The following is a 137,206-nucleotide window of genomic DNA, read 5'->3' as shown; positions in this document are numbered from 1 at the left end:
GGAGGGGAATGGGTGTGGGGGAGAAGAGATGGGTTGGGGGTTTTATAGGGTGTGAGAGGGGGAGAAAGAGGGGGGTGTGGGGGAGAAGGGATGCGATGGAGGCGCGGCAGCGCGCGGGGCGCGAGGCGGCGGGCACGCGGCGCGAGGCGACGAGACGGCGCGCGGCGCCGCAGCGGCGACGGGACGCGTGCGACGACGGGGCGCGGCGATGGGACAGCGGCGCGGCGTGGGGCGATGCGACGGTTGCGGCGACGCGACGGCGGGCGGCACGAGGCGCGAGACGACGGCGACCCGCGGCGATGGCGACGGCGACATTGGTGCGGCGCGGCAGAGGCGAGGGAACGGCGATGGGAATGGCTCGGCAGCGGCGGCGCGCGGCTCGGAGCGACGATGGGACGCGCGCGGCGATGGGACGGTCGCGCGGGGGCACGGGCGACGCGACGGCGATGCGACGGCACGGGGCTCGGGGCGGCCGGGCGCGCGGCGCGCGGGGCAGAGAAGGGGGCTGGGCTAGGTTAGAGGGGAAACGCTAGGGGCCACATCGAACACCTTGCGGGCAATGAACAGTGCATTTTCCTATTATTCCCGATTTCAGGTTATTTTCAAAATAAATTTGATTTCATAATTTCTAAATCTTGTATAAATGAAGTACATCCCACATTTGTGTTATCCTAACTAAAATCCTCCTTAATTTAATATCACTCATATTCTGTTTATATAATTTATTTTAATTAGGGTTATTCCATCGTACTAAAATTTAATTATTGCTATTATGGTTGCGATAATATTTTATTTGTTTCCAATCCCACCTAACCTTTATTTTAATTTATATTTTAATTATTTATTTAGTCAACTAGATTTTCTTTTATGGTTTGTTCCTAGCTAGTTATTCATTATTCGTGATTAATAGACTCCGACATCAAAATCCAATGAAACAGGCGAATAAAGTCGGCATGATGCAATTGGTTTAAAAAGTTTTTGAAAGTCCGTATTTTTAGAGTTTTTGTTTTGTCGGTCGAATTTTCAGGGTGTTACAAACCTACCCCCCTTAAATAAATCTCGTCCTGAGATTTTCTTACCAGTTGTAGAATAGATGCGGGTACTCCGTCCTCAAGAATTCTTCGCTTTCCCAGGTGGCTTCATCCTCAGTGTGATTACTCCATTGTACCTTGTACATACGCCACACTTTGCTCCTAGTCCTCTTTTCTGCTTCATCTAATATCCGAATCGGGTGTTCTGGGTATGTGAGATCATTGCTAATGTGAATCTCTTCCAGCGGAGCTTGTTCTTCCGACACTCGTAAGCATTTCTTTAATTGGGATACATGGAAGACTAGGTGCACATCGGCGATATTCTCTGGTAGTTGTAACTGATATGCAACTTCTCCTCGCCTGGCGATGATCTGGAATGGCCCCACATATCTTGGTGCCAGTTTTCCTTTAACCTTAAACCTCTTTGTTCCCCTCATCGGAGAAACCTTTAGATAAACGTAATCTCCTTCCTTAAATTCCAGGTCTCTTCTTCGAGTGTCGGCGTAACTCTTTTGTCGTGACTGTGCTACTTTTAGACGGTCACGGATCAAACGAACCTTTTCTTCGGCTTCTTGAATGATGTCAGGTCCAAATACCGCCCGTTCCCCAGTCTCGGACCATATTAGCGGGGTACGACATCGTCGACCAAACAATGCCTCATTGGGTGACATCTTTAGGCTTGCTTGAAAGCTGTTGTTGTAGGAGAATTCGGCGTAGGGCAAACATCTCTCCCAGTCCTTGCTAAAATCCAAAGCACAAGCCCTCAGCATGTCCTCCAGGACCTGGTTGGTTCTCTCCGTCTGGCCATCCGTCTGTGGATGATAAGCGGTGCTAAATGCGAGGTAACTTCCTAGGGCTTCATGGACTTTCTCCCAGAAATGTGAGGTAAACTGTGTGCCTCGATCAGATATAATCCTCTTAGGTATACCATGAAGACACACTATCCTGGTCATGTACAACTCGGCGAGTTTTGCACTGCTATAGTTTGTCTTGACGGGGATGAATCTTGCCGTCTTGGTGAGTCGATCCACGATCACCCATATGGAATCATATCCTGTTGCGGTTTTGGGCAATCCAACAATAAAATCCATGCCTATCTCATCCCATTTCCATTCGGGAATCCTGAGAGGTTGCAACAAACCTGCCGGCCTCTGGTGTTCAGCCTTCACCTTCTGGCATACGTCGCAGAGTGCTACGTATTCGGCCACATCTCTCTTCATGTTGGGCCACCAGTATCCTTCCTTCAGATCTTGGTACATCTTCGTACTTCCGGGGTGCAATGAATATGCCGATTCGTGAGCTTCCTTTAAAATTAATCCCCTCAGTCCACCCTGTTCGGGTACGTAAATTCTCTTTTTATACCATAGAACATCTTTTTCGTCGGTTGAAAATTCCTTTGCACGTCCTACAGCTAAGCGCTCCTTCACCTCTCGGACTTCCTCGTTGTCCTTCTGGGCTTCTTCTATTTGGGTTCTCAAAAGAGGTTGAATATCCAGGGTGTTTATCTGTCCACGGGGTACTATATGTAGGTTCAGCTGCGCCATTTCCTCCCTAAGCTCAGGGACCATCCCTTCCGTTCTCAGATGATTGCAATGGCTCTTACGACTCAGAGCGTCGGCTACGACGTTTGCTTTGCCTGGGTGATAATGAACCTCTAAATCATAGTCCTTGATTAATTCTAACCATCGCCTTTGCCTCAAGTTGAGATCTGACTGGGTGAAGATATACTTTAGACTCTTGTGGTCAGTGTAGATATCGCAATGGTTTCCAATCAGATAATGTCTCCAAATCTTTAGCGCATGAACCACAGCTGCGAGTTCTAGGTCATGGGTAGGGTAGTTTTCCTCATGTGGTCGCAATTGTCGCGACGCATAGGCCACCACTTTTCCCTCCTGCATCAGTACTCCTCCTAGTCCTTGCCTCGACGCATCACAATATATAACAAAGTCTTTCCTGATGTCGGGAAGAACTAAAATAGGTGCTGAGGTCAGCTTTTCTTTGAGCTGCTCAAAGCTTTCTTGACACTGTTCCGACCATGCAAACTTCTTTTCCTTCTTGAGTAATTGTGTAATTGGTCGGGCTATCTTAGAGAACCCTTCAATGAACCTTCGGTAGTATCCAGCCAAGCCTAGAAAACTCCGGATCTCAGTCACCGATTTGGGTGCTTTCCATTCCGTGACAGCCTCCACTTTAGCAGGGTCCACTGCTACTCCACCGGCTGAGATTACGTGACCCAGAAAAGCGACTTCCTTCAACCAAAATTCGCACTTGCTGAATTTTGCGTATAACTTGTGCTTTCGGAGTTTCTGGAGAACCAATCTTAAGTGTTCCGCATGTTCTTCCTCATCTTTGGAGTAGATAAGAATGTCATCAATGAACACCACCACAAACTTATCCAAGTATTCCATGAATACTTTGTTCATAAGATTCATGAAGTATGCTGGGGCATTGGTTAGACCAAACGACATTACTGTGAATTCATACAACCCATAGCGTGTTGAAAACGCGGTTTTGGGGATATCCTCGGTCCTAATCTTCAGTTGATGGTATCCTGATCGAAGGTCTATCTTTGAAAACACCTTAGCTCCCTTAAGTTGGTCGAAGAGGTCATCAATCCGTGGTAGTGGATACTTATTTTTGATAGTTACTTCGTTCAGTGATCGGTAGTCTACACACATTCTCATGCTACCGTCTTTCTTTTTAACAAACAACACTGGGGCTCCCCAAGGTGACGAGCTGGGGCGTACAAATCCCTTCTCTTGCAACTCTCTGATTTGCTTTTTAAGTTCTTCTAACTCATTGACCGGCATCCGATATGGTCTCTTGGATATGGGGGCAGTTCCGGGTATCAGGTCAATAATGAACTCTATGTCACGATCTGGTGGCATTCCAGGTAAATCTTCTGGGAACACATCAGGAAATCGCTGCACTACTGGCATTCCCTTTAGGGGTAGCATGGTAAATATACCTCCGGCACGTTCGGTTAGCCTAGGATCTTGATCCATGGTTGCTCTCATATCCGATCCCCAGGGTGTGGTCAGGGTAACTTCTCTACGTCTACAGTCAATTACTCCTCTATGCTTTGCTAACCAATCCATACCCAAAATGACATCAAGAGTTTGGGGTATTAGCACCATAAGATTGGAGGGAAATACCACATCCCTAAGGCGAATGGGTACGTCAATGCAAGCTGTATCCACTGCTATCTCACCCCCAGGTGAATGTACTAACATTGGTTGTCTTAATTTAACTCTGGTTAAATTGTGTTGTTGACTTGCTTTCAAAGATATAAATGAATGCGATGCTCCTGAATCGAAGAGAACTTTAACTGGAGTGGAGTTGAGTGAAAACATACCCATCAGTACGCCTTGGTCTTCCTGGGCCTCTTCAGCTCGAACATGGTTCACTTGCCCGCGTCCAAATCCGGTAGCGGTCCTGTTAGTCTGCGGAGTCCTGAATAGACCTCGTCCAGCAGCAGGGGTAGCAGTACCGTGAATAGCCGTTGCATTAGCTCCGGTACGAATGGGTGTCTTGTTTGGATGAGGACATTTATTAGCGAAATGCCCATACTCTCCACAGTTGAAGCAGCTCCCTGGCCTTACTGATCCAGTGGCGGCCTGATTCGGTGTAGGAGCGCGGTTCTGAATGGTAACCGGCCTGTGGAAATTGCTGGAGGCGGCAGGTCGACTGGTTGTCACCACTGTTGGTCTCCATGCTGAGGGGGTTGTCCCTTTAGGACGCTGGGGGGCGGTCTGAGGCGGGCGGCTCATGGCAAGCCTCCTTTTACGATTGTGCTCCACTACCTTCCGGTCGTTCTCCAGCCTGACGACCTTATTGATTAAGCTCTGGAAACTATCGTGGTCTTGTCCAATCATGGGCCCGCGTAACTCGTCATTCAAGCCTTCAATAAATTTGTCGATCTTTTCCTCTTCGTCGGCAAGATCTCCAGTTGCGTAGCGCGCCAGCTGAGTGAAACGGTTCAGGTACTCTTGTACTGTGGTATTCCCTTGCCGTAGTCTCCTGAACTCGTTCTTCTTCATCCGCATCACCGCGGCAGGCACAAAGTTGTCACAGAAGGCTGTGGTAAATTCCTCCCAGTTTGGTTCCCCGGCATCTTCTTCTCGGGCTTCTTTGTACGTGTCCCACCAATCTCCGGCTGGTCCTTCCAATTGGTTTGCCGCAAAGATCACCTTATCGGCCTCACGTACTCGAACAAGAGTTAGCTTCTTCTCAATGATCCTTAACCAATCTTCAGCATCCATAGGTTCTTCAGCTGTGGCGAATGTGGGTGGCTTGGTCCTCATAAACTCTCCAAAGCTTGACCCTCTGCGGTTGCCTTGGTTGCTCGCGATAGCTTGCAGAAGTTGAGTTTGGGTGGCCATAATTCCGGCCAGAGTGTTTAGGTCGGGCGTCTGAGTTTCGTCATTGCCGGTTGTTGCCCGACGTCGGCTTGCCATCTGTGTAGGTTGATGGAGTAAGCATCCTAATTTTCTAACTAGCTCCTATGGCTTTATCCCATTAAGGGAGTTGTGTCGATATGAACTTTGTTTCGCAAGCATGGTGGAATAAACTCATTTACAACACAACAACAATAGATATCATAAATAACATCACAGAGTTTCACAAATGGTACATAAATCATGATGCAATTGACTGCATACATACGCAGTCCAAATAAGGTTCATCCAAACGATACATCAAACCAATCATCAAACTACTCGTCAATCTAGGTAAGGGAAGGGGTGTCTCGCATACTATCCAAAAACCATCTGATACGAGATCGAAGCTGCAAGGAGTCCGTCAGTCTAATCCTCCAGCCATCCGCAGGATCCCGGGGCAGGTAGAGGGTGGTCGCTGGCTCGCGCAAACCGGAGTCCCCACGGCTCAGAGGTAGTGGCCTCTGGATCTGGCTTGGGCCTCTTGCCCGGGGGTCGTGTGCTCTTGCGAGCAGTGCTGAGGGTGCGAGGGCCTCCGAGGAAGGTGATACGGGGAACAGGAGCCTCATCCTCTGAAGGATCAGTGATGTCTGGCTCGATCTCTGGCTCGGTGTCGGTCCCCTCTGTCTCGGAGTCGACCTGGATCGGAGTCTCCAAACTGGAACCCAGCTGCGGAGAAAGTGTAGGGATCAGTGAAGTGTGCACCAACTCCGGAACAGGTGGCTGTGCTGCTGTAGGGTCCACTAGGTAGGGCGCTGACTCGGTAGCTAGCATACTAGCCTCTCCCAGAAGAGCGTGGAACGCCGGTGGGTACGGCGGGGTGAGGAAGAAGTAGCGGTCACGGCCTACTGCTGTGGAAGTAGAGGCCCCTGTGGTGCTGATCTTGGCTGCTCGAAGCTGCTCCTCCAGCTGGCTGACGTGCTCCTGACTCTCTCTCAGCTGCTCCTCAAGAGTATCCATCATCCCGCGGCGATCGTTGTACTGGTCGGATAACTGCTGGAACTGATCGCCGTGGACCTGGAGCTGTGCCTTCAGTGAGTCTATCTCACTGCCCCAAGCCTGGTGCTCCTCCTCCAACTGAAGCTGCTGTGCTGTGAGGTCGGTCACCTCAGTCTCTAACTCCCCCACACGTCTCTGGTGGTCGTCAATCTCCAACAAAGCCTCCTCGTAGTAGTCATCTACTGCCTCAGCCTATCGTGACAACCGAGTCACTATCGGGTTGTAGCAGCAGGGCGTGTCCTGAACTGTGCAAACTGAGTTGCCCTCCTCCCGGAACGGGTGATGAGCAAACTCGGTACTCACTAACTCAGCTCGGTGGATAGAGCTGAGTCGGAGAAAGGCCTCCCGAGCAGCATCCTGCATCGCGGTCTCTGGCAGGTCTCGGTGGTGACGTGTCTGAAAGCTGTAGTCCAACTTGGAAGGGACTCGGGGGTGAATCTCGACCCGAGCCTCCCAAACTGGGCCACACTGCCTCACTCGGTATGACGGAAAACCAGGGTATCGCAGACGCCTCAACATCCGATGCAGCTCAATGACATAACCCTCCGATTGGGGTAAGCTCAACTCCCAGGTAGCGGGTGAATCCGAATCTGCCATCTAATTTTAAGAAAAACCCAAAGTCAGTTGAGAGTAAAACTTGTTTTGTAAAGAAAATAGTTAAGAGTAAGATAAAAATTGTGCCGAGTTTTGTAAACATAGCGTTTTTATTTTTGAAAGTATTACTAAATGGGAATTTCTCCCTTGGCCAACTTAGAAAAAAGGGTGGGGCGCCTTTTGGTCTTTTCCTACAGTCGTATGGCTCTGATACCAGCTCTGTGGACCCCCGTTTTTATAACAGGAATCAATCGTGTAAACAGTACCATTTCCCTGGATCAAGTAGTTTGGTACTCACGAATTCATAGCTGGAATATCAAGTGCACATACACGAGTATCTAATACGAATTATTACATCATAGGCCCGCAGGCATAGTCTTAAATCATCGGACCGAGAGGTCCGGAATACATCCAAAAGCAGAAATAGATAAGGCAGCGGAATTCAGGCAGCGGCATGCCATTGCCACAGGCAACGACCGTACTAAGACCTACTGGACGCCATCGTCTTCATCTCCCTCCTGATAGTAGGCATAAGGATCCTCCGAGGCTTCATCTCCCGCTTCTGATAAATTTTATATTTGCAAGGGTGAGTACCAACCGTACTCAGCAAGCCACCACAGCAACAATGCATATGAAAGGGGGAGTTCAAAGGATGGCCATAGTTCTTTTGCGCAAAGCAAGTTTTGTAATTCTTTTCACAAGCCTAAGACCTAGCATTGACTGTTCAACTTTTAGTACCAGAGTTTGTATTTAAACAACGACGGTTCTGTCCACCATCCATTGTGATCCCAAGGATAGCTTCCCGCCATTGATTCGTCATGGTTTTCTGAGGATGTCCACCTTCCCACCTCTCAGGAAGTGGCTCCATCAGCATAAAAATCATCATGCAATATCCCATCCCACACAAGTTAAGAATTTAGAGTCTAGCCAAGTGTAATACATGTCCCGGTGCTCAATAACCGCGAGCACGGCTATTTGAATAGATTTGGTTTACTCACACTGCAGTGGATGTACACTTTACCCGCACTCCGCGACTGCCCAACACATGAGCCTCGTCCCAACACATGAGACGCGTCACGGCAAAGCTTTTCGATAACCTCGCATTGGCAGTACCCGCTCCATGAACTTAAATCCTCATGCACTCTAGGCGTCCATGTTTCTAGCAGTGAGAGGAGTTCTGGCGCTCCCGGGAAAGAGAAGTCTCACACGCATATTAAATTATGGTTCAAGTTAAGTTCTCTCTCTCACACACTCATGGCAGTCCTACCAATGGCGAAACCGATGTAGGGCACGCCTCTCGGCCCTACCTCAACGGCTGTCCCATTGTAGCGCACCTGCCTCACTCAGGGGTGAACCATCTATGCAGGGATACTGCCTCCGCTCGGCTATCTAATCCGCTAGGTCTATACCCATTCGAGAAGTACGGTTGTACGGGGGTCGTTTCATGCTTAACTTCATGGCTCGGTCCTTAATTGACCGGGGACGGTACTAGCCTTTTCCAGATACCACCCAAATCCTCCGTCCGCCCCAGTCGAAAACAGTTGTTTAATTTTATTTCTCCTTTCACAAATCATGTCATCAACATCATGGCAATGTGGCGCTCATGTCTCCACATGCCGCATCTCAATTACCTTCCCAAAGGTAATTGCCCAAGCATATAGCATTTGATAAATATGAGTATGCATGATTCTAGAATAGCATTTCTAAGCAATTGTCATAATTGACTAGGGACTCATACGTAATCATGGGTACAAGGACTTTAAGGGTAAACAATAATCAAGGCATGGCATAATCACAAGTAGGATGTTCATCATTGCATGCAATTTTATTTGTAAACAAAACAATTTCGCAATTAGGATCAACATGTTCAAGGAATAGTGATGACTTGCCTTGCTCGAGGTCTTGCGGGTCTTGGCCTTCACCTGGATCCGCGGCTCCCTCGGTCTCTATAGTTACGTGCGAAAATTGATTTGAATTCGGTTAGAATTCAAATAAAAATCCAAGTAAATCCAAATGGAAGTCGAACGCGAAAGTCAATTCCTTTTTATTAATTTTACTATCCGCGAACTATGGCAAACCCCAAATTTTGGTTTAAATTATTTTGCGGTTACAATATTTTGTTGTCGTATGTTTTTAATTTAATCTACCCTAGCATTATATCCATATATTAGGTTAGAAATTTCTTATCGCGAGCCAAATGTCGGACGGAATCCTAAAATTATCTTATAATATTATACGACTTAATTTAGTCTATGATTAAATATAATACACGGCTAACACCCTAGTAATTAAATCCGAATCGTTACCGTTGATCGATTATTTATAGAGATTTCCCAGAAATAATCCACAATAATTTACGAGAATTCATACATTTGTTTAATTATTAATTACATCTAAATTAATACCGCGAATTGATTTCTTATGGAGAGTACTAAAAGTTATCTATAATCTATAGGAATTTATCCAATTATATTTTCATTAATCCTATATTTAAATGCTAGTATTTTAGGTATTTAATTAGTAAGAGTTTATCTAACTATATTTTCATTAATCCTACAATTAAATTCTAATATTTGTAAATATTGTAAATTTCCCCCTAAATTTTTTCCTTTTCTTTTCCCTCTCTCTCTCTTTTCTTTTCTTTCTTTTCTTTTCTTTTCTTTTCTTTCTTTTCTTTTCCTTTCTTTCTCTTCTTTTCTTTTCTTTCTCTTCTCCCTCCCGGCTTCTCTCTTTCTCTCCCGGCTTCTCTCTTTCTCTCTCGGCTCTCCCTCCTACCCGAGCGGCGCGGCGACAAAAGAAAGAGGGGGAAAACAGCGGCTTACCGACGGCGGCGGCGGCGACGACGGCGGCGGCGACGACGGCGCGCGGGGGCACGGGTACTGTTGAGCATCTGATGATGCAAAATTGCTGCCAAACAATTGAGTAGTTTCTTATTGTACTTGAATTACATGTACCCCAGTGGCATAATATATCCATGAATCTTATAATACATGAGTAAGCAAAATTTAGTAGACTCAAGTAAACCCCCGTAGGGCACTGCATTTACGTTAGAAAACATTGGCAGCAGTTTCAGAGATAGAATCAGACAGAGTTGTCCGAAGTCCAGTGCAACAAAAAAAAAACAAGTACCTTATGGCATCTGACTTGAATCCCATCAGGTTTTATAGTGCTAAACTGATCCTCAAATTGTGTCATTGTGCATTTAATGGTAGAATCCTCACCTGTATTGTATGCGCAGCAACTATAAAATAAAGAATAAATTTCAGGACAACAACAAAATTATCATGTCTGGACTAAAGCCTACGATTATAGCAAATACCTTATGTTCATACGTATAGTACCAAAGATTGATTAATGTTCACATATGTAGAACTTGTTGATGGAGTGATGGATGCTTGGCTTGTTGGCTTGCCGCTTGCTTGCTGTCGCCGCTTGGTGCTGCACGCCTGCACTGCTGTTGTGCCATTCATCCCACCCTGCCTCTGCCTCTGCCTCTGCTCTTCCTGCGCTGCGCGCCTGCCCCTTTGGGCCATGGCGGCTGGTCGCGCCGCCGCCTTGCCGGAGCGGATGCCACAGCCGCAGCTCTGGAAGCCTGGTGGCCGCGCCATCCTCACCTCACCCTGCCCTCCCGCACGCGGCACGCACCACAGCAGCCGCCGTCTGCCGATGGGGATTGGCGGAGGTTGGAGGAGATGGTCAGATGACTCAGATGGGGAAAGTTGGGTCACATTTACACTAAACAAGCCTAATGGGCCTACTAGCTATCAGCGTGAGGACCAGCACTGGCATTTGCAGAAGCGTCCACGCCGCGTCTCAGCCGTCGCCCGTCTTCTCACGATGCAGCGTCGGCACTCTGTCTGACCCGGCTGCTTCTATGCGCGGAGGAGCACGAGGAAGAGGGGGGGGGGGGGGTTGGTCAGCGGGCGGCGCGAGGTATGGCGAGCGCCACACCTCGCCCTACCGAGCCCTCCGCCCCTGGCCACACCCACCCACCCCCCATCCTCCCAGTCCCAGATCCGGCGTGGCAGCGAGCTTCGGCGAGCTTCTGCGTGCTGGTGGTGGTGGTAGCCTTGGGAATGGCTGCCTAGGAGAAGGTGGAGCTGCAGAGAAAGAGAGAGAGAGAGAGTTGAGCTGGGCTAGAGAGAGAAGGTGGAGCTGCAGAGAGAGGGATAGAGAGAGAGTTGAGCAATGGTGCGGGAAGAGGATGAGGACAGGCGCTGGTCGGGCCCGGCGCCGCCGTCGCCGCCACCGAGGATGCCGAGGCCGACGCGGTTTGGAATCGGCTAGCGGTTGGGCCCGTCGATGCAGCCGCATGCCGTCCTCGAGCTGCCCGGGGACTGCCGCCGCGCGATCTAGCCGCCCTAGGCCCGGGAGCGCTGTCGGCGGCAGATCCACTGCTCCCGAGCCTGGCGGAGACGGAGGCGGCGCGGTAAGCGGTGAGGGGGGAGTAAGCTGGCACCGCGAGCGGCGATGGAGGAGGAAGACGCCGCCGCATGCTGTCATCGCCGATACCCACCGCCGGAGAGGAGAGGAGAATTGATGGGAGTGCGGCGGCTGAGGGTGGAGAGAGAGGAAGAGAGAGAGAGGAGGGGTGGAGATGAGGGTTTTATTGTAGGATCGAATGAAAGAACTAAGCTAACCAGAGAGGGGGTGAATGGTTGACATACTCAAAAACCGAAAAATTTTAGCGGAAATAAAAGTTACCCTCGAAATTGATGGATCAATCTAACCGGAGTAATCCTGTCGGTCTGACCGAGCTTGTGTCGCCGGTCTGACCGATGAAGGTTGCCCGGTCCGACCGCTCCGAGATCGCCTCTGCTCCCTGATGCCGCCGCCGGTATGACCGCCAACTGCCTGCCGGTCTGACCGCCGCCTTCTGCCGGTCTGACCGCCGATATGTCGCCGGTTAGACCGCCGAAACCCGGTGAAACACAAATCGAAGAACTCTCAAAGTAGATGACAACTTTATTGCTTCTCTCTGTGTTTACAAAGTGCACCAACAGCACTCCTTACAAAAATCTCGACTAAACTCGAAACCCTAACTAAACTAGCAACAAAATTGCTCTCAAAAGCGATACCGGGAAGCCTCACGCTCCCCCTCTATTTATACATGAGGTAGGCAGCCTAAAGCCACGAACCATACTCATACTAAGAGTCCTAAACACCTTAGGAAACCCTCTAGTACAAGAAAGAAATTTTACATAACCAATCGTACCAAATTTGGACTCCTTCCAAATTCGACTCCGCATCCCATACGCACACAATACCTTCATCGTATGCCATATGGAATCTCCATCAACCACGTGCATCAACTCTAGCCTTAGTATCCCGCATGATATCTGACCACCGCGGACATTGTCTTACCACCAAGCCGACTCCCGGTCCATCACCACAAATACTCTCCCGAGGCATCGAGTCACCTACACATGAAACAAACAAAGAAACCATATTCCGAGACCAAGCTATCACCAACTTGACTCATTGTTAGCAAACAACAGTATTACATACGTATAGTATCCATCTAGAAGCCATAACCATGAAACAATCATGGATATCCAAACAAACAACCCGAAACCGAAACCGATACAGTATCGGCTGGTCAGACCGCGGGCTGGCCAGTCTGACCGCTCAACACAAGCCGTTCTGACCGGCAACCACCGCCCGGTCGGACCGGACCACATAAAATAACACCACCTGTGAATCCAATCATCCAAAACCACTTCGACAATAATCTCCAAATGACAAAACCAATAATCACAGATGCCAATTGTTCAACACAGAATAAGAATCAAAACACACGTTGATCTTACAATCTCCCCCTTGATGAACACATTGGCAAACCCATTAAAAATGTTTTGGAGTTTGGAAAAATAAAAACAAAAGCGATAAAAAGCACACTTCATACAAAAGTACACATCGTGCTCAAAAATCCAAAAGAAAACTTCTCCCCCTTTTTAAAAGAAAGAAATTCCCAATTAAACCAAAAACATGTTCTTCTCAAAAACTCTTCTCTTCTCCCAAAACACAACTCTTCTCTCCAAAACTTATCTCTTCTCCCCCTTTTGACAATGATTTAATCAAGCATAAGAATTATGTTTATTAATGTATAAGAGCTTAACATACATATAGCATATCATGTCATGTGTTGCAATAAAAAGAAGATGAACCCATCTATAACATAACAAGCATGCACTAAAGTATAACCATGAACCAAAGATTTTACAATTAAGCTTGAATCAAGAATCAAAATGTAACGGACTCAAAATTTCAGGGAAAAATTTTTGCGAATTATTTTTAAGTCATGCTCTTTTCGATTCTTGCATTGGAGTGATATTGCTTTTAATCTTTTCTTTTATTTTGGACTTAAACTTTAATTGCAAAGTTAATCGCTCTTTTAAATTTTATAAAACCTTTCCATTTATTTTATGTAATCTCTAACTTTGGCTCTAAATTATATTTCCTTTGAATCCATTCCCGAACACCTCCAACTAATACCCTTTCAATTCCCGTTCAACCATCTCTAGAGCACATGAAATATCAATCTCTCTAGAGTTAATACCTTTTTATTTAGAATTTACTACACTACCACCAAATCTAGTTTTATCTTCCACAAATATTTCCCCTTTGAAATATCGTTTATCTAAATTATCCATTCAAGATTTCAAAGTCTATTATTGAGCTTGGGCCAATATTTCCCCAATTGACCCGATTCTCTGTTATATCCCATTAACCATTTTTATCTTTGGGACTAAGCCAGTATAACTCCCTTTTTGTTGGAATTTATTTTGGATCACACCTTTATCTAAACCTATCCCCAAGAACCTTTATTTCCTCTACATCGATCCAAAATATTCTAGGGTCAAGTTCCTATTTTGATCGAGCCGCCTGTTTGATTCCTATGGCTTGATTTCCTCCTCGGCACAAGAACTGTACTATCACAAATAATTGAGTGATTGCTCTTGTGCTAAGAAACTTATTTCCAATCCCTTCTATTCAAAGTCCAACTTCCTTTAGCCACAAATATTTCATCAAGAATCCATACCACATATTTTGGAGGCTAAAATCCTAGTTGTTTACCTCCATCTATTTTTGACGTCATCCCAAAATTTATCCAAAGTTAGAAGATCAATTATTTGTGTTCCTTTTCCTCCCATTTGATTATTACAATCTTACATTTTAAATATTAAAGAAAATCTTTTGTGACAATTCTATAAAATTGGAGCATTTTGATCCTTATTGAATTCTTTTAAAATTGGACATCTTTATTTTTATCCTTTTCAAATTTATATCTCTAATTAATTAGGTTACGTTTCTATTTCAAAAACTTTCAAATCCTTTTGGTAATCTAAAAGCTTTATTTTAAATTCAAAAAGTCCTCAAATTTTATCTCCTCTAATTTCATCTCCTTGAATCCTATTTCAAATCTATTTATAAATTGCCAAAGGCTCCTATTTATTTTGGGCCGAAATCCTTTCATTCGGCCCAATCGGCATAAGTCTATTGTGCCTCCCTCCCCTTTACTGTGGGCTCCGCCGCCGCCTTGCCGAAATCGGCGCGCCGCTGCCCAGCCAATCCGCTGCAGCCACCTCACCCAACCAATCCGCCGCCGCCACCTCACCCAACCAATCCGCCGCCGCCACCTCACCGCGCCAATCCGCCGCCGCCACGCGTCGTCGAAAGCCGTCGCCGACCAACTAAACCGCCATCGTCGGCCAATCCGACGAGGCCACCCGGCGCCGCTTCTCTGCATTTAAATCGAAGCACGCCGTGCCGTCACCGGTTTCTCTTCTATCCACCGCCTCTCGCCGCCTATAAAAGGACGACGAGGTTCCCTCTTCCTCCCCACACAAACCGAGCTCCTCAAGCTCTCTCTTTCTCTCTCCATGTCCGGCCATCATTGCCATCGGCCGATCTCCCTCACCGGAGCTTCGCAAGCCAAAACCCTTGCGCCACCAACTCCGCCTCGTCGAGGTGATTCCATTTTTCCTATTTCCCCTCTCCTTTAGCCACTGCCACAAGCACTACCGGCACCACCATAGCCGGCCGGAGCTGAGCTCTTGCTGCCGCCGTTCTGGCCATTCTATTTACTCCCTATGCCTTCCACCGACGTCCCCGGATTTGTAGCTAGCGGGAACACGCTTGTCCGCCGCCGTAGAGGCCGTTCAACCACCGAAGCCCCGGCGCCCTGTCCCTCTTCCTCTCTGTTGTTGCTCGGGAGAAGAAACAGAAGGAAGGAGAGAAGAACGGGAGGAAGAAGAAGAGACATATGAAAGTGGGCCCCGCTGCACAGTAAACTTCCTCTTTTATTTGATTTCAATCTTTAGACAACCATATCTTTCCAACCACAAATTCAATTCCAGTGAAACTTTGATCTAAATTCATCTAATTTCAAACCCTCCCTTTTGATACCAAATTTCCTATTTAAAATTTTGTTTAAATACCCTTTTAATTTAAACCTATTTGGTTTATCTTAAATCCCTTTAAATTGAAATTTCTTGTTTTATTTAAAAAACTTTTTTAAATTAAATTATATTTTAATTTCTTTAAATATCTTTTTTTATTTATTTAATTACCTTTTCTTTATTTCTTTAAAATACCATTTTAAATTTTATTTCTTTCTTTAATCTATTTTTAAAAACTCTATTTGAATTCAAATTTCTTTAAACCATTCTTTTACAATGCTTAGCCACCAAAAAGCCGCCGTGGAAACTTTACACCTTCTATGGAGACGTTCGCGTGGTCTCAAACCTCGACGTCAAACCGGGCATAACCTAATCCCAAGGTCGAAGTGTTGCTCTTCGCACCCCACGTCACGACATGTGCAGTGCTTGAAGCCTCACTACTCTCTCGACCTCCACAACACGCCGCACACTAGTTCTTGAGCTATGTGCGACCCTAGCCGCTCTACTGTCACTCACGACTATAGAGTAACACTGTTCCACTCCACACAAATCTCCTAACTCACTAGCCGTTGTGCTACTTAACTGTAGCATCGACTAGACGAGCTGATATTTAGCCATTATGCTGCCCATCTTTAGCATCGGCTAACCAATCCAAATATCTAGCCGTCGTGCTACTTTACTCTAGCACCGACTACAAAACCAAATCCACCAAATAAACCCCACATATCCAAAGTTATACTTCCTTTGATTTTATTCGATTTCCAACCTTTAGAAACCAAAACCTCTCTTTTGTTTTCCAAACTAAAATTTATTTTGAACCATTTCTTTTTCCTTCGCCCTCCAATTTTATTATTCCTTGGTTTTATCGTTTCTTTGTAGCATTTATCTTATAGGTTTTATTTGCTATCTTTTTCGTATTCGTACGTTAGACTGTACAGTAAGTTTTATCAGCATCTAAGGAACTGTCGTGGACTCAGATGGCTACGCTGAAGCCGCGGGAAATCTCGAGGCGCAAGGAAAGACATAACTAAAATTTTGATCATATAGAAACCTTGATATAATCTTCATATTTAAATTTGATGCATGATATTTGCTCTTTTAACATCTCGTGGGTAGACGTGAAATGCTTTTAAGCATGATTACATGATATTATTGAAAGATACATTTGAGATCATTTTATGTGGTTTATTATTCAAACATCTTTACAAACTTAGGAATCCGGTTAAAATGGGTATTTTTGAATGTTATATATAATGAAGTTTGTTGGTGTGGGGAGTTTGGAAAGTTTTGGGTGGTTTAACCGGATTATAATTACCCCCTTACACCATGGGAAATGACATAGTTGCGTCCATCCACACGACCAAGTAATTGGACTTAGCCTAGTACATTGTCCCACTATATGAAAGACTGTTGGGTGGCTCTATGAGCGGTTGGGGTGAACATGCGTAAGGAGTTAGGGGGCAGTGTTTCACAACAGTGGGATTCATGAAAGTGTGACGATATAGATACCTTGTCTTAGGCCTAGCAAGAGTTCGACCACTATGATGAACCAAGACCCCACTGTGCAGTAACTAGTAGTAAGTAGGACCTTCGAACGGCTTTGTTGTTCTCAGCCCAGCTAGCTGTGGGCATCATGCGGGTAAAGCTGGACAGTCTCTACAGAGGTGAATTAAATCATTCGAATGTGCCGTACTCCCGGTTCTGGAGTTGTGTCATCAGGGTGATTCCTACTCCTGAAGTATAAGTAGTTTTAAAATTAAAATGTTGAGGATAAAGATGATTTATGGTTTTTATTATTCCTTTACTTTATTATTGTTTATTTATTCATATCTATTCACCTTTAATTATTTATAATATGTCTTGCTGAGTACATAAGTACTCACCCTTGCATAATTTGACATATAGAGGAAACGTGCTAACAAGGAGATCAGAAGGAAGCGAGATCTACGACAACGATGAGTTTTTCTAGGCTTGTCTACACTCGAGCTTTTGCCTGTGGAGTTCTTTCAAGTTCTTTGGAATTTATTAATTGTAGTTCTAGTAGTTGAAGAAGTTTAGGAGTTTAGTACTTTGGATTCTCTTGTATTTCAAATAAGGATATTTTAGTTTGGATCTTTTCACCCTTTAACAATTGTATAATTAGTTTGTATGAACGAACTTGTGTAAATAATCGAAAGCTGTTCTGTATATCAATCTGTGCGTGATCAAAATCCTAGACGATCACGAGTGGATTTTTGGGGCACCAAGCCTAAATTGGGTGTCCCCACACAAAATTCATGATTTCATACAGTTTATAATGCAACATCTTATCAAGCACATAGGTTGAAGAATAAACACGAAACATATATACCTATTGCATATATTACTCTTTCTCAAATAACCTTTAGCACAAAATAACAAAGAGAATTTTTTTAACTTTTTCTTTTCTTGAGCCCTTTTGCTCATATTTTTCTCTTTTTTATATTCCGGGTACGTCCCTGTCGTCAAGACTGTTTCAAGAGATTCGGCACACATTATTTTGCTCACATCGAATACGTCCTTGTCGTCAAGACTGTTTCCAAGGATTCGGTATTTATTTTTTTATATTTTTATTCTCTTTTCACAATGAGCAATTAAAGCTATTTGAGGAATAACAAGTCAACAAAGCATATATATATATATATATATATATATATATATATATATATATATATATATATATATATATATATATATATATATATATATATATATATATATATATATATATATATATATATATATATATATATATAGCATTTATAAATCAAACCATATGCTAGTATCAACATTGCATATTTTCTTAATTTAAGTATAGAATTTAAGTGTCATACATCATCTCCCTTAAAAGCAAAATCTAAATCTCATGAAAAGACTAGAATACATACAAGCTATGCTAGAGACAAATAAACCTTCAAAGTATTGCTAGCATGCACAAGAAAATACCATATGCATAATCAAAGCTCTCTTTTATCAATTTTTCTCATTGGCATATTTTTGCATGATAAAACCATGAGGCACAAACTCCCCCTCAAAACATGCCAAAAGAAAGTCGTAAAAAGCACTAACTCCCCCTCAAAATAACCTCCAATTCTCCCCGAACAAAAAATCAAGAAGAGTATCAAAGATTTTGAAAAAAAAAACATCCAATTGCCAATGAATTGACATGTATACACTTGTATTAACAAAAACTACTACCTCAAACATTAGCATATGAAAAGCTAATAATTAAGAAAGTAGAACCAAATATATGTCAATCCAAAAGTAAATTGATGTTACCTTGAAAGGCAATCGTCGTCTCAAAATTGAACACTCATGGGGAGTATGCCGCCAAAATACCTACGAACGAGAAGATGTCGAGGCCTCCATGTTGGGGTTAGAAATAAGAAATTTTTGAATCCAACACTGAGTCACACAACCAGTAGAACCAATAGGTACATATGCACTAACAAAATCAGAATCAGACTTACCAGAAAACTTACCTTTTTGCTTCACAAAAGTCCGATTTGAATTTCGCGCAAAATTGCCCCGAGGCCGGTCTGACCGCCACTGTGCCTGCGGTCTGACCGAGCCTGGCAACCGGTCTGACCGCCGGCTCAACTGCGGTCTGATCGCTAGCCGGTCTGACCGACTTGTCAATATCGGTCTAACCGTGGTCCTCGAATTAAAACCCGATTTTTGCCAACGTCGTTTTGCAAAAGCAATTTCTCTTTCCTTTTTCTGTTTATGGGCAAGTCTAAAACAAAAACCAACCAAATGTCCATCTTTTCCACAAAAGAACAAGTATACTTTTCACGACAAGTTTGTGAAATAGATGGTTTTGAAATTGATGGTTTTGCAACAATAGAAGGTTTTGCATTCACAACATTTGATTTTGAAGAAGATGCATTCAAAGAAGACATGATGCCAGCAGATTTAAACACAGTGTTCTTAGGCTCAGATTCAATCAAAATTTCACCACTTCTAGCACCAACACCTAACACAACAGGAGGATGTCTAGAACTATGAGCATAAGGATCAAAACCTAAACCACGATTGTGTGTGCTAACCTTAGATTGATCAAGAATCATGTTGAGGTTCTTTTTACCATCAGAAAATCTTTGCAAAGAACTTTTCAAATAAGAAACCTCCTGAGTAAGAATAGCACAGTTTTTGCAAGCATCCAAAAGACCTTTTTGCTTTCTACAAGTTGAGCAAGAAAACACCTCATCTTGTTTAACAATTTCTTCCATGTGATTAACACGCCCTAAAGCATCTTTCAACTTCAACTCATTCAAAACACACTTTGAACAATCTTGAGAAATCAAAACACTATTGTTTTGTTTTGCCTTATTTGCACATTAAGCATTGACCAAAGAACTTGCACAAAAAGCAACTTTGTATTTTTTCAACACATTCTTTGTCAAAATCAACTCATCAACAACACAAACATGTAAAGCAAATCCAAGAGCAAATGAAGATTCCAACTTTTTAGATTTTTCAATCTCAAATTCCAATTTTTTGCAATTAACAGAATTGACATCTCACAAAGCATTAATTTCAGAAAATAAAACTTCACAAGATTGACAATTATCATCATCAGGAATCGAAGACTTTAATCTAGCAATTTCAGCATTTAAAATCTCAATAGTGTGATCCTTCTCATCAAGCTCAATAGAACATGTTTGAAGTTTCTTAGCAAATTTGTAAGCAGCATATTCTAATTGCTCATAACTAAGCATTTCTTCATTATCATCATCAGATTCATCAACATCAGAACTTGCATTACAAGCAATAAAAGCTAGATCAACATCTTGCTTACCTTTGCTTTCATCTTCACCTTCCGATTCATCAAAAACTTTTATGAGTTCTTGGATTAACCACTGCATGCAATGCTTCTTCTTCTCCTTCTCCTTCATGTTCTTCTTCTTGTCATCATCTTTGACTCTACTATCATCTTCCTTCTTTCCTCTTCCAAGCTTAGGACAATGTGAACGAAGATGATCAAGTGCTCCACATTCAAAACAACGATTCGGTTCTCCTCTTTTCCTGTTCCTAACATTTTTCATAGCTCGAGAAAATCTGTTAGATAGCAAAACCAAATCCTCCTCCTCGAACTGTTCGAGTTGATCATCGGATATGGCATTAAATAAAGCAAGAACAGAAGACTTCGATGAAGAAGCACCAACATCCAAAGAAGTTGAAGAAGAAACCAAAGCACTAGACTTAGAATCACCTTTACGAGAAAGAATATTCATCTCATGAGTTTTCAGTTTAGTGTAAAGCGAATCCAAAGTCAAAGTAGACATGTTAACAGACTCCTGAATAGATGTAACTTTCATCTCCCAAATAGACATGTCAAGACCATTCAAAAAGTGACGAGAAATCTCAGATTATGGATAATTCGCATTATAAGAAGAATCAACAGATCTAAGATCACTCAAAATTTTGTTAAACCTAGAAAGATAGTCATCCAAAGCTTCTCCAGGTTTCATCTCAAATTTAATGTACTCCTTTTTGAAAAGATCACGACGAAGTTCTTTAATGTTATTTGTACCTTGATGAAAATTATTTAAAGCAACCCAAATCTCATGAGCAGTTCGAAGATGAGCAACACGATCATAATCCGAACGAGAAGTCCCACTCAAAAGAATATTACGAGCTTTGCAATTTAGTTCAAAAGCAGTTTTTTCAGCAGCAGTATTAATAGCTTCAGGAATCACATAAGGAAGAGAAACTTTTCACCAAAGATCATAATTCTCAGCCATAATGTAAGATTGCATCATACTACACCAATGAGAAAAATCTGTTCCATCGAAAATATGAGGCTTAGTTGTAAACTTATTAGAAGTAGCCATGGCAAAAACTCTAGATCGATAGAAATCCAAAGAAACAAACAAGGCTCTGATACCACTTGTAGGATCGAATCACAAAAATTAAGCCAACCAGAGCGGGGGTGAATGGTTGAGATACCCAAAAACCGAAAACTTTTAGTGGAAATAAAAGTTACTCTTGAAATCGATGGATCAATCTAACCGGAGTAATCCTGTCGGTCTGACCGAGCTTGTGTCACTGGTCTGACCGATGAAGGTTGCCCGGTCCGACCGCTCCGAGATCGCCTCTGCTCCCTGATGCCGCCGCCGGTCTGACCGCCAACTGCCTACCGGTCTGACCGCCGCCTTCCGCCGGTCTGACCACCGATATGTCGCCGGTTAGACCGCCGAAACCCGGTGAAACACAAATCGAAGAACTCTCAAAGTAGATAACAACTTTATTGCTTCTCTCTGTGTTTACAAAGTGCACCAACAGCACTCCTTACAAAAATCTCGACTAAACTCGAAACCCTAACTAAACTAGCAACTCAATTGCTCTCAAAAGCGATACCGGGAAGCCTCACGCTCCCCCTCTATTTATACATGAGGTAGGCAGCCTAAAGCCACGAACCAAACTCATAGTTGGGGCTAGGGTTAGGGACGGCGATCAGAACCATTAGATCGGAGATGGACGGTCAGAAATAGTTGGGCCATTTAGGCCGAAACAGGAATGATCATATGATATTTTTTTTTAATTTCAATTTATGAGAACTTTAAATATAATTTTAGGTCAATTTTTTTTTGCTTCAAATGCAAAAATCATAAACAACATAATTGTAGAACTAATCGAGATATACAACTATTGTATTGGTCCTTTTTACAAATAAGTTCATTTGAGTAAAAATTGACAATTTCAAATAAAATTGGGGTTAATAAATGATTTCAAATGGAAAAGTCACCAAAACTAAAGTTGTAGAACTCATCGAGACAAAAAAAAATTATTTTGGTCATTTCTCCGTCTGACTCTATTTGAACAATTTGAAATTTGAAATTCAAAGTTTGAGAACTTCACATAGAATTTTTTTATTAGTGAACGACTTCAACTGAAAAAGTCATCAACAACAAAGTTGTATAATCCATCTGAATGTACAATTTTTATTTTGGTCATTTCTTCATCCGACAAAGTGATAGTAAAATTGTTCATAAAATTTACATATCTCTTATACGGTTTTATAAACTATAAGAGAGATTTGGAAATTTTGTGAACAATGTTAATATCACTTTGCCAGATGAAGATATGACCAAAATAAAAGTTATAGATATTCATGAGTCATACAACTTTCTTGTTGATGACTTCTTCAGTTGAAATCATTTAGTATTTAAAAATTTTGTTTGAAATAGTCATAATTTGAAATTCAAATTCAAATTATTGAAACAAAGTCATATAGCAAAATGACCAAAACAAAAGTTGTAGATCTTGATAAGTTATACAACTTTGTGTTGACAATTTTTTCATTTGAAATCATTTACTACACAAAAAAATATTTGAATTTCTTATATTTTAAAATTCAAATTTTATATAGGTTAATCAAACTCAGATGGAGAAATAACCAAAATAAAATTGGTAGATTTCAATAAGTTATACAACTTTGTTTTTGACAATTTTTTCACATAAGTTCATTTAGTATGATAAAGTTTTAATATTTTGAAATTAATTGATAGGAGGGAGGCAAAATGGACTTTTCTACTCGCTAGCAGTGCGGTATGGGCTCAAGTGGGAAGGTTGGAGGCCTGAGATTAGTTTCTTTAGAAGATATAAACGTGATATATAAAATAATATGCAATATGTAAGAAAACATCATGTAGCTTAGTGGTTTGCACACCACCTCTAACTTAGGAGCTCGCGGATTTGACTCCCAGCTCCCAAAATTTTATAGCTATTTTGCTGAGTTTGAAAAAAGAAAATCTGATGTGGCAGTAAGGCTTGCCTACATGGACAAAAAAATTTAAAATAATACAATAAATAATTTTTGACACATAAATAGGTCTTATGACATAGTAAATATTGTCACTGGATGACATTAGATTAAGGCATGACATTTATTGTGACACACAACTTTTTATTGTCATTAAGTTGAAATGCTTGAAATAAAATGTCATAAATTAGATGATATAGTGACATTATGAGCTGTGTCATATTAAATACGTCAAAAAGCCACACATATCTTGTAGTGTGTAGTGTTTGGTGTCTAATTAAGGATATTTAAATTGTTGGATTTTGATCCTTTATGTTATATTTTAAGTTAAATTACAGGTTTTGCACCATCTTACAACACTAATTTGCTGCATTATTTGTCCAAATTGAGTTGAACAACGTATGTTTTAATTTATATTCGTTGTTTCAATATAGTTTAGCAATCAAATTTGAAGTTCTTTCTGTAATCAAAGCTGAGCAACAAGCTTGATTAAAATGTGATTATTACTAATGCTAACAATACTATATGAAAACAATTTTGTGTTAAAGGAAACATACCATTAAATATACAATGGGGTTATTTCATTTTGGTAAACTTAATTATTTTTGTTTTTCAAAAATTCAGTAATCCTAAATTCGTAACTGATAGGAACTAATAAACATGAACTTTGTATCCATAGTGGCTATCCATTATGTAATTAATTTAATACTGAAATTATTGATTAATAATTAGCAGGTTACAAAAATAAAATTTGGAATCAAGAAATTATAAAGAAATACTACATATTCAGCATGGGAAAAAATATTTATGAAAGATATTAACAAATTTACGCCGTGCAACGCATGGGTTGGCGGCTAGTCAAATATAATAAGCGATCCGGAGTGCTTCGAACAAATAGCCTTTTAGTTTTCATTATTTCTATAGTGTCTTTGAGACGCATGCATGGTTGTAACACACATTTTGCGAGCATATCGAGCTCATTTTTCTGTTAAATGCCAATTTATTACAGACTACTCTTGTGGGATTGTGGCACATACGATGGGTCACTGTGATATTTCCATGTAACACATTAGGATTCTGTTACTATAGTGATTAGACATCATACAAAACATTGCACCTAGAGGTGAAATTGAGTCCTGGTGGGGTCAGATTTCAGGTACCCTTACTATAGCCAAACCCATATTTTATAATCGGAATCGGCCCGATATTGGCATTGATGAATAGGTATTCAAACACGGGTAATCTTGATCGCAAATACCGAACGAGTATGTACCAAGCTAGGTGTGTAATATATCGGTCATGAATACCGATCCAGGTAACAAGTCACACATGCAATTACCATTCAACCATGCAATATATCCCTAATACAACTAGATTAAGGCATAACAATAGCTAACCTATTAGTCCTTAAGATCTTAATTAGCAGGGTCACTAAAAATCGTTAACTACGTTATACCCTTACGTTTTAGCACTAGCTCGACATGTAGTAAACTAGTACTACACTACTGGAGAAACTATCTTTGCTCGGTCGGTCAAAATTTACAATTACCCGGGTTCAAATAAAAACCAAGACTAAAAAGGATTTATGCAAATATTTTGGTGGTTATTTACTGATGTAAACCATGCGGGCTAACTGGTACTATCCGGACAGTTTACGTACTTGGTAATACTTTTTTTACTCGGATAATCTATATCCACAGGATACTATATTTCTTCCCGAATCGGATCACGTGATCTAGCTCCAATATCCATATAAAAACTCGGTAACGGAATTTATGACCTGAACCTATCCGGAATTGATACAGGTGGACGGTGGGAAATGCCCGTCCTTTTTTACCTCTAGTGCGAATTGCAGCCTACAACAGTATCCTTGCAATTGCAATGTTTCTCAACAGCTCGGAGGGACTTACTATGAAAGGGCAAGTTACATCTGTTCTGATGTGAACCCGCAAGGGTTAGTGTCCCGATCTTTCGATAAGAGACGGGGGATAACTTGATTAGATGAAGACGACGCTCACGGCCCGACTGCAACCATCCAGGGACACTGCGCCTTAGCAACCGATACACCGTCTCCAATGGTCGTCGCAAATTTATGGTGCATGACAACCCGGCCACGAGGGCACTCATAATACAAGCAATCGAAGAACAAGCAAGAACATGTAGAACAAGCACTGAATTGCTATAGATGAAGATGAAAGTTTCACTATATATGAAAAACACAAAATGGCGGGTTTCCGATTACAAGCAGACGTGCGGTTTAGCCAATACGCGCGCTGCGAGCAGGTAGCTAGTAGCTAACTCTAATCATCAAAACCCAAATGTTCTTGGCGGCAGCTGAAGGTATAAGATGAGGGGGAGAATGACCACAGAGGTGTTGGGGTCGTGCTCTAACTCTAGGACGCGCCCCTAATGGGCCCAACATTATACACAGTCCATTGGGCCTAAATGAGGTGACGCACGATACCACATAACTCGTGAATAGTGCCGGTTGGGAAACCCCTTAAGGTGTCGGTTTTACTAACCAGCACTATGGAGGCGGCACTGAAGATTGATCCGGCCCCAATCCCATTTTAAAAACCAGCACCTTTGATGCCACTCGCGAGCCAAAAAAAAAGGCTCAATGCATCAGCTCAAATCGAGCCGATGCATCGAGCTCATCCATCCCGCATCACAGAACTCCAAATCAATCCCCAATCAAACAACATCACAACAAGAAACATTAAAGAACATCACAGAAATCTTTCACAAAAATCATTCACTATCATTGAAGAACATCACATAAATTATCACAGAAAGAGAGGAGGCAGGGCGCCGCCGCATGCCGCCTCCCGCCGCTGCTGCCGCTGGGCCGCCTGTCCCTGGATTTCGTGGAGGAGAGGCTCCGGCCACTGCTGCCCCCTTCACCGGCCAGCCGCCGGCCGCGGGCAGCGAGAGAGAGTCGAGAGGGGAGGGCGCCACCACCTCTCATCTTGCCGCCACATCCCGCCTCCCCTCCGCGGCCGACTCCCACCTCCCGCCGCTGCCGCCGTTGGGCTGCCCATCCCCTGCCGCCGCTAGGCCAACCCTCCCCGGATCTAGCGGAGGGGAGGGCGCGGCCGCCGCTGCCTCCTCCGCTGACCACAGGCAGCGAGAGAGGAGCCGCCGCACGCCGCTCCTCTAGCCGCCGCCTTCGCCGCCGAGAGAGAGAGGGTGCTCGAGAGAGAGGGGAGAGAGAGCAGAGAGAACGAGAGAGTTCGACTGTGATTATGGAGAGAACGACTGATCGACCTTATCTCCTCATCCTTGACGCGTCGTGGTGGGGCCCACCGGTTCGGCTCATCCCGGCTCCGCTCAATTCGTAGGTGCTGGTTTTTTTAAAAAACCAACGTCTATAATTTATTATAGGTACCGGTTTCTAATATTAAAGGTTCTGGTTTTTTTAAAAAACCGACACAAAATAGAATAGGTGTCGGTTTTTAGTTAGAACCGACACTTATAATTACTTAAAGGTGATGGTTTTTTGCGATTTCAACCCGCGGAGGTGGGAAAAGATGATGCCGGTTTTAACACTACCGGCACCTATAGTGGCGACACCTATTTGATGTTTTGTAGTAGTGGCAGCACCGTGGGCAGAAAACTACTCGATAGTAAAACGATGATTGTGGCCGCTCCACAATAGATATGAACATGAAGTACTTACACGCCCAAATCGGAGCTCGCATGAAGTCGTGGAGGCCGTCAGAATTTGGCGTTGTCCTGCAGTCCGAATCCACCCCGCGCGAATACTCTCCCCGTTGGACCCCATCGTTCCCTAGTAAAACAAGAGTGCACGTATCTCCGGGGTATAAACAAGAGGAACATGCACTCAAGAATAAACTCACCTGATAGTTGAGTTGACATGCACGAGTGCGGGTAATAGGACCATGAAGTTATACTTGTGGAGACGTGGATGTATCGATGGTGTTGATGTCTTCATCATGTTCTCATTGCTCAATTCGATGGTGTATGTATGCATGGTGATCTAGATTCTAATTAAGCAAGCGTTTTAAGATGGTGTTTGAATCTTCTGAAGATGAAGATAAGGATTAAGTGTTTCATGCAAAACGATGTGGTAATAACGTGTGATTAATTGAGTTTTAATTATTACAAACTTGAAAAATGGATTAATCTGATATTTTAGAAAACTTTCATATAGAAAGTTTTTGCACGAAACGTACTGTTGAGCAGTTTGAAAAGCGTGCCACAAGTATCCAAAAGTTTATCCAATTTTTGTTGGAGAAAAGAATAGGGCCTAATTCATTCAAGTAAACCATTGATCACAATTGGTGACTAGTACTCAAGCTTGAATTCCTAGTAGCTCCCTTCTCCATTCCTTGCTCTGTTTTGTCTAATAACATGTGCCTGTACTGCCTGTGGAGACTTGGCCCTTAGACTACTTGATCTGCACTTCTGCAGTCTCCACCTGATCTGTTGATTACAGTTGCTAATTTTATAGCATTGCGGTATAAATATATGGAGATCAACCGTTGAAAATTTTCATCGTAGTTGCTAACACTTCCCAAAAAGTATGTCATCGTGATTATTTTTGTTTTGAAACGCGTGGTTAAATTATTTGTGTAGTTCATATATATGGATTGCTGATGCCTCTACAAAATCAAACAAGAATTAGTTGTACTATAAAAAGATCGGATCATCTTACCAAAATCATGGGTTGACGTGATCTCATGATCGATCAACTCATCTAGATATATAGTAAGTACCGTGCAGTTATGATCAACATTAATTCTGGTACGAAAAATTCATAACATTACCTAGCTATTTACTTAGAGACAGGTAGGTCACAGAAGACACACATGAATATAAAATATTGTTACAGAAGAAAACAGGAAAGAAAAAAGCAATAATTAAACATACTTCGAAAAAGATTCCGAAGGAAGGAAAATGGAACACAAAGAACACTAGCTATCACCACTGATATTTTTGTCGATTATCCATACACACACTATATTCTATAAATGCCCATCTCTACTATTTGCACACCACAAATATGCATGCTTATATATGTGTATGCTAATCGATCGGATCAGGTTTGGTGGAGTAGACGTGCACGCCGATGGCGACGACGACGATGGTGAGTATGCAGAAGTAGAGGATGGCGTGGACGAGGATGGAGAGGCCGCTGGTGCCCATGTTGCCCAGCTCCACCACCCTCGCCCTCGCCGGCAACTGGAACAGGAACCCCGGTGACAGAAGGATGAACAGCACCACCGCCGCGATGATCGGTCCCCAGTCGGTCGTCGCCGCCATGGCCACCCTCTGCACCTCTCTCACTCAAATTCCAGAGTACTCTCTCGTTTTGTTGCACAATTGTCGTGCATTCCACTGTTGAATTGGTTCAGTTGGCAACCTATGGGGACAGCGCAGTTAAAGCGTCCATGAAATTCTATCCTTGAGAAGCAAGCGTCCTGAAGACAGCAGCAGCTAGGAGAAAAAGGTGAAGAGTTAGCTTTGCTACTGATGAATGATGATAATGAGTAACCATGCACATGTACGCATCTTTGCACGTACGCTTTTTCATTTCTGGAAACAGATACGAGCACGGAAGAGATCCCCTAAAGCGCCTACATATATTGCAAATATATGCATGCTATGCTTTCAAGGTTAAATATGTAGATGCATGAGGACCATATACCTATACTTTCAGGTAAACAACTATATATGTTTAAGTACATCTTCTCCTATCATGTAGGAGAAACTATTAATCAGCATCTGGGAGCCTCAGAGGTCACAACATCTTTAGAGCTGGGAGCCTGGGACACCAGCGGAGCATCCAGATGACAGCAAAATAATTCAGACTGCATGTATTTACAAAATACGATTACAGCTTGAGGATTTATCCATATATAGTAACATTGCATGAAGTTTATACATATTACGTTTGAAAAGAACATTCGAAGTCTGAATCGAGAATGAATAAACATTTGAAGCTAAAAACCTGGAAAATGATTAGGGTCAGGCGCCCGATCTAACCGAAAAAAATCGGACGCCCTTCCACCCCGATGCTGCAGTGCATGCAATATTAACTCCTAATGATTTTTTTATTATTATTTTAGTCTCTTCAACTCAGTATATGCATCGTGTGATGTCAAAATCATCTTTCTAATTATTCTCTCCCACATGCTCCTAGCGCATGTTTATACTCTTTTATTTCACAACTTCAAATAATCTTATTTCATAAATTATTTATCTAATCTGAGATCCGATTATACCGTTATATTCGTTACAATTAAATCTTCACAATAATATGTTACTCGACTATATTCTGATGATTTTTTTTCAATGAATGTTTTAATGTTTCATTAGGTCATTTAGAATGTTGCACATTGTGTACTCGTGATGTTTCACTATATATAGATCAAATGTTGCAGTGGATTTTGATATTATGGAACACGCCGTTGCAACAATCACCCACATATTTTGGAAATCCTCTATTAGGGGAATTCGTTTCATTTTTTTTTCCACCAAAAATATTTCACCTAGTATACTCATAATGTTTCACTATGTATAGATCGAATGTTGCAATGAACTGAAACATTCTTTTGCAACAAATCACCCACATATTTTGGAAACCCTCTATTAGGGGAATTCGTTTCATTTTTTGTTGCACCAAAAATATTTCACCTAGTGTACTCACGATGTTTCATTTTTTTTCCACCATAAATGTTTCACCTAGCATACTCACAATGTTTCACTATGTATAGATCAAATGTTGCAGTGAACTTAAACATTCTTTCGCTGTTTGCTGAAACATTGTTTTTATATAAGGTGAAACAACGCCCAATTTAAACGATTAAAATATTTTCGATCTACTTAGTGAAACAATTCCGATATACTTGATGGAACATCGTGCAATATTTAAAAATAATTCAATAATAAGCTAAAAAAATTCGTCGGAATATATCCATATGTGGTCTTGTTTTAAAGATTTAATTGCAACGAATTTAATAGTGCAATCGCACCATAATTTGGATAAATAATTTAAGAGAAAAAATAGTTTAAAGTTTTCTTAAAAACTTTAACTACCCTAACAAACTAGTATACATGCACCCTGAGGATCTTGTTCCATCCTGTGCGCAGGTGCATGCGTTGACCGCTGGTGGAGGCTGGGTGGGCGCCCGATTTCTCTGTAAAAAATCGGGCGCCCGATCCGTATGTGCTTCCTAAAAACCCTTCCCCTGCTATTTGGAGTTGGAGGCACACATAAAAATAGGCGAACGTATTAACTTTGCCATTCATAAAACTTATATCATATCTCTAGAAACTACGGAGTGCTAAAAAATTCATATAAAATTTATGTAGGGTGCATATCCATTATATACACCATGTGGTATCCTACAAACGCTCCTAAGTCACCATGTGGTATCCTACAAATGCTCCTAAACTGCCACGTGGCACTCTAATAAATAATTGTTGATTTTCATTGAATTTGTGGACCAATTATTTACAACCATTAGATTTATTTTTAAAAAACTTCACCTCCTAACCTCAGCCCCACCAAGCATCTTGCTAGGTACATACGTACGTTATATATGTAAAGTTACGTACACGTACTATAGTTCCCCTTTTCCTTTGATTCCCTCCCTTCTCTTTTCCATCAGTGCCTTCTCCTTTTTTAATGCTTTATTATTTAGAAAGAAAGAATATATTAAAAAATTAAGTAACTACGATATATAAGTCATACAGTTACTTTTTATCCGTTGATTACTTTTTAGATTGGTGGTGACTAAATTCTCTGCTAATAAATACCAAATTTCACTTTAAATGAACTTTGAAAACAAATATATTACTTTTGAGCTACATTTTCTAACTTTTGTATGCATTTCAAACACTTCGAGAGATATGAAAAACAATAATAATGTAGATTTTATCATCCTACATAACTTCATAATAATTAAATTATATTAGACCTACAGTCTTAAAAGTAAAATGAACCGTTCCCAAAATATATTGGTTAGAAACTTAAAAATCAATGAACCTACTAATTAAGCAAACTCACAACTACATTAAAATTAGAAACTACATTATATGAAGATATAGTGGTAATTTTATGATTCATTAAACTTCCTTGAAACTCTCTCGAACTGCCACATGGTGCTCTAATTAATAATTAAATTAGAGACAATTTAAAAAATTCTGAGGAAAAAGCAAAATATATATCCGTTAATTTTTACTTAAATCCGTGGGTCAATGTTCTGAACCATTAGGTTACATTGAAATTAAATCAAACCGAAAACTATGGTCCCACCTCTTCTCCTCCCCTATAGTCCCACGTAGGTAAGCAGCCATGCCCAATATTAGTTGAAGATCGGTTCCTATAAAATTCTAAATATCAGATTATGTCTTTATGTTCCGATTCCCAGATAATCTTTAGGTACATATAAGATATTCCAAAAATCAAGTTAGTTACGTGTATACATACACCCCGGCACGTGATACAGGACAAATTAAACGATCGATTTGGCATCTCAGTTAGCGATTGCGGCGTCAGCACATCTTCAGCACTCAACACACCGGTCGGGTATTGGTGCGCACCTGAACAACACAATCATGTTTCTGATTTGGTCCCGGATTCAGAGTCCCGGTTTGCAACCTAGGATGATTCTAAACTGGGACTGTCGGTGATATGGGCCTGAGGGTACGCACAGTAAAGTAGAGTATCCTTCCCGTCTAGCCACGTGGCTACGCGGCCCCGCCTTCCCCCGCTCCTCGGATAGCGCTGAGATGGCCAGGGGGCCTCGGAGTGCCATGTCACACCCCTTGGGCTGTCGGGGCGCGTTGCCCCGAGGCCCTCGCCCGGCCACCACGTGGCGGGGAGAGTAGGCGGAGCAGGAGGCACTGCTCCACGCCTTCAATGCGCAGCGCCCAACCGTCCTGCGCCGCATTTAATGTGGTGTGGACGGGCGTGCGGTGCCGCCCGATTGACCCATGTCAATCGAGCCTGACCGATTTGTGACCGGTCGCAGACGATGAGACGGGCGGCAGTGCCCCCACGTCCGCTCTGTGTCAGGCGGAGTGGGGGCAGGTATGTCCCGTCCCATCAAAACGTTCCCAGGAGTGCCCTCCGCGCGTGATGAGCCACCAAAGTCTCCATGCATTTAAGAGGGAATGACAAGGATGTCCCATGTGTCAGGCGGAGGACGGCGCTGGGCCCCACCTAGGGGCAGACAACCACCTTGCTTCCGGTTAAAGGCATGGATAGTCACCTGACCTGAGTCAGGTGGGCCTCCCTATGGTGGAGGTGTAGGTAGGAATGGTGCATGTGGTATTCCCTTGAACTATAAAAGGAGGACCTTACCTATAGAGAGAAGTGACGACTTTTGGATTGCCTGAGCTCTAGAGGAAGAAGTGGAAGATTTCCCTCAGGAGCTCAAGGATGCTTGTAAGATTCCCATCATAATCCCACGTACAGGAGTAGGGTATTACGCTTCCCAGCAGCCCGAACCTGTATAATCTCTTGCCTCTTATACGCCTTAAACAAGCGATCTAGTGAACAAACCCTAGGTGGAAGAACGCTCTTGATCATCGCGCCTTATCCCCTGGCCGAACTCATAAAGGGGGGGGGGGGGGGTCTCACGACCACCCGCTAGACAGGGACAATTGAGAGTTTCTCCACCAGTGGCTGCACGGCTGCTCGGGGGAGATGGCCCCTGGAGAGGAAGTGGGGGTTCACTCCTAGGAAGGCACATTCATGATATCAGTGAATGTTTAGTATTCTTAATTGATCAGCTCTACAAATGCTATTGCAGTGAATGCACTGCAGATAATTTGTTGTTGGATGTGTTGTTGATGTTTTGATCAAAACTAAAACAGCAGTAGATGTTGGTGGGTCAAAAAACGGAGCACACAATTAGTTAAGTATTAATTACTATGAACTTAAAAATAGGTTTTTTTAATAACCCGTCCAAGATAGTGCTGCTTTTCGATTGATATAGTAGAAAAAAAATACAAGTCTATAGTTTTGGGAGACTATAGTCAGGAAAGGAAAAAGATAACTTCACCAAGCGTCTACGTCTGATCCTGCTGCTAAAAAACAAAACAAGCGCACGACACCCATAAGAAATAGCTCTTCTGAATGATGCCTCCAAGGAGCGCGATCGCCACCCGTCCTAGAGAACCAGGATGTGATTTTCACCTAAAGAAATCATTGGGAGAGGAGAAAAAACACAAGAATGCCCCAAGGGGAATACGGCGCCAGCAGGCGTCGTTGTTGCTGGCCCGAAGGCTTGGCCAGATTAAATGAATTTAATCTGATAAATTGCCCGTTGTATTACTTACATCTGATAAATGAATTTATCAGACAAATTAACTTACATCTGATGAATTGCCCGTTGTATTACTTAGAATGCAATTCCATGACGGTGCAAGGGCCAGCAAACTAGTAGTGTATGTAAACCCAACAAGGGTTTGCAGGACGGAACACACTGTTAAACTTCGTGCGGATGCTCCGGAGCTAATAGATTAAAATCCGGAGGAAAGAAAAAGATTCAACAAGAATTTGCACAAGCAAAAGAGGATCAGGTAGCAATGTACTTGGGGAAAGCAATGCTCACGCAGCAAGACAAGAATGTCATAAAGGTCCCTTAGGCTCTGAAGTACGCATCTCTTCCATTCTACTGTTTTTTATTTACTCTAATATCACCTATAGGCTATAATTAACATATCTTCTTTGCAGCGGCCACTATATATTATTTCTAGTATATCCGAGAGACCACTTGGTCGTAGTGCTTGATCCGGCACACTACAAGGAGAAGACATACATGGAGTTCACTGCTTTCTTGAATTTGTAAGTACTATCATATACACCCGCACGAATAACTATTGGGTTAATTGGATCCATAGAGCACACAGGTATTACGTAGACCATAACGGTCCAGTCAAGAATGCCGATAAGAAAAAGCTTCTCGTGAAGACACGCTGGTCAGTAATAACATGTCCGCTATAGTAACATTTGTTGTACTTGTTACTTTCAAATATTGACTTATCAGTTTTTTTTGTATACAGTGTTTCAAGCAACCACTGGGCACTAACTTGTGTGGGTACTACTGATGTGACCATCAAGTATACGCATACATCCAAGCACGAGAAATATAAAACATGGCCAAAGAATACATCGAGTGAATGGAGGATCTACAAGATATTAAAGTCCAATGAGTCTTGGAATCTAGTTCGGCCTCCGGAGATAGCACTAACTTCAAACGGACCTAGCACCTTCATGCCAACTCCGATTTGGGTGATCTTGGACTTCTTGGAAATCTTATCTCGCTACCGTTCAAACGCATCCAGTCTCATATCCAAATTCATCTCGAGTCAACGGGAATCGCCAAAACAAGACAATGCTGTTGCTGAAACCGAACTTGGACCTTGGGCCTTGTAATAGACTAGGCTCATCTCGGAAGTGTCTCCCTCCACCTCCACGAATTAGCACTTAACCCTAGCTTTATTTTCCTCTATAAATAGCTTCGTACATCCTCAAAAACAATTGGGTTTTGTTTAGTTGAATTTTGCCATGTCCATTCACCTTGTCTCTAGTCCTCGCTCGAATAGTCGGCGACTATAGATTCAGAGCTCCCAATAGTTGGTGTGTTAATTTGCCGGGTCGATTAGATCCACCACTTCAATCGCAACTATTCATTTATGCTTAATCACCTATTCACAATATTTAGATTGCATCTTATCTTGTTCTTGCAGTGTTCTCTCGTTTGCATTGCAGGGATCATCAACCGCGCGTCATGGTTGGTACGACATCATTTGTGGTGTAGCGATTGCACGGCGTCCTGGACTTGTTCTGGTTGGTAGCCACATCGAAAACGTCGCACTCGATCAAAGCGAGAGTTATCCCCCTCACCAGAATATCGGGCCACGAGAGAGAGCGTCATCAGTTGGTATCAGAGTATCAGTTGCCTGGTAAGGATTTTAGTTTGCAATTATATTTCATCTACCCATCGCTACTATATAGCCACGCCATTTTTTTTCCCATCGCCAAACATTAGTTTTGAGCCACACAATTTTATTCAGTTTTTGCTTTATTGAGTTTTTTTTTGCTTTATTGAGTTTTGGTCCACTGTCGTGTCAAATGCTGGTTCTAGCTATAGATTAACCCTGGTTTGATTAATCATTGTCACGTCGGTCTAGAGTGTTGAGGCCATCGTCTTGTTCGGCCAGTGTTATGTGTTGTAGCAGATCCGGTTGAGAAGGAAAGTTTATGAATTTCGGTTTTACCCCGAGATATCTTTCCTTTGCATGTGTACCAGATTAATAGAAAAATCTTCATGAGCTGCTCACACAAGGAAATCCAGTAGCCAATATTTACTCGATCCAATCCAAAACCGGGATATTATATTTTTCCGTGCACGCACGCATGTGGTTTCATTCAGGTGTGATTTCCTTTGACCATACATGCAGCACTTGACCACGCATGCATAGCAGATAGCTATTCCCATTAATTTTTTTTTCGTCAGGAGTTTAACCGGCTGTTAGCTTTCCTGTGCAGAGCCACCACTTGATAAAAAAAAAGAAAAGAAATAGAAAAAGGCAGAAGGTGCGAAAAAAAAGCCGCACCAAAAAAAATCAATAAAAGAGAAAAAAAAAGAGAAATAAAAAGAAATAAAAAATAAGAAAAAAAAGTGTGGCATTTTTTTTGTTGGATTTCTTGGGAGAGCTGTGTAATAAATTGAGTTGTTTCTAGTACGAGTGTTGATCATTTGCTTGCTTGAGCTAGGATTGAGTTTAGGCTACGCCAGCAATTTTGACTAGTACTTTGGACTATTATTTAATTTTATATATTTGTTTGATTTTTGCTATTCCTTGTGATATAGTTAAGCCTACCAAGATCCACATACTACTAACCTTTACAGGTCTGACTTTGCAATCGCTCCACTCATCAAGCGTGTCATTGTGCCACAAACCAGCCATGGTGATTGACCTATTTTGCATTAGTTGAGAACATTATAAAAACTTGGTATATGCTGTAGTGCTGAGCGACATGCAACCCCACAAGCAAACGGTTGTCTTTAATAAGAAGTTATATGCATATGCTTGTTTTTCTTGTTTGTTACTGAAAATGACAGAGTGTACAAAGAGAACGGGATGGAACATATAAAACAATGGCTTTCACATCAAGAAGAGGTACATAATGAAGTTTATGAAAATAAGATATCGTTGCCTTCATTTGTTGGTAAGTTTAATCCTCGGGACTATGTTGATTGGGAGTTAGTAGTGGAAGATGAACTTGAATATTATGAATGGTCCGAGGAACAAAAGATTAAGGCAGCAATAAGTTCTTTTAGTTCTTTTGTATCTCTTTGGTGGAGGGATATTTGTCTTGTCGGTAATAAACCTGGTTCTTGGAATGACTTAAATACATTGATGAGAGCTAGATTTATACCCGGTTATTATATTCGTGATTTACAAAAGAAAATGCAAAATTTGAAACAAGGGAATAGAATCGTGAGAGAGTACCACCGGGAGTTTAAAATTTGTATATTGTATGGTGGTATAGAGGAGTCTAGAGGAGATACAATTAAAAGATTTTTACATGGGCTTGATTTAAAAATTCAGCATAGGCTTGAAAATAAAACATATAGCCATCTTTTTTAGTTACTTATGCTTGCTTGCGATATTAAAAGTCAGATTGAAAATGAAACAAAAATGCCTATGATACATGAGAATATTCATATACCTTCTATTGTATCTAACATCGTGCAGGAAGGTAAAAACAATTTTGAAGAAAAAAAGAATGAAGCACCTAAATTAGGTCAAGAGAGCATTTCAGGTAATTTAACTGATGGTCAACTGGACCAAGGTAAGAAAGATTGTGATATGCTACAATTGTCCACTAATTATGCTATGTTAGAGCAATCTCTAGTGAAACAGATTTCTAATTTGCCTTTATCACAAGCTAAAAATTCAGATTGTGTTGATATTGATAATGCTTGTAATGAGGAAGAGTTGTGCAATGCTTCACTTATATACATGCCACCACTAGTGAAAGAACACGTTACTTCTATTTCTGAATATTTGGTTTCCACTCAAAATAAACGTGTCTATGTTATTGCTGATGACCAAGAAGAGCTGAAATTATTGTTTTCTTTATGTACTTTGGGTTATATTGAATTTGATGTTCTTTGTGATCTAAATACCTTAGAGAAGAAAATTTATGATTTTCCATGTTATTCTTGGAACAATTATCATGTCATTGGTAGATATAATAATAGAGGATGTTATATGGTGCACCGTGTTTATATATGTTTAGATATGAATCATCCTTTAAATATAGAAAAATATGAGAAACCAAATGGATGGTACAACGTTGATGCTATTGGGATAAATTCACCTAACGTTGTTTTAAAGATCAATGACAATATTCAAGAAGGGAAGTGTTGTGCACTGTTAAATTCAGAGGTGAGTTGGTTTCCTCATGATGTAAATTAGATTTATAAGGAACAAATGATTCTGCACAATGATTGCTTGTTTGCTATTTTTCAGTTGATCTCTCTTATGACGACAATTGCAACAAGAAACCGATGACGGTTTCCAAGCAAGAAGGGGAGGATGATGTGACCATCAAGTATATGCATACATCCAAGCACGAGAAATATAAGACATGGCCAAAGAATACATCGAGTGAATGGAGGATTTACAAGATATTAAAATCCAATGAGTTTTGGAATCCAGTTCGGCCTCCGGAGATAGCACTGACTTCAAACGGACCTAGCACCTTCATGCCAACTCCAATTTGGGTGATCTTGGACTTCTTGGAATTCTTATCTCGCTACCGTTCAAACGCATCCAGTCTCATGTCCAAATTCATCTTGAGTCAACGGGAATCGCTAAAACAACACAGTGCTGTTGCTGAAACCGAACTTGGGCCTTGGGCCTTGTAATAGACTAGGCCCATCTCGGAAGTGTCTCCCTCCACCTCCACGAATTAGCACTTAACCCTAGCTTTATTTTCCTCTATAAATAGCTTCGTACATCCTCAAAAACAATTGGGTTTTGTTTAGTTGAATTTTGCCATGTGCCATTCACCTTGTCTCTAGTCCTCGCTCGATTAGTCGGCGACTATAGATTCAGAGCCCCCAATAGTTGGTGTGTTGATTTGCAGGGTCGATTAGATCTACCACTTCAATCACAACTATTCATTTGTGCTTAATCACCTATTCGCAATATTTAGATTGCATCTTATCTTGTTGCAGTGTTCTCTCGTTTGCATTGCAGGGATCATCAACTGCGCGTCACGGTTGGTACGACATCGTTTGTGGTGTTAGAATAATTGGGCTAGGCCTGATTTATTCTATTAATTCTCAAAGGCCCATAATAAGTGTTAAGGATAATAATACCACCTCAGGAATTAAGCGAGGAGTATCTCAACTTAAATAGGGAGTTATTGGAGGCTCCCTGTTGACCGGTTGAGGTGGGAATCGTAAAGCCACACGCGCGCGCGCGCCGAGCTGGCCGGGCCGGGGCAAGGGCCAGGCGTGGCGTGGCGTGCGTTGCGTCGCATCTGCCTCTATCCTTTTTGCAACCACGATCCCACGATTGCCTCCGTAACGGCGCGTGCACGATCCCACGACGCGCATGCGGCATCTGGCGGATATCACTCCTGTTATATAAGGAGGCCGCTAGTCCGATCAAAACCTCTCGCTTGCTTTCTCTCGCTAGTGTTCTTCCTCCTCCGCGTGCCTGTGCTGCCTCTTTTCTGCTTCCTTGCTTCTGATTGCTAGCGCGCACGAGAGATCGGAAGGAGCAGGGCCTTCGGAACCACACCTTCGCCTGAGATCTGCACCGGGTAGGCGGGTGATCAGGTTTTTGGGGAGTGCTTCAGCACGACTGCTCTCGACTTCTGCTCTGTTCGTCGTCGTCTCGTCGTCCACCATGTCTGCACCTGGAGCCGCTGGCGCCGTCTCTAGAGTTGGTGCACCTGGAGCCGGAGCCGCCGCCGGCACCGCTGCCGCCGTCTCTGGAGATGGCGCGCCGGGATCCAGAGCCGCTGCGAACTTCAACATCAACGGAGGCAGTTCTGCCTCACAATCCAGCGGAGGGCCATTCTCGGGGTATGTCTTTCTCCTACTGTTAACTCATTCTTTGATACCTCTGTTTGTCCTATTAGTCGCAATTCTATTGCGTTCTTGGTATGTTCATGATGCTTATTATACTTTAAGCATGCTCCTGGTTATGCTACATTTTATCACTAGATCACCCCACATTGTTCATGCCATGATTATTGTCTTAACATTTTGGATTAAAATATGCCGATATATGACTATATTTCCAACAATCCAAAAACCTGATAGGTCATTTTCGGTAGTTGGCTTTGCTGCTGCACTGAAACCGCATGCATTTGATGGTTATAACTATAAGAGGTGGAAAGCACGTGCACTATTGTGGTTGACAGCGATGCAATGCTTCTATGTTTCACGGGGCAAACAAAGTGAACCACCTCTCTCTCTCCCGAGGAAGAGGCTAAGTTCGAGACTTCGGATTGCCTGTTCCATGGAGCATTGATCAGTGTACTCGCTGACAACATAGTGGACGAGTACATGCACATGCCTTCCAGGAAGGACATGTGGGATGCACTTGAGGCCAAGTTCGGAGTTTCCGACGCCGGCAGTGAGCTGTATGTCATGGAGCAGTTCTATGACTACAAGATGGTCGATGACCGTTCTGTAGTAGAACAAGCTCATGAGATTCAGATGCTGGCTAAGGAACTTGAGAACAACAACTGTGAGTTGCCGGACAAGTTTGTGGCGGGTGGCATTATTGCCAAATTGCCACCTTCTTGGTCGGACTTTGCCACTTCTCTAAAGCACAAGAGACAAGAGTTCAGTGTTTCTGATCTCATTGGCTCTTTGGGTGTTGAGGAGAAGGCGAGGGCAAAGGACAATCGGGGCAAAAAGTTTGAGGGAGGTTCTAGTGCCAATATGGTACAGAAGAAGAACCCTCATGCATCCCACAACAACAAGAAAGTCAAGCCTGATGTCAAATCCAAGGCTACAACCAATTTTAAGAAGAAAGGCAAGGGAAAGGCAAAGAGAGACTACTTTGTGTGTGGCAAGTCTGGGCATAGGGCCAAGGAATGTCCTGAGCGCAAAGACAGGAAGTCTGCCAACATGGTTATTAGCGAGGGCGAAGGAACATCGGGGTACTGATTGGTGGGTTGATACTGGTGCTAATATTTATGTATGTGCTGACATTTCTCTGTTTTCTTCTTATCAGGTCGGGAGAGGTTCCTCCTTGTTGATGGGAAACGGGTCGCTTGCGGCTGTTCATGGTGTTGGTACGGTCGATCTGAAGTTTACTTCGGGAAAGACCGTGCATCTGAAGAACGTGCAGCATGTCCTTTCAATAAAGAAGAATCTTGTTAGCGGCACTCTATTGTGTAGAGAAGGTTTTTAGACTTGTGTTTGAATCCAATAAATGTGTCGTATCTAAATATGGAACTTTTGTTGGAAAAGGTTATGACAGCGGAGGCTTGTTCCGCTTTTCTTTGGATGACATGTGTAATAATCATAATGTTGTGAACCATATAAGCGAGAATGATGAGTCTAATGTGTGGCATTCGTGACTCTGTCATGTGAATTTCGGTTGTATGACGCGTTTAGCTAACATGAGTTTAATTCCAAAATTCACTTTGGTCAAAGGTTCTAAGTGCCATACTTGTGTTCAATCGAAACAACCTCGCAAGCCTCACAAGGCATCTGAGGCGAGGAATTTGGCACCTCTAGAACTTGTTCATTCCGATTTGTGCGAAATGAACGGCGTGTTGACTAAAGGGGGAAAGAAATATTTCATGACACTGATAGATGATTGCACTAGATTTCTTTATGTGTATCTATTGAAAACAAAGGATGAAGCTTTGCATTACTTTAAGACCTATAAAGCTGAGGTAGAAAACCAACTTGAAAGGAAAATCAAACGGTTGAGGTCTGATAGAGGTGGGGAGTATTTTTCCAATGAATTTGCATCCTTTTGCAAAGAGTTTGGAATTATTCATGAGAGGACGCCTCCCTATTCACCCCAATCAAATGGGGTGGCCGAAAGAAAGAACCGCACTCTAACTGAGATGGTGAATGCCATGTTAGACACTGCAGGGCTTTCTAAGGAATGGTGGGGTGAGGCAGTTTTGACTGCGTGTCATATCCTGAATAAAATTCCAACGAAGCATAAGGAAGTGACACCATTCGAGGAATCGGAAAGGAAGAAATTAAATCTCTCGTACCTACGAACATGGGGCTGTTTGGCCAAGGTAAGTGTACCTATAGCCAAAAAATGAAAACTTGGACCAAATACTGTTGATTGTGTGTTCCTTGGTTATGCTATTCACAGTGTGGGTTATAGATTCTTAATAGTAAACTCTGGAGTACCCGACATGCGTGTTGGTACAATTATTGAGTCTAGAGATGCTACATTCTTTGAGAATGAATTTCCCATGAAACATACACCTAGCACTTCTAGTCAAGAAACTGTCATGCCCCATGAGCACTTTGCACCGATAGAACACAATGATCAAATGCCTGAGGGAAATCCTGAGGAGCACAACATTGTAGATACTCATAAGAGTAAGCAACAAAGGGTTGCAAAATCCTTTGGAGATGACTACATTGTATACCTTGTGGATGACACCCCAAGAACCATAGAAGAGGCATATTCATCTCCTGACGCTGACTACTGGAAGGAAGCAGTACGCAGTGAGATGGACTCGATTATGTCTAATGGTACTTGGGAAGTCATTGAGTGTCCATATGGGTGCAAGCTTGTAGGATGCAAATGGGTTTTCAAGAAAAAGCTTAGGCCTGATGGTACAATTGAAAAGTACAAGGCAAGGCTTGTGGTCAAGGGTTATACCCAAAAGGAAGACGAGGATTTTTTCGACACATACTCACCAGTTGCTCGCTTAACCACGATTCGAGTACTACTTGCTCTGGCAGCCTCTCATGGTTTTCTCGTCCATCAGATGGACGTTAAGACAGCTTTCCTAAACGGAGAGCTGTAGGAGGAGATCTATATGGATCAACAAGACGGGTATGTACTAGAAGGTCAGGAGGGAATAGTGTGTAAACTGTTGAAATCCTTGTATGGCCTTATGCAAGCACCTAAGCAATGGCATGAGAAGTTTGACACCACACTTACATCTGCTGGCTTTGTTGTGAACGAAGCTGACAAATGTGTGTACTATCGCTATGGTTGGGGAGAAGGAGTAATCTTGTGCTTATATGTCGATGACATATTGATCTTTGGGACCAGCCTCAATGTGATTGAGGAGGTCAAGGACTTTCTGTCCAAGAGTTTTGAAATGAAGGATTTGGGAGAGGCTGATGTTATTCTTAACATTAAGCTACTAAGAGGAGATGAGGTTGGGATTACACTTGTGCAATCCCACTATGTGGACAAAGTTTTGAGTCGCTTTGGATATAGTGACTGCAAGCCAGCTCCTACTCCTTATGATCCCAGCGTGCTATTAAGGAAAAACCCAAGAATAGCAAGGGATCAACTAAGATACTCTCAAATCATTGGTTCATTGATGTACTTGGCTAGTGCAACGAGGCCTGACATCTCATTTGCTGTAAGCAAGCTGAGCGGATTTGTCTCAAATTCGGGAGATGATCATTGGCAGGCTCTGGAAAGAGTAATGCGCTATCTAAAGGGCACTATGAGCTATGGAATTCACTATACCGGGTATCCAAAAGTACTCGAAGGATATAGTGACTCAAACTGGATATCTGATGCTAATGAGATAAAAGCCACAAGTAGATATGTGTTCACACTTGGAGGTGGCGCTGTTTCTTGGAAGTCTTGCAAGCAGACCATCTTAACGAGGTCAACAATGGAAGCAGAACTTACAGCACTAGATACTGCGACAGTTGAGGCCGAGTAGCTTTGTGAACTCCTGATGGATTTGCTGGTGGTTGAAAAACCAGTGCCAGCTATCCTAATGAACTGTAAACAGTGATTATTAAAGTGAACAGTTCAAAGGACAACATGAAGTCATCTAGGCATATCAAGAGAAGACTGAAATCTGTAAGAAAGCAGAAAACTCCGGAGTGATAGCATTGGACTATGTCCAAACGACTAGAAATCTGGCAGATCAGTTTACTAATGGGCTACCACGTAATGTGATAGACAGTGCATCGAGGGAAATGGGCTTGATACCCACCTAAGGTTGCACAATAGTGGAAACCTGTCCATTGTGATCGGGGATCCCGTGAATTTGGATGGCGAAATAAACTATTGTGTGACTGAGAGAAGAGACCCTTGAAAAGGGCTCATTTTCATGATGTACTTCTCTTCTTTTCTGCATGGTAGGATGGCTCATGCCTTAATGTGATCCGAGTGGCTTTTCTAAGTAGAGATGTTGACCTGCAAAACATCTCAGAAGGAACACACCTATATGAGTTTGACTGCTAGTCATAGTCTATGAGATTTGGGCGATCTCTAAATACTCATGAAAAGGCCTGGAGTTTGACTTATATGCTCCAAACAGAGGAGATGCGAACGGCAGCCCAGTACCAGTAAAGGGTTTGAGTGAAACCTGATCACACAAGACTGACAATTCAAGACATAGTCCATTGTTCAGTTGTGCTCTGATGTAGCTCATTTCCTAGGTGAAAGTTCAACTTAACAGTCTCCACCAAAACACTGGTATATCAAACAGGCACAACCTTGAGAACATTTCTTATGAGCCTTGAAATTTTGTGGGGATTGTTAGAATAATTGGGCTAGGCCCGATTTATTCTATTAAATCTCAAAGGCCCATAATAAGTGTTAAGGATAATAATACCACCTCAGAAATTAAGCGAGGAGTATCTCAACTTAAATAGGGAGTTATTGAAGGCTACCTGTTGACAGGTTGGGGTGGGAATCGGAAAGCCACGCGCGCCGAGCCGGGACGAGGGTGAGGGCGTGGGTGTGGGCGAGGCGTGGCGTGTGTCGCGTCTGCCTCTATCCTTTTTGCAACCACGATCCCACAATCTGACGATTGCCTCCGTAACGGCGCGTGCACGATCCCACGACGCGCATGCGGCAACTGGCAGATATCACTCCTGCTATATAAGGAGGCCGCTAGTCCGATCAGAACCTCTCGCTTGCTTTCTCTCGCTGGTGTTCTTCCTCCTCCGCGCGCCTGTGCTGCCTCTTTTCTGCTTCCTTGATTCTGATCGCTAGCGCGCACGAGAGATCGGAAGGAGCAGGGCCTTCGGAACCACACCTTCGCCTGAGATCTGCACCGGGTAGGCGGGTGATCAGGTTTTTGGGGAGTGCTTCCGCACGACTGCTCTCGACTTTTGCTCTGTTCGTCGTCGTCTCGTCGTTCACCATGTCTGCACCTGGAGCCGCTAGCGCCGTCTCTAGAGATGGCGCGCCTGGAGCCAGAGCCGCTGCCGCTGCCGCTGCCGCCGTCTCTGGAGATGGCATGCCGGGAGCCAGAGCCGCTGCGAACGTTAACATCAACAGAGGCAGTTCTGCCTCACAATCCAGCGGAGGGCCATTCTTGGGGTATGTCTTTTTTCTACTGTTAACTCATTCTTTGATACCTCTGTTTGTCCTGTTAGTCGTAATTCTATTGCGTTCTTGGTATGTTCATGATGCTTATTATACTTTAAGCATGCTCCTGGTTATGCTACATTTTATCACTAGATCATCCCACATTGTTCATGCCATGATTATTGTCTTAACATTTTGGATTAAAATATGCCGATATATGACTATATTTCCAACAGTGGTGTAGCGATTGCACGGCGTCCTGGACTTGTTCGGCGTCCTGGACTTGTTCTGGTTGGTAGCCACATCGCAAACGTCGCACTCGATCAAAGCGAGAGTTATCCCCCTTACCAGAAGATCGGGCCACGAGAGAGAGCGTCATCAACTACGTGTGCGAGATGCTTGGAATCAATGGGAGATACACAACAACTTTTGAAGAAGTAAGTTCAGAGAGTATCTTCTACACGTGAAGATTATTCCAAACATTCAGTATGTCTTTTTTTTAAACAGATCCCGTCCATTCCAATTGTAGCGAACCGGTTCGACAAACAAACCATTCTAAACTTGTGTGCAGATATTTACCGCTTCATCCGCCATGATTGCTGCAACTACTTAGGGTTATACGATCCAGAGAGCCAACTTGCAATGGACATAATGTGATTTTTATGAAAACTTGCAATACTACTATATCTTTTATCAGAATATATGCATTCTACTATCTTATTTATGTCATGATGTGATTTTTTAATACGTGTGACTAACGACGACTCCGATATGTAGTACACGTACCATTCGAAAATTCGATTATTAATACTAGTCAATAGAGGACGACATCTTCCCAAGCGGCTATTGGATGCATGGGAAGATCCATCTTCGCGTGCGGTCGCATTAAGTCGACCGCTCAGAAGATTGATCTTCCCGTGTGGTTACAGGCCAGCTTTCGTACAGGAAGATGCCTTTCGGCCCGCCTAGAAAAACCTATTCTATAGTAGTGACACCTCCTATCTCTAATCGAATATAGAGGCCATGTGAGTAACCGATACCCATATTCTCAACACATATGTTTATCTTGTAACACAAACACCTGCCCAATTTAGACAAGCAAAACGCACATAGTCTTGATGCATCTGCAGTGAAGTCGGAATTGATATACTAATTATAGCAGCATGTAGCTACCGTCCAGTATTCTTTGCTTCTTCCACTCTCAAGTTGTTAAACAGCATAGGTACAGGTACTCGCAGAAAATCCTAGGATGGGAATGAGTGGGTGAAATTACCCCCACAAAAACCAACTCTGCAACTCTTTACCTTTTTTAGTTTGCCTTTGTTCTTTGCGGTGTTTCGTTTTCACATCCCTGGAAATTTTCAGAGCAAAGACAACGTTTGTTGCAAGAGGAAAGAGGTACGCTTGGTGCAATATTCAGTTCATACTAATTTTCTATACATCCATACTTTTTGTGATGTTCTGGTACGCTTTTTTTATTCTACTCATAATTTTCAGGGTGGATTGGTCAGGTTTGGTTGCAGCTTGGATTTTTTCTTAAGAAACAAAAGGCAGCATTGCAGCTTAATTGATCTGGAGGGAGAGGAAAGACAAAGATTTTTGTAATTGGAAATATATCGTCGTGTCAGCGGAATGCTTCTTGTGGATGTGGTAATCCTTGCTCTTAAACAAATGGCTGACATAATTCATAAACCAATCAAGCCTGTAAAATACTGTATAATACCTCTTATTTTTATGTAATTATTTGGCATTGCCTCATTCGATTTTTTTTTTAGAAAGTTGTTCTCGTGACATAATTGAGATGCAGAGATTTTTCCTTTGGGACAAACAAATTCAATTTCCTGACAGGTGTCAATTTCATGTATATTAGAGCAGTTTTATTCCAGAAAGTGGAAATTCACCATGCTTTTTGAAGCTACATAAGTACATAGTTTCAAAAGGTGTGGCGAATTTCTACACAACAGAATAAAACTACAGTACCAATTGAAAATCATGGAGGTCGGAGATGCTCTCCATAATAATCCAATACTTGAAGATCGACTGTAATAATAAGCCATGTGGAACATATAGATAACTCAAATTTTGTTGTGTTCGGCTATGTATTCTATGTTATCCTAATAAATATTTCTGAACTCCCTTTGATAAAGGTGAAGACCGGCTGAGTTCAAGCAATTCATGCTATGTTTATTCTAGTGCAGAGTACGGGATAATTTATGTTCCAAAAGGTAATCTTTTAGAAACTCTCCACAAGTTACGAATTCATTTTTGAAAGGATACTTAACCTTTTTGATGAATCACCAGGAATTAAATGGTCCATAAGCAGGAAGGCAATAACAGTGAACAGATGAGCACCACTCCTGCCCCTCCGGGCGAAACCAGTAGACAGATTCCATCTAGAGATGATGCCAAACATGAGAAGGAAGCGGCCAACTCCTCATCTTCCTCATCATCAGAGGAAATAGACGAGGATGATTTCTTTCAGATAGAAGGCCCAATACTCAGTACCCAGTACTCCCTGTCTCCTCCACCTGCAGAAGGTGGCAACCGAGACGCAAAGCAGGCAGATGAACCCCATGACCCAAAGAGGATCCCGTCCGCTGTCTTTGCGAGATCCAAGTCATCAACACCAACTGACTGGAGCATCACCTCCAATGAATCTCTCTTTAGCATCAATGTCGGGAATGCGAGCTTCTCCAAGGATCACATGTTTTTGTATGGCAAGTCAGGAGAGCTGGGTGCTAATGATCCATTGCCACCATTGCCAAAGCAGAGCCCAAGCTCCAGCCCTCTAAAAGGTGAGGTGGCCACACCAGAGAAGCCTAGTACTTCCAAGGAGAAGGGGGATGGGCGTGGACTCACAGACCGGAATGGGGACGACAATACAGACTATACCCATAGCTCGTCACACCGATCTGATGGAAGCACAACAAGTTTTGCATTTCCAATGTAAGAATCCTCTGTCAACTCTGTTAGCTACAGTTGCTGCAAAACACGTCCAATTATTTACTTTGGCCTTGATCATTGTATCACCATACAATATTGTGAAATAACCACTTTAGAAATATTGATATGCATCCATATGAAATATAAACTGGTATAAAAATTAATGAAGCATATAACTTGCATCAAACTGTCCTACTGCATTTTGTATTGTTCATCCTAAGCACACAAGGATTGATAGTTCGTACTAATGGTGGTGTGAATTTGTGATAACTTCCGAATATTAGTAAAAACCAGGAATGTACTTTTAGACAAAAAAATCTTTGTCTTCTTATGTCGCGAAAGGTTCAGCGGATGCTTTCTGAACCAAGGTTTTCTGCATATCTGATATGCCGATTTCTATGCAGATTGACAGGGTCAGCGAAAACAAGTGGGTCCTTGAAAGATAGCCATCCGGAGTTAGCTCGGCAAACCACGGCGCAGCTGACGCATCCCAGCGAGATGCGTGATGAGAATGAGAATAAGGAAACACCATTTCCAGCAGTTGTAATGGAGGCACCAAAAGTCGAAGCAACCCCAGCAGCAGCAGCAACAGCACCTGCACCACCAGCACCACCGGCCACAACAAAATGGTTTCCTTGCTGTTCATGCTGCCCTTTCTGTTGCTAACAGCAAAGGGATATGCAACTTCATCATCCATGTCCATTTGCCTATTGAATCCTTAACTAGTGGAAAGCTTTGAGCATTCGACACATTCATTTATACATGCTGACATTAGTACAAGGATAAAATTCCTGGTTCAAAAGGAACATCGGAAACCAATTAATTATTTGCTCTGAACAATGTAGATTATGTTAGATATGTACAGTACTGTCTCTTTCTCATTTTCATTAACAGATGTAAACAGCGTAGCTTCTTGATATTCGTTAGTTCCCTAGACGAAATTAAGCTTATTTATTTGTCCGTATTTTCAGATGATGTTGTCCACGAAATAAAACTAAATACTCCCTCCATTCCAAATTGATCTATATATTTCATAGGTACATCAAGACCAAGAAAAGCTAATAACTCTCTCATACTATATTTACTCTAGCAACAAACTCAATGCATGCACCATCCCCACTATTTCCTAGCCAATAGAAAATCAATATATTGCATGTGGGTTATAAATGCTTGTGTGCATGCATGCATCAATGTCTATTTACTTCGATGCACAAATAATGAATAGACCTAATGAATGAACACAAATATGTAGATCATTTAGTAATAACTAAAAAAACTATATGTAGATCAATTTAGAATGGATGGAGTATCAAACATCTTATCATGGTAGCTCTTGCTTTACATCAAAACTTAATGTGATATGGCAGTGGCAGCTCATTACCAAAAAACTAAAAGAAATACTAGTTCGTGCACACAGTTTTGGACTTTTGGTAGCATTTAGGTATCCAAAGCAACTGAGACTAATTCTTGGTTCAAAAATTGAAACGGAAATGCGATGGAAATGAATAAAAAACGAATGACTACGTAGTGTGATAAGAGAATCACCTGAGGCCTTGTTGGGTTAATCCGAGAGAGACAGGGATTAAAGATAATTGAGGCCTTGTTTGGTTAATCCCCAAGAGAGAGAGAATGGTGTGCAGCAAATCCTCCTCAATCCTCTTGTGAGACGGATTAACCGAACAAGACCTGAGGGAGAATAATTCCACACCTCAAATACAGGCATGAAAAAGATCAAAGTGACTTATAATATGAAACGACTGAAATAATGCTTAATATCAGCAACTGAGTGTGAGTAAGCTAAGTCAGTCTCTAGTTCTCCAAACAATATAGATTCTCACCCATATTATAAGAAGTTGTAACTATCCAATCTAAGAAATGAACTAATCTAATTAGGGATAGTTAGATAGGAAGAACCAATCTAACTATTCCTACTTGGTAGCCAAGCAATATCCTCATGGACCATAACTAATCTAGTAAGGTTTATAGCGTAAAAATGGTGGTTTCAGTAACAAAACCGACGTGCCATCTATTCATTTTATAGAGAATGAAAATCAAAGCTACTCAAGCTTTTCAGCTAAAAACATGATTCAAAATTCAGCTAGACTATGTGTTCAGCCAATGTTTCCAGGTCGCCACAACGCTGAGATCATCGGCACTCGCCAACGCTAGTTCTAGCTCAATTGTGAGGACGATGTCTAGGCAACCGTCCATGAGAGCTTGTTGTGCAGTGGAATGTCAGGCGGTTGGCAGCGATGCTGGCTTCCCCACTCTCACAAGAACCAAACACCGAGTGATCGTTGCTGATAAAGGTGATGCTGCCAACCCATGGTCTTTAGGACGCAGTGGAGTACAGTAATTTCGACCAACCTGAGGCCAGGAGGGTAATGGAAAGCATCCTAAGATGGGAGATGGTCCTTACTGAGATGATCCACTGCTCACCATCAAGTACTTCATGCAAGATGCCTAGGGTGCCATTAAGTTGATGAGTGTCGGCATGGATTATGGTCTATGTGGGCATCCCGAGTATTATACCATCCAATCCTCAATGCGAGCACCATACGTATTCGTATGAGTTAGATCCATACACGTATAAATAGCCACTCACCCTCTCCATTTTCGTGTTGACAAGTGCTAATGGTTATGCATGGTATAAATCATGGGATACTCACAGACTATGTGAGTAATTGCGTTGAGAGTATGAATCCATCCTATTCCACCATGGGAATCAATCAACAATTTCGACATGCGACTCACAAGCAAGCCTGGTCTCCCAGCTTGGGATACTGGGAGAACAGAGTGAGGAGTAGAATAAAAAAAGTACTGCGCGTCATCGGAGCAATTATTCTAATTAAATAATATGGTGTTGATCGAGACTCTGTTGGATCTCTTGATTCGATGTAACTAGGTGCCTCAAGACGGTGGAGGAACGGTGGTCAGATCCAACGTTGTAAATTGCTGCAACTCGAATCCAGAAAGGGGGAGGGAACCTCCAAGCAATCAGAAAGCAAAGGTCGTTAGCAACCTCGCTCCCATCGCAAGAATCATTTCACTAGCAGCAAAGGAGGTGAGAAGGGAGACAGTAACGGGGACATGACATCAAATAGTGAAACTATGGTCGCTGTGGCTAGTGGGACGACTGTGGTCTCAGGAGCGGGGCTAGATAGTTGAGGGGTTCCCAGGAACCCAGTCCAAAAATGTTTAGCTATAGTTACTTTATTTTCATCATATATTCATCTTTTTAATCCAAGCTTAGGCAACCGTATCTATCTATCTATCTATTATCTATCTATTATCTATCTATTATCTATTATATACTGAAAGTCCATTAAACTTTCTACGAATGCTCTCAAGCTGCCACGTGGCATCCTATAAATACTTCTAAGCCGCCACATCGCACTCTTATAAATTAGAAAATTTCTTAAAAATCTACGAACAAAGAAAAACATCTAACCATTTTTTAAGCGTTTAGATTTATCCGAATCGATCTACAGGCAGGAATGTACGCATCCCTCTATCTTACGCACCCCTCTTTCTATCTTACAGTTGTTAAGATTTAATCCATGATCGTTACAGATTAATATATCTAATGGTCAACTTAATTCCTTGACTTCTCTCACGGACCGGAGGCAAAACTGGTTGTGAAAGAAATTCTGATGCATGTCCCATCTACGTTGATGCATACTTCATTGGTGGTCTTAGATTCGTTCTTTAATAAACTGTCTTTACAACCATGAAATTTTAAAATTAACATCCACAATTTATGATAAGATTAAACCATTGTATTTCTTTTAATTAAATTAACAATTTGAACTCCATAATTAGACATTTAATGACTCTTTTTCTAAACCGCCACGTAACGCTCTAATAAATCCTAAAAATTCTATGAAAGAAGAAAAAACATGTAACCGTTGGTTTTTATTTAATCGGGTGGACCATAGTTATCACCATTAGATCTATACCTTAAAAATCACCAATTAAATCTATCCCCAAAACCCACGTTTATGGCACTGATCGGTAAGTATGAAGGATATAAAAAATATGGTACGTTTACGCCTAGCTCCACGTCATTTTTTTTTCTTTTTTTCTTCTTTCTCACTTAGATTAGATGAAAAAACAAACCAAAAATTTAAGCCCATATGTAAAAATATATGTTATTTGGAGTTGTATAATAACAAGATGTATGTTGTCTGATCATCAATCCATAGGCAAGTAGATGATGCCACCAAGTGACAGACAAACAATAGTCGACTACTATTAAACTGCAACTATGAGTAATAATATTCCTACTCTCCTACAATACTTCTAGGATGCTACGTGATGCTCAAATAAATTAAGTATATGTAAGAAAAATAATAAGAAAAAATAAAGCATCTAGCCACTTATGTACACTTATACCGATGGATTCATTATTTTCAACCATTAGATTATATCTATTCAAGTAATCAAACCAGTTAATCCCTCCCTATGTACACATGTACACAGGAAATGTCGAAAAGAAAAAAAAAAGAGTACGTACGTATACGATCCTCCTGTTCGGTAGTTCTCTTTCTTTCTTTCCTTCTTTGTAGCTCTACGATTTTCCTATCTATTTACTTGAAAGTATTTTTTTTACCAACGATGAACTAAAAGGCAATTGCAAATGCTCATATAAACACGTGCATACCCATCCAATAAATACACATGCACGTACCCTATCCCTATGAGAGAAAAATATTTGTACGTTGAAAACCTAAGAAAAATGTACGTAAGTAAGTAAGAGACTACTAATCGCCCAAAAAACATACATGCGTATGTATAATCGTAAATATCAATGAAACCGCATTATAAACCCTTTTAATTATGTCAGTCTCTTCTAAATAGTGTTAACAGTTAGCAAAAATAATTTTGACAATATAGATGCATAAGTGAATTGATGTATAATAAAAGAAAAAACAAAAACCCATATTAATTCGAATGTTCGGGAAGGATGGTAATAGGCGAGTTTACATATAACCGGAATAAAGTGTTTTTTAATATGATAGATATTATCATTTAGTATATCAAAGTCTTTGGTCTATTTCATGGTACACTACTATAGAAGTGATCTTTGCTGGTCGGCCGATTTCCATAATAGCCCCGGTTCTAATAAGAACCGGGACTAAAGATTATTCTTAGTCTGGTTAAAATTTTTTTGATCTTTAGGACTAAAGATCATTTTTAGTCCCGGTTCAACAAGTTGTCGGGTCGAGGGCAAACCCCAATTATTTTTAGTCCCGGTTGGCATAAACAACCGGGACTAAAAATAGATCTTTAGTCCCGGTTGTTTATACCAACCGCGACTAAATACTGGAGCTGTGCGCGCACGCCTCGATCAGATCGCTCGTCCTTATCTATTAGCGGGCCTCGATCTCTCTCACAGCTCTAAGTCTTTAACTCCTCCACTCCCCTCTCGATCCCTCCTCCCTTCCCCTCTCTCCTCCCTCGATCTGCTCCCAGCGGCCTCTCGATCTGACGGCGGCAATGGCAGGCAGCGGTGGCGGTGGCGGGCAGGAGGCGGAGGCGGCGAGCAGTGGGCGGCGGCAGCGCACGAAGGGGGAGGCGGTGGGCGGCAGCGGGCGGTGGCGGCCGCAGGGGGAGGCAGCGGGCGGTGGGTGTCGGGACGAGGCGGGAGGCAGCGGCGGTGCCCTCCCCTCCGCTGGATCCGGAGGGAGGGGCGACTACAGGCGGCGGTGGGTGGCGGCACGGGAGACGGCTGGCGGCGGCAATGCCCTCCCCAGCAGTGTGAATTTTTTTTGAGAATTTGTTTGATTTTTTTTTGTGAAATTGTTGTGTCAATAATATGTGGATTTGTGATGTATGTGTGGATATCTGGTGGATTTGTGATGTATGTGTGAATTGGTGATGTCAATGTTCGATTTTGTGATGTTGATCCATGTGATTTTGGTGTGAAATCAATATGCAAAGAATAGTGAAAAAGAAAAGGAGAAGAATAGGGATTAGAGAGCCTGGCGCTACCCTCTTTTGTTCTGGTTGGTAACTCCAACCGGGAATAAAGATTTCCATCTTTATTTCCGGTTGGTAACACCAATCGGAAATAGAGATCAATCTTTACTCCTGGTTATTGTAATCAGGACTTAAGATGATCATTATCTCCAGATTCGTGGTCCTGGTTGCAAAACCGGGACTATAGGAGGTTACCAACCGGGAGTGATGCCCCTTTCTTGATGTGACCATGGCTACCACGGATGCAACCATTGCTCACATCATGGATGAACAAGAAGATATAGAGATCACATCGTCCAAGAGCTGGAATCCGATTCGGCCACCTGCTACACTGCTGACTTCAAACGGCCGCCGAATCTGCATACGACCTCCGTTTTCGGCCCGTGAGTACTTGATGGAAATCTCTCGGAGCCCTCTTTCCAACGGATCCAGCCTCATCTCCGAATTTCATCTCGTGTGGCCGGAATCACAGGCACAAGGTGCTGCGTCACCTATAATGGGCCTATGGGCTTGTAACTTCATTTGGGACCCCGGCCCAGGTGGGGCCCATGTGGGGTGCGCCCCAACCAGGTGGAGCACGACCCTAGGCACCCCTAGGTCGTCCTCCCACCCCTATGTATAGCTAGGTACCCCTTCAGGGTTTCTTGGGTTTTGTTTAGATGAAAGTTTAGCCATTGCTACTTCCTTGCAGCGCGCGTGTCGGCTAGACCGTCCGTCTGCTTGTATTCGAAACCCCAACTTATCATTTGTGCTCAATTCCTATTTGCAATTCAGATTGATTTTATCTTGTTCTTGCTTGTTCTCGATTGCTTGCAGGAATATGGTTGATCTGCACCGGCAAGATCAACAACTCACGGAGAGGTGTATCGATCGCTAAGGCGTAATGCAACGTCTTGTACGGTTGTAGTCGGGTCGTCAACGTCTTTTCCACAAATCGTAGTTATCATCAACTCACCGAAAGATCGGGCCAAACAACTGCCTTGAGTGTCGAGTGGAACTCAGGGTTCATCAGGTGGTATCAGAGCTTTCGTTGCTCGGTGAGTTTTTTTTTCTTCCTATAACCAGAAAATAGCCATACAAAAAAAATTGCATCCTTTACCTAGCCATACTTGTGCCATCGCATTGTTCTTTTCAGTTTTTGCTTTGTTGAGTTTTTTGTTGTGTTGTCGAGTCGTGCTGCTGGTCTTAGCGTTTAGTTCGTTTAGAGTTTCGAGTTCTGGTCACGTTTAGTACCACTGTCGCCGTCGCCACCGTGTCTTTGTTGTCATCGGGACCTACGAAAACGGAATCGTCTTTCTGCCAGGGTTCCATTTTTCTAGTTTTCAGAACTTTCTGTCGGTCGGTTTTGGTGTTGTGGAGTTGCATCTAGTGTTTTGGTCTGTGGTTGCGCACTGTCCCGTGCTCCTGTTGTTCTGCTGATGCGCGTGAGGAAGAAGGAAGGCGTGAGGAAGATGGAAGGTAGAGATTAGATTGGTTTGGTTTCTATTTCGGGGCCACGTAGAAAAGGTAATAAGGAATCAGTTTCCTTCTTTCAGACTTTTTCACGAGTCCCACCACCTGTGCATGTGGCATTCCTTCCTTGAGTTCGACTCCCTCTCCAAATCACGTTATCTCAGTTCCGAGTTGTGTCAAACACCTTGGTGAAATTTTGTTTGGTGTTGGTTTCGAGATCTGTTTGGAAAAACGGAACCGGCATAAATTCAGCATTCCATTTTTTATAATTTTTAATTTTGGTGTGGACTTTACAGTTGAGTCCCTGTAATTTTTATATTTACATTTGAGTCCCTGTGATCTTACATTGAGGTCCTTGAGTCTGTTTTTGGTAAAAAAAATCAAAAAAAAAGAAAGAAAAAAAGGCAGAAAGGTGCATAAAAAAAAGAGAAGAAAAGCCGCACCAAGAAAAAAAAAGAGACAAGAAAAAGAAAAGAAAATAGAAAAGAAAGAAAAGGAAAGAAAGAAGCAAAAGGAAAAATTAGTTGTATCTTTGAGTTTGCTTTCATACATCAGAGTGTGCTTGAGTTGTTTCTGGTGCTATTTTGTGGTACCGTTTGTGTCTAGGCTCGTGTCTCTAGTACGTTCTAGCCTAGGACCAGCACGGTACTTGACTTTGAATAATTATTCAACTTTGCGTTCTCTGATTTGAGCATTTGCTATTCCTTTGCTACATATTTAAGCCTACCCAGAGCTCCACAGATTTAATTGTAGCCGTACAGCAAGTGTTTGCCAAGGCATCGATACATCCAACCTCCATTGGGGTGCTTAGTTAAGTCGGTGTACATCACCATTCCGCTTGCTTTGGTAAGAACTTGTAAGAGCTTGGTTAAAAGCTTGAGTGTGTGTGATATTTGAGTTGCCACTACCTAGTAATTGATAGGAGCGTGCATATTTTTGTGTGTTTCTTGTTTGCTACTAACCATGGCAGGATTGCGTAAGGGAATAAGAGAACATCGACTTCTACACCTTCGACGAGATATGACGACTTCTCCACGTGATGCATATGAGGTACATGACTATAATTTTGAACAAGTTGCATCTAAGTTACCATTCTGTCGGTGACATGGGACCGGGAGTATTATGACTAGAGGCTTGGGCAGGAGCAATCACCCACGAGGCCTGACCCCCTCGGGGGGGGGGGGGGGTCGGGCCCGAGGGTGATGTGGCCGCCCCCCTCTTTGTCTCCCCGAGGGGTCGGACCGCTTCCGTTTCGGCCCCGAGGGCTGAGGCGCCCCGACCCCTTGTGGGTTTGGCGCCGCGTGTATGGGTTAGGTGAGCGCAGCAGGGCTCACCTAACCGCATTTATTGCGATTGGGACGAGCGCGTCACGCCGCATGTAACGCAGTGCAGCGCGCTCGTTTATCCGGTCTGTGATCGGTCACAGACCAGATCGTGGGTTAGGTGGCGACAGGCGGTCTGACACACGCCTCGCCCCATCCCGTCAGGATGAGCGCCTCCAAGCACTCGTCCCTAGCCGAAGCCAGCGTGTTACCTCCTGGAGATGACACGTTGATCCCGGTCAGATATATGCCAGGCTTCATCCTAACCATTACAAGCAAGATATTGTATGAAGAAGGGCGAACATGCAGATTGATAAACTGACACGTGGTGAACAAGAATGACCGATTTGTGACCGGTCTGACACTGGTCATGTCGTCAGCAGACAGCCATGTTCCCACGTCGCGCCTGCTCCGGGCAGAAGTGGAGGTAGGTATTGGCCATCCCATCGGAAGGTCATTCGGACGGCAACCATACAAATCTCCGTCCATTTATGAAGAGAAGGCAAGTCAAGTTAGGAAAAAGAGAGGATAAGTCCCCACACACAAGAGAGAGATGGTGCATGTGGTATCCCCTTGAGATATAAAAGGAGGACCTTGCCCACTTAGAGAAAGGGACGATCCCTGAACGATCGGGGGCTGGCTCGCACTTTGTAGCTTCTTCATACACAGATCCACCAAAAACACAGGAGTAGGGTATTACGCTTCTCAGCGGCCCGAACCTGTATACATCGCCCGTGTCTTGTGTTTTTTCCACTCTCGCGAATCTTCCACAGATAAGGAGCTTAGAATCTCACCCAGGGTCCCCGGCCGAACCGGCAAAGGGGGGCCTACGCGGTCTCCCGGTGAGGAGCCCCACGCTCCGTCATCTGGCGCGCCAGGTAGGGGGCGCTGCGTGTGATCTTCTAAGCTCTCGCACTCTTTCGTGTGCGCCAAGCTTTTCCTGTTCAGCCCAATGGCCGAGCAAGCAAAGGCGCACGACCTCTCTCCGAGTGTTAGCGGTGACGACGGGGAACCAAACCCACGCCGTCGAGCTCGTACTCCACCGCCCCCTCCACGTCAAAGTCCTAGGCGGGAGGAGGCGCTCGAGAGGGTCGAAGGATCCGCGACTTCGACATCCACGGGTGATGGAAAGGAGCGCCGAGATGGGGAGCGTCGCCTCCTCGTCTACGGCGATGGTAGCACGCCCCAGGGCGCGCTCCAAGCTGCGGGCGCGCTCCTACGTCACCCGCCCGTTGTCCCTGACCCGGAGTCTCCAGCCCAACGTTGGCTGGACGACGTGGCCAAATTGGTTATGACGGCGCGGCAGCGCCTAGATGCTGGTGGGCGGTCCTCCGCCACCAAGACCTCTGGTGCTGCTACCACCGGTTCCACGTCGTCAAGACGGAGGGCACGGCGAGCGGCGGCCGCTGTTCGCCATTCGGCCGCCACTCCTTCGTCAGCGCCTCCGACCCGGGAAGATCTGCGTGGGGGGCCGGACGCCCGCACCAGTATCGAGCGCCGGCGTAATGGCCGACGTGCTGCCCCCGCAACGGAGGGCGCCTCCTCGTCCGGAGTGTCACCTCAACACGGACGCGGGGATCAGCCCTCCGTGCCCCCGGTTGGTGGTGTCGGCTGTAGAGCCTTTGAGGCGAGTCTTCGGAACGTCCGTTGGCCCCCAAGGTTCCGGCCCACCATCGCCGAAAAGTATGACGGGAGCGTCAACCCCGCCGAGTTTCTCCAGGTCTACACGACCGGGATTGAGGCCGCCGGGGGAAACGACAGGGTCATGGCGAATTTCTTTCCCATGGCCCTGAAGGGACAGGCGCGGGGTTGGCTAATGAACTTGCCACCTGCGTCTGTCCACTCTTGGGAGGATTTGTGCCAACAGTTCACTATGAACTTTCAAGGCACATATCCGCGCCCAGGTGAGGAAGCGGACTTGCACGCAGTACAGCGAAGGGATGATGAGTCACTTCGCTCGTACATTCAGCGGTTCTGTCAAGTCCGCAACACTATACCATGCATCCCTGCACACGCGGTGATTTACGCGTTCAGGGGGGGTGTGCGGCACAACCGCATGCTCGAAAAGATCGCCTCCAAAGAGCCCCAGACTACCGCGGAGCTTTTTCAGCTCGTGGACCGAGTGGCTCGTAAGGAGGAGGCATGGACCTGGAACCCCTCCGGTTCCGGTGTGGCAGCTTCGACCGCCCCCGGATCCGCTGCTCAGACAGGGCGGCGTGACAGGAGGAGGAAGAAGAGGTCAGCCCATTCCGATGACGAGGGTCATGTCCTCGCCGTCGAGGGCGCTTCGCGGGCCACCCGAAAGGGGAGGCCTGCGAGCGACAGAAAGAAGGAGGCCAGCGCTCCTAGCAGGGAGCGCCCAACCGGCAAGTGGTGCACCGTCCACAACACCTCCCTTCACGACCTCGCGGACTGCCACGCAGTCAAAAGTTTGGCTGAGCGGACGAGGAAGTGGGAGGAGGAGAGGAGGCAGGAGCGGAATTTTTTTGAGAATTAATATTATTTTTATGGAAAATCGCAAAAGTAGTGGTCAACCGGGGAAAATCGCGAAAATAGGTCCCTGTCGAACGGGTGCAGTTCGATAGGGCGCCTATCGAACGGCCAGAGCGCGACTGGCGACGAGATCGGAAGGCTGCCGTTCGACAGGACCTGTCGAACAGCCCCCGTTCGACAGGCAGGGCTGTCGAACAGCCCCCGTTCGACAGGATGTCTGTCGAACTGCCGCAGTTCGACAGGGTCGCGTTCTCCATTTATTTGTAATAAGTTATTTTTTTTAATAATATGTAATTTATTTTAGTGTGTAAGAAAGGAAAATATTTTTGTAATGTTATATGTATGTGATTTAGGGTTTTGATAATGTTTGGTCAGAAATTGTAGTATTTATTTGTTGGTTAAAATATTTGAATTATTTAGTTTCATTATTTGTATATTTGAATGATAATTTGTCATGATTCATTCGAAGGGTATGCTACTGAGTAATTATCCGAAGAAGTTTATGAAATAGTACTGATAGTACTAAGTTAATCGTAAAGTGTTTCTCAAATAGTACGGACAGAACATAAATGACTAAAAGTTTAATACAAATAGATAAGTCAAGGACGATCAGTGCCCTTCGCACGCTTGCTAGGTCCTCCCTTCTTCATACGCCTAATCTGCTCAGTGGGATATGTCAAATTATCAGGGGGGTGCCTATCTCTAGCTGCCTGCTGTGGTGTCACGTCTGGCCCCTGACCGGCCTCCGTCTCCTGCGTCGGCTGTGTGACCTGAGGTGCTGCGTGCCAGTAATCCATCCCTACTTCCCCCTGGGGAGGATCAGTGGAAAAGAAGTCCTCAATGAATGCTGTGCAAGGGGAGTAAGCAGGCACTCCGTGATGCGTCGACGCCGAACCGTACTCATCGTCTGTTTGTACAAGAGGGAGAAACCAAAAAATATGGCGTAGTTAGTAACGATACATATAATTAGAAACTAAAGCGTGTTATTGTTTAAAATGACTTACATGTGTGCTGTGTGTGGCCCTGCTCTGGCGCACGCGGAGTGATATGAAGTCCCCATGCTGGTGTGTTCAACACGTTGTCCCCCGTTGGCATGTAAGGGAAGTGTGCCGACCCAGATGCTCCCTGCGAGGGGTGAACATAAGGCGGAGTTTGGAATACCTGCGGACGTGGTGGTGCCGTGCTCGACGTGGGTACCCCTGATCCGGCTGACCCCCTGGTGTACTCCGGTGCTGGGGTGTGCTGAAAGGAAGGACGACCGTGAGATGTGTGGGCCGCTTCGTACCCGCGACGTGAAGAGGATGGACCACTCCGATCCACGCTGGAACGTCGGGGTAGTGGTGGTGATGGCCGTCGGCCTGACGTCTGCACCACATCTGCCGCGCTCCGACAGGAGACACGACGTAGTAGTGCGGCAGCACGTGCACGGAAGTTGCGAAGGACACTCGCTACGTCGTCAGACCTGACGACTGGAGGTCTCGCCTCTAGTCTTTGCAGCAGGGTGTCGGACTCCACGTGAACGTGCTCAACAAATTCCGCCTGTTCCACAAATAATCAAGGCAATTAAAATTATTTAACCAGTTGCACATTTATTAAGAGTATTTAACAAGATGCACATATGTTAGAAATAATGAACCAGTTGCACATCATTTATAAATACTGAACTAGTTCCACATTTATGTAAGAAAAGGAACTATGGGTTTTTTCCTAACCTCTTCCATGTGTGTAGTGGTCAAACGATCCAGTTGCTCCCATATGGCATCAAACTTTCTTTGTTGATTCTGCTTGCATAACTTCTTGAACAGGTCCATCAATCTCTTACTCCTGAATTGTCTATAAAAATTAGCCCCAAAATGTCGCATGCACCATCTGCTATGTAAATCTGGCCATGGCACGGACTGTGTGACATCTTCTTGAAGCTTCTGTATCGCTGATAGCAAACCGGCGTGTCGGTCATGCAGAACACACACATTTGGTCTGTTTTCAACAACACACATTTTAATGTGCCGCAAAAACCATAGCCAGCTTGATGTGTTCTCGCTTTCAAAAAATGCAAAAGCAACAGGAACGACATGGCTATCCGCGTCGACTCCGATCGCGGTTAGAATTGTTCCTCTGTACTTGCCTGTCATGAAAGTGCCATCAACACAGAGCAAAGGAATGCAATTTTTAAAGGCCTCTATCATGCACCCAAATGACCAGAAAGCCCGACGAAGAACATTCTCCCCATATTCATTCACCTCATCGAGAATAGCCATGTGTGTGCCCGGGTTTCTTGCCTGCATCACCTCCAATAGTGGGGGAAGATTGTGATAAGAATCCTCATAAGTTCCAAACCTCATCTCCAATGCTTTCTGTTTTGCCCTCCAAGCCTTGTCGTACGATATCTCATATCCGTACTCTTTCTCAACGTCATGCATTATGGTGAAAGGGGACAAAGATGTTTTTCTAACCACCTTTGAATATACCATTTGTGCCACAAATGCCGCTGTCAGGTTTCTGTGCACCAGACGGGTATTCTCCAACAAACACGTATGTTGCTCAACCCTCGAAGCTACCCATAAAGTGTCATGTTGTGGCTTGTAACCATGCACTCTCCAAGGACATCCACCCTGTATGCACTTCACGTCATACGTCGTCCGATTTGAAACCTTCACCCTGAACTCACGCTTCTGGACAAATGCCCACCTCTTCACCGCATCTTGTAAGTGACCTTTGTCATGAAACATCTGTCCAACTTTCACCTGCTTACTATCGTAACACCAGTGGGCATCTAAACCATCGTTTACCTTCATACGACTCATTGATATGGTCGTCCAATTATCGGGTATGTAAGTTTCGTTGTCCCATAGTGTTGTATCTTCTCCTTCCACTACAAGCGCAATGTATTCCTCGTTTTCCACTTCCATCTGATCCACTACCGCCTCATTCTCCTCCGCTGCATCAACACGCATAGGCGAATCCGGTTCTTCATCGTCCGAGTCGTTGGCCTCACGATTAGTACCACGAACAATGACCTCTCCTTGTGTATTACCCTCTACTACTTCTTCCCCTCGACCTTGCTCAGTCCGCCAAACATTTTCAGCTTGTCCACCTTCCAACGGAGTTTCTTCCACCACGGCATGACTTGACTCCCCCGATCGATCAACACATTTTGTCTTCTGCACCACTATTGCCAGGCTATAGCCTTTCTCCCTTACTTTACTAACAAACTTCCTCCAACTCCCAGTTGACGCAACCTCCACTACTCTCCACTGCCATCCATGTTGACCCCTCACTGGCCACACGGCATTTATGACAAATTTATCGTGCACTGGATCTACCCCAAACATATTATACAACCACCCTAACACGTCGTTCAAACCCATATGCTCCGGTGCATTCAGACTAGTATCATGGAAGGCATATACAGTCAAATCCACCCCGCTATCACATATTTGTATAGGAGCATCGCCATAATACAGACGAATGGGCATATCATCTGACATCCTGATAAAACATGACAAATAGTCTCACGTTTAATCATTTAATCATTCGATAATTACCCTATTACAACTTATACTACATTGCCGTGTACTAATTTACAACTATTAGTAACAAACAACTAGTTTAATAATCCAAATAAAATATAACACCTTTGTACATATTTTAACACACAACATATCAATAATATGTACTAACTAAGAACTAATTTAACCGTACAATTACTTAAATACCTCTACCAACATTTAGCAATAACAAATATGTGCTAACCATACATACTAACATCGAACAATGCGAAACAATTAACAACTCTTAAACCAATTTTTTATTAAACTTTCATATGCATTGTACTTAGGGATTACTAATGTATACCTTAACTTCACTGCTGGAGGGCGTCGCCAACCCTTTCCTCCCGGCCGGCGCCTCCTCTCCGGCCTGCTATCCCCTCCCCTCGCTCCCTCCGGCGCTCACGGCGACGATGTGGCGACTCTCGACGGCGGCTGGCGATGTGGTCCTCAAATAAATCGAACAAGCATCGCGGGCTGGGGAGACGGGGCTTTAAACCGGCCTGTCGAACGCCCATTGTTCGACAGGGTCGGTGGAGGGACCTGTCGAACGCCCCCGGTTCGACAGGCCTGGCGGCGCGGGGTGGTGGGCCCTGTCGAACTCCCTCCGTTCGACAGGCGAGCGTGTCGAACGCCAGCCGTTCGACAGGTCTCTGTCGACTGCCCGTCGTTCGATAGGTGCCCTATCGAATTGCACCCGTTCGACAGGGACCTACTTTCGCGATTTTCCCCGGTTGGCCACTACTTTTGCGATTTTCCATAAAAATAATATTAATCCTCAAAAAAATTCGCAGGAGCGCCGAGAGGGCAAGTCCCCGGCGGTTCCTTCCGGCAATCGGCGAAGTGAGGCCAAGCAGAAGGCCCCCGCCGAGGACATCGATGACGGCGATGATGACCTAGGTTTCCAAGAGCCTGGGGCCGCCATTGCCACTGTTGATGGGGGAGCGTGTGCTCACGTTTCTCGCCGGAGCCTCAAGGCCATGAAGCGAGAGCTTCTGGCCGCGGCCCCTACTCATGAGGCGACGCGCCGGGCGCGGTGGTCGGAGGTTACCCTCACCTTCGACCAGACCGACCACCCACCGTGTGTTGCCCGGGGAGGACAGATCGCAATGGTGGTTTCCCCCACTGTTTGCAACGTGAAGCTGGGGCGTGTCCTCATTGATGGGGGAGCAGCCCTCAACATCCTTTCCCCCACGGCCTTTGACGCCATCAAGGCCCCGGGGATGGTGCTCCGGCCGTCCCAGCCGATTATCGGTGTGACACCGGGGCACACTTGGTGTCGCGACCGGGAAAATTACCTTTTCCCGAACGCTAGTGTATTAATCCCCGTCCCAGGAAAAGCCGGGGTACACCGAACAAACATGATACAAAAGGCACATCTTTATTATATCGATAATATTTACATTATTACAAAGGCGCTTCAGGCCTGACAATCAAAAATAAACAGCAGCGGACTAGCGAGCCTACGGCTCCATCTCCACAGGCGCTCAACTGGGGTATAAGCCAGGACTCCACCTAAGACATCTTCTCCAAAGCTTCTCTTACTGAAGAGGGGAAAGATTGAGCAAGAATGAGTACAACCACAGTACTCAGAGAGCCACACCGGCAGATGCATGATTAATGCAAGGGGGTACAAGGGGTAATAATATAGGGGTTAAGTTTCGCAGAAAAGCAGCATTTAAAAGTCACTTAGTTGCCCAAAGCCATTTTATAAGGACGATCCTAGAGCTACCCAATATTATTAAACAAGGCCGTGAACCCTCACGAACCTGCCTTAACCCAAGGCCTACGATGATTCAGACCGAACTGGCAACCCGACCCTGGGTCCCAGCTCGTCCCAAGCCAACCCAGGCCAACCATTCCATATTTTAGTTGTTGAGCAAATTTTAAGAATTAAAACACTGACTTGGGTACATTGCTCGGCTTGCCCATAACCGAGGGCGCGGCTATTCGAATAGATTATACTCTGATCAGAGGTGTACATCTTTACCCACAAGACACATCTTCCTCACGTGCAACCACGTGCCACATACCACCACGGTATACAGACGGAAGACGTGACATAGTTTCCAACCCATCCTAGCCATAGACAAGAGTACCGACCCAATCCCACCTACGGCCGGAACCTCCGGGACAGGCAGGCAGGACTGAGCCCCTAGCAGCAGGGCACCAACCCTGTGCCATGACATCTCGACTACCGGGCCGCAGCTCGTGTAGCCTTCATTTGTCCTAGAGAATGTCCATCGACCCCCGACTTCATCCATCTCCATCCGTGTACTTTTGTTTATGACCAGACTGAGCCACAAACTAAGCCTTACCCACTAGACATGTGGAAGTACGGTAGTGCTTTGCAACAGAGGCCCGAGCTTAATCCTTATAGTGGCCGGGGTGCTACTTCCCACAACTGGCATGCACCCAAACCCCACCGAAAACAGGTTTTAGGGGTTTTGAAAGAGGAAGAGAGGTGTATGTCCAATTCCACCATAAACCAACAATTCCATAGTGTCCAAATGATATGAATATTCCCAAAGTCTAGAGTTATAAAACCATCTAATGTTGCCTAATTAATCAGCGAATCATCTACCTAAATTCATACTAGTGGAACCATGAATAGAATACCCACTAGTTGGGGTTTTATTTTCCTAGGGTGAACAAGGTAATAATAACAATAGCAATAATAATGTCTTAACAATGATAAATAGGCATGGCTAAATAAAACAGTGATAACGCGGGAATTTAAATAAAGCGGTAATGCATTAATTTAAATCAAAATAATTTTATAAACTGGGATTCAATGTGCTCAAGGATGATGTGACTTGCCTTGCTCAGAGAGAACGGCCTTCCGAACCTTCGGCGACGACCGCAAACCACGCTTCGGGAACCTCCGGAACGACGAAAGCTACGCGAAGCACACAAGCAAAGCTACAAGCCTATAAAGAAGCAATAACAATACATAAAAAGAAAGCACAGGGTTCTTTAGGTTATAACAAACATTAGGAGACTTGAACGGGTCGATTCAGAGTTCGTATGACCAAGATATGATCATCCGAAGTTTAATGCTGTTATATGGAGATTTGCGGATTATTATAATTAAGCTTTGCAACTATAAAACAGGTGTAAGCGCTAGCCTGGAAAAGACAGGAAGGCTGCGCCGTTGACATGCGGACCCCACATGTCAACCTAAAGGACCGCGGTAGACCGGGTACACAGAGACGGTCCACGGGTCGACGGAAGCGGACCCCGTGTGTCAACCGAGGCGAGTGGCCGACAAACGGACTCCACTAGACACCACACGGGTTGCACACGTAGAAACCACGCGGCTACCGAGCGGGCACACTAACACGGACACTACACGGTCACCACCCGCACGCGTGAACGACTACCGACACCGGTACACGGGTACCGGGGCCGACAACCGCACAACGAGCACGGGCGACACCGAAAGGACGAGGACGGGGCAGCGAGGGAGAGGGATCCTTACCACCACGCGACGAGGCGAGGGAACTACAACGACGAACGGGCGCGGCGGAGACGGACGGCGAGGGAACGACTTCGGCGGCGATCCTTGGATGAAGGCGAGACACGGCCGGCACGAGGCTTGACGACGCGGAGCCGAGGACGAAGACGATGACGGGGGCTGCGGCGACCTTGACGAAACACCGAGGACGGACGGGAACGGCTCGACGGAGGGACGAACGCCACGACGAGCGAAACCGGGAACGACGAGAGGACGACGACGACGACGACCGGAACCGGCGAGGAGGCGACGAGGGCAGCCGGCAGCGGCTGCACGGAGACGAGGACGGCGTGGAACACGCCGCAGCGATGATGATGACGGAGGCGGCGCCGCGAGACGACGAGCCGGGCGACCGACGGGACGTCGATCGGCGAGGACGAACGGTGACGAGGAAACGATGATGGCAGGCAGCAGCGGCTGAGCGGAGGAGGGGACGGCGTGGAACGCGCTGCTGCGATGTTGGAGAAGGTGGTGGTGCAGCGGGGCGACGAGCCGACGAGGAGGAATGGGTGGCCGAAAGGACGCCGGCGACGAAGAGGATGGAGAGGCCGGCGCGGCGACGGCGTTCCGGCGAAACCGAGGAGCAGCCGGGGTGGAGGGCGGCGTCGCGGAGCCGAGGGAGGTGGTGGCGACGTCGGCCGGCGCACGGGAAACGCGACAGTGGCGGCCGGAGGTGGAACAGTGGCGGCAACGCCACTGTTTTGCCGGCGAGGACGCGTCTCCGGTGCTTTCCCCGCGAAACGGAGGGCTGACCGAGGGAGAGGAGGTGGCTGCGAGGCCGAGGGAGAAGATGGCGCGGTCGGACGGCGCACGGTCGAGGCGGCACAGGCGGCTGGAGGCGACCGGCGGCGTGGGAGAGAGAGGAGGGCGGCGGGGAGATGGCTAGGGACCACGGGGAGGCTCGGGAGGGGGCTAAAACGAGAGAACGGGGGATGAGGATCCCATTTTATATGAGAGAAGAGGGAGCCGGCCACGGGGGAGGTCGGAACGGCGGCGGGAATGGCGGCCGACGGCCATGGAAAGCGGCCGGACTTGGCGCGTCCGTTCCCGGGGATTGAAGGCACGAATCAAGGGGAAATTTGGGGGCAATTGAAGAGGATTCAATGGGGATTAAAACCCCCCAATTAATTTTGGAATTGGCCAATTGAATCAAGCGGATTTGGAGGAGGGAGCGAGCTAGGTTTCCGGGAGAGAGAGAGAGAGGTGGCCGGGCGGCTGGAGGAGGGAGACGACGCGCCTGACGCGTGGGCCCCACGCGGTCGGGCGCGCGGTCAGCGCGCGGCAACGGCGCGCACGCGCGCGCACGTGCGCGGCACGGGCGGGAGGGCGCCGCTCGGGTTGGGCCGGGCGGCCGGCCCAGGTGGGAGGGGCAGGGCGGCCTAGGCCGGGCAGGCCGGGAGGGGAGGGAGGAACGGCCCGAGAGAGAGAGGGGAGGGGGAGGGAGAGGGAGAGAAAAAGAGGGAGGAGAGGAGGACTTCGGCCGCGGGCCGAGAGGGAGAGGGGAGGACTTTGGGCCAGATTTGGCCCAAAAGAAAAAGGAGGATTATTTTTTTAGATTTTTTTTTTCTTTTTAATAAATTTGATAATTGTTTTTGTTGTTTAATAATTATTTCCGGTGCTCTGAAAATTCAAGTAAAATTTGAGGGCTCCTTTTAGACCAAGGAGGATTTAACAAAAATTCTCCGGGCCACATTCGAATTTTTCTTATACGTATTTTAGTGTTTGCCAATTTCTTTTCGAATTTTTAATTAATTCTATTATTCCTTTTAGAAAATGAATTTTATTTCGGAATGAATTTATCAGGACGTGACACTTGGCCGCTAGGTCATATCGACCTTCCGGTCACCTTCGGTGGATCCGCCAACTTCCGCACAGAGCGGGTGAACTTTGATGTGGCGGATCTCAGTCTGCCCTACAACGCGGTCCTAGGGAGGCCCGCGTTGGTGAAGTTCATGGCGGCGGTCCACTATGCCTACCTCCAGATGAAGATGCCGGGCCCCGGTGGCCCCATCTCTGTCCATGGCGACCTCAAAGTCGCGCTTGCTTGTATGGAGCAGCGCGCGGACCACCTCGCCGCCGCGTCCAAGCCCGAGGGTGGCGACGAGAGGCTTGGCACCTCCGTCCCCGCCGCCCCGAGGCAGCGGATGATCACGTGCGACGAGGTCCCGGTCAAGGAGGTTGCCCTGGGCGACGGCCCGTCCAAGACCACGCGGATCGGTGGTCTTCTGGACGGCAAATAGGAAGACGCGCTCGTCTCCTTCCTGCGGGCAAACGCTGACGTCTTCGCATGGAGACCGGCGGATATGCCCGGGGTCCCCAGGGAGGTGATTGAGCACCGTCTCGCCGTGCGGCCGGGCGCAAGGCCGGTCCGGCAGAAAGTGCGGTGGCAGGCCCCGGAACGTCAAGCCTTCATCCGCGAGGAGGTGGCGCGACTTCTGGAGGCCGGATTCATCCGCGAGGTCATCCATCCGGAGTGGCTGGCGAACCCGGTGGTCGTTCCCAAGGCGAACGGCAAGCTTCGGATGTGCATCGACTACACCGACCTTAACAAGGCATGTCCTAAGGACCCTTACCCCCTGCCTCGCATAGATCAGATTGTCGACTCCACAGCGGGGTGCGACCTTTTGTGTTTTCTAGATGCATACTCTAGTTACCATCAGATTCGCATGGCTAGGGAGGATGAGGAAAAAACTGCGTTCATTACCCCCATAGGAACCTATTGTTATACGACAATGCCCTTCGGGTTAAAGAATGCAGGTCCTACTTTTCAACGTACTACTCGAATTTCTTTGGGTAGCCAAATAGGACGTAATGTTGAGGCTTATGTCGATGACTTGGTTGTAAAGACGCGCAACCAAGAGACGTTACTCTCGGATCTAGCGGAAACTTTTGAGAGTCTCCGCTCCGCCCGCATAAAACTGAACCCCGATAAGTGCGTGTTCGGTGTACCTGCGGGCAAGCTTCTCGGGTTCTTGGTCTCTGCCCGAGGCATTGAGGCCAACCCCGAGAAGATACGAGCTATAGAGCGGATGCGCCCCCCCAGCAAACTTAGGGATGTGCAATGCGTCACTGGTTGCATTGCCGCCCTAAGTCGGTTCATATCGAGGCTGGGAGAGAAGGCGCTACCCTTATTCAAGCTCCTCAAACGCTCCGGGCCGTTTACTTGGACGGAGGAAGCTGAACGTGCCTTCACTCAGTTGAAGGCGTATCTCAGCTCTCCCCCAGTTCTGGTCGCCCCGGGGCCAAATGAGCCTTTGCTACTCTACTTAGCGGCGACCCCGCAAGTAGTTAGTGCAGCATTGGTTGTGGAGCGCGATGAGGACAATCCTCATTCCACGCATCCCCACCCTGTGCTGGCTTGGCTCGGGAGAGAGCAGGGAGGAGAGGCCCCCGAGCCGAACGGTGGCCCAAGGCCCCCGACGACCGGAGCTGGCCCTCTGCCCGCTTGTCAGACGGTGCCAGGTGCCCCCGACCCCCAGGATGGCCCGGTGGCCACTGCGGGAAGGCCGCACCTATCGCCCTCTGACCCCGAGGCTAATCCTGTGCCGACTCGACCCGGGAGAGAGCAGGGAGAAGAGGCCCCTGAGCCGAACGGTGGCCTAAGGCCCCTGACGACCGGAGTTGGCCCTTTGCCCGCTTGTCCGACGACGCTAGGAGCCCCCGACCCCCAGGACGGCCCCGAGGCCACTGTGGGAAGGCCGCCCCTATCGTCCTCCGACCCCGAGGTCATCGGCACAGAAGACGAGTGCGCCCCACGTGGCCGCTTGGACGAAGAGCGCCCCAAGAACGCAGCCCCTAGCGGAGAGGGTCGGCCCCACCGAAAGGTGCAGCGGCCGGTCTACTTTGTTAGTGAGGCCCTCCGGGACGCCAAGACCCGATACCCTCAGGCCCAGAAGATGCTTTACGCTATTCTGATGGCTTCGAGGAAACTGCGCCATTATTTCTAGGCGCATTGGGTCACAGTGGTTACGTCTTATCCCCTCGGCCAAATCTTGCATAATCGAGAGGGTACTGGACGGGTGGTGAAGTGGGCAATCGAACTTTCTGAGTTCGATTTGCACTTTGAACCACGCCACGCTATCAAGAGCCAGGCCCTCGCTGATTTTGTGGCAAAGTGGACCCCGGCTCCCGAGCCCGTCTCAGTCCCCGAGGCCAGCTCGGGCCCCTCGCAGCTGCCTCACACCGCCCACTGGGTGATGCAGTTCGACGGCTCCCTGTCTCTTCAGGGCGCCGGTGCGGGGGTCACGTTGACCTCGCCGAACGGAGACGTCCTCAGATACCTGGTTCGCCTTGACTTTCGGGCGACCAATAATATGGCAGAGTACGAGGGACTCCTTGCGGGACTTAGGGTGGCAGCTGGACTGGGGATCCGCCGCCTCCTGGTGTTAGGCGACTCCCAGCTGGTCGTTAACCAAGTCTGTAAGGAGTACCGGTGCTCTGACCCGCAGATGGATGCTTACGTGCGCCAAGTACGGCGTATGGAGCGCCATTTCGACGGGATAGAGCTTCGGCACGTGCCCAGACGGGATAACACGATTGCCGACGAACTCTCACGGCTCGCTTCTTCGCGAGCCCAGACCCCACCGGGCGCCTTTGAAGAAAGGCTTGCCCAGCCGTCGGCGCGACCCGACCCCTTAGGGGAGACGGACGCGCCTGATCGGCCCCCGAGGCCCGTCGGAGTCCAGGCCTCGGGACCCGAGGGGAGCGCTCCTAGCTCCCTTAGATTGATTGCTTGGATCGCTGAGATCCAAGCATACCTCACAGATAAGACTCTACCCGAGGACCGCGAAGGGAGAGAACGCGTCCAGCGCATCTCCAAACGCTATGTGCTGATAGAAGGGACCCTCTATCGACGCGCGACTAACGGAATCCTCCTGCAGTGCATTCCTCGGGAACAAGGCGTCGAGCTTCTCGCCGATATCCATGAAGGCGAATGTGGAGCCCACTCCGCCTCGCGCACCTTGGTTGGCAAAGCCTTTCGCCAGGGTTTCTATTGGCCGACAGCTCTTAATGATGCGGTCGACCTGGTCCGGCGATGCAGAGCGTGTCAATTCCACGCCAAGCAAATCCATCAGCCGGCCCAGGCCCTGCAGATCATACCACTTTCATGGCCATTTGCTGTCTGGGGGCTCGATATCCTGGGACCGTTTAGGCGGGCCCCGGGCGGGTTTGAGTATCTGTATGTCGCGATCGACAAGTTCACTAAGTGGCCCGAGGCTTATCTGGTCGTCAAGATCGATAAGCACTCCGCGCTTAAATTCATTAAGGGCATCACAGCCCGGTTTGGAGTGCCTAACCGTATTATCACGGATAACGGCACCCAGTTCACTAGTGAACTTTTCGGCGACTACTGCGAAGACATGGGCATCAAGCTCTGCTTCGCCTCACCTGCCCACCCCAGAAGCAATGGCCAAGTGGAGCGCGCCAATGCAGAAATCCTCAGAGGCCTTAAAACCAAGACCTTCAACATCCTCAAGAAGCACGGCGATTCGTGGATCGAGGAGTTGCCAGCGGTGCTCTGGGCAAACCGAACCACACCAAGCCGAGCGACCGGGGAAACGCCTTTCTTCCTCGTCTACGGCGCGGAAGCGGTTCTCCCATCCGAGCTCGCCCTGAGGTCCCCTCGGGCCAACATGTACTGCGAGGCTGATCAAGGTCAGCTTCGCAGAGATGACCTCGACTACCTAGAGGAGCGAAGGCGGCGCGCGGCCCTCCGAGCCGCGCGCTACCAGCAGAGCCTGCGGCGCTACCATCAGCGCCACGTCCGGGCCCGATCACTCTGCGTCGACGACCTCGTCCTACGCCGCGTCCAAACGCGTGCTGGATTGAGCAAGCTCTCACCAATGTGGGAGGGTCCGTATCGAGTGATCGGCGTCCCCCGGCCGGGCTCCGTTCGGCTGGCCACGGGCGACGGCACAGAGCTGCCTAACCCGTGGAACATCGAACACCTTCGTCGCTTCTACCCCTAAGGGGGATCGAGTGTCAGGTTTTGGGCTCGGGCCAACCCCGCACCCCCCCTCGGGCGTGCAGGGTTGGCCGGGGGCCACCACACATGTATATTTTTATTTCTCTTATATCTGTATTTCAATAAAAGCAGTTTCAATTTCCTAAAGGCTGTATCTGTGCTGTTGTTTCCTTTTGAAGTATCTTGACTTGAAATAGGTCACTCGTGTTCAATCCTGCCCTCGGAGGCTCGGGTCGGCTGAAATCGCCAAACGGGGCCCAGAACCGAGCCGTGCCCCGGGGCGTGGTGAACTCCGGGGGGGAATCGGCAAAAACCCACAATCGGGTCACCCATAACCCTCGGTCACCACGCTCCCAGCCTGGCCAGTCTCGACACGTGGATCTCCCCAGGCACTAGCCCCGACCCGCGCCTTTTGAGGACTGGGACCTAGGCACGAGCCCTTAATCAAGCTAAGACACAAAAGGACCACGGCACAGATCATCCTCATCTCATACACATAGCAAAATGAAATTGACACAAAAAATTTCTTCGTTTTGATTGCAGATTAAGTTAATCTATACAAAAAGGAGGCCCGAAGGCCTTAGAAGAAAGAAAAGAAGGAAAAACTGAAGATTGGCGGTGGCCTGGGGGCTCAATCCGATGCGCCCGGTTCGCCAGCCTCGTCGCCACTGTCGCCCGCTCCGCCGTCATCGTCCTCCTCGTCGGAGTTGAGGGCGAACGCGAGCCGAGGGGCCGAACCCTCGAAGCTGTGGACGATGTGGTCGGCGGCATCCCGGACCCGCGCGCGCGCGTCGTCCTCGGTCCCGGGAGGGAACTCATCCAGCGCCATCCATGGGGAGAAGTCGGGGTCCCTAGCTTGGTAACTCGCCAGTACGAGCTCCACCGCTCCTCGGGCGAGGTCCCTCAAGGATGACTTAATCGTCCTCTCGAGCTCATCGGGGAGCCGTTGGAGAGTCCCGGCCATCTCCGAGAGACGCTGGGCGAGGCCCCCCTGGTTGGCGGCGTACTTCATAGTCCGCCCGCCCCAGAGGCCCGCCTGCCGCCCGGCGCGGTCTAGATGGGAGACGGCGTCCCGAAGCATGCCGAGCCCTACCTCGCCTGCCAAGCGGAGGGCCTCGACCTCCCCGGCGGACGAGTCTAGCGCGCCCTGCAGGTCGGCGATGGTGTGTTCGGCAGCTGCGAGGCGGGCGGCTAAGTCGCTTTCGCCCGCGGCCGCCCCGCCGCTGCGCGCCCTCGCGTCCAGTTCCTCCGCCCGCGCCTCGAGCTCAGCGGCCCGCTGGTTCAGTGCGGCCCTCTCGGCGCGGACACCTTCCAGATTACGGCGCGCCTGCTCCTCCCGCGCTGCCTCGCGGAGGGACAGGCTGTCCGCCAGCCGTTGCGTTGCGGCCTCGGCCTCCTCGAGAGCTCGCTCCCGCTCGGTGAGCGCGTCCTCACGGAGGCGGAGTCCAGACTCCTCTTCGGCGCAGGCGGCCTCGTGAACCGCTAGCGTTGCCTCTCGGATGGAGACGGCAGCCTCGCGGTCCGCCAGGTCCCTCTCCACGACGCAGGCACGCTCTTCCAGCGCCATGGCACGGGCCTCAAGGGTTTCTTCGCGCCGACAGGATGCCACCTCGGTCTCCGCCGCCCGCCGTTCTCGGGCAGCGGCAGCATCAAGGACCCCCTGGGCGGCGTCGAGCTTCTTCCCTAGCTCCGCCTCCCAGCTCCCGTATTGAAGGCGGAGGGTGTCCTGCGCCTCGTTCATCACGGTGGTGGCGATGAGGGCAGCCCCCCGCTCCTCCTCCACCTCCTTGGCGATCTCCGCCAGCACCTTCTGACGGGCTTCAATCTCTGAGACGTGCCGGCGGTGTGCCTTGCGGCCCACCTCCACCATGGCCTCCACCGAGCGTCGCCCCTCTTCAACACGCGCCCATGCGGCGTCGAGCTCCGCCCGCTCTGCTTGCAGGGCCTCCACCTGGGCACTTAACCCGTCCAACACCGCGGTGTTTGCGGCAGCCAAGGCCTGCAGAAGGGGCTTTGCGCTCAGTGGGGCGACAGAAGGCGTGGGGAAAAGCCGCCTTGGAGAGGATGCCGCGCGGCTCGGCCCGCCGATGGACATGCCGGACTCGGGGATGTCCCCCGGACCTGGTTGGTCCTGAGCGTCGCCCGAGGGAGTGGGCCCAAGCGATGCGCCCGCGGCCTCGTCGCCAGCTGCCCCGGAAGTCGTCGCCTGAGCATCGCCCGAGGGAGTGGGCCCAAGCGACGCGCCCGCGGCCTCGTCGCGAGCTGCCTCGGAAGTCGCCATCACCTCGTCCTGGCGAAATCCGGCCTCCTCCCGAGCGGCTTCCTCGGCCTGGCGAGCCCGGGCGGCCTCCTCCCGAGCGGCTTCCTCGGCCTGGCGAGCCCGGGCGGCCTCCTCCCGAGCGTTTTCCTCAGCCTGGCGAGCCCGGGCGGCCTCCTGGGCGGCCTCCTCGGCTTCCCGTAAGCGATCCGCGGCTTCTCGCCGGTCAGATTCCCGCCTCCGGGCCTCTGCGGCCGCCGGATCCTCGGCCTCAGACTGGCCGGACTTGGAATGACGGGAGGGACGCGACGGGATCTCGCTGAAACAGAAGAAAGACCAGAAGACGAACAAGATGGGTGAGAGAAAACTCGCGTTAAGAGAATGAATACAGCCACGATGGGCGTGGGACGAACCTGCGAGGGGGTCGGTTAAACGACCACCTTGGAGGGGAAATAAGGTTTCCCCGGGATGGTTCTGTCCCCCCTATCTTGCGGAGCCGCTTCTTCTTTCGCTCCCCCTCGGGCTGCGACGTCGGCGTGGCCCCCTCCGGGCGCCTGCTGCTGGCACGCGCCGCCCCGCCCCCTCGGGGAGGAGATGGGGGAGGGGTTCCTCCCTGCTTCCTCTTCCCCCGGGCGTCGGCAGGGCGGCTGCTCCCCGGGCCCCCGTCGCGGGGCCCAGAAGCACGACCCCCTCCTGGGGTAGATTGTTCCCCCCTGCGGCTCCCGCCCGCGCCGTCATGGCCCTTAGGAGCCCGCTCCTCTGAGGCCCCGACCGCCATCATGATGGTCCGGATGGAGGCGCGGTCTGGATCGCTGCAGAGGGGGAGGACTCCTTGAGGAATGAGGGATGCATCCACGGAGCTGAGATTCAGCACCCGTTGGACCACTATCTTGAAGTCCTCAGGAGCCCAGTCCCATCTGACTCCCTGATGGGTCCTCATGTAGTCTTCGGACCCGGTGTACTCCCAGGCGCCCCGGGCGCGCCGTTGGAGCGGCGCAATCCGGCGGCGAAGGTAGTCGCCGTACACCATGGCCCCTGTGAGCCCCTGGGATCGCAGGCCTGCCAGGCGGTCGAGGACGGCGTCATAACCATCTCCCAGATCTACCGGCGCCCGCCAGCTAGAGGCCTGTGCCGGGGGCTGGCTCGGAAGTCGGAGGCGCGCTTCGTCGGCGAGGGGAGTGTAGAACCAGTCGCTCTTCCAATCATCCCACTTCTTGCGGAGGACGCAGGGGATGTAGCGGTTCAGCACCGGCCCCCGCGGCTGGAAGTAGCAGCCACCAACCACCGACGGCGGCGACACCGACTGTACGGTGAAGAACCACCGGAACAGCCGAAGGGATGGGCGCACTCCGATGAACATCTCGCACAAGTGCGCGAAGATGGCCAATGTCATTACCGCATTGGGGGTGAGGTGCGCCATCTGGAGATCGTAAAACTCCAGAACATCCATGAAAAAAGAAGAAAATGGCGGAACCAGCCCTGCCATTGCAAAAGGAAGGAAGAAGACGGACCGCCCCGGGTAGTCTGGCGCCGGACGTCCCTCGCCCAGCATGACTATCTCCCGGCCGGTGGCAGATTCCGGCATGAAGCGGCGCGGCAGCCCGGCCTGCCTCTCGCTCACGATGCGGGAAGGCGACAGCACGCTACCATCGAGCAGAGCGGAGCCCCGTGCCATGACGCCGGAGGAAGAAATGATTGAGAGCGAGCGCGTGTGGCGAAGGTAGGGCACAGGAAAGAAAGAGTTAGGGCGCAAGCGGCGGAGACAAGGGGAATAATGGCGAAAGGAAGGAAGCAAATCTCTTCCTCGGTGTCTTTATACCCTTGCCAACGCTGTGCCCGGCTCCTCGCTTCTCGCGCCCACTATCTCGCTCCCTCGTTTCTCGCGCCCACGCTTCCACTAATCCCATTCGCCCGCTTGCGGCGCGTGAAGTGGATATGCGGTTTTGGCAGTCGAGATAGATCATATCGTGCGCGCGTTAATTACGCTCGCCGACCGAAGCGCCATCACCATATCTCCAGGCAAAACGAACCGGCTCATCCCGATTCATGTGCTACTCGAGTAATGTGGCAGCCTTGAAGAGGCTGCTCATTATTGACGGTCGAGTTACCGTTGCCGGAGTGCGTGATTTGCGACCGTTGGGTTTCTGCCCAACTATAGAGACCGGTCCCACCTGTCACCAGGCTTTGGGAAGTGGCGTTATGCCCGACCGCTTCCCTCGAGGAGGGCGATCGCCCTGGCATAACGCCGGGGGCTACTGTCGGTGACATGGGACCGGGAGTATTATGACTAGAGGCTTGGGCAGGAGCAATCACCCACGAGGCCTGACCCCCTCGGGGGGGGTCGGGCCCGAGGGTGATGTGGCTGCCCCCCTCTTTGTCTCCCCGAGGGGTCGGACCGCTTCCGTTTCGGCCCCGAGGGCTGAGGCGCCCCGACCCCTTGTGGGTTTGGCGCCGCGTGTATGGGTTAGGTGAGCGCAGCAGGGCTCACCTAACCGCATTTATTGCGATTGGGACGAGCGCGTCACGCCGCATGTAACGCAGTGCAGCGCGCTCGTTTATCCGGTCTGTGATCGGTCACAGACCAGATCGTGGGTTAGGTGGCGACAAGCGGTCTGACACACGCCTCGCCCCATCCCGTCAGGATGAGCGCCTCCAAGCACTCGTCCCTAGCCGGAGCCAGCGTGTTACCTCCTGGAGATGGCACGTTGATCCCGGTCAGATATATGCCAGGCTTCATCCTAACCATTACAAGCAAGATATTGTATGAAGAAGGGCGAACATGCAGATTGATAAACTGACACGTGGTGGACAAGAATGACCGATTTGTGACCGGTCTGACACTGGTCATGTCGTCAGCAGACAGCCATGTTCCCACGTCGCGCCTGCTCCGGGCAGAAGTGGAGGTAGGTATTGGCCGTCCCATCGGAAGGTCATTCGGACGGCAACCATACAAATCTCCGTCCATTTATGAAGAGAAGGCAAGTCAAGTTAGGAAAAAGAGAGGATAAGTCCCCACACACAAGAGAGAGATGGTGCATGTGGTATCCCCTTGAGATATAAAAGGAGGACCTTGCCCACTTAGAGAAAGGGACGATCCCTGAACGATCGGGGGCTGGCTCGCACTTTGTAGCTTCTTCATACACAGATCCACCAAAAACACAGGAGTAGGGTATTACGCTTCTCAGCGGCCCGAACCTGTATACATCGCCCGTGTCTTGTGTTTTTTCCACTCTCGCGAATCTTCCACATATTAGGAGCTTAGAATCTCACCCAGGGTCCCCGGCCGAACCGGCAAAGGGGGGCCTGTGCGGTCTCTCGGTGAGGAGCCCCACGCTCCGTCACATTCTATGATGGGAAGTATGATTCTGTCGCATACATTGATTGGGAGCTAGCAGTAGACAATGAATTTGATATATATGATTTTTCTGATGCTCAAATGATTAAGGCTGCTAGTAATAAGTTTACCTCTTCTGCATTATTTTGGTGGACTTATGTTAGTAATAAACCTGAAACTTGGGATGAATTGAAAACCATGATGAGAAAACGCTTTGTGACATCTTATTACAAATGTACTCTTCGGGAGAAATTAGAACATCTGAAACAAGGTGACAGAACTGTTAGGAAGTACATTCATGAATTTAAGGTCTGTATCATCTACAGTGGTCTCAAAGAGTGCAATGAAAATACAATGCGTAGATTTTTCAATGGGCTTAATTCTGAAATTCAGGTTTTGCTTGATAATGTGACATATAATCATATTGGGCACCTATTCATGCTTGCTCGTAGCATTGAGAGTCAGATCATATCAAAGGCGAGGATGCATGACCAATGTGATTTATCTCCTATTTCTGAATCCCCAATATACTTATGTAATGATGATGTGCAAACATTGGAGGAGCAATCTTTTATCTCCCCTATTACTAACGTTTTGCAGGAAGATCAGCACATCCAAGAAAAGGAGAATGGTATACTTGAGAAGAAAGAGGATGAAGCACCTGCGATGTCTGAAGAAAGTTCGCAAGGTAAATTAAATGGTGCTGAGAGAAATGAAGGTGAGTATTCTCAAGGTGAGCTACACTTGTCCACTTTTCATGCTATAGTAGAGCAACCATTAGTGGAATCAATTGCTGAGTTGCCTTTGTCACAAGTTGATTTACTTGTTGTTCCTTGTGATAAAGAAGAGTTGTGCGATAATGCTTCACTTATATCCATGCCACAACTAGTGAATGAACATGCTATTCCTGTTGTTAATACTAACTGCGCTGATTTTAAGCATGTTGTTCACATTGCTAATAGAGTAGAGGAACGTGAATTGACATCTTCTTTAAATACTTTGAGCTATATTCAGTTTGCTGATTTTCATGAGCTCGATAATTTGAAGGAGAAATTATTTGCTAAGTCTGATTTGCCATGTCCAAGTAACGCTATTTTTCATCTCTTTGGTGAATATAATGATAGAGGAATATATTTGGTGCATAGAGTTTACATCTGCTCGGATTTAGAACTTCCTGTACATGTGGATAAAACATACAAGCTAGAGAGAAATGTTATTGCTAACCAAATTGTCTCGAGTTTGCCTTGTTTTGATTGGAAGAAACAGGTTGTTGTAAATGGACTACGCAAAGAGCACCATATGGAAAAACCGAGGACGGTTTTCCGTGAAGAAGGGGAGGATGATGTGACCATAGCTACCACGGATGCAACCATTGCTCACATCATGGATGAACAAGAAGATATCGAGATCACATCGTCCAAGAGCTGGAATCCGATTCGGCCACCTACTACACTGCTGACTTCAAACGGCCGCCGAATCTGCATACGACCTCCATTTTCGGCCCGTGAGTACTTGATGGAAATCTCTCGGAGCCCTCTTTCCAACGGATCCAGCCTCATCTCCGAATTCCATCTCGTGTGGCCGGAATCACAGGCACAAGGTGCTGCGTCACCTATAATGGGCCTATGGGCTTGTAACTTCATTTGGGACCCCGGCCTAGGTGGGGCCCATGTGGGGTGCGCCCCAACCAGGTGGAGCACGACCCTAGGCACCCCTAGGTCGTCCTCTCACCCCTATATATAGCTAGGTACCCCTTCAGGGTTTCTTGGGTTTTGTTTAGATGAAAGTTTAGCCATTGCTACTTCCTTGCAGCGCGCGTGTCGGCTAGACTGTCCGTCTGCTTGTATTCGAAACCCCAACTTATCATTTGTGCTCAATTCCTATTTGCAATTCAGATTGCTTTTATCTTGTTCTTGCTTGTTCTCGATTGCTTGCAGGAATAGGGTGATCTGCACCGGCAAGATCAACAACCCACGGAGAGGTGTATCGATCGCTAAGGCGCAACGCAACGTCTTGTACGGTTGTAGTCGGGTCGTCAACGTCTTTTCCACAAATCGTAGTTATCATCAACTCACCGAAAGATCGGTCCAAACAACTGCCTTGAGTGTCGAGTGGAACTCAGGGTTCATCATTTCTCCAACAGTGGTATACATATTTAGTTTTTATGGTTACAAGGTAATCTATGATTTTTTATATTGAATATAGTGTGATATAACTTCTTTTTAGTAATCTTATTGCAAACAACAAAATAAAAAACGAAAAGTAGTACTATGAATAATAAAGTAAGTCCCAAATAAAATAAATAATAATTTCAAAAAAATTTGAATAAGACGAGTGGTCAAACGTTGCAAACAAAAACTTAAAATCCCTTATATCCTGTGACGGAGGGAGTATAAATTTAGTATAGGAGAGTACAATAAAATAAATGAGTGACGCCCCTTTTTATTTGAGAGAATTCACTCAGTGCCACTGAGTTTGTCACACTTCTACAATTTACCACTGACTTTACGAAGTTCAATAATATACCATCATTTTTTCTTCAACCTCCCTCCACTGTGTTACCATTGTGTTTTCTTCAACCTCTACTACGTGCCATCACCGTCAACGAGCTATTAGTTGGCACCCGTTTATTGTATTGAATTTTCTCGTAATGACTAAAATACCCTTTGACTAAACTTGTTTACTAAAATCCATCAAGTGACATCGATCAGCTGGCGAGAAAATTCAGCCGTCTGATCGATGCCATGGATCAAGATGCCTCTCCAAGCTTGTCTTCGTCCATGTCTTGCTGACCCGAGGAGTCACCAGTCACCAAGATGGTGCTTCACGCCGCGGCCGCCGTCGACATGCCACCCGTGACAGCAGCGACCACACGCCGTCAAGTTGAAGAGCATTGGCCGGGAGATCATCGGAGCAGCCACATGTTCACGCTTTTTCATGGCCAACACAAGATCAACTAACGATTTACGGTGTAATCAACAGAGTCGTCAAAATCGATTGATCAAAACCGGCTAGCAGCCAATTTCAAGATTAATTCTCCTTCGCAGAATCACATGACTAATTTACAAGCAAATTAGCAAAGAAGATAAATATCATACTTACGTGACGACGAACAACTAGTTTCCGAGCAAACTAGCAAAAGATAATCTTCTCTCTTTCGTGGAGAAGCACGACTGTTTTTTCAGCGCAAACCGGTAAAGATTAACCAAATCCTAAGTTACTAGAACTCGACCATGAAAAGAAAATAGAAAATAACGGAAAAGTAACAAACAGAAAAATAGTAGATTGATAATTGATTGGGGCCCTCTTGCCGACGTCGGGGCCGTAAATTTATACTGGCACCACACCCGGCACCATAGGTCTCCTTCATGTTCGATGGATCCATCCTTCCTTCCAATCCGAGTCGATACTGTAGGCATGCAATCAGGCTGATGATGATCATCTATAATCTTCACCACGTACCAGTCCACCCGATTCACCGCTGTGGCTATCCAAAACTCCTAATCATCCGGCTGAACCTGCATGATCTGTATACATATATACATGTCTCCAAAATAGGTAAAATTCTACAGCCACCCAACAAACTGCACACACATTTAACCGGCTCTCAAGCAAGCCATTCAATGAATCGTGAAGCTAAACTAAACAATCGATCTGGCATGCCTAAATGAATTAACTACTAGCCAAATTATGGCATAAACACATGCCCCCTGTTTTTGGTATAACTAATATGTATAACTTTTATTTTATGATTCGACAGAAAATAAGGGGTTGTATCATGCAGATTTTTGAGCCACGGGATCAACACCAAATGGCTCCGATTTTTCAGAAAAAAACAATTACAAAAATTATATAAAAAGAAAAAAAGGGATAGCAAGCTTGCCCTTTACCGAGCCCAACCACCTGAGGCCCATTAACAGATCCAAAAATTGTCTAAAGCCAGATTAAACAACCAAACTTTTACCAAGACCCATTAACAGGCCCAAAAATCATCTTAGCCACATTGAACAAAACATTTTGCTATATATTTGTTGATAAATTTTCCCCCAAAAATTTAAAAGATGTAATTACAGTATAATAATAGTGTAATTACACTGTAACTTGCATGTAATTACACTGCAACTACAATGTAACTTTCGAAAATCTCTCCGTAACATGTTATTTCGGTAAAATGGAGGTCGTGGAAACAAATCCTTTCACATATGTGTGTGCTGCGATTTTTTTCTTCCTCACCACAACAAATCTTATAATAGATCTAACGATTCAAAATTACGCGAAACTTACATACAAATTACACTGTAGTTACATGTAAGTTACAGTGTAATTACATACAAGTTACAGTGCAATTATACTACGATTGTACTAGAATTACATCTGTCAATTTTTTTGGAGAAAATTTGTCGATAAATGTATAGGTGGTCCCGCGAGCAGCACGAAATTAATCAAAATTGAACAGTCTTGCGGAGCCCAGTTGACTCTGCCCTACAGAGCCCACGTCACCTTGCCACATGTGGGCCGATCCAAGCACACATCTCAAAGAATATCTAACGACCAAAAAATTGCATGATGCAGACCACGAAAATCTGTCGACAGCTAGTTAGCAAATCCGATAAAACTAACCAACCCAAACCACAATCATCCTCTCAGAATCATACTCCACACACGGTATCGGTCCTGAGCCTATCCACAGTCGTCCTCTCATAACAATACTCCACCACGGTATCTGTTCTGAGACCATCCACAGTCCTCCTCTCAAAACGATACTCAACCACGGTATCTGTTCTGAGACCATCCACAGTCGTCATCTCAAAACGATACTCAAATATGTATTCGTTATAAGACAATCAAGCTTGCTACCGTGCAGAAGGATAATACCTTTTCAAATATTCCCACTAAGAGCTTTAGCCAACCTTTTCTTCGCCTGCATAGACTGAACAAAATATAAATTTTAGGGATAGTTTTTACAATTTTATACGGACCTTCCCAACTTGATGACCACATGCCAAACTTACTACTTCTAACACCAACGGACAAAATAGTTAGCCATGCTAACTTTACCTATTTGAAACGATTTTCCCCTTATTTTCTCGTTATAAGCATTAGCTACTCTAAACTAATCAAAACCTACACACTAATTTTAAAACAAGCCATCTACAACTCCGCGATATAATTTGTCATCCAATAAAACATACCTGTCGCCGAACTTTTCTATCTCTAATTTCATTCGGGTTTCTACATAATCAACAAATGGATCCCTCCAAACACTCGGCTCAAACTTTCCTATTGATTCGGTTGTCCCTGATGACCTCCGTACCGAATCTTTCTAAACATGCTGAAATCCCCTGGACCGAACTAGCAATACCCTGCTCGGTCTTTTCTGTAATCAACCCACCAGCCAACAGTGTGTATATGAACACCACTACCATCAACTGCAGCATGCGTGACCCCAGCCAAACAAAAATGCAGACCATCAGGAACACCGTCGTGAAACATAAAATTGACACATTGCTACAACCACACACGTGATGCACCACACTACCTCCACCTAACAAACCGGCCCGCATAGATTTATTATACGAACCAACACAGCTAATTATAGCCGGTTTATCCACTATAAAACACACCTCGACTTAGCTATATGATGGACAATTAAGGCTATAGCAATTTAATTAAATCTAAGCATCGGTCGAAATAATTATTTAGCAGTCCGTCAAAACACTGAAACTTCCTATTACTCTGTCGGACTATTAAAAGTAAATCATCGAAAACTACATCCCACACACACCCACATAGACCAAACTCTGCAAACCGAATATAAAGTCTCGTACTCGGTCTAAAGTGCAAGGATATTCTAAAGAGACCAATAGGGACCGATGTGTCATAAGCAAAATTACTTGGTGAAATCAAAACAGTACAACACCTTCCCCACTTGCACAAAATATGACCAAAATAAACTCTATTGAATAATATATAAATACAAGAATCATAAATATCTCTAGCACCTAATTATTTCAGTCTCTAAAAATGATAACAACACCTACAACTAATAGTCAAGATGCAAAACTATATGGTAACATCCCTCCATAATATAAAGACTCGTATGATATCCAAGAATTATAATAAGGCCAAGACATAGGCCTCGGTTGCATAGGTGAAGAATATATATATAATATGGTGGCGAAGGAACCTGATGATTAAATTCAAACCATTGATTTGGCGCATACCTCCTAACTCCCTTCTCATTATTTGCCTCCACTTCAACTTTAACATATGTTTCATTCTGCACCTGAACACTTCCTTTATGATCCCATGCCATACCTCTCTAACTCAGCTTTTCTGCACTAAGCTTGTGAAGCCGCTGCTTCTGCCAATTTGATAAGATGTGTGAGTATCTCGGCTGGCTGCCATAGCCCCTCGAGCTCTTCGGTGGATTCTGACTTGATACTAACTCTGCCGAAGATGCCTCTCGTTCATACTCACGTGATGTAAAGTTTCTAGTTGTTGTACACATGCATACCCCCAAGTTCAACAATCTTTTTCTAAACTGAAGCCTTTTGTACACACGTGCACCAGTGGCTAAGCCCTTTTCTTGACCTCTAGACTTCGGCACCCAGATTTGCTTTCTTGTTGAACTACCTCCCACCTGTGCCGAAGATTTCTTCCTGCTAGACCACCTAGACCGATTTCTTTTATCAAAACGGTCATCCTTGGCATATGACTTTCTTGGAGTTGCAAAATGCAATCGGCCTTCATTAATAGCCTATTGTATTTTCTGACGAAAAATATTACAAACTCTGGTACAATGATCGAACGAATTGTGCCCCTTACAATAAATTCGTTCTTTTAAATCCTGAAGTAATGGCATGACATGGTGATCAAGTAATTTAATATAACTATTTTCAACAATGCATCAAAAATATGATCACACATGGTCAAGTCAAAAGTATACTTATTCTCCTCTAGCCGACACTTTTGTGGAGATGGTTTTAAAGCTAACAAACGAATGGTTTGGATTTACTATCTATCCATTCGGCTACACAATTGTTTATATTTCCCTTGTCTAGCGATTTAGAGTTATCCACTATATTAGCACCAGCGTCATTAATATCTTCCAATTTTAGTTTTGTGCCTCTAGCTCTAGATTGATCGCAAGCAAACCATGTAGACATAAACTTTGGCAATGATGATATAGAAAATTTAAACACTTTATTATTGCCAACAAGAATATTAATCTCCCCAATCGATCCCTTCGAATTATTCATGGTGACATTACTAATGTATAAGTTATTTTTAGATGGTTGATCAAATTGGGAAATAAGCAAATTACCTGTGGATGTTACCTTATCTAATTTGTTGGAGAAGCATCATGGTGATTTATTTACTTGAACAATGTCATGCTTAGCCATATGATGGCCCTCCAACGTCTTCTCCGTGTTCTCAAGGACTCGTGCTCCATCGATTTGATGCTCATCAACTTCCTTGGCGCGAAATTCATCTGGTAGAACAAAAGGTTCTTCAATTTCAGAAAACTCAAACACATGTACCATTTTTTTCTTAGTCGATAATTCTACATTATTCGGCTTTTGTTCTAGTACAAAAGTTGGTTCAGACCTTTTATTTAAAACACAAACATTCAACCTCTTCATCATGTCTCTATATATTTCTTCTTCAAGGTTCTTTCTCTTGAAACTAAATTCCTCACGAAATTGGTCCATAGCCGAACTTGCTAATTTAATGTCATCATTTTGAAGCCTATGTTTGGCTTTATGCATTGTTGGTTGTACATATGACCCATTCTGTTGAAAACTATTTACATTTGATTTCGGCAATGAAGAATGAGTAATGCTCGGTGAAATTTTGGGGAGTTACATGCATGCTCGGTGAATTGTCATTAATTCGGCTATAACTGTTGGTAGAATAACAAGCTGAATTATGAACACTGCCATTATAGTCTATTATATTGTGACCCACTTCACCAGCTTCCAAAAAAACGACAATAAAATTAATGCTCTAACTGAGACCATGTATGAATAGAATTTGGCATAAGCGTGACAAACCAAATAAGAGCAGCACCAGACAATGATAGGGGAAATAATCTTAACTTCAAAATATCATTAGAGTTGGCTTCACCACAATGCACGAGAAACTGTCCCATGTGTTCTATTGCAGTCCTACAATCTTTTCCAGTAAATTTAACAAAACAAGGCACATAGGGACCTAAATCAAACTCATCAGGATATGGCTTTTGGTATGTACCTGCTCTTCCCATAAGCTCTATCCAGAAGTGCTCCATTGTTATACTAGCCAATCGATCATATGTTTGAACATGCAAAGTATTTGGGGAAACATATAGTGGCTCAGAGTAACTGACTAAATGACTAACATATCCATACCCATTATTCATCGGCATACTTTGTTTTGTTGTCATAGATTGTGAAATAATTGTCGATGAATTAAAAGGTGCGTGTACATATTGTATATTGCTGGTATTATCAAAATTTAAAGCATGTGAATTACTTTGCATAGCCTGTGACATATTATTTTCATAATTTAAAGATTTCAAATAATTATTTGAACAATCATTAGCCGATGTAGTATATTCATTGAAATTAGATCTAGCCACATCTAAATGAGAATTTGTGGCATTTACAAAATTATTTTGAGGAGCAGATATTGTATTTATAAATTGTACCTCGCAATTAATATAGGAAGGTGACAGCGCACTGGTACGTCCCCATATATTCTTCAGCAAGCTTTGACCTTTCCTGGTGAATTGATCTGCCTGAAATACTTCTGTCCTCCGTCAGCGTGTGCATGCAGGAGCTACTTCCTGTCCCTGCAAAAGACAAACTAAGGCCGAGTTTAGTTATAAACTTTATCTTTAAATTTTTAATTTTTTTCATCACATCAAAACTTTTCTACACACACAAACTTCCGACTTTTCCGTCACATCGTTCCAATTTCAACTAAACTTCTAATTTTGATGTGACCTAAACACACCCTAATCCTCGCTACCCGTGCCCTCACAACGTGCACATATCCTGTTCTTCCCAACCCCCAGCCGATCAGATTATTCGGCCAAAAAACAAATGCAACAGCTGCAGCCGGCGATAGCGAAATTAAACCGGGGAGAATAAAATAGATAAGTATATCGATTTCGGTCTAATCAAGCAACCGAAATTCTTATCCTAGCGGAGTCACCAAAATTTGTTGACCGACCGGATTGCCACGTCAATACCACGTCAGATAAAGATCAAGTTAAATTAGCCACGTAGACGTCACGTCTGCCAAAACCGCTATCTAAACCACCGAGGAACTTCATCTGCACAGGTTTTAATAGTTGAGAGACCCGTTGTATCTGGGTTTTTAGTTGAAGGACGAAAGTCGAATTCGTTGACAAGTTAAGAGACCCCGTATGAACTTATTACCCGCAGCGGCCGGCGCAGCGTGAATCCCCAACGGCCCAAATCTAACCTGGTCCGTGGGCTCATGTGTAAGATGGTCGACTGGCCGGCACCGGGGCGGCAGGGCGCAGGGGGGAGAGAGAGAAGCGACGAGTTTCGAGTGGACGCGGCGGGGCGCCGCCACTGCACGAATCCCCATGATCTCATCAATGCCCTCGTTGAACTCCACCTCCGACCAAAATACCCACTAGAATAATCCGACCCAATCTCCCCCGTCGGCCCGTAGGATCCCTTGGCCCTCTTGCGCGCGCCTCCCTCGGATGAGTCCCCATCCGCCGCGAGACCAGGATCGTGACGCGCGTGCGGGGCACATGGTGGTGCCTGGTGGCAGCGGCGGTGTTGCCATGACCCATTCACCCCCTTCCCTTTGAACCCATCTGCTTCGCTTTTATTGGTAGATGTGTTTTATGGTCAGACCGTCCATGGAGATTCTTGGATTCACTGTTATGGTTGTTGCCTTTGCTCTTCCCTTCTGTTCTTCCTATCTAGGAGAGGAAAACGTCTGTTCTCTAATGGCGGTTTGGTGTTTAGGGTGGCGGCTCGCCGGCGTGGATCGAGGTGCCGGAGAAGAGCAAGAGCGCGTTCTGGGAGCTGATGAGGAGGAAGGTGCACCGGTACGTGATATTCAAGATCGACGACAGGAGGGAGGAGATCGTCGTCGAGAAGACCGGCGCGCCGTGGGAGAGCTACGACGACTTCACGGCCTCGCTTCCGGCCGACGCCGTCTACGATCTGGATTTCGTCAGCGATGACAACTGCAGGAAGAGCAAGATATTCTTCATCTCCTGGTTAGTCTTTCTTTGCCCCTGTTTCTCCTCGCTTTCAGCTTCACTTTTGGGGGCTTTGGGGTGGCGACTTGCTTGCTGTCTCGTTTCAGTTTCAGTTTTTTGTGGTAACTCAGAGCTGGTTAAACAGTTAAATTCAGTACATTGTGAGTTTGTGACCTATCAAATGAGATATTGTTACACATTTCTTATTCATAGGATAAATTGGAGTACTCCAAATACGAACAACAGACCCTTTCCCGTAAAAAATAAAAATAAAAAAAGACCCTTTATTGCAAGGATATATATATACAAAGCCACATATTTACTCAGCAGTTTGACTAATGACATGTTATCCAGTGAGATGTACTGGAGAACTGCAGGGTCTGTTGTTTTCAGTAGTTACTCCAGTTTGACTAATGACATACTCATGTGTAGTGATAAACAACAGACCCAGTTTGACTAATGACATATGTGTAGTGATAAACAACAGACCCTTTTATTGCAGTATGTTTCAATCTCATCCATCTATCCACTTAGTTCCTCATAAACTGGAGTGAACTGTGAAGTTATTTCATAGCAACAGTTACTACTTGTGAGGATCTGGCCTCATGTTCAAGTGTTCATAGATTCTTCATGGTACAGAACAACTGAATTTTTGTTTCAAAGTTCTTCAATTGTATGTGACGAAAAAAAAAATTGCAACCAAGTTCTTAGAACGTCCCCATATTACGGGTGCTCCTTTTCTTTTCAGGTCCCCTTCCCTTTCCTGCATCCGAGCCAAGACCATATACGCTGTGTGGAGGAACCAATTCCGGCATGAGCTTGACGGTGTTCACTTTGAGATTCAGGCCACGGACCCTGATGACATGGATTTGGAAGTTCTAAGGGGCCGAGCTAATAGAACCTGATAGAGGTTGACTTCGATAGTTTGTTAGCCTTCTTTTGCATAACTTGAATATGTAGCTCGCTGCTGAAAATGCAGCTCGGGTGCACTGATGTGAGGCATGAATGCATGATGTATAAGCAGGCTGCTGATCACACCCCAGCATTTGCAGTTTTTACCTTTTTTTTTTTTTACTGAGATAGCATCTTTCTGATATCTCTATCTAATTATATATTTTACACTCTAATATGATGTGGAAACTGTGCCTTGTTATATCTAAATCTGTAATATACTGTCTGTCTTTCTGCTGTTTTTTTTTGAGGAAAAACCTCAGAAGAGGTCAGGGAGAGCCTGTTTTCATTAAAGAAGAAGAGACTTGACCCAGGTTTTGAGGGGAAACCGGGCCCAAAAACCTTACATAAGCACGGTTTAAAGGGGAAACCGGGCAAAACCCACAAGGAGAACAAAGAAAAAACTTGCGACGGCACAACTGGAGGAGAACATAGCTCATCAAAGCCAAAAACTCCGACTTCCTATGAACAGACCACAGACAACGTAGAGCAGGGTCTTCAAGACGAAGCCTCCAAGGAGGAAACAGAGCGTCGAAACGCAAGCAACGTCCGTCCGAAAATCGGAACAGGGTTTTCACCCGAAGAAAACGGGTAGAGCAAAGAACGATGCCTTCAACAAGGAAAACGGCGCCCACAGGCGTCGCCATCGTTGCCTCTATCCTAAGAACGAGCAGGACAAAACGCCCCGGCTCGCTCTCCCTGCCAACTACGACACCCCTGGCTTCCACAACGCTACCAAGGAAAGCGGGAGAGGGTTATCGTTGCCGAGCTTGTCACCTACAAGCAGCTCCGACTCCCCCCAACACACCTACCCAAAGACACGCCAGGAAGCCAACAGCACAGCCACCCCAACGAAGCTACCAAAAAGAAGGGGCAAGGGGGTTATCGTTGCCCAGCTTGCCACACCCGGCCAAGCAGCTCCGACTCCACCCCAAACACCATCGACAGGTTGCGTCGTAGGGATTTCATGCACCAACTCCACCAAACCAAACACCTCGCAGACGCAAGAGAAGCTAGGCACATGCAGTGCTGAGGCTCTCGAACTCCAAGCAAATCTGCCAACCCAGCTAGCAACCCGCCCCTCGCCAAGGAACTCCCCACAACCGGAATCTGAGAGCAGACCGGTCAACAGGAGGGGAGGAGCTCCAGGAACGGGAGGAGCCCCAACTGATCATGGGACATGCCGGCGAACAAGCCACCGACAACACTATTGTTCACCGTGCCCTACGGCTTTCCAAACGAACGAGCCATAGTAGCGACCGCCCGACCAACCCAAGCACAACCTCCCTGCAGGCCAGCAACTTCTCCGGCCACCTCGACACCCTCTTCGCCGGCAACAACCACCTCCGCCGGTCACCAACTTGCTTACCTCCGCCGGCCACATGCATCTTGCCCAAACTGGGCTCCACCTACGCCGGCTAGCACCGGCGCACCGCCTCCACCGGCCATCACCATCGCAGACCGCTGGCCGCCCCTTCCCCTCCGGCCTTCTTCCGAGCACTGGCGCCGGTCTCACCTTCACCACCCCGCCGCCATCACCCCCACCCCGACGACCTCCAGATCCAGAAAGGAGACGGCCGGATCTGGCCGTCCCCTCCGTCTCCGGCCTTCAACTTCCTCCCGCCGTCTCCAAGGAGCTGCTGCTCTTCGTCGTCCCACCCCGCCGCCGTCGCTAGAGTGACTCGCCGTCGGGTCGCCGCAGCCACCACCGAACGCCGACCGACCTCCCCGCGCAGGACCGGGCCCGCCGTTCCACGGCAAACTGCCCCGCCGCCGCCGTCCTTGCACACTGAGCCGAGGCCCGGCCGCTCCGGCAGCGGCGGGGTGGGGGAGGGAGAGGGAAAGCGGCGGCGGCGCTAGGGTTGACGCCCGCCCGGTCGCTCACGCGGGGAGCGACGCGGACGGTCCTCTCAATTAGCGACGTCTTTCTGCTGTTTGATCTTGATCAGCTTCTGGTTTGGTTTGAGTGTTTTCACTTCTGAATCATCACTCGTGGGTTGTGAATCGTGATTTCTGATTGTTATTTTTTTTTTCCTTCTTCGGTATTTTTTGTCACGCCCGGAATTTCTATCCAAAATTCCAAACGCTTACATGTGTAGAAACCCTCGTCCAGGAGTCAACCGAGGTACACAATAACAAATTGATAATAGAGTACAATTATTACTCTAAATAATAAGCGAATAAAATGTCATTACAGAGGTAGATAGTTCCTCTCAATCAATAAAGTTCTAAGCAGCGGAAAATAAAAGAAACAGCGCAGGCGACTCCTCTCCACAGGCAGCTTGACCAGGGCTACGCCTAATCATCCACACCATCAGTATCGCTGTAGAACTCCTCCTCTGATGAATGATTGCAAGGTGAGTATATGACATACTCAGCAAGCCACGCAGCAAATATGCAAGTGCACAGGATAACAAAGGATGGCATAGTATAGTCTCATTTGCATAAACATCATTTAATAAATATTTCAGAATTTAATAAAACAGTTAAATAATAATTAAACAATATTAATCCATCGCTATACAACATACCCTGTTGCATAGGCCCAACCATTCTGAACAACCAATCCCGGCTGCACAGATCTATCTCCAAACCAGGAATTAACCATTTCAAACCAGGAGTTAAACAAGTTATTAACATCATCCATTAATAGGGTGTAAAGAGTGAGACTAATCACGAAAGACATTGTTAGACCCGCCCATAACCGCGGGCACGGCTATTCGAATAGTTTAAACTCTGATCAGAGGTGTACCACTGTACCCACAAGACACAATCTCAACATCATGTCAACCATGCGTCGCGATACTTGACAAGTACCCGAATAGAGATTGTGACAATACCCTCTATATAATACAATTCAAAGCAGTGCACCGTTCCCGGATCATAATCACCCCCTTATAAACAAGGTATGGACTCCCCAGCGACCCCCGTGGGCTTATCTCCGCCACTTCATAGTCTGGTGCTCTACTATGAACCATACTATACAGAAAGTAAAGCCGTTGCCCACGCTGGCTTGTGGTTGGCACGGTAAATGTTTCACAACCGAAAATCGTGAACCGGTCCTTAATTGTTATGAGCACAACCATCAAAACCATATGCTCACAACCCACCGTTATCACATTTTAGTTGTCAAATTAATTAATTAACCAATCATGATTAACCATCATGAGCTAACATTAAACCATCATTAAATAATAGTGAATCATAACTTATCCCATTAGTGTGCTAATGTTTCTAAGCATGGCTAAGCAATTTTGTCTAATATATGGCTGAACCATTATGTAAAGCTCAACTAGTCAACTTATAATAGCCCAAGGTATCAAGGAATAAAGTAATCAAGAACAAAAGGGCCATAACAAACAATAGGTTAATTCCACCCCATTACATTCGAAAATAAATGCAATAGTTGAATAGAAAAAATAGCTTTAAATAGGATCAACATGCTCAAAGGGTTGTTTGGGATCTGTGTGACTTGCCTTGCTGGCCTTGGAATTCCTCAAAGTCTTCTCCTGCAAAATCGGACTCTCCGGGAACGTCGGAATCTAAAGAGAAAAGAACAAAATCACCAAAACAGCACATAAACAAGCATGAACAGTACATGTGGATATTTTTAACATGTAGATCTCAATTTTAGAAAAATTTAGAGACTTGAACCAACTAAATCCGAGCTAAGATGAATTAGTTATGAATTTTCAAAGATTAAATCGATTTAAATCATTTATATGGATTTTAATTGAATTATGACGCAATAATGAATTATTTTTGAAAAGGAAAAAAGGGGTTTATTGCGTCAGCGGGGCGATTTACGGTGGACCGGGTGCACGGCGGCGGTTCACGAAAACGGACGGCCGAGATCTATCCTATCCACAACGGACGGCCGAGATCGATCGATCCACGACCGGACCACGGGAGACGATGACGATGACGTCAGCGGTGACGTCACCACCGGCGGCCAGGGATCCCGGCGCCGCTGGCCGAGGGACGCATACAGGGCCTCGATGCTTGCCTCGTGGTGGTCTACTTCTCCACCCTTCGCGGATAGAACAGACAACGGCAGTGGCTTGATGAGCCAGTGCTTAGTGGCGGCGACCGACAGGGAGGCGTAGATAGAGGTGGCGAGGAACAGCGGCGGCGCGGCGGTCACAGGCGTGCGAAGCGAGGCAGCAGCAGCAGCGCCACGGTGACTCCTAGGCGGCGTGGCGGTCACAGGCATGCGAAGCGAGGCAGCAGCACCACCACTGTGATTCCTAGCCTAGCGCTAACACTCGCTATGCCAAAACTCGGCGCAAAGAAGCAAAAGTTCCCACCTTCCTACTCTATCAATATGAACTTCGCACTGTGTGCGGTTCAAAAAAAAGTTCCACCTTAGGGCATGTACAACTGAAGCCACCCCTAGAGTGCCCCACTAACTAAGGACACTCTCTGGGACACTCATCTCCCAATGTAGAATACCCTAGATGGGTTCCCTAAAATCTGAAGCAACTTGGTGGAGATACTACAGCACACAACGGGTGTCCTAGCCTACGAAGCCCCATGCATATTTTTACTTCCCTACCCCTCCACCGCACAAATTCTCTCTCTCTATTGTTTTTCGCCGCCGCCCCTCTTATCTTTTTTCTTCACCTCTCGCTCTCCCTCTCGCCGCCACCGCTCTCTCTCTCTCTCCCTCTCGTGGCGGCCACAGGGGCGATGAGGGCTGCCTCCCTATCTCACCCTCGCATCGCGTCATCGCAGTCCTCCCCGGCCTCCTCCGCCTCGCGCCGTCACCGGTCGAGGGCGGCAAATCCGGCGTCGTCGCTCCCTCCTCGCCCTCCGCCGCCGCAGCCGCTCGCCTCTCTCCCTCTCTCCGTCTCTCTCCCGCCGTCCGCCTCTCGTCGCCGGCAGCCAGATCCACCCCGCTCGTCTCTCTCTCATCGCTCGTCGCCGGCAGCCGGATCCGCCCCGCCCCACCCCGCCGCCTAGCGAGATGGTCCATCTCAGCGTCATCCCGGCCACGGTGCGCCGAGGGGCGCGGTGGCCGTGCGAGGATGCAGAGGACGCCATCCCGGCGGTGGTGGTGGGCAAGATGATGGAGGCCGGCTGCAACGGCGCCAAGGCCACGGGTGCTCGCCGCTAGCGAGGCAGATGGCACTCGAGCTGCTCAAGTCGTTGTCGCCATCGTCTCCGGCTCTTGTCCACCACCATAGGCTTCCGCAACCAACGATGAAGCAAATACTAGTGCGGGAGTGTGAGGACTAGGCACGACGTCGCCCTTTGCGGAGCTCTGGCTCCGTGGCTTGGTGAAAAGGAGAAGAGGAGCACAGGGATGCACGTCCCTTAAGAGATGACGCACCTCTCTGCTGGGGGACGACCCCAGCTCAAAAAGGGACGGAAGGCCAATGGTGTGCGTCGAGGCTACGACCCAAATACACGCATTGAACATGACCTTACGTATCCCAGCCCCTCCCAGTTGCTTTGCTTCTGCTTTTCTAATTCCGCTGGTGACACCCCTGTAATGAAAAGAATAACGTGCAATCTGACATTTCCTGATCAACATCAATCCATGAGCAAACTCACTTGCACCTTAAGAGCATCTCAGCAGCCCATCCAAAATTGATCCTTCATATACCCATATGGATGGCCGTAAAAAGGAAAAAGTATACTTTGACTCCCTCAACTATAGCCCGAGTATGATTCACGTCCTCCAACCACAAAACCGGGTATATCATCTCCTCCAACTATCTATAGCCCGAGTATGATTCACGTCCTCCAACCACAAAACCGGGTATATCATCTCCTCCAACTATCAAAACCGGTGCAAACAATGTCCCTCAGTGGTTTTGGCTAACGTGGCGCCTACATGGTGGTCTTGACCGAGTCTTTGTCCTACGTGGCACTTACGTGGCATTAGAATAAAAACAAAAATAAAAAAATATGTGGGACCCATATGTCGTTTACACACAAAAATAAGTATTGTGGGACCCACATGTCATCCTCCCTCATTCCCTTCTTCCTCCCCCTCTCTCTCCCTTATCTCTCTCTCCCTTATAGCTCTCAGCAGCGGCGGTGGGCCTGTAATGCCCTAGAAAAAAATAGAATACCGTAGAAGATATATTGGAAGTATGTAAGGTTTTGGTGTTTGAATTAGAAGAAAAACAATAGGTATATGCTTGCTGAGATTTATTCTCACCCCCTTATAGTCTTTTCAGGTACTTGCTGTGACATGTTTGCATGAAGGGATGGGATTAGCTACACTGTCGCACGACATGATCTCACTTAGTCATGATTGTTGCCAAGATTACTTGTGTTTAGACATAATGGGTTAATTAAATACTAGAGTTGCTGGCCATTGATTATCTACTTTTCAAAGGCTATCCCTATATGTCAGTCAGTTGTTGTATCATAAACTTAATCTATATGTTGATGCTTCCGCAATGTTTTCTTGTCTAAGGTAGTTGTTGCCGAAATTTGCTTGTTTTGGCACTTTTGTATGGTTGTTTAATGGCATCCCAGGCTTATGTGGTTTTCTGGGGTGTTACAGGGCCAGTGGCTGTGGCGGTGGGGATGAGGTGGAGGAGAGTGGTGGCGGCAGTGGCGGTGGGGAGCGGCAGTGATGGCGGTGGGGTCGAGGCAAAGGTCGGGGAGCGGTGGCGGCTGTGGCGGTGGGGAGCGGCAGCAATGGGAAGCGGCGGCGGTGGGGATGAGGTGGAGGGGAGCGGCGGCGGCTATGGGTGTGGGGAGCGGCGGTGGGGAGCGGAGGTGGGGAGCGGCGATGGCTATGATGGTTGGGAGCGGCGGCGGTGGGGATGTGGCGAAGGGGAGCGGCAGCAGCTGTGGGTGTGGAGAGCGGCGGCGGTCGGGGAGCAGTGGCGACTGTGGCTGTGGGGAGCGACGGCGGTGGGGACAAGGCGAAGGGGAGTGGCGGCGGCTATGGCTGTGGGGAGCGGTGGAGGGTAGTGGTGGCGGTGGGGACGAGGCGGTGTGGAGCGGCGGCGTTGGCGCAAGCACGAGCACGAGCACGGCGGTGGTGGCGCAAGCACGAGCTCCTCCCCGAAGGACGCTGTCCTCCTCCTCTGCTCTCCTCCGCCGCATCCTCCCCACAAACCACCTCTTCAGCCTTCTCCTCCTCCTTCGACCGCCGCCACCGCCACTCCTCACCGCCACCGCCGCCACCGCTCCCCTCGGCCTCGTCTCCACCACCACCGCCCGCGCTCTTGAGAGCTATAAGGGAGAGAGAGGTGGAGGAGGAAGGGAAGGAGAGGGAGGATGACATGTGGGTCCCACAATATATTTTTTTTAATGACATCGGGGTCCCACATATTTTTTTTATTTTTGTTTTTACTCTAATGCCACGTAAGCGGCACGTAGGACAAATACTTGGTCAAAACCGCCACGTAGGCGCCACGTCAGCTAAAACCACCTCCAAAACCACCTAGGGATATTGTTTGCACCTATTTTGATAGATGGAGGAGTCGATATACCCGGTTTTGTGGTTGGCGGATATGAATCATACTGATAATAGTTGAGGGAGTCAAAGTATACTTTTTTCCCTGTAAAAAAGGCCTAGCATCTTTCCTTCCACTCCTCGTTATTTCAGGCCCATTGGTCCAATAGCAAACCAAAGCCCAAATTTTCATTAACCCTAAGTCCCTTGCTCCTTCCCCTCCCCATTCCCAACTGCCCCGTCCACCTCCTCCCCCGCTCTCTCTCTCTCTCGACAGGACTCGAGTCGGCAGCGCCCAGCGGGAGGACGCGCTGCCGCCGCCCGTCAGTCCGAGGCCGATGCGCCGTGCGCCGTGCGCCGGTGCCGTGACGTCGCCCTGCGGCCCCGCGCTTCCCGCCCGCCCCCTCGCCCTGCGGTCCGCGTCGCGCCGCCGCTGCGCCCCGTGACGCCGGCACAACGCCCGCCCGCCCGCCCGGGCCCAGCGTCGGCGCGCCGCGCCACCGACCAGACCACCGTCCCGGCGTCCTTAGCCAGGTAAGGTTACTAACATGATTTGGTTCTCTCCAGTATCTATCTCATGTTCACTTGCCAGACAACGGATAGTGCAATGCAGTGACTTTTAACTTGTGACTTTGTCTGAAGAACCTAGCTTGGAAGCTGAATGTAGTGCTGTGAATCCCGTGATTTTGGATTAGGATTTATGAACATTTTTTTCTATTTGAATCCAGGGATGGTTGATTGATTGCATATATTTGAACAAATGATCTTTGAAACTTGTTATTAACTTATTTGTGAAGAGTAGCAGATTTAGTACTTAAATTGCAGTGTACATATTTAGCAGAGTTAGCATGGTCAGTACTTAAACCGAAAGACCATATTGTTCATTTTCAAAATATCAAGAAACGGGAAGTTCTTCTCTAAATTGTAAGATTTCTTATCGTTTTGCCATTTTCAATCCTCTATAAATTTGACATGTTTTATCAATTAGTAGTATGGGCATATTACTAGTGGACTTAAGTGGTAGGGTCTATATAGAAAAAGTGCTAGGATCGACGGATAGAAACTTCACGTATACCGTTATCCGTGATACTTCTCATACAAAAATCACACACTAGAGTCTCTCGTGCAAAACTGGCCGTGACGCATTTCAACCTCTTGATCTGAACTGCCTAATGACGATCCAACGGTATATCTATCAGAGTATGGAACCACTTCATTTCCCACTCCTAAGTCCTAACCCTGATACTCGCAGAAGGGTGAGAAAGGCGGTTAGCTCTAAAGAACGCTGCCGCAGCGAGAGCGGAGACATGGCGGCGGCGCTCTTGCCGGAGACGGCGCCGAGGCTGCTGACGCCGGAGACCATCCGTGCGGCGGCCAAGCAGTCCCAGGGCATCCAGCTCGTGCCCCTCTCCCTCCGCCGCGCCATTAAGCGGTACCTCCGCGGTAACGCCCTGCACTACTCCCTCTGCCACGTGCACCACCTGCTCGACGAATTTCTTCGACATCACTGACGACACTTGCACGCTTGACGCACAGACCAGGACAAGGCGCACATGAACCGGAAGGTGCTTCAGCTCTCGGCCTCCTTCGAGCGTGCAAAGGGAACCGGCACCGAGCTCGCTGCGGCTGCCATGCGCGGCGCTCTCATCGACGATCCGCGCGCGCCCTCAGGCGCCGAGCAGCGGGCCGCGCGGTGGAAGGTGCGGTCTGCCTATGGAGATATCGGCCTTCGGTACCGCGAGGACGAGACGGTCGCATACGTTGCCTCCCGGATGCCAGCCATCTACGCCGCGTGCCACCGTGTGCTCCGTGAGGTCCAAGAACGGCAGCTCTTTTTATTGTTGTTGTCCTCAGCGAGATGAATTTGTTTCCTGGAGTGCTTATCTGGACTGAAGCGTCGATTTTGCAGGTCCGTCGGAGGTTACCAGACTTTGCACCTGCCAAAGTGTTGGATTTTGGAGCAGGGCCGAGTTCAGCACTTTGGTGAGCACAGCTCAGTTGGCCCGTTGATATATATTACTGAGAATGTAATTTGTATAAGCTTAACATGGATGAAAAAATGCAGGGCAATGAGGGCAGTGTGGCCAAAGTCTATAGAGAAGGTTAATTTGGTTGAGCCATCCAAAGAGATGCAAAGAGCAGGGAAGAACCTTCTCGATAGTAAGTGTTACTCTTTCTCTTCTAGTCATGATACAATGAATATTTAATAAGATTGATTACTAGGTGGATTTAGAGTAGCATCTGAGTCGCAACCTGCAAATATGCAGGAATATCATATTTAATTTCTCAGTTTGATATCATAAATTCACTAGCCAAGAGCCTGTGCGTTGCAACGGAAAAAATAAGTTTCTAGCTTGTTAAGTTGATTAAACACATATTTAGTCTAAGTAGTACTTTTATGATTTTCATTGAACAAGTAGGTTATTTCAAAATTTGGGAGAGCCAGCAGTGAAACAGGGAGACTCGTTGAAGGGTGGTGGAATAGTATAGACCGTGGGTGTCCCCAAATGTCAGTAGTAGGGGTGGTGTGGCAGAGCAGACACCACCACTACTAACATTTTAAGTAGTATAGATAACCTTATGGCAATAGAGATACTGACTATGTTAATTTAAACCTCGTGTTTTCATAGCATTGGTACTTTGTGTTAGAAGCCTTTTGCTTACCATGTCCATGAATATGTTGACACTCCTGATGTCAAACACTAAGAACTGGTGATGCTCTCAGTGTACAGGCTGTTCTTTTTTTCTGTCGTCATGATTTTTTTTTGCTTTTATTACGAATTAGTTATAAGTATTTCTGATTAATGCTTACTTTAAAAAAGTTTGTAGATTTAAAGGGATACCACATATCTACAATCAACAGAATTTACCAAAAAATATTCATTATATTGTTTTATTTGCAAATGTTTGTAGATTTGAAGGGGTTACCACTTATTCATAGCTATGATAGCATCCAAGAGTTGAACCGCAACATTGAAAAACATGAGCGGCGGCACGATCTTGTAATTTCAGTAAGTTCTTAAGACATGTGGTGTTTCACTGTTTCACAGTGGTGTTTGACTAGTGTAATTTTGAGAAACTACTGCAGATCATAGTGAATTGTTTATCTTCCAACCTTCATTTAATATCTTCTCTCAATTACAGTCTTATGCACTCGGGGAGATTCCTTCTTTGAATGACCGAATAACAATAGTGAGGCAGCTCTGGGACCTAACAGGAGATGTTTTGGTATATACTACCCTTCTCTTGTGTGTTTGTGTGTGTGTGTATGCTTGTACTTATTGGGGATATTTTTATGACTGTTATCTGAAGAAAAGCTATTACCTTTTAGGTTTTGTTAGAGCCTGGAACTCCTCAAGGAGCAAAGATTATAAGCCAAATGCGCTCGTATATCCTTTGGATGGAAAAGAGAGTATGTCTGACTTTTACCACTCATTATATGATTCTTCTAAGATTTTTCGGTGATTTCCTATTTGTATAGCATTATTTACGTACTATCCGTGCTTTCCAGAAGTGCCGCAAAATTGAAAAATCCACACGTGCTGCTCCAAGTGAAATGAAGAGCATTGTATGTCAAGAAGCCTCATTGAAAAATGGTGCTTTTGTGGTTGCCCCGGTAAGCTGAAAATGACAAAAGCTCAAAAGCTTACCTATGCTTCTGTATAAAACTAATTTCACATCATGCATCAGTGTCCTCATGATGGTCGGTGTCCATTGGAGAATACAGATAAATACTGCCACTTTGTTCAGAGATTGGAGAGGACGTCATCACAACGTGCCTACAAGGTTTCCTTTTCATCTATTTCGTGCCATGTGCTATGCTTTTTTTTTTTTTTTTTTTTTTTGTAGTAGGCACTTGTGTTCAACAGTTGAGAAAATGTACATATATCTAAATTACAAGGATTCCTTGAATAATATCATTATCAATTAATTTCTGATGAAGGTGTTGCACTGAGATAGATTTGCATTTTCCCATGTAATTGCTCTTCATATTGGATAGGCTTCTATATGCTCCCACAAATGTGCTGATCTTAGAGTGGTATTTTCACTAGTGAATGGTTGCAAGTCAAACCATTTAATGTGCTTCTAACTTGTGCTTTAACTATTAAAGCTTTTTTTTTTTTGTTAAGATTCAGCCTTATTGAACTCTGTAGATGTTACCCTTTTTTATTTCCCGTTTCTGATGTTTGCTGCAGAGGTCCAATGGTGTGCCTTTGCGTGGTTTTGAGGATGAGAAATTTTGCTACGTTGCTTTAAGAAGGGGCAAGCGGCCAGAGTAAAAGCTCGTGACTTTTTTATATCCAGATTTATCTGATTACTACTTTTCATTCTATGCATTCATTTGCACATGTGCAGCATATGCTCCTGCAACTATATACTTGACTTAATGGCTATTCTTCTGTCTCTAATTTAGGGAAGCTTGGCCACTCGATGGTATGAAATTTGAGACTCTTAAAGAACGCCACGCCAAGAGAAACCCAGAAGATCTCATCATTGACTATGGTGATCATCTACTCGTGATTATTCCTCCAGTTCTTTCTTGGATCATGATTTTGAAAACCATCGTTTTGTTGCTCAGACGAACAATTTCCAAGCGAGGAAGATGAAGAGGCTCCTGTTAACGCTGAGGATTGTTTGGTCCCATACGACTCTGATGCACAAGAACTAGGTTTATTCCATGAGACCGAAGAGGAGTTCGAAGAGCAATCTGTCCGTGCTGATCTAGGAGGAGGCTGGGGCCGGATCATATACAGTCCCATTCGACGAGGAAGGCAGGTACAGCTGGATGTATGCCGTGCCACCAAACGGGATGCATCGGAAGGCGCATTCGAGCGTGTCGTGATCACCCAAAGCAAGAACCCCACCATGCATCATCAAGCCCGGAGGTCACTTTGGGGGGATCTTTGGCCAGTTTAGTCTATGGTGATAACCACATTTCTGTGGAAGATCTGGAGCTCTTCAGCAACGGATTCGCTGGGTGACGCTGCTCATAAATTGTTTGTGGCTGTGCTGTGGGTTTTAATTTTTGCTTCAGCAATACATATCTGTAACAGGTGTACACCTAGTTTCTCAATGAGGAAGATGCGCGTGAATTCTTCTAGGTCAGAACATTTTTTTGGAATAACTCTGAGGGCTGAAAACCAGCAGTACACAGTCGGAAGCCCAGCACCTCAGAAGTGCACCTCAGAAGTATCATTTTAACATGTTCATAACAGTCAATTTCTTAATTAAACAAAGGCAGAATTAGATGGCAAAAGTAAAGTTTCTCAACATGTTATACTACCAGTCTTACAAAAAAAAAAAGAAGTTATACTACCAACACCAGGTTAGCACATGAAGGATTGGTTTACCACAGTCTAAACTTCATTAATTTTTTTCAACTAGCCTAATTTTCCCTTCCCAATTATCGTGCCTAATATTCCCTTCCAATTATGGTCTATCATGTATTCTCTCCGTATCATATTATCAGTTGTTTTTTTTCTAGTCAAATTTTGTTAAGGCCTTGTTTAGATTTAAACTTTTTTCTTCAAACTTCCAACTTTTCCGTCACATCAAATGTTTCGACACATGCATAGAGCATTAAATATGTAAGAATAAAAAAACCAATTGCACAGTTCGCATGTAAATCGCGAGACGAATCGTTTGAGCCTAATTGCACCATGATTTGATAATGTGGTACAACAGTAAATATTTACTAATGACGGATTAATTAGACTTAATAGATTCGTCTCGTAGTTTACAGGGGGAATATGTAATTTGTTTTGTTATTAGTCTACGTTTAATACTTCAAATGTGTATCCGTATACGTCAGAAAAATTTTGGCACACGAACTAAACACAGGCACACAGCCTAATTTTGATTAAATTTATAGAAAAATTTAGCAACATCTAAAATATTAAATTGGTTTCATTAAATTTAATATTAAATATATTTTAATAATATGTTTGTTTTATGTTAAAAAATACTACTATACTTTTTTCTACAAACTTAGTCAAAATTAAAGAAGTTTGATTAGAAAAAAAATCACACGACTTATAATATGAAACGAAAGGATTATTTCAAAAGAAAACTTTATTATTATTACTTTTAACCATGCAATGGAGGCATCTGATGACACTGATAATTAAGCGGAGCCCACTAGTCAGCAAAACCCAAGCCAGATTTTTCCTCCGGTTCTTTCCTTCCGTCCTGGGCGTTCCGTTTTCATCTTCAAAGGCAGACAGATACAACCGTCCATATCGACGCCTCGCCGCCGCCATTGCCTTCGCCGTTTTGCACAGCGAAGCATCACGCTCTCCTGTACTCTAGAACCACCTCACAGCACTACGCGAGCTCTCCTTCTCTTCCTCTCGTAGAGAAACGTAGATAAAAATGTAAATATTAGTGAGGAACCTAATATCAAATAAATAGAATGGAAGAGGCTTCGAACCCAAACTGAGCTAGCCCACCTCCTTTTGGAGCTAGCCGGGAGAATCCTAGACGTTTCTCAAGAAGCATAGATCCATCTGTAGTTCCACACCACTATTTGATTATCATGGTAAGTCTTCCCCTGTGCAATATTATCTTCTTCCAGTCCGGCCAAATCCCTCTGCGCTCGTCTCCTTTGTTTGATTAATTCACAGTACAGCTCAATGCTATATATCACTTCTAGTACTTACTACAGTAATCCATTATCCATTACCAGATTAATCTGAAATGGCTGCATCAACGCGCGCTGCTGTTTTGGGTAGCACGGAGACGTTCAGGTTCTGCATTGACAGGGGCGGCACATTCACCAACATCCACACCGAGCTGCCCGGAAGGAGGGAAGGCTACGAGAATGAAGCTTCTCTCCGTCGACCCGTCCAACTACGAGTCTACGACGACGCCCCCATCGAAGGGATCAGGAGGATCCTGGAGGAGTTCTCCGGCGAGAAGATTTGAATAGCCGTGTTTACGGTTACAAGAAAATCGATTGATGTGTTAGTCAATCTATGTTAGCATGGATATTATGGCTTTGTTTAGTCATGGATATTTGGTAAATATTTATATAGGCAATGATGGCCCATGGATGTTGTTTAGAACACTCGTGTTCATTTACATTTAAAATTCAGATTTATATGCTTACTGTCCTTAATTTCAGATTATAGTGTACGTTCTACAAATCCTTATGATTTAACTTACTATTTACTCAACAAAATTAACTTTATGCAAAACTGAACTACTTAGCTATTTTCATTGATATATGTAGAAATTTGCATTCTCCTATGTACAATCATATATTGTGTTAGTCTTGCGGAGTAACCTTTCGTACTCATATTGCTATTTTTAGGTGAGGACGATGGTGTTGATGATGTGCTCTACTACTATCCCACATGTCATACTTCTCCCTCAACCCAATCCCTCCTCAATTGCTCTCTCTCTCTCTCTCTCTCGGGCGGCTGGCTGTGCCGATGGAGGTGGACCGGGCGGCCGGCGATGGAGGTGGAGCTCGCCCGGGCGGCCGATGGCGGTAGTGGAGGCAGAGGCGGACCGGGCGGCCGGTGGCGGAGGAGGAGCTTGCCCGTGCAGTGGGCGAAAGAAGCGGAGCTCGCTTGGGCGGCCGGTGGCGGAGATGGAGTTGGACCGGCGACCGGCGGCGGAGATGGAGTTCGACCGGTGACTGGCGGCGGAGGCGGAGCTCACCCGGGCAGCAGGCGACTAAGGCGGAGGCGGACAGGGCAGCCGGTGACGGAGGCAGAGCTCGCCTGGGCGGCGGGCGTGTGAGGCGAAGCTCGCTCTGGTGGCCGGCGGCTGAGGCGGAGCTCGCCTGGCTGCCTCCCCGCCACGCCCCCGAGCCCCAGCAGCAGAGAGCTCGCCCTCGCGCGAATGTGGCGGCTACGGTGGCGGCCCTCCCCGCTGCTGCACTGCAGGAAAGGGGGAATCGACAAAGAAGGAGAGGGGAAAGGGGAGGAACGGCGGTGGTGGCCCTCCACGCTGCCATCCGCCTTCGGCGCAGCTCTATCTCTCCCGGCAACACCGCCGCAATGCCTTCCGGCCGCCGCCCGCCCTCCCCACCGCGCTCCTAGCGTTAGAGATTGGAGATATAATTGGAGTATATGACAATTGGGCCTATAGCTTTTTATTATTTTTTTCTAATTGAATTGCCATGTTGATGCCACGTGTATGTCACGTAGGTCCAAAACCGCTCCGGATTGAGCTAAGGGGGTAATTTGTCCGGTTTCAATAGTTTGAGGTGTCAAATGTCCGGTTCTGTGGTTCAGGGGGGTAATTCGTACCGTCGCTAATGTTTAGGGGTGTAATTCATACTTTTTCATATAAAATATGTATCTTGTTGTCCTTTTATCCAAATCTATTTTATCTTGTCATTGATTTTTAACGGCAGATGGTGGCCACGCATGCATGATTCATGGAGATCACTAACCGAGTTAAACAAGAACGAGGCGAAAGCTGAGTATACAATAGCATCGTGTGTGCGCTCAATTGATGTTCATTCATAGCAAAACTTAACGTGTGATAATATCTTGTTTCACCTAAATTTTGTAGGCTGTGGTCAAACATCCGTTCGTCGTCTGACCGGCCGCCTCGCTGTAAATACAAAGCGCCAGAGCGAGACTGCTTGCATGCACGTACGAGATGCCGAACAACTAATTAGCTGCGGCAGACGCGCTGGGCTAGATCGCCCCCCAACCGAATGGATCAGCTCGATTAGAAACAGTCTGTCCAAGAACATCTCCTTTCATTTAGTACTCTTTTCTTTCTGGAAACAAACATCTTTATTATTAATGAAAATAAATTACTAGCTAATACATATAATAATACCATTCCAGTGAATTTATAAAAGCCTAATAAATGAATTAACTGCTAAAAGAAATTGATTCGCCGAACATGGACACCATGCGTTATCAAGATGTACGTACGTACTAAGGCATGACTTGGAACAAATTAAACTGTGCTAATTAGGCTAGAAAGTATGAGAAAAGCCTTTTGAACCCCCCCTTGATACCGAGACATGGCTGAGACTCCATAGCTATATCAGACGCTGCCTGCAGCGACCTCTTGTGGAGGCGCTTGCAGGTGTCGTCATCGCAGGGGCAAAACACCCCTAGGTCGTTCAGGCCAATGCGATGGATGGCCGGTTTGTTCACCACCTTGATGTCGCAACAGAGGATGATGGAGTCGTCATCCTCCCCGACATACTTGTTCTGCAGCGTCTCCATCTCGTCCCTGCTGATGAACCAGTTGAACCCGCACTTGCTGTTGCGGCGCGCGCTCCCGAACGTGTGCATGATCTCCGGTTTGCTGTACGGGAGCGTACCGCTGTCCGCGCCATGCCGCGGCAGCAGGCTGAATTGGATCTCGGCATCCACGCCCTTGGACCTGTCGATGAGCTTGAGGTAGAAGGAGAAGGCGCCATGGTCCATGCTGTACTTGCCGTTGGGGTAGAAGACAATGCGCCAGGTGTGACCGGCCGCCTTGAACTTGGCCGACTCGACGCGTTCGCCATTATCGACCAGCCTTGTCTGCGAGTAGCCGCTGATCTTGAGAAGGTGGCACCCCACCGTCGCCGTCAGGACGATGGCCGACACGGTGGGTGCAGTCGCCGTAACACCTGCTTCGATCGACATGTTAATGATACAAATTGCAACTATATATCTAATATTTCGAGAGAGTGGTGGTAGAGGCCGATATCGATCGAGCGAGGACGCAAATGCTATAGCTCTAGTGAGTGAAAGCTTGGCAATATTTATAAGGGGCATTTGCAAATTTGCCACCGGTTTTTTTGAATATTGCAAGGATACCACTCGAATGACAGTTCTAGTGGCATTTTTGTAATTTTCTAGTGGCAGTTTTGTAATAACGATTCAAAGTAGTGGTAAATTTGCAATTGCCCCTATTTAGGGAATGAAAATGGTGACTTTCATAACTGCCATGCATGCATGGTAACCATATCTGATCCGCTCCTAATGCTCCACCGTACCATAATTCAGATATCTTCACACGCAGTTGTTAGCTGGATACTCATCTTTTCGCGCATGCAATCAGTTAAGACTTACTTGATCTCCGTGATCAGTATATGCTGCTTGACTTGTTGCCATGCGTACTTTGACGGCGAAATATTCAAAGCTTGCCCACGCTCACCGGCAGACAGATACTGATCACCGGCGCAATATTGAAAAATTTCGGTAGAATCAATTAAATATTTTATTGTCAAAACTCTTTAGGCATTACCAATGTTTAGTAATAAAACTAAATGTATCCATATGTTTATCAATTTTACTCAAAAATAGTATGGTTGAAAATGATATCAATCTAAATGGGCTCCTAATTTTTTTCATATATGGTTATACAGATATTCTGGTCATGAACCCGATCTTTATTAATTTGGTGTGTTTTTCTATTTTTCTTCTTAAGATAACTACCATATTTATCTATACGGTGCCATTGGACTACAGCACGGCGCAGGTTGATCAAAGTAGCATCTAGGTGGTGGGGCTAGGCTCGGCTGGATGGCCGTGAAGGAAGAGCGATTGAGCCATGTTGCGTGTTAACATGTGGGAGCGAACATGTGGGAGCGAGGACTATAGGGGTATGTGATGTTCAATGGCAGACCATACAGCTCTAGCCAAAGCCGTGCGCTGTGCCTACAAGTTAAAAATCATACCGATCTATTTTTGTTTCCGGTTCCTGATACATTGGTAGTAGAGTATAGTACTCCCTCTGTTTCACAATGTAAGTCATTCTAGCATTTCTCATATTCATACTGATGTTAATATGAATGTGGGAAATGCTAGAATGACTTACATTGTGAAACGGAGGAACTAGTATGCATTCGTAATAAGTATAATATTTTACTAAAAATTATGATATATAAAGTCATATATATTATAGATAGCAAAATCCATTATAGTTTGGATAAATATAAAATCCTAATTATTTTTAATTTAAAGTTTTTAAATTTTTAAATTTTCTTTTAAGAACCAAGGAGTATTTGTAGCACTTTAACAGGCCTAGCAGCACACCTCAGTGCTTAGTCCTACGCGAGAGAAGAGTAGGCGAGCTAGCAGCAACTTGACGCTATACAGCTCTCTCTCTATCCATCGATGAGTAATTGGGAACAAACAGACAACTATTGTTTTTTCTCATATATTCTTGATATGTGTATAAGAGCATAATGTTGAGAGCACATGTGGCCCGAGAAGTAGCGAGAACATTCGTTCTGCTTTAGAGCAGCTGATTTTTTTTTTGTTTTTTTTTCACCCGTAGTAAAATCCTACATTTATATTGAAGTTCTCCAATCAACTCACTGGCAAGCCGCCAGCTTGAGATTAAGTGATTTTCATGGAAAAATATTGAATATCGGTTCTGAACTAGCACTACTAGACATGCACATATAAGTATGTACTTTAGGTATCGGAACAGCTAAACGACACCTATAACGCTATTCCCACCCACTTGAGCGCCCGCGGGGATGGCGAAAGAAAAAACCGGCACCTTTCAATGCAAATAGGTGTTGGTTTTTAAATGGAATCGTCACCTATATTTCCTGCCAGACAAATGTGTCAGTTCCATATAAAATGCGACACCTTTTACATAGGTGACATCAGAGTTGCTGATCGTGGAGTCCAATTAAGAACCGGCTCCCACCCCGGCTACTAGCCGTTAGAGGGTCCAGTTAAAAACCGATACATATTTTTATTTTATCAGAGATAGGTGTCAGTCTTAGTATATAGCATTTCTCCCTCTTCTCGGGCTGATCGAGCAAAGATCAAGAGACATCGCTCTTGTTCTTGCTCGACCAGCTAGAGCAGAGAGGTTTTGCTCTAATTTTTTTGGTTCTGTTGTAGATTGAAGTGTACAAGATTAGCTTTCATTATTTCTCCCTTCGTTTCACCTTGGCTATTGAATTGAATCGTTTGCTATGTACACATGTAATTAATGCACAACTAAAACAAATTATTTGTATTTGTTTTGTAGGGGTAATATTTTTTATCTTTTTTGTGTTTATTTAATTAGATCATTCTCATATTACTACATGCTAATTTTGAAGTGAACTATTGACATGACAGTAGTGACTTTGCACGTATAATTTATTGGTAGGTGCTTCAAATAGTAATTACATTATGGAAGATCTATCAGTTATTTTATTCACACGAGTAAATTTACTTTGTATCATTGAGAGTAATTGACACTAAATAATATTAGTAGGTACCCATTGATTGTAATGGATCTACGATGGGTGTATGACGCGGATCATGACTATGCAATATATTAAGGGAGTAACGTCTCTCATTGCCATGGCGATGAACACAAACTCAGTTAATGCGTCACATTAATTATCTGTGGTGTCTATGTTTTGATTGCAAGAAAGACAGGCAATTTCCAGCGCAACGGGTTCATGCGCAGCGGGTTCATGCTTTGATGGTGGGGCTGAAATATAGTAAATATGTGGGAAATTCCCGGTTTGCAAACCAATTTGTGCCAGTTCATAATTTCATATGGGAAAATAATGCAGATTATTTGTGTCGACGTTTGATGTCGCGATTCCGGTATTTGTATAGTATGGGGATCGTTGGTACTAGGATATATGCGAGATTGTAGTAAAAGAGATAGGGACGAGGATTTTTATATAGATTCGGGCCCCTGAATTGTCAGGTAATAACCCTACTCCTGTTGGCCGAAGGCGGTCGTTGCTCTTTGGATACACCATCAACTTGATCAGCAGCTGCACAGATTGTAAACTCAAGAAAGCCATAACCCTAAAGTATCCGCTTTGTTTGTCCGAAGAAGCTGCAAATTAATGCAAAATGTTACAATGTGGTCATGCAGAAACACAAGCTTCGCATTATAGCTGTTGTCATTCATTCATTATCATCAGATTCAGAGCAACGGCATTATGTATATTGAGACAAAAACTGAGCTGCACAAATCGCATTGAGCAGCTATGTAACTATTACATGGTCTGCAAACTTAGCACCCATGTGGAAAAATAAATAAGTAGAGACAATCAAAAGAAACCTTCCATAGTCAATACACAAAATAAAGTAACATGTTCATAATTTCATATTCCATGGGCACAGCTCTAGAAGAGCACTTCTGAAATCGGATTAAACAAATATCTGTTGCTGCTGCTAACAGGTACGGTCAACAACTATTTAGTCAAAAGCAAAAGGGTTGATATTCAGTTAAGTGGAACCTGTATCCCTCGCAAAAAAAAAAAAGTGGAACCTGTATCATAAAGAATCATTATTTTTTGCATGTGCATTACCCATATTTATTAAGTAAAATATAAAATGCAGCTATTGAATTGCAGTGCGATAAGATTTTGACGATAATGTATTGCTCCGATAGAAATGTATTTCCAATCAGAATTTCTCCTGTTGGAATTTAATTGAGATACATGCTTAAAAAGTTATATAGTCACATCCAAAGTTTAGTGATAACGATAATATAATCATGCGTTCAAACACTTTAGAAATCTCAAAACATAGATGATGTATATGCATAAATTGAGCTGTAAGAAGCATGGATGAACAGTGATCTATAAAGAAAATTTTGAAACTGGTTATATATGATACTTGTGAGATGCTTAGCAAATAATGCCTGCCAAGAAAAATATATCCTAAAAATGAGTAAATAAATGAACATAGCGAGACGAGAGGGACCATTTGACGTAAACATTTGGGGTTAAGCAAAGTCAAGGAACCTATGATGATTAAGCCAAAGTTGAAATGGTTAATGTAACAATCGAAGCATTGTATAGTAAGCAAGCCCTAAGCCCAAACCCTAGGTAAACAAATCGATTTTAGTGGCATTTGTAATAAGCCAAAGGGACTAGGTTACAAACCATCCTAGGAGACGACAAATCTGATAGCAATGACAGGATAGGACGAGTCGACATCCACATTCACGAACTCTTCTTCCTCCTCCTCCGCGGGCTTCCCCTGGGACGGGGAGGAGGCGACATGCTCCTCCTTGGGGATCGGCATGTCATCGTTGCGGTCGAACATGTGCACCATGGTCGTCTCCATGAAGCTGACACGATGGAAGAGCCTATGTGCGCGGTCGTCTCGTCCTCCGTCGACGTCCATGGAGGTGGAGCCTAGGGTTTTGCCGCCGATGTTTTCCTTGGGGAAAGGTGGATGGGGGAGTGGGGCGTGAGATGCGTTGGATGCTCCTTCCCGGCGTCACCTTAGCACGCCGGCGCTAGGGGAGGCGCAGGCTGGATGAAGGGCGGGCGCCGGCGGCGGGGATGTGCGGGCGGGGTGGAGGGCGAACACCGGCGATGTGGAGGCACGTGCGACGGTTTTAATTCATTTTCTGGATTCTACAACTTCAGATTCTCAGAATCAGGATGACAATCTGGACTGTTTGGGAAGCTGGAAATTCTGAGAGAAGCTGCAGCAGAAGTTCCCCCAAACAGGCCTTTTGTCGAAGAGAGGATTGGCGAGGAGCAAGGACGGGAAAGAGTTGTTAATCCGACTCCAATCTGAATCGTTAGATTATTGGGTTGATCTGACGGTAAGAAACTTCTGGTACACTTTTCTGGGTGGATGGATCTAGAAAAGAAACTAGTACTACAGATACAGATGACTTTTTTATTTGAGATAATGCATTCCCCAATAATAAGTATTATAATTACTAGAATCTATTACGGCAGTCAAAAATTATATATATATATATATATATATATATATATATATATATATATATATATATATATATATATATATATATATATATATATATATATATATATATATATATATATATATATATATTATTCATATAACTTTCGATGGAGTTGAGCTTCACATTAGAAGTTGTCACTACTAGAAAAACTATTTTCACAAAGGCTCCTCTTTATTGCACGAGTAATCCACCATAAGAAAATCTTCCTATGCAATACATAAGGGGACAGGGGCTTTTATCTTGGATCGCTATAGAAATATATTCTAGAGGCAGACATCTTAACTAGACAGCTTCTATAGATCGATTTATTTCTAGTTTCAATCGGCTTAAGCAACCACTTCACTTAAGCCTACCTCCTCTATAAATAGACTAGTTTTAGACTTCCTCTAGTAATCCATTATTACATGAGAAAATTCTTTGTATGTCCCTCAATATTGAGCTAACCTCTTATATGCCTATAAGTTTTGCCCAATCCCTACTCCTATGTTTTGATACTGATCCCTACATACCTATTCCGTTACTTTACCATTAATTTTTTTTTAATCAGGCATCCCTCGCCTCTAGGAGGCTGGATCCGGCCGTCTTCCTCCCCAGCAATATTTCCACCTCTGTTTGCTAGCTACACTACGGAGGAGTTTGGATAGAGGGTCGGATCTGAAGGGACACAAATTCCCTCTCTGAGCTATGGCACCACCTCCCTCTCCGAGCTGCGTCGCCATGCTACTTCCCCCACCTACACCGCCACCTAACTCCATGTGATGGCAATGGGCACTGTGATGGCAATGATGATGAGTTCTCCCTTCTTAATTTTTCTCTATATATATATTGTTCTCCTCATCTCCAACATTTCTTTGTTTTCTATATTTGGGAGCATCTGGAGTCAGGCACGACGAGGTCTAGGCAGCCGAGGACTTAAGGCTTTGAGATGGTGTTGGTGTTTAGCTCGATGGCGGCATCCATGAACCTTCAGAAGAAGACAGAGGATCCTTTCCGCATGGTGCTCCTTTGGCCGTAGCCGACAACTTGCATGTGTTGCAGTCGAGCCACCGATTGAACCTACCCCTAAGCGCACTAAGAAGCATGTCACAAGATCGCTCAACATCGCTCGAAAGAAGGAGGGAATTGATCGAGGGAATTGATCAACAAGTTCTAGATGATTATGGCAAGACATTTGCCTAATCGCTTTCTGCATCACAGATATGGATCTTAATGGCTCTCTTTGGTTAGATTCCCCTGCAGGAAACTGTGGTGGCCTAACTTTGTGTTCACCTTTAAATATTTCATTTCGGATGATAAAATGAGTCCATCTAAAATTCGTTCATGGAACATGCGAGTCCTCAGTTCTATGGAACACTGTGAACCTGACATATGGTTTTATTCCACTGTGTTTGATCTCTCTTTTATGTGGTCGGTTGGCCGTTGTGATGCAAATGTTGTATATTGCTAAGTTATGTACCCTTTGGCAAAAGTAGTTGCAAATGATGACTTCTTGCAAAAGTTGATTTGATAAATAAGCCTATGTGACCATAACAATAGAAGCTTAAAAGGAAATGCTAACATTTTCAATGCTATTGAATTAACACAAGTTGACAGATAGCACACCAATTCTTAAATGAGAAGCAAATTTTGAAACTTCAGCAAAGACACCAATTCTTAATAAAGAACATCCTCGAGCAACTATTGCGCAACATTCCAGAACTTCAGCAGAAACTCCAATTCTTAGGAAATCACATCCTCCAATAACAATTACACAAAACCATATGGAAGATTTCCTCTAGTTGGTCCCCTTCCCCTTGGGTACTGAGTAGGACCTGCATATTTTTAGTCCGACTTAAATAAAAGTACTACTATAGAAATATTTACATGCTACAAATATTTTCATAAACTTATTGATTATGTGCACTACAAATACATGCGACATATTATTTCCCAACTCTGCTCAAACATCTATAGTCAAAGAGAATGCATGAACAAGTTCAAGTCATAATTTTGAGCAGAATGTGTTTAGCGACATTGTAATCACTGCAGCAGTAGAATCCAAGTTAAATAACTCATGTCCATGGTTAATACATAGAATCTATTTAACCTATCTATGTTAATACCTCTCAGACATCCATGCATGCTCAAATATTTTACCATCATGGTCAGACAGAATATCAAACAGAAAACACTATGTGCAAGCATGTATGCACCAGTACATTATATATCACATAAAAACTGCCATTTTTCTTGAATTACCTGGAGTTGTCTCCATTGTCCTTCCTTTCACAGACCTATCCGTTCCTGTATATGTCAATAAACTTGTGTGTCAATAAGTTGAGTACCACTAAGTACTCTACTTATTTAACATTAAAGTTATTCTTTAAAGCTTTAGTTTAGTACACATTAGTGCAAATAGGTTTTTTTCTGTTGAGAAAATAGAGTTCTTTTTACCATGACAATTATGTTTCCCGAGAAGCAATATTTGAGTTAAATTTTAGCACATGACTTAAAAGCTTGGTAACAAAAATAAGATATGTACACATAAAAGAGAAAAGGTTGACTTCATACATACCTTGACCTTGCAGATTATGATCAGAGGATTTCTGCATATGGATACACATATAAATATGTCAATATGTTTTCCAAAAAATAAATCATATATACTCTCTATATGATACTATATATTGAATAAAATGTTCTAGTTGTATATAAGGTATGGTGTCACAAATGATGCATACGAAAAATAGGCATTAATTCAAAATCGTTCACCCTCTTGACCAATGTTATAATTTATCAGTTCTTAATTCTCTTACCATTTACTAAATTTCTATAGTAATGACCCTGGACTGAACCACAAGAAAGTAATATAAACTGAAATTATTCTATTTTGTCCCCAAACAAATTTAAACCATATACCTCTGATCTTATAAAATATACACCAACCTTTATTTTACTCCCACCGTTATCTTGTCGAGTTCTCTTCCCAACATTCTTGCTTGTATTCTTGACTGAATTCATGGATTTTGTTTCAATAGTTTCCAGTTCCTCGGGTACATCCTTGGTAGCCTTGGCTAGAATTTCCACTTTGTCAGGTTCATCTTGCTTTCCTAGATTAAGCATGCTTGATGATTCTAGCACAGAATGATCAACATGATCATTCTTTGTTGTCACCACAAAACTATCTTGTTTTCCCTAGGCAAACACAATTGAGGAATCAAATTTAAATTCATTGATCTGAGAATATTTTTGGATCTCCAAGTTAAACGCTCAATACCACTCACAGATACATATGGTGTAACTACCATTTCAACATGAGAGAGACTTACCTTCAAATGCTCCATTGATTCTTTTGTATCCTCCGATGAGTTGCTAGGGCCCATGGTATTTTTGCCCATAGCTTCCCTCTAGATCTGTTTTGTTAGAGTTGAGGAAGAAGAAATAAGAGATGAAGGAGAAAGTTGAGTTTTTTTTTCTTTCTTATACGATATATATGGACATATGCGGGGCAGGGGATGTATGTATAAAGGCGTGAGCATGTGTACTATCAAAACTATGGGCGACTCCTGGTTTACCTCAAAACAGTGTGCTAATTAAAACAAGCGATCTATGTCCGGTTTTGTGAGCCGACGGTAGAATTCTATCAGAAAATGGTCCGTCGTGGGCTTGGTAGTAATTGGGCCCAAATCTAACATACCTCTTGCTCCGTAGCCTTTGCTAGTATCCTTGTGAAAAACGAGGCATTTGTTGAAATGTATCATTTTCTAAATGAAGGTCCATTCTTGATTTCTACAAAAACAACTTCTGCAAATCATGATAACACCCTCCGTGTTATCCGTTGTTCTTGGTAGTGTTATAGATTAGATAATTAACGATAGCTTTGAGAATAACTGGGGTCACTTGTGTAAGCATCTATCGTTGATAAAAATCTTAACAATAAGAAACTTATATACCTAGGTCTTGTGTCCTGTTTGCATCTCATCTCTCCTAGGGATGCTAGTTAGACTCATGATAATTATCATACAGGTTCAGGCTCTCTTCGGAGTAATAACACTAACATCTTGTTGACTGGGTGGATGGTTTTTTATTGATATATATAGAGAATATTAATACAAATGGGGTATGTATGCATATCCTCTAATCTCATAAGGAACACAGATGAGATGGTTGGTAGATAACCGGATGGCTCTTGACAGAACTAAGGCTTGACCTCGGCAGGGCTCCATCGGGTCGTGGCTTTCCTCTCGTTGTTTGTTCCTCTATTGGCTTACCTGGCTCTCTAATGGAGTTGTATTTGTACTCCAGGTCCCCTTGTATCCTAGGAGGACTCAGAGGTATTTTTTGTGGCCTTTGGTCTAGTCCTAGCAGAGACCAACAAGGTTTCTAGCAGTCTTTCCAAAGTGTGTCTTGATTTTATTATGTGATCGAAATGTGATTCCTAATTAGGGGTAACCTTCTCGTAGATGAAATTCTATGTGATTATTTGGCATTTCCAATATTGACACAGGAGCCCAAAATATTGTCCAAACGAGTAGCAATTACATAGTTTCTGTCGATGTTTGATATCGCGATTACGGAATTTGCATAGTATGGAGATCATTGGTATCAGGGTATATGCGAAATTGAGGTAAAAGAGATGGATATAGGGATTTTTATACAGATTCAGACCCCTTATCTGACAGGTAATAGCCCTACTCCTGTTGGCCGAAGCCGGTGTTGCTCTTATTCATCATAATCACACCAGCACAATAATTGAGATAACTTATCTAGCTGTCATCGACTTGGTGGCATGGATAACCAACACATAGTCAATGACAGGGTAATCTTCTGTAACACCCTGAAAATTTCAGTCTTGAATTGCGAAATTAAAATTTCGTAATAATTAAAAATCTTTTCCAAAATCCATCATGCTGGCTTTTATTGGATTTTATCTTCCATTTTTCGGTTGCGCTTGGACCACGAGGATGGAAATCTAGGAACCAAATCTATTTTAGATTCAAATACTATTTGTTAAAAGAACCATGATTATGAAATATATTTTAATTAAGAAAATATTTGCAAATACCATTTATCTTTCGGAAAACCCTTTCCTATGAAATAGAACCTATTCGATGTATTTGTTTTATAAATAAAAACAAATACTAAATATTTAGAAAACATACTTTGAGAGATATTTCTCAGAGAAAACTATTTTTACAAATGAGGGCTAATATTAGTTAACCTCTGAAAACCCTATTTTGAAAGTATAAGTGTTTGGGAATTATTTTACAAATAAAGACTAGAAGGAATTTACTAGCAAAACTCTATTTACGAACTAAAATCTTAAAAGAGCATATTTCAAAAGAATTCATGAAAAAGTCTAGTTTTCCTCCGTGAAAGGCCTAGCCGACCTGCATAATGGGATTTGTGTTATTTGTGTGCATTTAATTGTTTATGCCAAAGATCTCGGTTAATTCATCCTTGTGAATCTCAATCCTTGTTGTAATTCCTCCAGGTTCGAATTCCGCAGTTCAATCCTCCCCCTAAGTTAAAACCCTCCCCGAGCAAATCATTCGGACAAATCGATCCACCTAAAGGATGCACTCCAATCGGCATCCTTCTTGGACCTCTCTTCTCTTCGTCTGATTCGTCAAGCATTTCGATGCGAAGCTAATCAAAGCCTGAAAACCTTTCCTTTGTCATAACATCGTTTCCTTCCTCGGACCAATTGAACTTTAGAGATGAACCTAAGCCCACTTCATCTTTTCAACTCGGTCTCCCTCGGGTTCCATTCTACCCTATTCCTTCAACTTAAAATCCCCGAGTTCGGCCATTCGCTTGAAACTCTAAAATCGCTCGATGGATTTAATTGTCGTGCGTCGACCCATATATTCTCGACTCTACTTCTACCTTTGAACCCCACCGCGACAAATGGATTTGTATGCCATACGCCGCACCTAAACCTATTGTCTATATCGCCCTACCTTTGGAACCCTACCGCGTCCGATGGATTTGTATGCCAAGCGTCGCTTCTAAAGCCCCTCGGCATTGTTGTCTTTCGTTCGCTCGAGCGATCGCAAAGAAATCCTAAGAAGTACGTGGACGACTGAGCGGCCAAACCGAATCCCATTCAAATACCCCAATTAAACAGTTCTTGTACAGTTCCAAACCCCAATTCCAGATTTCAATCCAGAGCCAAAGCAAATGTCCAATTATGCACTCCCATTACATATTTGTAGTCCATTTACAAGTGTCAGATACAATTTCCAATTACATCTGGAATCTACAAATTCCATTTACAGTTCTACAAAACATTGCTATTACAGTTGGGCCACCATCCTCTCTGCCAGCCCAAGTCTATTCTTCCTCCCCCGCAGGCCCATCCCTTCTGCAGCCTAAAAGTCTAATTCACTTCCTTTTGCCCAGCCGGCTGCACATGCACACCACCTGCTCGACAAAATGTCAAGCCAGGCTAGTGGCATGCCGAGCCAGGCAGGTTGATGCGCCGCCCCAACCTGTCCTGCAACGCAGGCACGCCGCGCACCGCGTCAACCTCGTCGCCACCCCATCCTCTCACCAAGCAGCAAGGTCGCTCGTTTCCCTCCTGCACCATGCTCCCAGTCCACCGGAGCCCTCCCCCATGAAAACTGGCGATAGTGAGAAGGGTTCACGCCAAAAGAAAGAGCTGAGTCCACACCGAACTGGAGAGGAAGTTTTCAGTGAGGCTTACCTTGCAAGCCTCCTTCTGTAGAGGATGTCGACATCCTGGCCCACCTCATCGCCGTCCATCCCATCCGCCGCCGACACGTGCTCGGGGGAAACCTTGTGACCGATGGTCACAACGCTGCCTCCCCAAACCATCGCCCGAGTGTGCGCCGCTACGCCCCATCCACACCGCTCGACCTCATCCTCCACTGCTCACAGTCTTGCGTCCACGCCGCCCGCGTGAGCCGTGTATACACCACCGATTTGACATCCCGGCCCACGACTTAATAGGATTAATAGAATATTATATCAACAAGTTACAACTTCTTTTCCGGAAACTGATCTCGAAAGAACTCTAAGGTTAAGCATGCTTGGCCTAGAGCAATTTAGCCCCCGACTTCAATGCAAATGAACTCGTGTTCTCGACCGAAGACCTTTGAAAAACTGTCGTCATGCTCACTTGACCGTTCTCAGTGAGATTAGAGATAGCGCTATATTCCCTTTATCGGCCTCCGCAGGCACTATATTGGGTTTGTCAAGGTTAATCTCCGATGTCGACCGAGAAGGTACGGAGCATGCGACTAAGTCTCCCGTCGCTATATTCCCTTTACCGGCCTCCGCAGGCACTATATTGGGTTTGTCTAGGTTAATCTCCGATGTCGACCGAGAAGGTACGGAGCATGCGACTAAGTCTCCCGTCTTGCTGTAATCAAGAATTTGGATTGAAGCCAAGAAATTCCATCTCGGCAGGTACACCATCGCTTCATTCCATATTCCTTGTCGAAATCCAACGACCGTTCTCGGGTAATCGAGAGGGTGTAGAGTTTGCGACAAAGCCTTCAACTGAAATAAACTCATGGTGTCATCTGCGACTTCTCTTGTCAACATTTGTCGTACTCGCTTAGTCGAATCCCGGTGTAAGACCGTAGAGACATGGAGTGTTCGACAGTGTTGAATGGAACTTTCCTAAAATCAATACTCAGAACAGAATATTAAATAGAAATAGCCCCCGAGCGAACGCTCAAAGGGTAACATGTTATAATATGTATGGAAAAATTGAAAATAAATTGAATCTGCGTGTGACAACAAAAGAGTACTCTCGCAAGAGTTGCCCTCAGCAAACGGAGTTTGGAACTCTTCCTAGCCCCCAGCTGTTTTTATTGAAAAGCCATTTTCCACAAAGGCAGCTTAAATCTTATAACAAACCATGCTGAAGCTGACAAATCCTAGCCCCCAGCCGTGAAGTTGGAAAAGTCAATTTCCGATTACATGGCTTGGTTAATACACGTCCATTGAGCACTCTTACATGACCAGATTTGACATGGTCGTTCGGCTCTTAGCATCCAACAAAGCCTTATCCGCTCTGGGCGTCCCCAGCCGAAATTCCCTTAGGTCTCTCGGAGGCTTGTCAGAACAGGGGATCAACGGATAAATATTGCACATATAAACACTTACAGGAATTGATGTAGATGATGAGATGACCACCACGCTGGGCAAAGACCAGGTGTATAGTTGTACTCAACAAATCGCAGAGGTAGTGGGAGAATCACTACAACGTTGGTCGAAGACTAGTCGTAGTCTTAACTCGACCATTGGAAGTCATGGTACGAGGATCGCTATGTTGCTGGTGAAAGACCAGTCATAGTCGTAACTCGACCATTGGAAGTCGTGGTACGAGAATCGCTACGTTGCTGGTGGATGACCAGTCGTAGTCGTAACTCGACCATTGGAAGTCATGGTACGAGGATCGCTACGTTGCTGACCAGTCGTAGTCGTACCTCGACCATTAAAAGTCGTGGTACGAGGATCGCTACGTTGCTGGTGGAAAACCAGTCGTAGTCGTACCTCTACCATTAGAAGTTGTGGTACGAGGATTGCTACGTTGCTGGTTGGAGACCAGTCATAGTCGTACCTCGGCCACCTGAACGGAATCCAGAGTAATAGATGGATGGCGTCCTCGCAACTTGCGAGAACTGCCTCCTGACCACGACGAAGATGATGAGGAATTATTGTAGTCGGAGGTTCAGCTCCTGGACCTACGGCCCCGTCCTCGGTCCCTCTAGAGGTCTGGGGATCTCAAGTTTCGTCATCACCGTGTGATGTCGTTAACCTTGTCCGTTGTCGCCCCGATCTAGTCAATCCTAGACGTTATCATCCTGGTGACAACAGCAATCTAGTCGGTCTTGGTTGTCGCTATCACAACATCACACGACGACGATAGAATTTGCATAGTATGGGGATCGTTGGTACCAAGGTACATGCGAGAATGAGGTAAAAGAGATGGAAACAAGTATGGATACGATCTGAATAGTCCTTATAGTTTCCATATAGAACTCTATTTGTCCTTCCTTATCCAGAACTCTTTCTATATATGAGGTATGATTTCGTATAAGACTTGGTATGTGGTGGGCCATTGTCACGCCCGGAATTTCTATCCAAAATTCCAAACGCTTACATGTGTGTTAAACCCTCGTCCAGGAATCAACCGAGGCACACAATGACAAATTAATAATAGAGTACAAATAAATAACTATTTAATATTCGCAAATAATAAAAGATTACAGAGGTAGATAGTTCCTCTCAAAGAATAACATTCTACGCAGCGGAAAAATAAAACGATAACAAACTACGGAACAGCTATGGCGACTCCACTCCACAGGTATCTTAACCAAGAACAAGCCTAATCCTCCAGATCATCACCTTCACTGAGATACTCCTCTTCTGATGAATGAATATTGCAAGAATGAGCATATGACATACTCAACAAGTCACACAGCAAATATGCAAGTGCACAGGATAACAAAGGATGGCATAATATAGCTCATTTGCAAAAATAGCATTTAATAAATATTTAAGAGAATAGTAAAACAGTTGAATAATTAATCAATATTAAATAACACCATACAACACACCCATGTTGCATAGGCCCAACCACATTTGAACAACCAACCCCAGTTGAACAAATTAAACCTCCAAACCAGGAATTATCCATTCCAAACCAGGAGTCAAATTAATTATCACATTATTAACATTGATGAGTAGTGTGAGACTAATCACGAAAAACATTGCTCAACTCACCCATAACCGCGGGTACGGCTATTCGAATAGTTTAAACTCTGATCAGAGGTGTACCACTGTACCCACAAGACACAACCCCACATCATGTCACCATGTGCCTCAATACCACCACGGTACCTCAGAAAGGAGTTGTGACAATACCCCTCGCACAACATAACCCATTACAGCGCACCTTTCCTGGATCATAATCACCCCCTTATAAACAAGGCATGGACTCCCCAGCGACCCCCGTGGACTTCTCGCCACTTCTCAGTCTGGCGCACTATAATGAATCACGTTATACAAAAGATAAAGCCGTTGCCCACGCTGGCTTGTGGCTGGCACGATAAATGTTTCACAACAGTAGCTCGCGAACCGGTCCTTAATTGTCATGAGCACAACCATCAAAACCATATGCTCACAACCCACCTTAACCAGGTTTTAATTATCAATTAATTAACATCACACGATTAACCATCGTGAGCTACCATTTAATAACCATAATTAATAATAATAATATAACATAGTTTATAATTAATCCCTTTAATTAGCTATGTTTCTAGGCATGGCTAAGCAAACTTACAAATAGCGTTTAGCTGAACCAATCCAATATATAAGGTTCATGCTAATCAAATTATAACCCATAGGAAAATAAAGTCATCTTCGGCCAATAATTAACTGGGAAAGGTTCACCACCCGATGACATTCGAAAACAATGCATAGTTGAAATAAAACATTAGCTTTAAATGGGTTCAACATGCTCAAAGGGTTGTTTGGGATCTGTGTGACTTGCCTTGGGCTTCCGCAAACGCTTCGGAACCTTCCTCAACGGAAACGCTCTCCTCCGGAACGTCGGAAACTAAAGCAATTAAACAAAAATCAACAAAACAGTACAAAAACAAGCATAAACAGTACATGTGAATATTTTTAACATGTAGATCTTGATTTTAGAAAAATTTAGCAACTTGAACCACCTGAAACGGATCTACGGTTATTTAGTTATGATTTTCCGAAGTTTTAATCTATTAGAAAATCGGGAAAAAGAAAAACCCTGATGACGTCAGCATGACGTCACCCCACGGCAGCCGGCTAGGGTTAGCAAGCTCGCCGGAGATAGGGACCTTGGCCGGGTGATTGGAGGACACCTACGCGTAGAGGACGACGAGGCGAACCCAACGGTACTCACCACAACGTCTACCGATGACCGACGACGACCGGCGACGAAGAGGACGGCGGCGGCGGTTCGGCTTGACGGCGACGGCGGAGCTCCGGTGGTCGGCGGCGAAGGGGGACGGGCGGCCGAGGTTCTCCTCACCACGGCGCACCTAACGGCGGCGGCGGCAAGCGGCGGCGACGGCACAAGCGGCGGCGCGGCGCGGCTGAAGACGGCCGGCGGCGGCGGCGGACTAAACGCGTGCGGCGGCGGCGCTACGGAGCATGGGAGAGGACAGGAGATGGGGCAAACGAAAGAGGACGACGAGGTGATCCTATTTATAGCATTGGATTGAAGAGATCGAACTCCTCCCGCAAGAAATCGATCCGAGAAAATCAAAACTCGGTTTCGGAGATAAACTCGAAAACGAGTTTGATTCGGACAAGATACTCAACGATTTGCTCCAAATCTTGGGGGAAAAGATAGAGGAGAACGAGAGGATCAAAACCCCTCAAAAACCCGGAGGAATCGGGGTCGGATTGGAGTGGATTTGAGAGGAGAAAGGAGGCGGCTCAGGCGGCAAACGGCGACCGGCCGGAGGTAGAAGACACCTCCGACATGTGGGCCCCACATGTCGGCGGCTGGAGGAGAAGGGGCGGCGGCTGAGCTGGGCCGGCTTGGGCCGCGCGGGAGAGAGAGAGTATTGGGCCGAATTCAGCCCAACGGCTTAGGGAGGGCTTTTTTGAACTTTTTTGAATAAAATAATTTGTGAAATGTTGTTTCAATTATTAAAAATACTTCCCTTGCTCAAATAATTCCCAGAAAAATCTAGAAAATAGAGGAACAAGCATAGTATTTAATAAAATTTTATCTAGCTTATTTTTATGTTGAAAATTTTCCTAGAAAATTAGGGTTTAGCTTGTAGGCTTTTAAAATAATTTCTAAAAATGATTTAAAATATGCATTTTTAATTTAGTCGATTTTTAGGGCGTGACAGCCATGCCGAGCTTAGTCAACTACTATTAGGTATGTGGTATCCATAACCCTGACAGTTTGTTAGATCACCTCTTTGGAGTAATGATAACCAGGGAGGGGTTAATGGTGGTCGACAAACTGTTGATGGTCGTTAGCGATCAGTTTCGACCGTCAATATTACCAAAATAGAGGAGAACTAGTTATGCTTGCAATACATATCCATGTTAGAATAATAATATTCCACTAGTGTTAATACACTAGTGGAATATTATTATTCTAACATTTATATGCATTGCAAGCATCACTAGTTCTCCTCTATTTTGGTAATATTGACGGTCGAAACTGATCGATAACGGCCGTCAACATGTATTTATTTAATCCCATGGGAAGATCATAATAGAGAGAACCTGGCCAATAATTTATATGTTACTTGTAATAATCATAGTCTAAGCAGGGGTTAAGATAAATCAAAAGGTAGTGTGACACACAAGCAGGAAACTACTCATTCTCATATGAAAAATATCGAGGCTAAGTGGAAAGAAAATAGAAAGAGAATCTATTCATATACTTCTAGTATACATACATCCTAGTTATCTGACATACTAGTTAATAACCTCTATCCGATGCCCTCCTGGTACTTCGAGAAGCCACCCCTGACTGTCGAGTTCCTTACGACAGCCCGTCATGACCATACAACCGGGGCTAAATACGGAGGGGTACCCTCCCTAGGAAATTAACTTAGGACTATATACACACGCGGAGGAATACCCGTACTGAGCTGTCACCATCAGCAGCCCACCTCTCATCCGTAGCATATAACCCCAAATAATGATATCACATAATCTAGACACCACGCCTAAACTACCACATACTACTCTAATATCATCGTCATGACATAGAGTAATTGCATAAGCAAACACTATACCCGTACCAAAGCATCTCCCAGATAAGCTAGCAGTATAATCAGTATAACATGAACATAATGTAAAGTTGGCATTCATATACTCGAAAAGTATTCCAATACCATAAATATATAAAGAAGAGTATTCTAATAATAGTACAAAGCTTACAAAAGAGAAGAGAAGAGCTACTAGAGCCATACCCGAACTCTTCCGAAGGCTTCCGGACTCCGATTTCTACTCTACTCCTATTCCACTAGCTTGAGAACACTAAAGCAACTTGAGAGAACTCTTGCTTGAGGTGTGTGAGTGAAGTGAGAATGGCAAGTCCTTTTATAGCCTCCCAATGACGGTTGTGACGGTTGGAATGGTCAGAAATACCCTCCAACCGTCATTAGGGGCTAATCCACACCGTCCAAGCGAAGCACTAGATCGGATGGCGCTGAGAAGGGTTCGGCCGAACCATGGGCTGGGTCGACCTGGCCCAAACTCGGTAGGTGGCCTCCTCTTCTGTTTCTCACTGCAGACTTGTGAATTTTGGCCCAATTCATCGTGTCAATTCTGAGTTCTTGGCCCATTCATACATAAGTCTAATTCTCGACATCGTCCGATTGATTTATCATCTGATTCGATGTCGACTCTCCTCCACTTTATGGTTATTCTCTACAAAAGGTTAGTGAACCAAATACTAGTGGAATATTATTATTCTAACATGGATATACATTGCAAGCATAACTAGTTCTTCTCTATTTTGGTAATATTGACGGTCGGAACTGATCGCTAACGACCGTCAACAGTCACCTAAAGTGACCATCATTGTGGTTTCGTGAGGGACTCACATCGCACAAGCAGAGAAGGTCACGTCCAACTCCCCTCATGGCAGGTCCCGCCTCTCCAAAACGTGTAGTGCTAATGGCGATTAGTGTTATACACTTTATTTTCTTGGAGAAAAAGAACTATATTCATCTATAACCGCAATTATAACTTTATAAGGATGTAAACAGAGCGGATAATTTCCGTCCGCTCCGGAGAAAAACGAGTACGGATACCTTTCGGAGCGGATAATTCTCGAATAGTTCGCATATGGATATGGTATCACGGTTTTTGACGGATACGAATATCCGATGAACAGTGCTATTCGGATATCCACTATGACCATGAGGCATACCCCATTTCTTTATAACTCTACAACCTTCAATATACCATTTTATATTTTAATAGTAGCCCATCTCTTAACACTAGTCCACACTATTAATATTCTTTGAACTTTTAAATATTTTTATAAATTATACTATATTTTATATAAAATTAGCTAATTATATATGATGATATTTGTTTCTATTAGAAGTTGAGGTGGCTTTCGTGCTCGGAGAAAAAATTGTTTCCGTATTCGTGTCCGATCATATGCGATCCTTATTTGTATTCGAGATAATTAGTATTTGTTTCCGTATCCGAGCTATTCATATTCGTTTCAGTATCTGGCAAAAAATATGAAAAAAACTATGGTATGAGCATTATTCGTCCGTATCCGCTCCGTTTTCATCCCTAATTATAAGTACTATGGCACATAGTATAAATCTAATTATTTAGAGTAGAAAAGTCTGAAGATAATCAGTTGTATATGAGAAATACTTCGTTTCCGATTCCGAAAAAAAAACCTGAATTCATTTCCGTTTCCTAGAAAGAAATTTCAAATTCGTTTCTGTTTCGGAAAGTTTCCGAAAAAATTCCAACGGGAACTTTTCGTTTCCGAACCATTTTCATCCATGTAACTCACGACTTTTAACTATATGTCACTTTTAAGATGTGGCATTTAATTATTTACCACTCATAGTCTATACCATGTGAACCCTCATGTATCTATGATATGTGGGTCCAGTGGCAAATCCTTAACTACCACATCGAATCGGGGGACATATCTTGTGAAAATGTACCAAACGTTGCAAACTTGGAAATACTAATCTCCACCGTTGCATCCAATCTGGACGTTCATGATAAGATCTCATCCACTCTCTCACCTGCTCCATGCACTTTTGCATAAAACCGCCCACAGCCAGCTGGATATTTTGGCAAAAAAAAAAGGGCTTATACACTTCTTCTATCTAGATTATATCCCCTCTCAGCTTCTAATGTACTACTTTGATTTGTTCCAAGAGAGCTTGGCCGGGTCTTATGGTTGCCAGATAAATCCATCCTCTGCGATGGCGAATGGCATCGGCGCTACCTAATCCCTGAACTCCATTAGCGGCCTTGCCCTCGACTGCTTTGCTGATCTGGACATTGAGCCCATACCACTCCCCGACCAGCCAGCGTTGCTGCTCTAGTACGGTGAAGCTGTTAGCGGCGGCAGGGAAGGTTGGTGACTCGCGTGGGAACAATATCCCTACATCGTCCCTACCAGACCTGGCCCAAGTTGTTCTCTTCTCCCTGGTGAATGGATTTGTGAATTGGAGCCTGATGAGGTTGAGCAGGGATTGGAGAGAGAGCATGTAAGTGTGTAATACCCGAGTTTCGAATTAGTGTATTTCGGAAAATATTAGAACAAATGCGCAAAAGTCCAACTTTTAAACCGTTGTTCGAACAGGCAATCAGGAACCCTGAATGCGTAGAGCTCGTCGTGTAGTGCGAAATAGACTATAAGTTTGTAGCAATCAGAGTCCGAACAAAGTCATGGGGATTGAATCGATGTGGGCCGTTGATCTCCTTTCTAGACTCTATATAATCAACATAAAAATTCCCTCTTAATTGCACCAAACCAAACGGCAATGGCATACGCCGTGTACATGCACCGATTTCAATGGCAAATTTGCAACTGATGGTTTTATAATGGCTATTTTGAATTAGAGGGTGAAAGTAGTGGTATATTTGCAATTCTCCAAAAAAAAAAGGCAATACGATAAGACTATTTTGTCCTTTCCAGATTCAATCCCCTATCTGCTCTCTCTCTCTCTAGAAGGAAAGGATCCCCTCTCCCTCGATGAACCCTAGAACCCAAATCCCCTCATCCCTTCTAAATCAAGAACTGATCAATCGAAAATCGGTTGCAATGAAGTAAGAGATGGTGATGAGGATATCAACACCATCGATACATCCACGTCCCCCCAAGTACAGCATGATGGTCCTATTACCCGCGCTCGTGCACGTCAACTAAATTCTCAGGTGAGTTCTTTCTTGAGTTCATATTCCTCTTCTTTATACCCCGGAGATGCGTGCACTCGTGTTTTACTCAGGAACGATGGAGAGGATCCAAAGGGAAGAGGATTCACACGGGGTGGATTCGGACTGCAGGGCAGCGCCAACTTCTGACGGCCGCCACGACTTCATGCGAACTCCGATTTGGGCGTGAAAGTACTTCATGGAAAGCTTATCAAGTCTACATTCAAATGGATCCAGCCACATGTCCATATCTGTTCTGGAGCGGCCGCAATTGTCATTTTACTCCCGACTGTTTTCTGTCCATGGTGCTGCGTCACCTCTTTTGGCCCAATGAGCCGTGTATCCAAGTTGGGCCCATTATGGGCGCATCTGTAATGCCCCAATTTTCGTTCGGGATTAAAAATCGTTTAATAATGCATTTTCTAGAAATTAAATAAAAATTAAAGCAATTTAATCAAGTGAAATAATGGGAGAATTAAAATTTTCCCTTAAAAATCATTGGCCGGAAATATTTTATAATATACTCTGTGCCCTAATATACTCTCCGGATTTTTTTCATGAATTTTCGGAGCTCAAGAAATAATTTTAAAGTCACAAAGTTCATTAAACTAATTTAAATAAAAAGAAAACAAATTAAAAACCTCCTATCTCCCTTTGGGTCGCTCCCAGCCCAATCCCCCTTTCCCTCTCACGGCCCGCGCCCCTCTCTTCCTTCCTCGGCCGGCCTCCCCTCTCCTCTCTTGGGCCGTCGGCCCGTTTTCCCTTCCCCTCGCGCAAAGTCTAAATAACCCCCTTAATCCCCTCCCCCTTTCGCCGACAGGTGGGCCCGAAGACCCCACTTGTCAGGTCCATCCCCTTCCTCTCGCCGGACACAACCGCCGCCATGGCCGTCCGTTACCGTCCACGTCACCCCCGATTTCAGCCTCTCCTGCTTGCGCCCTCGCGCCCAAACCGAGTGAAATCGGTCCCCTTCCACGTCCTCCACCATCTCCCCCACTTTCCCCCAAAAAAAGGGCGCCGGTTTGACCTCCCCACGAGCTCCACGTCGCCTCCCACTTCGACGCCGGTTGCCGCCCATCCTGGCCCGAGCCACTCCCTCCCGAGCCTATAAAATCACTCCCCCGGCCATCCTCTCCCTTTTCCCCAACTTTCCCGCACTCCCTGCGCTCTCTCCCGCTCTCCCCACGCGAGCCCAAGCGCCGCCGATCGCCGGCGACCCTCCAGCCGGCCGCTGCCGCCCCTGTCGCCGTCCCCGCGCCGCGCCGCTTGCACCGCCGGCTTCGTCGTGCCTCGCCGTGCCTCGGCCCCCGCTCCGCTTCCCATTCCATCGCCGGAACCACCTCTCCACCGCGCTCCCTCTCCCTACCACTCACCGGCGTGCTCCAGCCGCCACCTCCTGCCTCTCCTAGCCTCCTCAAGTCGCGCCGTCGCCGCTGCTCGCTTCGCAGCGCCGAGGAGCACCTCGGCCGCCGCTTTTCACGACGGGAATCCCGCCGAAAAAAGGTTCACCTCGCGCCGGTGAGCATCCGCCGCTCTTTCTCACCTCCGGCCGGCGATTCACGCCGCTGGGAGCCCCTCTCTCCTTCCTAACCTTTCCCTCGTCCTCCCCAGGTCCTTCCGGCCGCCGTCCGCCGGTTCCCGCTTGCGGAACGCCGCCGGGCCACCGTTCCGCCTTCGCCCGAGGAGCGCCGTCGCCGAGCTTCCCCGTCTTTCCCCGCCCCTCGGCGCCGTGCCCCCGGTGAGCTCCTCCTCTCCCTCCTAGCACCATGCGCCGTCGCTTCCGTGCGTGTGTCGCCGCCTTGCGCCGCCGCCGCTCGTCGCCGGTGGCCTTCGGGCCCGGCGCATCGTCGTCGCGCTGCCGTGTGCTCGGCCGACCGGCTTGCCGCCGTCCCGCTCGCCCGTGCCGCCCGACCCCCTGGTCGCGCCGCTCCCTCGCGTGAGCCGCCGCCGCCGCCTGCGTGCGCCGCCGTTCCTCGCGTCGTCGTCGGCCGTCGCCGCCGGTGGCCGCGCCGCCGCACGCCGTCGCTCGGCCGGGCCAGCCTGAGCCGTGCCCGCGCCCCAACGCGTCGCCCCGTGGCCGCCCGATCGGCTAGGGCCGATCCGGGCCGTCGGTTCCCGTGGACCGCCTCGGTGGTCCCGGTCCACAGTGGACCGGCGCCCTTGTGCCGCTGACCGGTGGGGCCCGCTTGCCGGCGCCGCTCCTCCCCTTGATGACGTCAGCGCGTCCCTTTTTCTTTGAGAAAATAATTAATAATTGCGCAATAATTCGGTAATAATTCTAGAAATTCATTTAAACGGCTCAAAACTTCTAAAATCCATATTTGATTCATTCGAACTCCAAATTGAGCCATTCAACTTGCAAAATTCATCTAAAATTGAGCTCTACATGTTTGTTTACTTTTCATGTACTGTTTCCTTGGTTTTTATTAGAGCTTTTCCTCGTTTTGCGTGCTAGCGTGTAGAATCCGTCGTTTCGGAAGATCGCGGTTGCAAGGATAAGAGTTCGGAAGATTGTTTGAAGAAGCAAGGTAAGTCACACATTCCCCTTGAGCATTTTGAGCCTAATTTACAAATGTTTTATCATTTGCAAATAAATATGCATGTTTTGCTAATTACATGGGATCAGGGTTTACCTATCTGCTCGTTTGTGTGCCATGTTTATTTGATATATGTCCTGTGTCAACCTTGGGTGATAAATCGACTAGCTTGTGTTACTTTGATGACCTAGCTAGAACTATATGCTTAGCCATGCTTAATTACCACTAGCTCAGTAGATGGGATAATTGCAGTATTAGACATGTTAGTATCATGATGAGCTGCGTGCTCGAGACATCTGGCCATGTTTCATGGTCGTAATTATCCAACTAAAATACGACTGAATGGTGGGCTGTGGGTGCATGGTTTTGCTGGTCACACCCATGGCAATTAAGGACCGGTTCGCGGGATGCACTGGAAGACATACAGCGCTTGCCACAAGCGGGAATGGGTAACTGCCTGACTTGAAGTATAGCTTTTCTTTGGCTGACGCATCCAGGCAAGGGTGGGCGTGATGGAGCAGGGCGGGCCCTACGACGGCCTTCTGTTGCTTCCGGATTCACCTAGGCACGAGAGGGGACTGCCCGCTGCCTGCTAGGGGCGGGGGTGAAACCTGAGGTGTGGTGTGCTTGGTCAGAGTGGGTTATATGAAGGGTCTTGTCACAATCACTCGACATGGTGACGTGTCCGGCCGGGCACGGTGACATGCCGGTGGATTGTGTCTTGTGGGTACAGTTGTGCACCTCTGGCCAGAGTAAAACTATTTGAATAGCCGTGCCCGCGGTTATGGGCGATCAACCAGAATCACCGTGATTAGTCTCACACTTAATAAATCGACCCAATGCACTGTAGTTTAGGTGGGTTGGTTGGGCCTGTTCAACGTGGTGTAGCGTTGATCAGTGGAGATTTAATATTACTTTAATTACTCAACAGTTTTACCATTTTGCTCAATAAAATGTTTTACAATCGCCTTTATGCAAATAGCCACAAGCCATCCTTGTATCCCCTTGCACGTATGCATCGTTGGTGTGGCTTGCTGAGTACGGTGGTTGTACTCAGCCTTGCTATTATTCCCCATTTTCAGAAGTGTAGTGCTTCTGAGTTGAAGACGGAAGTTAGAAGGTTAGAAGACCAAGGCTCATACCCCAGTTGAGTTTTGCCTGTGGAGTGGAGCTGAAGCCCCGCTAGGATCGCCTTTTTCCGTTGCTGTCGTTCTCTTTCGGTGTGAGGACTAAGTGCCTCTTCTGTAAGTATTTTCGCTTATTTTACGTTTGGAACTGTTTATTACTTGTCGTTTTGTGTACCCTGGCTGGTCCTAGATAGGGATTTAATACACAAAATAGTCTAGAAATTTGGGCTAAATTTCTGGGCGTGACAGCGTCCTAGGGTTGGAGCACGACCCTATGGTCGTTCTTCCCCTCTTCTTATACCTCTAGTCGCCGCCAAGAACACTCGGGTTTTGATGATAGAGTTAGCTACTTGCTACCGGCTCGCAGCGCGCGTGTTGGCTAAACCGCCCGTCTGCCTCTAATCGGAACCCCACCATATTGTGTTTTTGATAGTGAAACTTTCATCTTTATCTAGCAATTTCAGTGCTTGTTCTACTTGTTCTTGCTTGTTCTTCGAATGCTTGCAGGACGAGTGCCCTCGTGGCCGGGTTGACACCCACCACAAGTTCACGGCGACCATTGGAGACAGTGTATCGGTTGCTAAGGCGCAGCGTCTTTGGACGGTTGTAGTCGGGCCGTGAACGTCGTCTTCATCCAATCGAGTTATTCCCCACCTCTCATCAAAAGATCGGGCCACAAACCCTAGCGGGTTCGCATCAGATGGTCATGTAAGAGCTCATGAAGAAGGGCGTCGGCGAGCAGGCGACAGCGGCAAAAGCAGGCAGAGGCAGTGGCAGCGACCACAGCAGCACCAGGCGGCGTTGGCGGCGGCAGCAACAGCTGCACCAGGCAATGGCGGCAGCAGCACCACCACGAGGTAGCGGCAGCACCACCACCACCATTATCGGGAGCCGGCACCGGCAACACCATCAGCAGCATGCGGTGGCGGTAGCATGTAGCAGCAACACTACATCAACAGCAGCAGCAACAAACAGAAGGAAGACTATGGAACTAGGAGATTGAACTAGGTTGTATGTTGTATGTTACAACCCTCATGTCAAGATGATGCCAGTAAGTTCGACTATTTTCTTGCTGCCTTAGATGCTCTAATGTCTATGCCAAAATGATGTAAATTTTGCAATTTTGTGGCACAGGCATCCTTGTCCTAATTTTTAGAAAAACAAACCTTCTAACACCGTTAGTCTAAACTGTCAATCCAATGGCAACTATATTAGGTTCAAACTGGTTTCGGTGGCAAATTTGCAAATACAGTTTTTTCAATGACAAATTCACAATACCGGTTCAATCCAGTGGCAAATATGCAATTGACCCTTTTTTTTACTTTAGTTTTATTTTTTTCCCTCTTAATTGCACCAAACCAAACGGCAATGGCATACGCCGTGTACATGCACCGATTTCAATGGTAAATTTGCAATTGATGGTTTTATAATGGCTATTTTGAATTGGAGGGTGAAAGTAGTGGTATATTTGCAATTCTCAAGGAAAATGAGAGATCGATACCCTGAAGCCCTAGCCACCGCTACTCCTGCACCCCTGCCGCTGCTGCTGCCGTTACCTGTCACCGCCGCCACCTCTGCATCGCCACTGCTGCCCCGACTCTTGCCAGTTGCTGCAGCCTTCATCCTCCATCGCAACCGGTGGTTTCTTTCCGTTCCGCTTCTTCCTGGTGAGGTCTTGCTGCTGTCGATGTGAACTAGGGCTGCTGCTTTGTTTGCTTGCTGCTGCTACTAACGTTCATTGCTGCTACTGCTGCTTGCTGATTGAGTGCTGCTGTTTGTTGCTGCACCAGGGAAGAAGAGAAGAACAGGAAGGAGGGAGAGAAGGGGAAATTTGGGGAATTTGGTGGATATTTCCGAATTCTTTGTATTTCTTACAAATTAGCACCGCTAGGTAATCCGTTTTAGTCCCTAGTTGTTTATAATTTATATATAAGACGATCCGTTTCCAATAGCTCGAATTTATTTTATCGGCCCTAGGCTCAAACCGTATTTTCGAATCTTGCAATTATTCATAGAGATTCAAGTTTGGTGACCTAAATAAGATTTGTAGGATTCGTTGTTATCTTTCTGAGCCGCTAGTTTCGGTCGATTCCGATAAACGGTTCAGGAAAAACACTAGAAATCGTGTTGCTGACCGGGTCTAAAACCGATACAGTTTATCGTTTTGCTTGATATAGGTAAAATCAGTTATTCCGCTCAACATGAAAGTTGTAGATTATTTTCTGTAGAAGCTTGAAGTGCTATTATTTGCTATTTTTAATTGGGTGATTTATGAGTTATGTCTATAACATTTAATGGATTGATATAGGTTTTTCATGTGCGGGTCGTTGAATAATTTAGGTTTTTGGTCCACATTTCTACCGTTAGTCCTAGCAAACGTAATATAGAGTCTAATATGTAGATTTGCTCCATAGGTGTGGGGGATTCTGGTACGAGAGGTCTTACGTCGTTTGACCGATGGAGTTAAAAGCAAGTGCATGACGAACTAATTGTGTGATTCATGTATTGTTTGCTCTATCTATCTATTTCCATTATATTTCTATGTGATATGTAACTGCTTATGCTCAGACTGTTGTTCATGCCATTTAGATTTCAAGTGTATCTTATGTTTATGACATTATTCTTGTTTCAATATTCCAGATTCAATGCTGGTTAAATAATTCAAGTTCCATGCTTGCCATGGATGTGCAATGTGGTTTCAATTTGGTTCTTTGTTTCTAGTTTCAATTATTCATGTTCCATGCGAGCTATGGATGTGCTATCTGGTTTTCTGTTCATGTTCCTGTGGGTAAGCGCTGATCGCGCTTACTCGGCTTTGTCGGCAAATGCTAAAATGTATTCACAACTGTCCGGAATGGAAACTACTACTTCATTTCATATATGCCCAGGATGGGAACTTATATTTTCTTTAACCTTGCTATTTCTTTTCAAAGAAAGAAAACTTTCTGCTCATTCTTTATTTCCAATCATGTGTGTATGTGTTTTCTAGTTCCATATTGTACTTCTTGAGTATTTCTGTACTCACTCTTCTGTTTATTTGGTTTTAGGTACACATTGAGATCGGCATGCATGACCGGGAAGTAGCACCCTTATAAACACATCTATTTGCACACTATCAAGCTATATTGCTTAGGTCCATAATAACACTTAGGGTGTGTTTGGCTGGGCTTTTCAACCTGCTTTTACTTTTGCAAAAGCCAAAAGCGGCCTAAAAGCCACAACTGCTTTTGCCCAAAGCCAACTTTTGGTGTAGTACAAATCAAAAGCAACTCTACCCCCTGCTTTCACCTACTTTTGGGGGAAAAAATTGCTTTCACTGCCATTACAAAAAAACGGTTCGCTTCTTCTTTTTTTTCTCCATCCCTTTCTACGGGCATCGCTACTCGCTCCTCCTCTTCACCGAGCCGCCGCTGCCGCTCCTCCTCGCCCCACCCCCCTCCACCGCCGCCGCCGCCACCCTTCCTCACCGAGCCTCCACCGCCGCTCCTCCTCGCCCCACCTCTAACGCCGCCGCCCTTCCTCGCCGAGCCGCCATCGCCGCCACTACTCCTACTCGCTGAACTGCCCTGCCTCCGCCGCTCCTCCTCACCCCGACGCTGCCGCCACCGCCCTTCCTCGCCGAGCCACCGCCGCCGCTCCTCCTCCTCACCGCTGCCTCCTCCCAGCAAGGGAGACGAGGGAGGCCATCCCCGCCCTCCCCGTCCCCGACTCCACCGCATCCTTCCACGATGGCGATGAAGAAGAGAAGAGGATGGCAATGGGTGGGGGGAGGAGGAGGCGAGCGGTGGCACAGGCAGATGGGGTCGGCGCTAGGGCAGATGTGCGTGCTGCTCCAGGATCACATCACAGAGGTCGTTGCCCTCCGCCTCGGCCGATGCCCGAGTGCCTTGATGTGGTCGACGAGGCGTAGGCACGTGTCCAACACCACTTGGAGTGCCGCCGCCACGGGCAGCTAGCATGGCAGGGGTGAGTCGGCCACGAACATGGAGGGTGCATGCGGGTAGTAGAGCGACACGCGCGGAGCACACGGACAAGCTCCGTGGCTGGGGCGGCGGCAGCGGCTTCCCCGCTCCATCCCCGGAACCCGATGTGGACGCGCCCCTGCCGCCGCGCTGAAAGCGTAGAGGAAGGAGAAAGATATGTGTACATGACATGTGGGGTCCACTCGTCAGGGGAAAAGCTTTTCCAAAAGCCACATGTGTGTAACCAAACGAACTTTTGCCTTCTTCACAGCTACTTTTCAAAAAGTCACATTCCACAGCTGCTTTTCCAAAAGACACAGCCCAACCAAACATACCCTTAAACTATATTCTGGGTTGGTCTTGTAATAATCTGTTAGACATCTGTTAGTTTCTTTCCATTGATTATATGGATGGATAGCACTCTGGGAATGATATTATTAATAGCTTAATATATAAGTGTCTATCGTGGATGTCCATGTTTACAGGGAAGACTCTGTCAAAATTCTTAATGATTTTAGGTCTTCCTTTGCTCGCTCGTTTTCATGGTGGGCGCTAGAATCAGAATTGGAGACGGTCAGGTACACGGATGATGTACCAAACTTTTTGGCAAAATAATCTTTAGGGCCTATTCACTTTGATGCCAAAAAAACCTTACCAAATTTTGGCAAGGCAGGATTTCTTATATAGTTACCAAAATTTGGCAGCAAACTAAATGTGGCCATTTTTTTTGTAACTTTACCAAAATTTGGTAAGGTTGAAAATGGCATTAAAGTGAACATGCCCTTAATTTCTATAATAGTAGAGAATAAAGATAAAATTAGAAAACCAACTCAAACACGGATGACGTACCAAAATCCTAGCGGAAACATCTTCAATCTTTATAATATAGTTACCAAAATTTGGCAGCAAACTAAATGTGGCCACTTTTTTTGGTAACTTTACCAAAATTTGGTAAGGTTGAAAATGGCATCAAAGTGAACATGCCCTTAATTTCTATAATAGTAGAGAATAAAGATAAAATTAGAAAACCAACTCAAACACGGATGACGTACCAAAATCCCAGCGGAAACATCTTCAATCTTTATAATATAGATAAGAGATATGTTGGAACAACCTACTGAGTGCACGTGAGAATCTTGCTTGCTTGCTGTAGTTCTGTATATGTAACTCACGCATCAATCTCCCTGAATCGTTTTTTGTTTCTGAAATGTATATGCGGCTCTATTCGGGGAAGTCACTCCGGATGCTTGTGATTTTCAGTATATAGATTTGTTTGACCAATGCATGTGCACCTATCCTTTTATGATGAATACATGTACAAGTTTATTTTGGTTATGCGAGATGTTGCTCCTGTTATTGTTTGTGCGACTAAGAACATACCATAAACTCGGTTTCAGTTAGTGAGTTGTAACTCCGCACAACATGTCTAGCCAGTGAATTTTCTGGTTGCAAGACTAGCTGAGTTTCTTCTGGTTGCAACCGCCACCTTGGAAGCAAAAGCGTCACGGGTGAGGTCGTGTGAATTTGTCTTGGGGTTGGGGCCATCTACAGAGAGGCAGAGAGCAACTAATTTTAGTTGACTTATTTCCCCTTCTAATGGAGATACTTGTTTGTTTTAGGGGGGGAGGGGGTCAATTTTCTAATATCTCTTCTGATTTAGAAGACATGTACTGGCTCAATTTCCACATGCTAGAAATTCTACCTCCCAAATTATCACCTAATATACTATGGGATTCATAGCATTGAATGCTTTTTATCTGTACACATTAAGCATGTTTGTTTAGGGTTGGTGTTCTAATTGAATACTCCCTCCGGGTTGATAATACTTGTCGTTTTGGACAAGGGCACAGTCTCCAAACAATAACCATTATTTTTTATTATCATATATATATATATATATATACATATATATATATATACATATATATATATATATACATATATATATATACATATATATATATATATATATAACTACTATTAAGAGAAATTATCGCACGAAAAAAGCCCTATTTTTTGGGCACCTCATATAACCGTTTTATCATTTAACGCCGAATCAATACTCCCTAAGATCACGCATATTTTTTTAGAGAACTAAAAGTTATTTTTTAGCTACGTATGTCAGACATCATGTGGGTATTTTTATAACAATAAGTTATATTTTAACTATTAAATCCAACGATTATAACATCACACAAATTTCTTGATTTAGTTTTTAACTACAATTACAAGATCTTACATCTACGAGTTAAATTTTAACTACATATTTCAGTCACCGTATATGTGTTTGTACAACATCATGTTTTTTTAACTAATAAAATAAATGATTTTAACGTTAGTTATTATCACATTGATTCAAAGTTAATAGTTAACTCATCTATATTTTGAGTTTACGTAACTCCAAGTTAGATAAGTCACATTGTAAAGTTAAATTTTAACACCACAACGATGTCATCTCAACCCACCACCCAACTGTATCTAAGTTAAATTTTAACTCCACGCGAAGGTTGGTTGCCTTGGTGGTGGGGAAGTTGTGAGTAGCGTTGCGAAGCTTCGTAGCTCCAGGCGTTTGTGTGTGGCGCCATGTAGCGCCACCGTATATATATAACTACTATATGGCGCTATAGGCGCCATGTATTAGATGGCACCAGACACACACAACCAACCACCCTGTCCCACCCCCACGCGCACTCAATTTAAACAGACCATGTAGTTAATTTTTAACTTAGCGATCCACCACCCCGCCCACCCCACGCGAACTTGATCTGGCGCAAGCCCCACCCATAGTCCGAGTAAATTTTTAACTCGCGCACCACCAA

The 137,206-nt window shown here is 45.5% G+C and overlaps 8 protein-coding genes, 2 long non-coding RNA genes and 1 other non-coding gene across 12 annotated transcripts; 5 read left to right on the top strand and 6 right to left on the bottom strand.

Annotated features, from left to right (window-relative positions):
- The first annotated feature begins 14,877 nt into the window (after window positions 1–14,877).
- On the top strand, window positions 14,878–17,655 carry LOC136357385 (uncharacterized). Its single transcript, XR_010742724.1, has 2 exons — window positions 14,878–15,332; window positions 17,368–17,655. It is a non-coding gene; the product is annotated as an uncharacterized lncRNA (long non-coding RNA).
- A 10,410-nt stretch (window positions 17,656–28,065) lies between these two features.
- LOC9266324 (uncharacterized) lies at window positions 28,066–28,721 on the bottom strand. The gene has a single exon (XM_015790848.3). It carries the CDS (start codon window positions 28,532–28,534, stop codon window positions 28,298–28,300), a length of 237 nt encoding a protein of 78 aa, XP_015646334.1. The 5' UTR covers window positions 28,535–28,721; the 3' UTR covers window positions 28,066–28,297.
- Window positions 28,722–46,025: 17,304 nt separating this feature from the next.
- Window positions 46,026–48,677, top strand: LOC4342972 (uncharacterized). Its single transcript, XM_015790862.3, has 5 exons — window positions 46,026–46,162; window positions 46,262–46,414; window positions 46,912–46,989; window positions 47,066–47,710; window positions 48,112–48,677. Exons 4-5 carry the CDS (start codon window positions 47,073–47,075, stop codon window positions 48,371–48,373), a joined length of 900 nt encoding a protein of 299 aa, XP_015646348.1. The 5' UTR covers window positions 46,026–46,162; window positions 46,262–46,414; window positions 46,912–46,989; window positions 47,066–47,072; the 3' UTR covers window positions 48,374–48,677.
- A 10,778-nt stretch (window positions 48,678–59,455) lies between these two features.
- On the bottom strand, window positions 59,456–62,419 carry LOC107281549 (uncharacterized). The gene is made up of 3 exons (XM_015790321.3): window positions 60,669–62,419; window positions 59,961–60,495; window positions 59,456–59,863 (listed from the first exon to the last, which is right to left on the bottom strand). Exons 1-3 carry the CDS (start codon window positions 62,322–62,324, stop codon window positions 59,556–59,558), a joined length of 2,499 nt encoding a protein of 832 aa, XP_015645807.2. The 5' UTR covers window positions 62,325–62,419; the 3' UTR covers window positions 59,456–59,555.
- Window positions 62,420–87,118: 24,699 nt separating this feature from the next.
- Window positions 87,119–88,964, top strand: LOC107277944 (putative actin-depolymerizing factor 8). The gene is made up of 3 exons (XM_015789190.3): window positions 87,119–87,490; window positions 87,573–87,829; window positions 88,560–88,964. Exons 1-3 carry the CDS (start codon window positions 87,440–87,442, stop codon window positions 88,714–88,716), a joined length of 465 nt encoding a protein of 154 aa, XP_015644676.1. The 5' UTR covers window positions 87,119–87,439; the 3' UTR covers window positions 88,717–88,964.
- Window positions 88,965–95,354: 6,390 nt separating this feature from the next.
- Window positions 95,355–96,011, top strand: LOC136357408 (uncharacterized). Its single transcript, XM_066312663.1, has one exon. The coding sequence runs from the start codon at window positions 95,355–95,357 to the stop codon at window positions 96,009–96,011; it is 657 nt and encodes a 218-aa protein (XP_066168760.1).
- A 399-nt stretch (window positions 96,012–96,410) lies between these two features.
- LOC4342969 (rsm22-cox11 tandem protein 2, mitochondrial) lies at window positions 96,411–101,294 on the top strand. Of its 2 annotated transcripts, none has more exons than XM_066312736.1 (13): window positions 96,411–96,719; window positions 97,441–97,628; window positions 97,722–97,999; window positions 98,095–98,168; window positions 98,251–98,345; window positions 99,099–99,196; window positions 99,330–99,413; window positions 99,517–99,597; window positions 99,697–99,801; window positions 99,876–99,971; window positions 100,382–100,461; window positions 100,600–100,688; window positions 100,765–101,294. In XM_066312736.1, exons 2-13 carry the CDS (start codon window positions 97,493–97,495, stop codon window positions 101,100–101,102), a joined length of 1,554 nt encoding a protein of 517 aa, XP_066168833.1. In that variant the 5' UTR covers window positions 96,411–96,719; window positions 97,441–97,492; the 3' UTR covers window positions 101,103–101,294. The 2 variants fall into 2 exon arrangements, with proteins under 2 accessions (XP_066168833.1, XP_015645078.1); XM_015789592.3 differs by having other exon boundaries at window positions 97,438–97,628.
- A 3,623-nt stretch (window positions 101,295–104,917) lies between these two features.
- LOC4342968 (BTB/POZ and MATH domain-containing protein 4) lies at window positions 104,918–105,889 on the bottom strand. Its single transcript, XM_015790912.2, has one exon. The coding sequence runs from the start codon at window positions 105,791–105,793 to the stop codon at window positions 105,125–105,127; it is 669 nt and encodes a 222-aa protein (XP_015646398.1). The 5' UTR covers window positions 105,794–105,889; the 3' UTR covers window positions 104,918–105,124.
- Window positions 105,890–112,393: 6,504 nt separating this feature from the next.
- LOC9272438 (uncharacterized) lies at window positions 112,394–114,326 on the bottom strand. Its single transcript, XM_015790291.3, has 5 exons — window positions 114,167–114,326; window positions 113,784–114,032; window positions 113,413–113,443; window positions 113,097–113,141; window positions 112,394–112,669 (listed from the first exon to the last, which is right to left on the bottom strand). The coding sequence occupies exons 1-5, from the start codon at window positions 114,233–114,235 to the stop codon at window positions 112,605–112,607; spliced, it is 459 nt and encodes a 152-aa protein (XP_015645777.1). The 5' UTR covers window positions 114,236–114,326; the 3' UTR covers window positions 112,394–112,604.
- Window positions 114,327–117,021: 2,695 nt separating this feature from the next.
- LOC4342967 (uncharacterized) lies at window positions 117,022–117,755 on the bottom strand. The gene is made up of 2 exons (XR_010742639.1): window positions 117,547–117,755; window positions 117,022–117,463 (listed from the first exon to the last, which is right to left on the bottom strand). It is a non-coding gene; the product is annotated as an uncharacterized protein (transcript).
- A 2,271-nt stretch (window positions 117,756–120,026) lies between these two features.
- Window positions 120,027–122,341, bottom strand: LOC136357481 (uncharacterized). Its single transcript, XR_010742787.1, has 3 exons — window positions 121,765–122,341; window positions 121,372–121,437; window positions 120,027–120,242 (listed from the first exon to the last, which is right to left on the bottom strand). It is a non-coding gene; the product is annotated as an uncharacterized lncRNA (long non-coding RNA).
- Window positions 122,342–137,206: the final 14,865 nt, after the last annotated feature.

Source organism: Oryza sativa, chromosome 7, assembly GCF_034140825.1.
Source record: "Oryza sativa Japonica Group chromosome 7, ASM3414082v1".
In the NCBI taxonomy this organism is placed as follows: domain Eukaryota; kingdom Viridiplantae; phylum Streptophyta; class Magnoliopsida; order Poales; family Poaceae; genus Oryza; species Oryza sativa.
This window is presented reverse-complemented; position numbering and strand designations above follow the sequence as displayed.

What these genes read in the sequence shown, in the direction of transcription:
- LOC107277944 (XM_015789190.3), top strand. Translation starts at nt 87,440, where the DNA reads ATGTGTTTTATGGTCAGACCGTCCATGGAGATTCTTGGATTCACTGTT. An exon ending in TTCTTGGATTCACTGTTATG is followed by an intron (nt 87,491 to 87,572) that starts GTTGTTGCCTTT and finishes TTTGGTGTTTAG; the next exon opens with GGTGGCGGCTCGCCGGCGTG. An exon ending in AAGATATTCTTCATCTCCTG is followed by an intron (nt 87,830 to 88,559) that starts GTTAGTCTTTCT and finishes TTTTCTTTTCAG; the next exon opens with GTCCCCTTCCCTTTCCTGCA.
- LOC9272438 (XM_015790291.3), bottom strand. Translation starts at nt 114,235, where the DNA reads ATGGGCAAAAATACCATGGGCCCTAGCAACTCATCGGAGGATACAAAA. An exon ending in ACGGTGGGAGTAAAATAAAG is followed by an intron (nt 113,444 to 113,783) that starts GTTGGTGTATAT and finishes ATCCATATGCAG; the next exon opens with AAATCCTCTGATCATAATCT. An exon ending in TCATAATCTGCAAGGTCAAG is followed by an intron (nt 113,142 to 113,412) that starts GTATGTATGAAG and finishes TGACATATACAG; the next exon opens with GAACGGATAGGTCTGTGAAA.
- LOC4342969 (XM_066312736.1), top strand. Translation starts at nt 97,493, where the DNA reads ATGGCGGCGGCGCTCTTGCCGGAGACGGCGCCGAGGCTGCTGACGCCG. An exon ending in AGGGAAGAACCTTCTCGATA is followed by an intron (nt 98,346 to 99,098) that starts GTAAGTGTTACT and finishes AAATGTTTGTAG; the next exon opens with ATTTGAAGGGGTTACCACTT. An exon ending in CATCACAACGTGCCTACAAG is followed by an intron (nt 99,972 to 100,381) that starts GTTTCCTTTTCA and finishes TGTTTGCTGCAG; the next exon opens with AGGTCCAATGGTGTGCCTTT.
- LOC107281549 (XM_015790321.3), bottom strand. Translation starts at nt 62,324, where the DNA reads ATGGGTTTGAACGACGTGTTAGGGTGGTTGTATAATATGTTTGGGGTA. An exon ending in CCACTACACACATGGAAGAG is followed by an intron (nt 60,496 to 60,668) that starts GTTAGGAAAAAA and finishes TTTGTGGAACAG; the next exon opens with GCGGAATTTGTTGAGCACGT. An exon ending in GGGCCACACACAGCACACAT is followed by an intron (nt 59,864 to 59,960) that starts GTAAGTCATTTT and finishes TTGTACAAACAG; the next exon opens with ACGATGAGTACGGTTCGGCG.
- LOC4342968 (XM_015790912.2), bottom strand. Translation starts at nt 105,793, where the DNA reads ATGTCGATCGAAGCAGGTGTTACGGCGACTGCACCCACCGTGTCGGCC.
- LOC4342972 (XM_015790862.3), top strand. Translation starts at nt 47,073, where the DNA reads ATGGTCCATAAGCAGGAAGGCAATAACAGTGAACAGATGAGCACCACT. An exon ending in ACAAGTTTTGCATTTCCAAT is followed by an intron (nt 47,711 to 48,111) that starts GTAAGAATCCTC and finishes ATTTCTATGCAG; the next exon opens with ATTGACAGGGTCAGCGAAAA.
- LOC136357408 (XM_066312663.1), top strand. Translation starts at nt 95,355, where the DNA reads ATGGCGGTGGGGTCGAGGCAAAGGTCGGGGAGCGGTGGCGGCTGTGGC.
- LOC9266324 (XM_015790848.3), bottom strand. Translation starts at nt 28,534, where the DNA reads ATGGCGGCGACGACCGACTGGGGACCGATCATCGCGGCGGTGGTGCTG.